We start from the raw sequence: 144,179 nt of genomic DNA, 5'->3' as shown, positions 1-144,179 counted from the left end.
GGGGTCAGGTGACACTACGATATGTAACACAGCCAATAGATCGTGACTGATTTTTATTATTGCCTACACTGAAAGAGAAGGTCTCGAGCCATGCAATAAGGCCACAAATTCCACTTGTATCAAAATAGATCTAAACGTACAGGACATTGATAAGTGTGTTCACGCAATTATTTTGAACAATGTATTTTGTAAGATACCCATCATTTAAAATACAAGATTGATACCATAATATATGCACAAAATTATATTGTAAAATTGCAATTTAATGTCTTAACTCTTATAATTTACTTTTTATATGGTCATGCCTAAAATAAATGGTTCAACAACTAAAAACTATTCACCAAAAAGATCTTACAAGAGCATGTAATGGGGTTATTACTTTTGTGGTGTACCAATTTTGATTTTGACATTTTCATTAGTCTTTGGGCGAATAATCTGAAATTAATAAAACTAACATATGTGGGTCTTTTATCTTCAACCATAAAGGATTTATATGCTTACATTACATACTTAACATTTTAACTCAATTGTGAAGTATTGAGAGTTTTGAAACTGTTTTATAGAGGGGAGTTTAATTCTTCAAAGAAAAGGGGGGAGGGGGATGTCACTGGTTCAAATCCAATGGTTTCTCTGCAGAATGTTTTAATTTGAGGCTAGAGATGATTTCAATAATTATCTTATATATTACAGTAAGGGGACTGATGAATGTATAACCAAATTGATTGTCTTGTCTTGTTTTTCCACATCCTTGTGATGAACAACAATTGTAGCAATGCTCTGTCATTGAGGAACTGTTTTTTCCCCCAAATATTCTGTACATAATTTTGCAAGTTCATTATCTGTTACTTTTCCTTTCTCTTAAACCTCTTCTTTGGAAACACAACTGCAGGTGCTTTTCTTTCTTCACAACCTGTATGGCTTTATACACATCATCTGACATTACAAGTGGTATGCTTGTGGCAAGTAAGCTCAGCTCACTTTTTGTAGCATCATACCCAGAGTCCATTGTGGTTATCTGATGTTGACCAGAGTGGGAAGTCTAAATCACAGGCTCAGATGATCCTATGATGACATCAAATACAAATTTCTTTACCTCTGCTTTCGGTTGGAGAATTGTAGGACCACACTAAGTACAGTAGTTAGGTGTGCACTAGATATAGAAAACAGTTACTAAGGTAAAGGACTACATGTAATAGAATGTGTGTTGAATGCATGTGAGGAAGTCTTCGGATAAAAGAAATCCCCTTGGGTTCAGCGATGAATGGCTTACCAAATTCAATGCTACATCACTTACCTTATTCTCAGTGAACGTTCATCCTCATACAGTAGAAAAGAAAAGGTGAACATAGTTTTAGTAAACTTAAGAAGCATCCATGGTATGTTGTTGTTGTTGTGGTCTTCAGTCCTGAGACTGGTTTGATGCAGCTCTCCATGCTACTCTATCCTGTGCAAGCTTCTTCATCTCCCAGTACTTATTGCAACCTACATCCTTCTGAATCTGTTTAGTGTATTCATCTAATCTTCAGCATTCTTCTGCAGCACCACATTTCGAAAGCTTCTATTCTCTTCTTGTCCAAACTATTTATCGTCCATGTTTCACTTCCATACATGGCTACACTCCATACAAATACTTTCAGAAACGACTTCCTGACACATAAATCTATACTCGATGTTAACAAATTTCTCCTCTTCAGAAATGCTTTCCTTGCCATTGCCAGTTTACATTTTATATCCTTACTTCGACCATCATCAGTTATTTTGCTCCCCAAATAGCAAAACTCCTTTACTACTTTAAGTGTCTCATTTCCTAATCTAATTCTCTCAGCATCACCCGACTTAATTTGACCACACTCCCATTATCCTCGTTTTCCTTTTGTTGATGTTCATCTTATATCCTCCTTTCAAGACACTGTCCATTCCGTTCAACTGCTCTTCCAAGTCCTTTGCTGTCTCTGACAGAATTACAATGTCATCGGCGAACCTCAAAGTTTTTATTTCTTCTCCATGGATTTTAATACCTACTCTGAATTTTTCTTTTGTTTCCTTTACTGCTTGCTCAATATACAGATTGAATAACATCGGGGACAAGGAACAATCCTGTCTCAGTCCCTTCCCAACCGCTGCTTCCCTTTCATGCCCCTTGACTCTTATAATTGCCACCTGGTTTCTGTACAAATTGTAAATAGCCTTTTGCTCCCTGTATTTTACCCCTGCCACCTTCAGAATTTGAAAGAGAGTATTCCAGTCAACATTGTCAAAAGATTTCTCTAAGTCTACAAATGCTGGAAATGTAGGTTTGCCTTTCCTTAATTTATTTTCTAAGATAAGCTGTAGGGTCAGTATTGCCTCATGTGTTCCAACATTTTTACGGAATCCATACTGATCTTCCCCAAGGTCGGCTTCTACCAGTTTTTCCATTCGCCTGTACAGAATTTGCGTTAGTATTTTGCAGCTGTGACTTATTAAACTGATAGTTCAGTAATTTTCACATCTGTCAACACCTGCTTTATTTGGGATTGGAATTATTATATTCTTCTTGAAGTCTGAGGGTATTCCACCTGTCTCATACATTTTGCTCACTAGATGATAGAGTTTTGACGGGACTGGCTCTCCCAAGGCTGTCAGTAGTTCCAATGGAATGTTGTCTACTCCCGGGGTCTTGTTTCAACTCAGGTATTTCAGTGCTCTGTCAAACTCTTCACGCAGTATCGTATCTCCCATTTCATCTTCATCTACATCCTCTTCCATTTCCATAATATTGTTCTCAAGTACATCATCTTTGTATAGATCCTCTATATACTCCTTCCACATTTCTGCTTTCCCTTCTTTGCTTTGAACTGGGTTTCTAACTGAGCTCTTGATATTCATACAAATGGCTCTCTTTTCTCCAAAGGTCTCTTTAATTTTCCTGTAGGCAGTATCTCTCTTGCCCCTAGTGAGAAAAGCCTCTACATCCTTACATTTGTCCTCTAGCCATACCTGCTTAGCCATTTTGCACTTCCTGTCGATCTCATTTTTGAGACGTTTGTATTCCTTTTTGGCTGCTTCATTTATTGCGTTTTTATATTTTCTCCTTTCATCAATTAAATTCAATATTTCTTCTGTTACCCAAGGATTTCTACTAGCCCTCATCTTTTTACCTACTTCATCCTCTGCTGCCTTCACTGCTTCATCCCTCAGAGCCACTCACTCTTCTTCTACTGTATTTCTTTCCCCCATTCCTGTCAATTGTTCCCTTATGATCTCCCTGAAACTCTGTAAAACCTCTGGTTTACTCAGTTTATCCAGGTTCCATCTCCTTAAATTCCCACCTTTTTGCAGTTTCTTCAGTTTTAATCTACAGTTCATAACCAATAGATTGTGGTCAGAGTCCACATCTGCCCCTGGAAATGTCTAACAACTTAAAACCTGGTTCCTAAATCTCTGCCTTACCATTATATAATCTATCTGATACCTTCTAGTATCTCCAGGATTCTTCGATGTATACAACCTTCTTTTATGATTCTTGAACCAAGTATTAGCTATGATTAAGTTATGCTCTGTGCAAAATTCTACCAGACGGCTTCCTCTTTCATTTCTATCCCCCAATCCATATTCACCCACTATGTTTCCCTCTCTCCCTTTTCCTACTCTTGAATTCCAGTCACCCATGACTATTAAATTTTCGTCTCCCTTCACTACCTGAATAATTTATTTTATCTCATCATACATTTCATTAATTTCTTCATCATCTGCAGAGCTAGTTGGCATATAAACTTGTACTACTGTGGTAGGCATGGGCTTCGTATCTATCTTGGCTACAATAATGCGTTCACTATGCTGTTTGTAGTTGCTTACCCGCACTCCTATTTTTTTATTCATTATTAAACCTACTCCTGCATTACCCCTCTTTGATTTTGTATTTATAGCCCTGTATTCACCTAACCAAAAGTCTTGTTCCTCCTGCCACCAAACTTCACTAATTCCCACTATATCTAGCTTTAACCTATCCATTTCCATTTTTAAATTTTCTAACCTACCTGCCCGATTAAGGGATCTGACATTCCACGCTCCAATCCATAGAACGCCAGTTTTCTTTCTCCTGATAATGACGTCCTCTTGAGTAGTCCCCGCATGGAGATCCGAATGGGGGACTATTTTACCTCCGGAATATTTTACCCAAGAGGATGCCATCATCATTTAACCATACAGTAAAGATGCACGCCCTCGGGAAAAATTACGGCTGTAGTTTCCCCTTGCTTTCAGCCGTTTGCAGTACCAGCACAGCAAGGCCGTTTTGGTTAGCGTTACAAGGCCAGATCAGTGAAACATCCAGACTGTTGCCCCTGCAACTACAGAAAAGGCTGCTGCCCCTCTTCAGGAAACACATGTTTGTCTGGCCTCTCAACAGATATCCCTCCGTTGTGGTTGCACCTACGGTACAGCCATCTGTATCGCTGAGGCACACAAGCCTCCCCACCAACGACAAGGTCCATGGTTCATGGGGGGGATCCGTGGTAAGGTACCTGAATTAGTGTTACCTATTAAAAGTAATAATCTCTCATGAGGCCAGAATAATGTGTGGTTTCAGAAGAGAAGCAGCGGCATTTCAGTAGTTTCAGGGGCAAACTGATTGACTGCTCTGGCCTTGTGGCCTTGTAACATCAGTCAAAAATGGCCTCGCTGTTCTGCTGCTGTGAATGGCTGAAAGCAAGGGAAAACTACAGTCATAGTCCCCTTTAGGGTCCCTGGACAGGCTCTACTCATGAGGATGTTGTCATTGGGAGAAATAAAACTGGTATTCTATGAGTTGGAGGGTAGAATGTTAGATGCCTTAATGGAGCAGGTATGTGAGAATTTAAAAATAGAAATGGATAGGCTGAAGTTAGAAGATAGGAAAGTGCAGTGGCAGGAGGAACAGGGCTTCGGGTCAGGTAAGTACAGAGTTATAAATACAAAATCAAATAGGGATAAAGCAGGAGTAGGTGTAATAATGAATAAGGGAATAGGGATGTGGGTAAGTTACTGTGAATAGCATAGCAAACACATTATCATAAGCAAGACAGACAAGAAGATAACACACACTGCAGGAGTACAAGTTTATGTGCCTATGAGCTCCACAGATGATGAAAAGATTAAAGAAACATATGACGAGATAAAAGATATTATTCAGATAGTCAAGGGAGACGAAAATTCAGATTTATTTGAGTCTGGAATTTGATAGCAGGAAAAGGAGAGAAGGAAAAAATAGTAGGTGAATGTGGACTGGGGGAAGTAGTGAAAGACGAAGCTGCATGATAGAATATTCCACAGAGCATAATTTAATCTTCAAATTATTCCTGAAATGCAACTGAACTGTAATACGTATAGATGTTCTACCTAAAGCGACATACAAAAATTTGTGTCAAACTGGGACTCAAACCCGGATTTCCCGCCTTACCACTTAGGCTATCTGAGCACCCTCCATATGTCATGCAACAATCTATTTCTTATCATAGATTATTAATTCTTTTTCCCACACTCACACATCTCATGCATGTTTGAGAATCAACTTGATACTGCAGTTCATCATCAAATATAAATACATATAAGAATGTACGAAAAAGTAATGTCAAGTTGCAGACAGGCACAATTAAAAACCGCCACAAAAAACTTTCAGCCACAGTCTTCATCAGTAAAGATGAACACAAACACACACACACACACACACACACACACACACACACACACACACACACACACAGGCATGCAAGCAAGAAAGCAACCAAGCACACCTCATGTACACACGAGCATCAACTCCAGCGTCTTGGGCCAGAATGCAACATCACATGGGCTGCAAGCAGCAAGCTGAGGAGGCAGGTTGAGGAAGGGGAGGGGAAGGGGAAGGGATAGTAGCATAAGGGTGGGGAGAGAAACACTGTCTGGTGGAGTGTGCAGGGACTATGACTGCCAACAGGCACAATGTCAGGAGGTTGTAGTGCAGGGAGGTGGGGAGAAAAGGAGCAAAAAAAAAAAAAAATAAAAGAGGAGCAGAGAAAGATGAGCGGATGCATTGGCAGAGGGCTGCAAATAAACAGGGAGGGGGACAAGAATGGGGAGGATATGATATGACAGAAGGGGTGGAAACTGTTGGGTGCAGGGTGTGGGGACAGATGTTACTGCAGGTTGAGGCCGGGATAATCCTGAGAGTGGAGAATGTGTTGTAAGGATACCTCCCATCTTCGCAGTTCAGAAAATCTGCTGGTGGAGGGCAGGATCCAGATGTTTCAGGTAGTAAAGCAACCCTTGAAATCAAGTGCATTATGTTCAGCTGCATGCTGTGTCACAGGATGGTCTACTTTGCTCTTGCCACCCGTTTGGCAGGGACTGTTCATCTTGGTGGACAGCTGATTGGTAGTCATACCAATATAAAATGCTATGCAATGATTGCAGCAGATCTGATAAATGACATGGCTGCTTTTACAGGTGGCCTGGCCCCTGATGGGGTGGAATAAACCTGTGACAGGACTAGAATAGAAAGTGCTAGGTGGGTGGAATGGGCATGTTTTGTACCTGGGTCTTTCACAGGGATATGATCCTTGTGGCAAAGTGTTGGGATTGGGAATTGCATAGTGATGGACTAAGATGTTGTGGAGGTTGGGTGGGTGACGGAACACAACTAGTCTGCAAACAGATCTCCTGTGCCATTTCCCCTCACACCCACAAACCTCCCACCACCCCCAAGAACCACCCACAAAGAAGTGTCCCCTTCATCATCCAGTACCACCCTGGACTGGAACAACTGAACTGCATTCCTCACTAGGGCTTTGATTACCTATCACAGTGCCCTGAAATGAGAAACATCCTACCCGAGATACTTCCCACCACTCCTGAAGTGGTGTTCCATCACCCACCCAACATTCAAAACATCCCAGTCCATCCCTATGCTACTCCATATCCCAACCTCTTGCCGCAATGATCATATCCCCGTGGAAGACCCAGGTGCAAACCCTGTCCAGTCCATCCACCCAGTACTTCCTATTCCAGTCTTGTCACAGGTTTATCCTACCCCACCAGGGCCAGGCCACATGTGAAAGCAGCCATGTCATTTACCAGCTCTCCTGCAATCATTGCACAGCTGTTCATATTGGTATGACTACCAACCACCTGTCCACCAGGATGAACAGCCACCACCAAACTGTGGCCAAGAGCAAAGTAGGCCATCCTATGGCACAGCATGCAAGTGAACATAGCACACTTGATTTCAATCGCTGCCTCACTACCTGAGCCATCTGGATCCTTCCCTCCACCACCAGCTTTTCTGAAGTATGCAGATGAAAGTTATCCTTACAACACATTCTCAACTCCCATAATTATCCCGGCCTCAGCCTATGTAACATACTGTCACACACCCTCCACTCAACAGTTTCCACCCCTTCTGTCCTGTCACCTCCTCCCCATTCTTGTCTCTCACACCATTTACTTGCAGCCCTTCGCCGATGCATCTGCCTGTATTTGCCTGCTTCTGTCTTTTTTTTCCCCACCTCCCTGCCCCACAACCTCCTGACACTGCACCTGTTGGCAGTCTAGCCCTGCACACTCCACCAGACAGTGCTCATCTCTCTCCCCACGCATACACTACTATTGCTTCCCTTTCCTCTTCCCCACCCCTCCAGACTGCTTCTCGCATCCCACATGATGTTGCATTCTGCCCCGAGATGCTGGAATTGGTGGTCATGTATGCATGAGATGTGCTTGTGTGTGTGTGTGTGTGTGTGTGTGGGTGTGTGTGTGTGTGTCTATGTGTGTGTTTTACTGATGAAGCTTTATGTAATGTCTTTGGTTGGTTTGTGGGGGTTGAAGGGACCAGACTACAAAGGCCATCGGTCTGAGCGTCTTTAATTGTGCCTGTTTGCCACATGACAAGTTTTCTTTACACTAAGTAGCAATCTGTCTTTTCCTACATTGTTGGTATTCCTATCTGGAGTTTCCGTGGTTTGATAAAATACACAAGATGAAGATGGGCTGTGATGAAAATGACAATGACTGCGTACAGCTTTCTGTTGCCCTGATTCTAAAACCTGAATGTGAATCAGGAGATGTGCCAATGTGGACAAATGAGCCAATAATTCACAATAAGAAATTAACAAGTGTGTGACATTTGGAAGTTAAGGTCGGTCTGGGAAGTGTGCTTGGATAGCCTAAGTGGTAAGGTGACTGTTCATGATTAGCTGAAAATCCAAGTCCGAGACCTGGTGTGGCACAAATTTTTATATGTTGCTTTAGCTAGTTCATCTTCTACCTATTAAGTTATGTCAAATTTCAGGAAAAAATTCATTTTTTTAACCTATAGTTTATCATTAAATATAAATACTTAACTTTATCATTGCTAACACTTGGTCTAAGAATCATGAAAGAAGGTTGTATGTGAGAGACATCTGGAACACCGGAAGGCTTCAGACTGATTATATAATGGTAAGACAGGGATTTAGGAACTAGATTTTAAACTGTAAGAAATTTCCAGGTGCAGATGCAGACTCTGACCACAATCTCTTGGTTATGAACTACAGATTCAGACTGAAGAAATTGCAAAAAGATAGGAATTTAAGGAGACAGACCTGGATAAAAAAAGAACTAAAGGTTTGTGAGAGTTTCTGAGGGAGCATTAGGCAACAAATAATACAACAAGGGAAAGGAAGACGGCAGAAGATGAAATGGATAACTGTGAGAGATGAAATAGTGAAGGCAGCAGAGCATCAGATGCATAAAAATGTAAGGCCTAGAACAAATCCTTGGATATCACAGGAGATGTTGAATTTGATTGATGAAAGGAGAAAATATAAAAATGCAGCAAATGAAGAAGGTGAAAAGGAATACAAACATCTAAAAGATGAGATTGACAGGAAGCGAAAAACTGCTAAGTGGGAATAACTAGAGGACAAAAATGTAGAAGCATATACCACAAGGGGAAAGATAGATACAACCTACAGGAAAGTTAAAAAGCCCTTTGGAGAAAAAGAAAAGAAGCTGGATGAAAATCACAATCTCAGATGGAAAAATCAGTATTAATCAAAGAAGGAAAGCTGAAATGTAGAAGGGGTATACAGAGGAGCCAATACAAGAGAGATGAACTTGAAGACAATATTATAGAAACAAAAGAGGATGTAGATGAAGATGAGATGGGAGCTATGATACTGCGAGGAGAATTTGGCACAGCACTAAAAAACTTAAGTTGAAACAAGGCTCCTGGAGTAGACAACATTCTGTCAAAGCTACTAATAGCTGTGGAAAAGCCAGCCATGACATAATTCTTCCACCTGGTGTGCAAGTCAAATGAGACAGGCAAATTACCACCAGACTTCAAGAAGAAAGCAATATTTCCAATTCCAAAAGAAACCAAGTGCTGACAGGTGTGAATGTTATCAGACTATCAGTTTGATAAGAGATGGCTGCAAAATACTGATACAGATTACTTACAGAAGTATGGTAGACACTGACCTTGGGGAAGACCTGTTTTGTTTCAGAGAAATGTAGGAACAAGTGAGGCAATACAGACCCAACAACCTCTCTTAGAAGGTAGGTTAAGGTTTATAGCATTTGTAGACTTAGAGAAAGCTTTTGATGGTGTTGACTGGAATACTCTCTTTGAAATTCTGAAGCTAGCAGGGGTAAAATATGTGGAGTGAAAGGCTATTTACAACTTTTACAGAAACCAGATGGCAGTCATAAGTGTCAAGGGACATGGAAGGGAAGCGGTGGTTGATAATTGAGTGAGACAGGGTTGTAGCCTATCACGGATGCTATTCAATCTGTACATTGATAAAGCAGCAAAGGGAGACATACACAAATTTAGAGAAGGAATTAAGGTAGAGGGAGAAGAAATAAAAACTTTGAGGTTTACTGCTGATATTGTAATTCTGTCAGAGACAGCAAAGTTCTTTGAAGGATAAAATTTGAGTTGCAGATAGGCATAACGAAGACTGTCAAACAAGTAAGCTTTCAGCCAAAAAGGCCTTCATTGGAATTAGACAACAGATACTCACACAGACATAACTCGCACACACACAACCACAGTCTCTGGCTGTTGGGGCCAGATTGAAAGCAGCAGTACATGATGGGAGAATTAGTCTGGCTAGTGGGGGTAAGGAGCAGGCTGGGGCAAGGAAGGGGAGGGACTGCAGAGTAGGGGTGGGGAACAGTAAAGTGGGGCTTGTAGGAGCTTACAGGGACGAGGAGGAGAGAGGGGAGGGCAGCTAGGTGCAGTTAGGAGGATAGGAGGGGATGGAGAGGGGGATCAGAGGAGCGGAAAAGGACAGAAGTAAAAATACTGTGAATGTGTTGATGGAATAAAGAGCTGCGTAGAGCTGGATGGGGAACCGGAAAGGGCATAGGTGAGTGTAGGACAATGACTAACGAAAGTTGAGGCCAGGAGGGTTACGGGAACATAGGATATACTGCAGGGAGAGTTTCCACCTGTGCAATTCAGAAAAGCTGGTTGTAAGGATCCAGATGGGACAGACTATGAATCATTCATTAAAATGAAGAACATTGTGTTGGGCAGCATGCTCAGCAATTGGGTGTTCCAGCTGTTTCTGGGCCATAGGCTGTTGGTGGGCATTCATGTGGGGAAACAGCTTATTGGTTGTCATGCCCATGCAGAGTGCAGCACAGTGGTTGCAGCTTAGCTTGTGGTGGAATACCACTGTGGTAGGGGTGGAAAGGATAATGGGTAGAACATGATGAGAGATAAAATATGATTCAGTTGCATCAGTCCTGGGTCGTATTGAGTCTCGAGGGGACTGTTCCTCTGCAGCCAGATGGCGGGACTTAGGAGGTATGTTGCAACTGGAGAGATAAGGCATGGGAAATCTGTATCTGTACAAGGTTGGGAGGGTAAATATGGTCTGTGAAGGCCTCAGTTAGACTCATTGTGTGTTTTGATAGGGACTGCTCATCACTAAAGATGCGACAACCACAAGTGGTAGGCTGTATGGAAAAGACTTCTTGATATGCAACGAGTGGCAGGTGTTGAAGTGGAGGTATTGCTGGTGGTTGGTAGGTATGATATGGATGGAGGTACCAATGTAACCATTTTTGAGATGGAGGACAACATCGAGGAAGGTGGCTTATTGGGTTGGACAAGACCAGTCAAGCAAATGGGGAGAAGATTTCGTGGTTCTGGAGGAATGTGGAAGGAATGTCCTCGCCCTCAATCCAGATCATGAAGATGCTATCAGTGAATCTGAAGTAGGTGAGGGGTTTGGGATTCTGGATGGTTAGAAAGGACTCCTTTAGATGGCCCTTGAATAGTTTGGCATAGGATGGTGCCGTGTGGGTGCCTCTGACCATACCCTGGATTTTTTTGTAGGTGATACCTTCAAAGGAGAAGCAATTGGCCACAGCAACTAGGAAGGAGGTTGTAGGTTTGGAATCTGTCAGCACTGGGAAAGGTAGTGTTCATTAGTCGCAAGGCCATGGGCAATAAGAATGTTAGTGTAAATGGGGGTGGCATTAACAGTGACGAACAGTGCACCATGTTGTAAAGGAACAGGAACTGTGGAGAGTCGCTAGAGGAAATGGCTGCTATCTTAGTAACTGGCCACAACAGGGTGTTCTGGGTGGTTGGGTTTACAGACTATAGGAACCGCTTAGAAAGTTGGAGTATAGGGGGTGGTAGGGGTGAGAAGAGAGATGGACTCTTGGGATAGGTTCTGGGATGGGCCTAAGGATTTGAGGAGAGACAGTAGAGCCTGCTGGATTTTTCGATGGGATCACTGTGGCAGGGTTTGCAGGTGGATAAATCTGACAGCTGGTGGAGTCTTTCTGCCAGGTAATCCTTGCAGTTCAATATAACAATGGTGGAACCTTTTTCAGCACTTAGGATTGATGTAAGGTTGGGATCAGTTTTTAGGTGGTTGGTTGTGGTTCTTTCTGCACATGTAAGTTTAGCTGGCATGTTGAGGATTTGGGGAATGATGATAAAGCAAGCTTTGAGATTAAGAATTTCAAGAAAGTTAACAGTGTGAGATTTGGGGGCAGTGGAGGTGGATCACAGATAGATGGAGGAGTGAACTAAGTCCAATGAGGTTCAACATTGGTCTTTGGTTGAGTCTGACTGGTAGGGTTGGTGGCAATAAAGTACTTCCACTGTAGGGATCAGGAGAAGGTCTTTAATAAGTCCTGCATGATTGAATTTGGGAGTAGGGCAAAAGGCGAAGCCTTTGGAAAGGACTAATATTTCTGTGTGGCTAAGGCTTTCGGAGGAAAGGTTCATGAGTGTGTTCCGGGTCTGTTTATGTCCTGGGCTCTATATGGTGGTGGATGGGAGTTTTTGATGGTGGTGTGAATATATGAGATATGCAAGAAAGGACTTGTAAGCTATGAAGGAATGTGGAGGAGGTTTGGAGGTTGTTGGAGGTGATGGATAGTGGTAATCCTAGGCAGGAGTAGGAAGTGAATAGATTGGAGAGTTTTTGGGGTGGCATTGTGCTTGCTGCTCTAGTACCTGGAGGGCAAGAATTTCGATGAGTGATATGGGTCCAGGAATTTGGGATTGCATAGAAGAAGAATTTTACAGATGGTGAGGAGATATTGCTAGGAAGTTTGGGCCTGGTTGGCATGGTTTTGCAGGACTATGTCGGTAACGATTAAGGACGGACGGTATCTGAGCAGACGGAGGTCACTGTGGAGGTAGGGGTTGCAGCTGGAGATGGGTAATGCTATGGTAAGGCTATTTGGGGTGGGGGGGTGGGGGGGTAGGGGGGTGGGGGGGGGGGGGGGTAATTCCATGAGCCAAATGACAATGCAGGAAAAGTATGTGCACTGGGTTCTGGCTAGGGATAAGAAAACTTTTCTGTATTGACGTAGATGGAAGGGGCCCTCACCAACATAGTCCTACAGAGCCATGTCAATCAGGCCCAAACTTCCTAGCAATACCTCCTCTCCATCCATAAAATTCTCCTGCTATGCAATCCCGAATTCCTGGGTCCCATATCACACACTGAAACTCTTACCCTCTAGGAACTAGAGTAGCATGTACAATGCTATCTCAAAAAACTCTGTGGCCTGTTCACTTTCTACTTCTGGCTAGGTCTACCATTATCCTCCAACTCTGCAACAACCTCCAAACCTCATCCACATCCCCTCATAGCAGACAAATCCTGCCTCGCAGGCCTACTACATTCACCCCACCATCAAAAACTCCCTCCCACCACCATATAGAATCTAAACAGACCCAAAACATAGTCATGAGCCTCTCCTCCAAGAGCCTTAGCCCCACAGAAGTGTTAAGTCTTTTCCAAAGGCCTCACCTATTGCCTCACCCCCAAATTCAGTCATGCAGGACTTCCTCTCCTTCTCACTGTCCTTACAGTGGGAACACTTTATGGCCACCAACCCTACCAATCAGACTCAACCAGAGACCAATGTTGAACCCTGCTCGACTCAGTTCACTCCTCCAACCAACTGTGATCCACCCCTAGTGCTCCCAAATCCCACCGTGTCAACTTTATTGAATTTCTTAACCTCTTACCTTGTCTCACCATCATTCCCCAAATACTCAATAAGCAGGCTAACCTTACATCTGCAGATAGAACCACCATACCATCCTAAAAACTGATCCCAATGCTATGATCAGTCCTTCTTGCTGAAAAAAGTTCCAGCACTATTGTTTTGAACTGTAAGGATTATCTGGCAGAAAGACTCCACCAGCTGCCAGACTCATTCACGTACAAAACCTTGCCACAGTGACCTCATTCAAGAAATCCAGCAGAATCTACAGTCCTTCCTTAAATCCTTTGGCTCATCCCATAACCTCTCCCAAGAGTCCATCTCCGTTCTCACCGTTGCCACTCCCCACACTCCTACCTTCAACATGGTACCTAAACTCCATAAATCCAACCACCCAAGATGCCGCATTGTGGCTAGTTATTGTGCCTCGTAGACCAACACCTTCAGCCTATTACCCGCAACCTACCCCCTTTTACAAAAGATACCAGCCATTTCCACCAGTGACTCTCCAGAGTTCCTGTTCCTTTAGCACATACTGTAATGCTCATCACTATTGATGTCACCTCCCTTTACACTAACATCCCTAATGCCCAATGACATTGCTGCTATTGAACACTACCTTTCCCAACACCTTATGGCTTCCAAATGTACAACTTCCTTCCTAGTCATCATGGCCAACCATATCCTAACTTACAATTACTTCTTTGAAGGCATCACCCACAAACAAATCCGGGGTAAGGCAGTGGGCACAATCCTATGCCAACCTACTCATGGGCTGTCTAGAGGAATTCTTTCTAATCACCCAGAATCCCAAACCACTCACCTGGTCTAAATTCATTGATGACATCTTCGTGGTCTGGATCAAGAGTGAGGACATCCTATCCACAATCCTCCAGAACCTAAACACATTCTCCCCCATTCACTTCCCTGGTCCCCTTCAATTCAACAAGCCACCTTCCTCAATGTTGACTTCCATATCAAAGATGGATACTTCATTACCTCTACCCATATCAAACCTACCAACCACCAGCAATACCCCCCTTCAACACCTGCTACACATTCCATACCAAGAAGTGCCTTCCATACAGCCTGGCCACCAATGGTCGTCACATCCAAAGTGACAAGCAGTCCCTTTCGAAATACAGCAAGGGTCTCACTGGGCCTTCACAGACTGTAATTACACTTCCAACCTTTACAGATACAGATGTTCCATGCCTTATCTCTCCAGTTAACCCCCCACCTTCCAAAGTCCCACCATTTGACTGCAGAGGAGCATTCCCCTCTTGACTCAGTACTACCCAGGACTGGAGCAACTGAATCACATTCTCCACCAGGGTTTAAAGTACTTCTCATTGTGCCCTGAAATGAGGAATGTCCTACCCATTATTCTTTCCAACCCTCCCACAGTGGTATTCCACCACCCACCAAACCTGCGCAATAGCCTCATTCCTCCCTACATGACCCTTGCTCCTAACCCCTTGTCTCATGGCTCATAATCATGAAATAGACCATAATGCAAGACCTGTTCCATACATCCTCCTCCCACCACCAGCACCACATGCTCCAGTCTGGTCACAAGCATCCCTATAAGCTAAGTTGCAACCACTGTGCTGCACTCTGTGCGGGCATGACAACCAACAAGCTGTCTGTCTGGATGAATGACCACCAACAGTCTGTTGGCTGTGGCTCAGAAACAGCTGCAGCTCCCAGTTGCTGAGTATGCTGCCCAACACAATGTCCTCCATTTTAATGACTGCTTCACAGCCTGTTCTATCTGGATCGTTACTACCCACACCAGCTTTTCTGGGTTGCACAGCTGATTACTCTCCCTGCAGTATATTATGTTTCCCATAACCCTCCTGGCCTTAACTTTTGTTAGTCATTGTCCTACACCCACCTATCCCCTTCCATGTTCCCACTCCAGCACAACACAGCTCTCTATTCCACCAATGCACCCACATTCTTTTTACTTCTGCCCATTACCGCTGCCCCCCTCCCCATCACCCGACCTCGTCTAACCTCCTGACTGCACCTAGCTGCGCTACCATCTCTCCATGTTGCCCCTGTAAGCTCCCACAATCAGCACTTTCTACTCCCCACCCTTACCCTGTTATCTCTCCCCCCTGCCCCAGTCTCCTCCTTACCCCCACCATCAAAACTGCTTCTTCCATCATGTGCTGCTGCTTGCGGTCTGGCCTCAGCAGCAGGGGACTGGGGTTTTGTGTGTGTGTGTGTGTGTGTGTGTGTGTGTGTGTGTGTGTGTGTGTGTGTACTGTTTAATTCCCGTAAAAGACTTTTTGGCCAAAGGCTTCCTTGTTTGACAGTCTTTCTGTTGTGCATTGCCAAAGGATTTGGAAGAAGAGCAGTTGAATGGAATGGACAGTGTCTTAAAAGGAGGATATAAGATGTACATTAACAAAAACAAAACAAGAGTAATGGAACATTGTTAAATTAAATAAGGCAATGCTGAGGGAATTATATTAAGAAATGAGACGCTAATGGTAGTGGAAAAGTTTTGCTATTTGGGCAGTAAAATAACTGATGATGGTCAAAGCAGAGAAGCTATAAAATGTAAACTGGTAATGGCAAGCAAAACTTTTCTGATTAAGAGAAATTTGTTAAGATCAAATACGCACTGATCAGCCAAAAGATTATGACCACCTACGTAATATCCCAAAAGTACACTTTTGGCACAGATAACAGTGGCGATGCAGCATGGCATGGAAGCCATGAGGCCTCGGTAGGTTGCTGGAGGGAGTTGGCACCACACCTGCACACACAAGTGAACTAATGCCCTTAAATTCTGGGGAGGCAGCAATGAGCTATGACGCCACTTTCAATTGCATCCCAGATGTGTTCGATCAGGTCCAGATCTTGCGAACTGGGGTTCCATTATATCAATTGGAATTCATCACAGTGTTCAAGCCACTCCATCACACTCCTGGCCTCGTGACAGGCCCTTTATCTTGTTGAAAAGTGCCACTGCCATCAGGAACATAATCATCATGAAAGGTGTACATGGTCTACAACCAGTTTACAACACTTTTCGGTCCTCATGGTGTCTTGCACAAGCTTCACTGGACCCATGGATGTTCACATGAATACTCCTCAGAGCATAATGGAGCTGCTGCTGGCTTGTATCCGTCCTGCAGTACAGGTGTCAAGGAGCTATTCCCCTGGGAGATGAATTGATTCCCATCAGCATGATGATGAAAGTATCAGGATTCATAGACCATGCAACACTCTGCCACTGTGCCAGCAGCTAGTGCTGATTGTCATGTGCCCATTCCAGTCATAGTTGCCAATATCGGGATGTTAATATTGGCAAATGCAAGGGGCATCAGCTGCGGAGGTCCATCATTAGGAGAGTTCGGTGCATCCTGTGTTCAGACACAGGTGTACTCTGCTGAGCATTCAAGTCTGATTTCAGTTCTGTCACAGTTAGCTGCCTGTCCTGCTTTCAACTCCCCTAATCCTAGAGGTACTCGGCTATCCAGGCAGGTTTATTAAAGTTAATAATTCCCATATGGTATTATGAGCAGGAAGTTGGTTGAAACTGAATTGAACAGCAACAAAATCCGCAAATACAAATTGAAATATATCTCACATGTAGAGATTAGATGGCAATCATGGTGGCATATTTGTTGCAGTATAGAATTCGATAATATCTAGTGAGGTTATTACAAATCTTTAATGTGAATTAATTTGGATGAAGTTAAGCATCATAGGTGGGTCAAACATGGTAACTGGAAGCTTTTATAGACAGACTGCATCAGAAGCTGTAATGACAGGGCACCTCACAGAGACATTACTGAATATCGTGACTGTTTGCTGATCATGCTATCGTAATAGAGGGAGACTTCAATTTGCCATCTACACAATGGGATAATCATCCAGTCAAAACTAGTGCCAGAAACAGGGATTTGTGTGACATTATTCCAAATGTCCTGTCCAAAAACTACTTTGAGCAGATGGAGAACTACTTCATGATGGTGATGTCTTAAACCTCCTACAAAGAACAGACCTGAACTAATTGATTCAGTTAATGTACAGGAGCCCTCGGGAGAGCCTGTAACTCCTAGAGGGCGCGTCCCCAGGTGGCGGATCGGGGAACGCCTCCCAGATATGGGTGGTAGGAGGGAAATCAAATACCTCCCGCGGACCAACAGGCCGGGCAGAGCAAGTTCGTTAGCTGAAGTGAAAGCAACTGCTCTAGGGGTAGGCATCCCCGAAATCAAGACCCTGGTCCTCCAGGTTGGGGGTTGTGCTTAGGGCCAGCGACCCTATCACAGGATCCTGTAGGAGAAAATGGATTGCTACGAATCAGAATGACAAGAATGCTGGGCCACCAAACTTGATGACGAACTTGCAAAATTTAAAGGTTATGAATATGGGAACATGGAATGTATTAAGTCTCTATAGATCAGGATCACTGATAAATGTCATACAGGAACTTGAAAGGTATAAAATGGATTTAGTTGCAGTACAAGAAACCAGATGGACGGGTAATGGAAGTATAAACAAAAATAAGTATACAATAATGTATGGGGGAAATGATACACAAATACATGCACTAGGGACAGGATTTATAATAAACAACAAATTGTTACCTTTTATTAGGAAATTTGAGGCAGTGAATGAAAGGATATCTCACATTACGATTCAATGCAAATATAAGACTTTAAATGTTATAAATTGCCATGCTCCAACAGAGGATAAAGAGGACAATATTAAAGAAGAATTTTACAACAAATTGGAACAGGTATATGATACATTCTCGAAAAATTCAATTAAAATAATTCTAGGAGATTTCAATGCCAAGTTAGGACATGAAAATCATTATAAACCTACAATTGGACCTCATAGTCTACATCAGCAGAGTAATGAAAACGGAACAAAACTTATTAGCTTTGCCACTTCCAAAAACATGTTGATCAAAAGTACATACTTTGCACATAAAGATATACATAAACAAACATGGGCTTCAAGAGATGGCATCACAAAAAATCAAATTGATCATGTATTAATCGAAAAACAACATCATAAATGCATACATGATATCAGAAGTCAAAGGGGAGCAGACTGTGATTCGGATCACTTTCTTGTAAAAGCCAAGTTCAAGATCTCACTCTCAAGACATAAATGGTCTAAATTAAATGGTGTTCCTAGGTTTAATACAATGAAACTGAAAAACCCAAACATTCTCAACCAGTACATTAGAGAATTAGAAACACACAAACCTGAAGTGGAAAGTAAAATTAACAATGATGATACTAATCAAGCCTGGAACGCTCTGAAAGAAAATATCACACGAGCAACTACCTCAGTTTTGGGACATTTTACTACAACTAAGAACCCCTGGTTTGATGCCGAGTGCCGAACGCTATCGAAGATAGAAAATTAGCAAGGGAAAAATTCCTACAAAAACCAATAACACAAAACAAACTTATTTTTGAAGAGAAACAGAAACTTGCCAGGAAACTCATTAGGAAAAAGAAAAGGGATTTTATGAATTACAAATTAAAGAGAGCTGAGAATGACCGTACCACAGACTCCAGAGGATTTTTCAAGAGCATAAATATGTTTAAAAGTGGGAATATAAAAAATTATGGACAGTTCATAACAGACCCAGATGGCTCCTTGCTAACAGAAAGAAGTGACATTGCTAACAGATGGAAGGAATATTTTAATGAGTTACTAAATGCTCCAACTATAAGCGTCTCTCAGGAAGATGACAATGAATATCTTACTGCTGACCCATCGGACGAAGAGCCCAGCTTAGCAGAAATTAAAGAAAGCATCAAGAAGCTGAAGAGACATAAAGCTCCTGGAAGTGATGGTATAGACACAGATATATGGAAGCTCAGTAAATTTCCTTTTGTAAACTGCTTACACAAAATCATCACCAACATCTGGAAGCAGGAACAGGTCCCACATGATTGGAAAGAAGTAGTTGTGTGCCCTATATACAAGAAGGGGGACCCAACAAATTGTTCAAACTACAGAGGAATTGCGTTACTAAACACAACATATAAAATTCTGACAAATATACTGTTAGCAAGGATAAGCCCTTACGTTGAAGACTCCCTAGATGATGCCCAATGTGGATTTAGACCTAACAGATCGACTATTGACAATATATATGTCCTAAGGATGTTGGGTGAAAAGAAATATGAATTCAATCAAAATGTACATATGCTTTTCATTGATTTTAAAAAAGCTTTTGACAGTATCAACAGGGAATATTTATGGAAGTGCATGAGGCAGATTGGCATCCCTAACAAATTGATAAATTTAATAAAATCTTGCACTTTAAACTCAAAATACAAAATAAAAGTAGCTAGCAAACTTTCTGAAGACTTTGAGGTTAAAACTGGAGTCAAACAAGGGGATTCACTCTCACCAGTTCTTTTTAACATAGTAATCAATAGAATAATCCAAAAAGTAAAGCTACTACAAATTGGAGCACAACTGGAAAGCAAAATTAACATTGTAGCATACGCTGATGACATTGCATTATTATCTGACAGTGAGAATGATTTGAAGCTTCTTACAGCACAATTAATTAAAGCCACAAATGGCACAGGCCTCCAGCTGAATACAGACAAAACAATGTACTTTATCTTATCCCGCTATCCATCAAATAATAATGTACTGCAAATTAATAACACAGCTTTCACAAAGACAAATGAATTTAATTACCTTGGTACAATAGTAACCTCTGACAACTCCATAAAAATTGAAATAGAATCACGAATTCAGAAGGCTAACAAATGCTACTATAGTCTCTTGACAGTTTTCAAAAGCAAGTTAATTTCTAGGAACACCAAACTACAAGTATACAAATCATTGATTATACCAGTACTCACCTATGGATCTGAAACCTGGACTCTCACAAAAAAAGAGGAAAACAGATTAAGAGTATTTGAACGAAAAATTTTGAGAAAAATATTTGGACCCATAAGAGATAGGATCAGTGATGAATGGAGATTGCTAAATAACAATGAAATTTACAAATTATATAAAGACTCCGATATGGTGGCCAAAATTAAAGCCAAAAGACTGAAATGGATAGGGCATGTCATCAGAGCACCACCAAACAGGACCATCAAGAAAGTGACTGAAGAGATTCCCACCGGAAGACGACCTCTTGGACGCCCACGCATGAGATACTTGGACAATATTCAAGACGATCTCAGAAAACTAGGACATGACAGACAGTGGCAAATTACTTGTAAAGACAGAGCAAAGTGGTTCAACATTGTCCATTCTGCAGCAAAAAGCCTTCATGGATTGTAATGCTTAATAATAATAATAATAATAATAATGTACAGGAGGCTGAGGTAACACCAGTGACTATAAGTATTGTAAGAAATGTTGCAACGGAAGTAAAATATTTTTGTTTGGAAAGAGAGACATCATACAAGTTCAAGGGTATCTGAGTAGTCGACATCAAGTGTTCAGTTCTGAAAATAAAGATGTGGAGCACAAATGCATGAAATTCAAAAGCATCGTCCAACATGCCTCATACAAGTATGTTCTGAGTAAGATTTTAAGAGATGGAAAAGACCCAATGTGGTGTCACCGCCAGACACCACACTTGCTAGGTGGTAGCTTTTAAATCGGCCGCGGTCCGGTAGTATACGTCGGACCCGCGTGTCGCCACTGTCAGTGATCGCAGACCGAGCGCCGCCACACGGCAGGTCTAGTGAGACGTACTAGCACTCGCCCCAGTTGTACAGCCGACTTTGCCAGAGATGGATGACTGACAAATACGCTCTCATTTGCCGAGACGATAGTTAGCATAGCCTTCAGCTACGTCATTTGCTACGACGTAGCAAGGCGCCATTATCCTTTGTTATATTGCTATTATACTTCTGTACAATCAAGAGCGATGTTCTACAATTATGAATTAAAGTTAAGTATTCCAGAAGCTATGTACTATTTTTGGCTACTCTAATTCCTTGTAATGCTCCAGACCTCACGCCAGTCTGCGTGAGCGTAAACGCGTGCATTTCGGCTTCCTCGCCTAGTGACTTGGCTGTCTTGCCAAGTCACAACACCCACCATGGTTTTAATAGCCATGCTGGAAAGTTGCTATGGAAGCGCAGAGAGTTTCATCCACCGATTTAAGTTAAATCAAAACCTAGCTGACAGACAAATGCTGAACAAAGCTTAAATAAACATAAGGAGGGCAATGACAGGCATGTTCAATGAATTAAAAAGTAAAATTTTGCCCCTTGATCTGACTAAAGACCTAAGAAGTTTTGGTTTTATTTAGAAACAACAAACAGATTGAAATCATCTATTCAGTTGCTCAATGACCGAACTTACACCAAAATGGAAGATGACAGCAAGAAGGTCAAAATACTGAAGTTGGTCTTCCGAAATTGTTTCACTGCGGAAGACTGTAATATGGTCCCTCCTCTCAATCATCACATGAATGTTGAAATGTCAGATATTTAGATAAGTGATCATGCAACTACAATGGCTTAGTAAAGGAAAGGCATCTGGACCAGATGAGGCATGTGCAGAATTCTAAAAAGATTTTGTGAAAGAACTTGCTCCCCATCTAGTAGAAGTTTATTGCAGGTAACTGGATCAATGGAGGGTACCTAGCGACAAGAAAAGAGTGCATGTCATTCCCGTTCTCAGTAAGGTTCATAGGACAGATGCACATAATTATACAACTAAAGCAAATGATGCCTATCTCTTGAATTATGGAACATGTTTTATGCTCACATATTATGGCATTAACAATAAAGACAATTTCCAGTATAATAAACAGAGATCTTATAAAACTTAGCTCACTCTGTTCCTCCATGAGATCCAGAATGCTGTAATATCCATGACTATATTTCATTGGGAACAATATTCACGACAGCATTGTGTGTGGAATTTGAGCAAACATTATCGTCATATTAATAACAAAGGACTTCATCGATACTAAAATAATAATAAATAAATAAAATTAGACAAGGTGATTATTTAACTTAGTTCAGGATAGAGTCATGGCAGAATGGGAAAAAGAACTCAAAAAAGAAAAGTACTGGAAACCAATATCACTGGGAACCAAAAAAGATGACCTACAAATCCCCTACTTAGCCTACGCAGACGATCTTGCAATAATGGCAGATTCTAGTGAAATGGCAGTCAAACAGATAGAAACCTTAAAAGAGTGTGCAGGAAAAGTTGGCCTACAAATATCTTTTGAGAAAACGGTGTTTACAACAACAAATATAGAAATTTCTAAGTTACAAACCAAATATGGAGAAATTAAGAGGGTACCATACTTTAAATATTTAGGAGAGATAATTTCTGAAAAATACTCACAACAAGAAAGAATATTAAAAGCTTGTAGGGGTCTAGGGCTGGTCCAAAACATTTACAATAATAAATGTCTATCTATAAATACAAAAATTAAACATTATAAGTCGGTAATTCCCGAGGGGGAACCTGTTCCCCTACCGGGCGCGTCCCCAGGTGGCGGATAGGGGAAAGCTCTACAGATATGTAGGGTAGGTGGGAAATAAAATACCACCCGTGGACCAACACAGGACCAGAAATCCAAAGGCGACTGTCTCACATTGGGCGGTCTTTGGTCAGCGTCTGTTCCCCAGGTTAGGGGCGGCTGGGAAAAACCTCCAGGGCTAACAACCGTGGTTGTAAATTTGTGGCTCGAAGAGTCACCCCTTACATAATACTATCAATCATGGAAGAGTGTAATGTGAAACAAATTACCCCAGGTGGACAATCCACCGCACCAAGGTGCGCAAGCAGACTATCGGATTCTGGGGAGTCTGCAGCATTGCACAGAGATGAATCGGGACATGATAAGACATCAAGCAAATTGAAATGTAAAAAAACAAGTTACATAGCTACTTTCAATGTAAACTCTCTTTTAAAAACAGGAAAATTAAAACATCTTACAGATACCCTCAAACATCATAGAATACTCATAACATCACTACAAGAAACTCGATACATAGATGAAAACAATTTTGATTCCGGAGGTTTCAGAATATACAAAGGAAAGGTAGGCAAAAGAATAATGAAAAACACACCCCACCTCGGAACGGGCTTTATAATAGATAAAAGTATTTTAGACTCCATTATCAGCTTTCAATCACAATCGGAAAGACTCTCCACACTCACTTTTAAATCTGCTAATAGAGTATACACAATTGTGAATGCACGTGCCCCAATAAATGAAGACAATAGGAAAAATAAGGAAAAGGTGGAACGTTTTTGGGAACAACTAGATGACGTGGTGCAAAAGATCCCAGACAAACACAACATCATACTTACGGGGGACTTCAATGCTCAAGTAGGAAAAGAGAAGAAATACAAAAATATTGTTGGAAACTACCCAGCGCACAATAGAACTAACCAAAATGGAGTCAGATTAGTGGAACTCTGCCAAGTGCATGGCTTGATCCTGAAATCCACAGCCTTTAAGAGACTACCCAGAAAACAGAAGACATGGACCTCACCAAACCCACACTTGGGTGAATTTCAACTTGATCATGTGGCGATAAAATGGAAACACCATACAGAAATACAAAATGTCAAAGTACTCAGAGGAGCAAACTTGGATTCTGATCACTATCTTTCTAAAATAAAACTCAAAATTATCCCCAAAAGGAAAGATAGAAACAGTAAACCCAAAAGCAGAAGATACGATCCAGAAAAGATAATGAATTCGAAGGAGTTTCCCCTCGCGACTCAAGATATAAGGAACCAAAATTGGGATCAAATGAAGGAAAGCCTACTAACCAAAGCTGAACAAATAGCACCTATAACCAAAATCAAAAAACACGCATGGTGGACAGAGGAATGTGACAAACTTATTGAGCAAAGAAAGAAAGCATGGCAACAGATGCAATCTCAGAAAAATGAATATAATAGGCAAAATTTCCTGAGTGTAAGAAAACTAGTGAGTAAAAACCTCAAAAGAATTAAAAAAGCACAAGAAGATCAACTCCTTTTGCAGATCAACGAAGACTTCAACAAAAACAAGACTAGGAGCTTTTACAGAACTTCTAAACAAAAAATAACCAAGTACAGCCCACCGACACTCCAATTACAAGATAAAAATGGTAATATTGCACACAACAACAGGGATAATTGCAAAATTTTGAGGGAATATTTCAGAAACCTTCTCAACTGTAAAGAACCAATTGAAAAAATGGATTTCAGCAACTCAACTTCAACAAGTCCTAACTCAGAACCACCCACCGTCGAGGAACTACAATCAATCATTTTGAATCTCAAAAACTATAAGGCTTCGGGAGAGAACCAAATTACAGCTGAACTGTGGAAAAATGTCAATAGAAATGCCATAGAATCTCTCCAAAACATATTTGAAGAAATATGGAAAACAGAAAGAATTCCGGATGAATGGAAGATGGCCCTCATTCACCCAATTCATAAGAGGGGATCCAGAACAGACCCCAACAATTACAGAGGGATTTCGCTCCTTGACGTAACATACAAAATACTGTCTAAAGTCCTTTTGAACAGAGCAGAACCCCAGCTAGATTGTCAACTTGGAGAATAGCAGGCAGGCTTCAGGAAGGGAAGATCCTGCCCAGAACAAATTCTAAACCTCAAAAATCTTATGGCCTACCAAAAATCGAGAGCAAAAGCGTATGTCATCACATTCATTGACTTTCAAAAGGCGCACGACTCCATAGACAGGGAATCTCTAATCTCCATATTAAAAGAATTGAACCTAGACAATAAAACTACAAACCTAATTAGAGAAACCATCACCAACACATACTCCAAAATTAAATTTATGGGAGAACTCTCAGACCTATTTGAGATAAAAACTGGAGTACGACAAGGTGATGGACTCTCTCCATTGTTATTTAACTGTGCCCTAGAAAAAATAGTAAGAGAATGGAACAAGAAAATCAATAGTGGAATCCGACTAGGAACAAAAAACAAAGGCATCAAGGTTAATTGCCTAGCATTTGCAGATGATATGGCCCTACTAGCTGAAACATGGGAAGAAGCCAAAGAACAGATCCTCGAATTACAGAAACAAGCAGAGAAAATAGGCCTTAAAATTTCTTTTGAAAAAACCAAAATAATCACAAATATAAAAAAGCCAATGAAATATCTTAAAGTAAGAGACCAAAAGATCGAAATTGTTAAAGAATTCAAATATCTTGGTGAATGGATTAGCTGGAACACCCTTGAGAAAAAAGCAATAGAATTAAGAAGAAACAAAGTTGAACTAGCCTTTCAGCTTACTAAAAATACTTATAATAAAAAGGTGGAAAACAATTTTGATTCCGGAGGTTTCAGAATATACAAAGGAAAGGTAGGCAAAAGAATAATGAAAAACACACCCCACCTCGGAACGGGCTTTATAATAGATAAAAGTATTTTAGACTCCATTATCAGCTTTCAATCACAATCGGAAAGACTCTCCACACTCACTTTTAATATTAGAGGATATAAAATGTAGGCTGGCAATGGCAAGGAAAGCGTTTCTGAAGAAGAGAAATTTGTTAACATCCAGTATTGATTTAAGTGTCAGGAAGTCATTTCTGAAAGTATTCGTATGGAGTGTAGCCATGTATGGAAGTGAAACATGGACGATAAATAGTTTGGACAAGAAGAGAATAGAAGCTTTAGAAATGTGGTGCTACAGAAGAATGCTGAAGATTAGATGGGTAGATCACATAACTAATGAGGAAGTATTGAATAGGATTGGGGAGAAGAGAAGTTTGTGGCACAACTTGACCAGAAGAAGGGATCGGTTGGTGGGACATGTTCTGAGGCATCAAGGGATCACCAATTTAGTATTGGAGGGCAGCGTGGAGGGTAAAAATCGTAGAGGGAGACCAAGAGATGAATACACTAAGCAGATTCAGAAGGATGTAGGTTGCAGTAGGTAATGGGAGATGAAAAAGCTTGCACAGGATAGAGTAGCATGGAGAGCTGCATCAAACCAGTCTCAGGACTGAAGACCACAACAACAACAATAAAAAGTCCCTCTCATGGAATTCAAAAATAAAACATTACAACACTGTCATTAAACCAGAAGCACTATATGCAGCTGAGACATTATCTATCACTAACCATGGCCCAATTGAAAGGCTAGAGATCAAAGAAAGAAAAATATTGAGAAAAATTTTAGGCCCCAAATTTCATAACGACAAACTAATTCATACCAAAAATGAAACACTCTACAAAACCACAGAAAAACTTTCGGATACAATGAGGAAAAGAAGAATTGAGTTTTATGGGCACATTCTCAGAATGAACCCAAATAGACTTACAAAAAGAATGTTTGACTACTTCAGGAATAAAAAATCCAAACCAAATTGGTTTATCCAAACAGAGAAAGACTTAAGAGAACTACACATCACAGAAAAAATGCTCACAGACAGGACCGCAAAAATGATAAGCAAAGACAGAAAAGAGGGATTCCAGCTCCAAAATAGAAAGAAAAGAACGATTGTCATCTCTGATGAGGAAAGAAAAGCAAGATCAGAAAGAATGAAGCAGTACTGGGCGAAAAGAAAGGCACAGAACACACAGAAGTGATTGATTCAACGTACCCCAAAGTTGGGTGAAACGAAGAAGAAGAAGAAGAAGAAGAAGAAGAAGAAGTCGGTAATTAAACCAATAATGCTATATGCCAGCGAAACCTTGACACTTAAAAGGAAAACAGATATGGAAAACCTGAAGAAAGAGGAAAGGAAAATCATTAGGAAAATTCTGGGACCAAGATGGACCAAAGAGGGGTATAGATTACAGAAAAATTCTAAAATTGAAGAATATTCTAACATAGAGATAGACATGAGGAAGAGGCGTCTAAAATTCTATGGCCACATAATGAGACTTCCCGATCACAGACTTACAAAAAAAAAATAGTAAGATACGTAGCATCCCTTGTTAATGGAGGAGAATGGATCAAAAATGTAAAGAAAGATCTGGAATTAGCCAACATTACTACTGAAGACATGAACAAAAGAAACAATTTCAAACTTAAAGTTGACAAATGGGAGGTCAAACCAGAGACAAAAGCGCCGAGAACTGGAACAAAATGGAGCGAAGAAAGAAAAGCTGAATTCTCGCAAAGAATGAAGACCTGGTGGGCAAACAAGAAGAATAAGAAGCCCCAGAAGTGAACCATCTTTACTTAGCGTCTTCCATGTTGGGAGCTTTACGACTAATAATAATAATAATAATAATAATAATAAATAATTATTGTCAGTGACATAATTTAAATTTTTGTGAAAATCATATCTCAGACAATACTCATGGAAAACGATAATGGAAGTCTTAATCTTTTGTTATCTGTGATTCTTGTAGAATAATTCTTCTTCTTGTTTGAACTGTTTTAACGATCGGACATGATTGATGTCTCGTAATATAGAGGTCTATAAGAAACTTTATTATATTGTTAATTAATATTTGATAAATAGAGTTTCTGTGTGATTGAAATGAATCTTCTTTATTTAAACTTTTATTTCATTGTAATTCTTGTTCTATATCAATTTTAAGTTTTCTGCTCAGCTACAAAGGAGCGCAGCCATTAGAGCTGTTGATCTACAGCACAGTTTATTGGTAAATCCTGAATAATAAATGATTACCATTGAGAAATATTTTCAAATGTTAATGTATATAATGAAAGTACAAAAAGATTTAATGTATGTTATTTGTTAGTAGTAAAACAGGGCCTGAAGCAGAATCGATAATTGATTGTCTTATGTTAGCTGCCACCTTAGTGAAATATTGCAGCAGCAGTTTTAAATTGATTTTCTATAAGGAAATAAATGTTGTTAGTCAAAACTGAGATAATAATTGTGTATTGGTGGCCCGGAACCCACTCTGAGGAAGTAAGTTCGATGTAGATTGTGAATAATCTTTAAGTATAGTGCAAACAGAATCTTACGTGATATAAATTCTTATCTGATGATGTATGAAGCCTGGTTATTTCGTAAAAACTTTTATGACATATTTTGACATGAAAAATACATTAGTGTTGTGCGAGTGTAGTATTGTGTGACAAAACTGTTCATTTTCGTCAAAGAAAAGTGCTGCCACCTCAAATAATAGTAGCGTTAAATTCGTTAAACAATCTGTACCTTAGTGCCATTTACGCTGCTTGACAGTCAACATTGCTACACATTCCCAGGTGGAGGTTTCTTTAACAAAATAATGATCATTAGCCAGGAAAAACAGTGTTTAAATAAAACCTCATGTTACATTCATAATAAGTAGCCAGTTTTATGTAATCTTGCTGAAATTGTACAACACGCAATCAAACCACAATACTCGCATGCCAAAATGCCATAGACATCCAGTGCTCAAGTTGATGCTATGTTTCTTGACTTCAAGAAGGGATATGATACAGTTTTTTACTGTTGTCAAATGAACAACAACAACAAAAAAAGACTTCTTGCACACAGAACTCAACACATTGCTCTTAACAGAACACAATCAACAGATATAAAGGTTATTTCAGGGGTAACTCAAGAAGTGTTGTTGAACAGTTAATACTTACAATAGATACCAATCATCTAGCAGAAAATGTCAGAAGCTCCATAAGGTCATTTGTAGATGATGTAATTATCTGTAGGAAGATAGGATTGTCAGAAGACTGTAGCAAATGACAAGAAGACCTGCAGAGGATTGATGAAAGTTGCAGGAACTGACAGTTGACCTTGAATGTAAATAAATGTAACAGATTGTCCATATGTAGAAGAAAATAATCCACTGCAGTACAGTTACACAATGGGTGAAAACAGTAACAATCCAGAGTGATTTAAACACATAAAACAATTAGGAGAAAAAGCAGATATCAGGCTTTGATTCACAGGAAGAATCTTAAGGTAATGTAATTTATCCACAAACGAAGTGGCTTACAAAACATTGGTTTGAACTATTCTTGAATCTTTCTCAGCACTCTGGGACTCTTACCATGTTCTATTAATTGAAGAAATTGACAAGATCCAATGAAAAGCTAAGTGTTTTGTCACAGAAATGCTTAGCTGCTACAAGTTCTATATGGAGACTCTTAAACTCCAGTGGCATCTAGAATAACAGTTATAGATAGTTACTGGCAGAATCGTAACTGTGAGGACTGGTCACAAGTCATACCTAGCTAACTCAACTGATAAGAGCACTGTCTGTGGAAGGCAAGTTTCCAGATTCAAGCCCAAGCTTGGCACACAGTTTAATTTTCTGGTTTACAGTAAAGTTAACAATTAGACAGCCCTTGTCCTATCTTATATAATAAAACACACAACTTCATTGTAATTCCATATGGCCTTCATTTCTTCCCCGTATTTCTGTACACTACTTGACATTATTTGACACCTCTTCCAAGTCCACAACATAACTTCAAATAACATGGGTTTGGAATTTATTGTCCCTAAATAAAATATGATCGATGTGGCATTGCACAGCTGTAACTTCATAAATTTAAACTGAATTTATATCATTTTTCCACTTTAGACTGCATTTAACTGATCTGCACATACAATGGTCACTTTTTAATACACACATCAAAAAAGTTTTGCATCTCTTCAGTTCAGAGAGTTCCGGAACCTATTCAGAAAATTGGAAGAGAGATCAACATAAACATCACTTCCACCCTTTTAATTGCTCATGAAAACCACACATTGCATGTTGTACCACCATACAGTGAGACCTTCAGAGGGGGTGGTCCAGATTGTTGTACACACCAGTACCTCTAATACCCAATAGCACGTCCTCTTGCATTGATGTGTGCTTGTATTCATCGTGGCATACTACCGACAAGTTCATAAAGGCACTGTTGGTTCAGATTGTCCCATTCCTCAACGGAGATTCGGAGTAGATCCCTCAGAGTGATTGGTGGGTCACATCGTCCATAAACAGCCCTTTTCAATCTATCCCAGGCATGTACGATAGGGTTCATGTCTGGAGAACATGCTGGCCACTCTAGTCAAGCGATGTTGTCCTGAAGGAAGTAATTCACAAGATGTGCATGATGGGGGCGCGAATTGTCATCCATGAAGATCAATGCCTCGCCAATATGGTTGCAGTATCGGTCAGATAATGGCATTCACGTATCGTATAGCCGTTACACTGCCTCCCATGAGCGCCAGCGGCATACGTCAGCCTCACATAATGCCACCCCAAAACAGCAGGGAACCTCCACCTTGCTGCACTCACTGGACAGTGTGTCTAAACATGTTCAGCCTGACCAGGTTGCTCCCAAACATGTCTCCTACAATTGTCTGGTTGAAGGCATATGCGGCACTCATCAGTGAAGAGAAAGTAATGCCAATCCTGAGTGGTCCATTCGGTATGTTGTTGGGCCCATCTGTACTGCGCTGCATGGTGTCGTGCTTGCAAAGATGGACCTTGCCATTGATGTCAGGAGTGAAGTTGTGCACAATGCAGCCTATTGCGCACAGTTTGAGTCATAACATGACGTCCTGTGGCTGCACAAAAAGCATTATTCAACAACGTGGCGTTGCCACCAGGGTTCCTCCGAGCCATAATTCATAGGTAACAGTCATCCACTGCAGTAGTAGCCCCAGGGCAGCCTGAGCGAGGAATGTTATCAACAGTTCCTGTCTCTCTGTATCTCCTTCGTGTCCGAACAACATTGCTTTGTTTCACTCCGAGATGCCTGGACACTTCCCTTGTTGAGAGCCCTTTCTGGCACAAAGTAACAATGCGCATGTGGTCGAACCTTGGTATTGACTGTCTAGGCATGGTTGAACTACAGACGACACAAGCAGTGTACCTCATTCCTGGTGGAATGACTGGAACTGATCGGCTATCAGACCCCCTCCATTTAATAGGTGATGCTCATGCATGGTTGTTTACATCTTTAGGTGGTTTTAGTGATATCTCCGAACAGTCAAAGAGGCTGTGTCTGTGATACAATATCCACAGTCAACGTCTATCTTCAGTTGTTCTGGGAACTGGGGTAATGCAAAACTTTTTTTGATGTGTGTATTATCTGTTTATCACAGTCAGACATAACTGATTGCCCAGCATAAATAGTCGAAATGAGAAAACTGTTCGACTGACTTATTACCAATAATTGTGATGTGTCTATGACAGTGTTCTCCTGCGAATACCATTACTTGTTTATTTATTTATTTTTTAATCAGTAGATTGTAGCCAGAGCACATCTGCTTCAGTTTATGAATCTATGGCAGTACAGTGTCAGCTTTTACCCACAGTTTCTGTTTGGTTTCATTTATGATAAGCATACCATGTCTGATATTTCACTTGCCCTTTAATACTCCTGTATTGATATTACATTACTAGCACTAACATTAAACATTTGAAAATTAATGTTTTGGTGGAGAATACAAAATGAGGGTTCTAGGTGATTAAAAATGTAATGTACCAGCTACAGTGTTTTGCTTTGATAACACTTCCAATTGTAATCATATTTATTTATGTATCTATTTTATCTGGCAGTGATAAGGTCTTGAGTGCTCCCTTAACCAGGAACATTCTCTCATAGTGTGTTTACAGATATGATTACATATCACGTATAGAAAGTGTTACATAGAATAAAAAATACGTTATGAGATACTACAATTACAATAACATGCTGTTGACATGTTTCTCCTAATATAGTGTTTCATCAAAAGGGAATAATGATATACGAAGAGGAAGACGCTGATTGCGGAAGTATGACAAGAATCAAACTTGCAACAGAAGTTAGTTGATATGAAGAAGAATGAGAAACAACAGGGATAGAAAATGAAAGAAAAAGCAACAGAGGCAAAAGGAAGGGAGAGAGGTTGGTTTATTGATAGGAAGCAGACAAATGGTGTATTCCCAAACATAAGTGGCAAACATTTAATCTCCTCTCGAGTGCAGTATGATTTTGGATTTCATATAGATTATTGATAGTTTGTTCTCTGACATTTGCCTGTAATGGAGCAGGAGACAGATATTAGAGTTACACATAGGTATGTCAAATAATGTGGAGCTATTACATCTTGAATTAGAATTGTGGATTGATAATAAAATACTACATATGTGAGGAGAGTTATAAGTGTGTCCAGTGATCAAATGAAGAACAACACAGTTTCTAAAAAGGATTCCAATTAACTGGCTGAATGCACCCTGACTGGGAATAAGGGGACTCATAGGAACAAACAACCAAATGTTGTCCTATTTTGTACAAGAATTTGTGGTTGTCTCAAGTTATCGTAATTTTCATTTTTTGGGACATGTTGAAGTATATTAGATTCGTAAATACTTGGCAGGACTAATAACTGTAGCAGTTTGTTTTAGTTTAGTTAGAAGCAGACATGGCTTGTAACTAAAGGATAAGAGGCAGAGCTGCTTTGAAATAAGTATTAAAATACGTTTCTCAAAAATGTATTACAGAGTTCAAGTTATCAGCAGGCATTTCAAATGAATTTACATACAGACAGTCTTTGTTTTTTGAACTTTTGATATTGACTGTTTTTCTTACAGATAGTAATTAAGTCTCATCTTGAATTGTCGGTCGAGCTCTTATGTAGCAAAGGTTTGGTGGTTTGCCTTCAACAGAGTGCAGCTCTTATGAGTCTTTCTAAGGCTCAGTCATTTTAGGTTAGCCATCATACATCACTTGTACGTCATGTGCGTCACAAGCAGAACTAAGATAACACCAACAACTTACATCCTATAAATAGATGTAGTTTCAAAGCACTAGCACATCAAGCATCTCTTGAAAACACACCACTATTAGTAAAATTTGTTGTAAGAAAGTGACAGGAAAGCTCCTGTCAATGGTTATAGAATTTTTGTTGTTTTGATGTTTTAACTTGCCTTTATTGCAGCATCATGTTTCAAGGCAATGCTGCATTTATGACTTATCACAAAGATGTTGTTACTGGTATGATTTGTTATAATTAAAATTCAGTTAATGACTTATTAGTGATTTGGGCATCATACAATATAAGACACCTAAGCTTGCTGGATCACGATAGTGTAGTGGATATAGCCGTGGACCACAGAGTTTAAGTTCATGGGTCACCTCCTGCCCTCTACAGTTTTTTTTTTAATTCACTTTCACATTTTTTTTGATAAGATCCTGAGACTTTCTTATTGATTTAATAGAGGCATGTTCTGTAATATTAGAGGTTATGTACATGTACTTGCATAATCAGCTCAATTTCCTCTGACATGTAGACATGAAGTTCACAATAGCTCCATTTCAGGATCACTTTCAAACATCCTTAATTCAGAGGGATACAATACAAAGGAAATTCAAATATTAAACTCAAGCAGGTATAAAACACAAATTTAAATATATTAAAACAATACAAATAATGATCACAATTTCACCTTAAACAATACTTTTTAGTTACTGTTCAAGTGTAAGCTGCATTATTACAAAAATAGTCTACATTTAGTTACTGACAGTTGTTTATAAAACGTAGCAATACAGTAAAATTGTGCACTTAAATACACTCTTGCATGCACAGTAAATAAATTATAAAAATTCAAATCACATACATGAAGAGGTAGTTGATAATGACTTTTCAGATCACCGGTTATAATTATTTATGTACATTTTCGTTGGGCTTAAAAATTAACACACTTCATAAATTTTTGTTTCCTGTTTCAAAAAGTAGACATTGACATGAAATGTATAATTTTATGAAAGATAAATTATTTCTCGTTGTATATTAAGTCACTGCTCAAAAGAGAACATGCTTGCAAAGCCACCAAATTTGTATTTGGTTGTATCATTTTCTCATATATGAGAAAGAATCAGTTAGTTCCAAAACTGACAATACTTCCAATCATGTTCAGCAAATTCTACATATAGCTCACACATCTAGTCAATGCCATTTATAAATTATGTGCATAAACAAATCTTATGTATGACATTTTCATTATAAATTCAATAAATACTATCAAATGATGTATGGTTAAACATTTTTTATTTCTTACGTTCCATACCTGGAAAGATGCTTGTGTCTTTTATGACAAATAACATACAGTTGCATGCAATACAGTAAGAATAAACTTAAATATATTTTCTTCAATGAGGTTTAATTTTTGGTTAATTGTCGGAAATACGGCATTAAATTCCTCCCTTCCTTAGCAGAAAGAAATCTACTAAAATCATGGAATTCTACGCAAAATACACAGCCTTACTCAGGCACATAGTAGCAACAGATCACAGCCTGTGGAATGCACAATGTAACTTCAGATACAAAACTTTCAATTTTTGCTTCTGAATTAACAGGAAAAGATAGTATTTACATTTTTTATAACACAACATTTTCATAACAAGCCTGATCAGTGTTACAACACTCATCAGTAACACAACAAATTACAAAACATTTTCATTATCATTCTTTGAAGCCATGAGAGATACCAAAATTCGTGAACAAACTTCCATAACTATAAGCTCAATCACAGAAAACACTGTTGCATATGACAAAAAGCTGCACTAAACTCACTCTTTGGGGAAAAATTGCAGAAATTTCCTCTAACAAATAAATATATTTTTAACTGAGTAATAGTAAATTCTTAATAAGCTTTGTTGTATTCTTTTCACAACAGACATCCAAATATTCAGCACTCAAACATTAATGTTTCCAAGAAACATAGCATGGTTTTGTCATAGAACCTGCCCCAAATATGTCAACGATGGCACTGTATGTGGCAGCAGCTCCACCTAGCACTCCTATGAGAATTAGCTCCCACATATAAATACGATGATGTATCGGGATATACCTGTAAAAAGACATTACAGTAAGCAATAGAAGAAGCAGCAACAGCACAACAAACAACAGAAACTGCATGATCTATAGTCTCAAGGAAAATTCAGTTCACATTTTAAAGGAAATAATCTGGAGCCCATTCTTTGAACTATATTTTCCTAAATTGGTCTCATACCTAAGATGACAATATAGCCAGGGCTGATTTGAGAACATTCTTCCACACAAGTGACTGATCATTTGGTGCCCCCTTTTCCCCTCATACAATTTCATACGTGCCAGTTTCTGCCACTAATTGTGATAGGCACTGTATACAAATCTTGCAGTAGTGCACCTACCTCAGTTTGTCACACCCAAGACAGGTACTAATAACTGTGGAACATCGTGTATAGAAATCTTATTGTTGTGGCACCATTGGTGCCCCTCTCAGCTGGTTGCCCTAAGATACGGCTTGTCACTTTTGCCTTAAGGCAGCCCTCATTCTACCAATAATAGTAAACTGAAATACTCAAATTTCATGTTTTCTTCCTGTGCGATACTAAATAGTACTTTGCGTCCTTACAAATATTTCTCCATTTCATGTCTAGAAATACTTTTCAACAGTTTACCCTGTAATTGTAGGCCTTTATCATGAGTACAATTGTTTCCTGGGACATGCTACTATAATAAGGTGAAGTTGGTTTTATCACCAAGAGAGCTGTAACTCCAGTGCTTGATTTGTGACAGTATGCACTGGTATGCTGTACTGGTACCTCAGACGAACAGGAAGTTATGAAACAATGAAACTCCAGGTAGCAATATCAACAATGTAGGGAACTGTAAACACAACATGTTAAGTTGCAGACACTTACACATAAACTTTTGGCCACAGCCTTGGTCAGAAAAAGGGAAATACAACCATTCATTCACACAAGCAAGCACACCTCACACACACATCACCACCAACTCCGGCAGCTCGGGCCTGGATGCATAAAATTAGTCCAACATACAATGCAGTTTACACTGGCATTGTTGTTGTCTTTGCTGTAATTTTTGTTTCATTTAGTGTGAAGGCATCTTAAATTCAATGTTATCTGGGAACAACATCAGAGTGGCAATGAGGGTCAGCTGTCAGTGCCAACGGAGGATCTTTACTTTGTATTGATTCATTTTTACTATTCACATTCTCCTTGAAGACACATTAGGGGTGGGGGTGGGGTGGGGGGAGATCAGCCGGTGCACCAACTGTCTTCAAGGTGTGAATGAATAGTAACAATGGATAAAAAACAACAGGCAAAAAGTGCAGTGTACTTACACTCGTGAAGAGCCATGGCAGAAGATTAGCACATATTCGCAAGACACAAAGGAACGCATGCAAGTGAGCAGTATGATAAAGCCTGGTGTCATAACTACTAGTATATTAGAAGAGATTGGGCTAAAACACAAAATTTAGGATGGACATAACAACACTGCTTGTATTACTAGTAAAAATGATATTGCACGGAATGAAGCAGAAGTTGGCGCAAAAGTAAGTCAGTCAATTATGTGCTCAGAGATCTTATTTTTGACAAACATTATGATGTAGAATGAGTCAAATTAACGAACAAATTACCATACTAACATACAGTTAAGGACAGGAAAATTTTTTGTAATGATAATGTGAAACTCTTTTATAAAATGTCACAAAATTCTTGGTCCCTTTCCCCAAATCAACAAACCAACCAACAAAATTCGTCATTTTCCCTATTCCTGTATAAAACTGTCAAAAATCTGAACTATTTGCAAATATTGGTAACATATAGTTACTGAATGTCAAAATTGTATTTTGACAGGTTTTCCAAGGCAGGGGTTTGCATATAATCTCAAAATGACAGTTCATTTACCTTGTAAAGTGCTATAGGTCTGGTTGCCACTGCAAAAAAAAAAATGCTCTATCTCCAACGAACCTTGCACCAGTACAATTTTAACTGTTGCTGTCACATTTCCCAACACTTCTGCACCACAAATCGTATCAAAAGATCTTGGATACAGCACATAAAGTAAACTACATATTTTCATAGTATGTAAGCATAAATCTGAAAACCACCATGTACAACATTTTGGAACTGTAAATATGTAAATCAATATGGTGTCTGTCTGGTTATCTACTTATAAGTCAATTACAGCTCAGGATACGTGACATCATGCAAACACCACAGTCATCCATATTGTAGAAATACAAAGGGTGTTCCATATTGATTTCCACTTTATTTTTTCCATCGTTCATGGTGTGTCATTTGACTCAGCGTTACAGTTGCAAGTATGTAATACTTTTGTCTGACCATAGATGACAGGAAGATCACTAGAAGTGCAATCTCTGCCATGTACAGCCCATTTTCCCCAACTGCTGTCATTATTTGAGGGCAACATGGAGTGTGAACATCAAGGAGAGCACTGGATGATGCGGTTTCTGTGGAAAGAATGTGCAAACACTGTGGATATTCACAGGTGATTGTGGACCATCATGAAAAGTGCTCTTGCAACATGACAATGCAACCCCCACACATGTCAGAAAATCACAGCTGCCATTGCTGAAATGGGATTACAGGTACTGCTATACCCACTGTATTCACCTGACTTGTTCCTTTTAACTTTTGTAGGCCCTCCTCATAAAACTTTTCTGGAATCTTTCACACCGACCACAGGACAGCTGCTCACAGTTCCTAGAGTCTGCAAAATGATATCAGTGCAGAGGTCTCTTCATAGCCAAAAAGAGGCCAAGTCAGGAGAAACCAGTTGTTGTGACAGCACCAGGAACCCCATTACAGCATGGCAGCCATAGTTTTCCGACTCATATTGGGATGAGTGTTGTCATGTTGCAAAGGCACTTTTCGCAATGGTTCACATTCTTCACACACTGCCACCGACTGTCTGTGAATATCCACAGAAACCACACCATCCAGCACCGTCCTTGATGATCACACTCAGCGTTGTTCTTCCAAGCTATGACTGTAGTTGGCAAAATGGGATGTTCTGTGCAGGGATTACAATGCTAGTGATTTTCCTGCTTTCTACCATTAGACCAAAGTACTACACGCATACAACTGTAATGATGAGTCAAATGGTATCCCTTGTATGTTAACTTACTGACTTCTGTATCCCCAAAGTTAGTAATTATTCTAATGGTATAAGTAGCTGAAAATAAACATTTTTGCACACCTACTATATGGTTTAAATTTTCATCAATAACCATACCTAAGAATACCCTTCTACTGGTATACTAGATCAAGAGGACCCTGTGAAATGATCTTCGTAATTTTCTCACTGTGTACACTATGTGGTGTCCCTCTTTGTGCTATTCAAACAGCGTAGGGCAACTTCCTGCATTTTCTTCTTCTTCTTAACCAGGCTGGCAACAACAGAAACAGTTTTGCACAACCCATTTCAGGACTGAAAGAGAATTTGTCTGTAGGGGTGTAATGAGGTCAAGATGAACTCTCATTAAAGTATAGGTATTTGACAAGTTCGTGGAACCTGTTCATTGTCATTTGGTCCCTAATATAATCAGGGATCCATGAACATGGCCAAAGGTCATTCAAGAAAACACCTTTTTCACAAAAATCACCTCTGGCATACATGATACCAATTATTATCTCCAATTCCTCTAACAATATGGTCCAAGTGGTATTTTGTATGTATTCCATACACCTGAGTCTCTGTGGTATTTTTATGATACCCAGCATTGTTTCATCAAAACTATGGCAGATGGCACTTATGTGAGAGATGTTCTCTGTGTGGCAGGCATATGCAATATGACCTCCTCTTTCCTTCAGGATGTTCGAAACAGCCCTTCTTCCAGACAACTGCATATTAGCGAGTATTTCCAGTCAACTGCACATTAGCGACTTTCCATTTTTAGCTTCCATTTTTACTATTGTGGCAGCCAACTCCACAGGCTGTTGTGGAAAGAACTGAGATGGGGAGACCATCTGACAGCAATTCCTCCTCAGTCTTGTTTTCATCATTGTCAATTGTCTCTGGCCGAAAGACACCAACTGAATCTGATTACTCACTTTCCGATTCACCATCTAATTACCCTAGATTATGTAAAATATCTTCCTTAGTATGACCATTCTGACTTGAAATAATTGGAAATGCCTGTTTCACCCAAAAGATTATTGTTTAACTGATAAAGCAAGTAACAACAGCAATACACACAATGCGAAAGAAAATTTACATAAGAATGTACAGCATGGAAACCTTTTCAATAACGTGTATATCAGACTTCTAGGCAGTGATTGTTGATCAACACAAAATTTAATGCAATTACCATTGTCATTATGAGAACAGCGATATGCTAAAAAGATTTACGCCAAGAGACAGTTGACCCTTTCTGCTATATACTTCATAAAATTTTCACAAATTGTGCAAATTCAGTAAATTGCAGTAATTTGGCTTTATCTTATGGATTACTGAAAACTGTGAAACACTATGTGTGCATTTTACAGTGGCAGAAACTATCACCGCCACTGCGACCACCACCGCCACAACTGAATAGACAGGACATTTTTCTCCAAGTTTATATTATGAAGAATTCCAAAATGTGCATAAATTACTTTCTTCACAAGAAATGTTTGACACTTGGTCATTTACTAACATGTTATATTGGCACAAAAAGACTGTGTAGGGCAAAGAGTTTTTGAACTTTCGAGTCCTTGTAAACTGGGGAAAAAAAAATTGCCATGCTCTACCCTGCTTTGAGAATCATAAGTGACAGTGGATTAATGAGAATTTATGACTGTTATTCAGGTAAGCACTACCTATCTACATTGCTCAAACACGAAGTGCACATATTTCTGCTCTCTCTGAAAGCCTGACAATTTCATGCAAGAGCTTTTGTGTCTCTGATTTATTGATGTTTCTATAGCGGATGGTCTCAGTGCTCTACTGAAAGCATGTCTGCAATACTCACCAGAGATAAGGCTGCAGAAAGTCTATGATAATAAGTGCACTAAGGATTAGTCTTAACATTATCCATCAAACGGCAAATGCAAATCTTAAAAATTCGAAATCCGAATCTGCATTACAGTCTCTTCAACCATTAGTGGTAACATCATGTGGAAACTGAAGTAACTGGAGAGCATGCAAAGTTTTATACACAGACAAAACAGAGCTCAACCCTCCTGTATCTGAGTTTGTACTTTAGGGTGAGCACAAAAAGATAGAGGGTTACTTGCATAGCAGGGACCAACATAAGGTGGCTTGAACAAGTGTGAAAAATATTTCCTTGTTATATAATGAGACAGCACACAATGGCTGCAGGTTGGTGGCGCCAACTGATGCAGACCCACACCCAATGGCGAGCCACAATTTGCAAGACATTCTTTGCGTTTTTGGCGTGACAAATAGCTGTGTGCTGCACTGACAGAACTGAGGTGCACATCCCGCTGTCTTTCTCAAACAACTGTACAGAAATTCTTTGGTAAAAAAGATCGGTTTTTACATTTCTTGTAGCTTTATATGTCAGTTTCATGGTGAAGTGCCCATCATTTTGTTAATAGTCATAATTATTGTGATATTTGGAGTGTCAATACCACACAGCATGAAATTTAATAATGATGTAATGTAAAATTGGGGTTGCTATGAAAATGTATTTGGTGCATATTAAGACCATATAATGCTGCATATAAAACATAACTAACATTTTGAATTCTTTTTTAAACTTGGGAGGGGATCAATATCTTCCTCCAATCTGGAGAAGACAGATTTTATGCAGTCGTTCACTTTTGATCATATATAAAAGAGAGTGAAATATTCACAGCCTTCAAATCTCCTAAGCCTTTATAGATACTAAAACAAGATTTTGGCAAATGACAGTACACAATGAGAAGAATATTTTACCATATGGTTAACATACAGAACTTTCTTATCTATGATGATACAGCAGAAGCTACAGTTTTTTTTCCAATCCATACTATAATTTCAGCTAGTAAAAAGAGAACATGATAATAAACATGAAATTTCTTTTGCAGATCTTCAGGCTTTTCCAACAAAGTGTTGTCATCTTGGAAAATTGTGTTTTCTGCTGGTAATACTTGCACGATATTTCGACAGTGTGACTTGCAGTCTTCATCAGGTGCTCCTTAAGGCCCAAATCAGTGTGGGAAGGGTCCATTATTTATGCTTGTGTGGGGCTAGTCTCTCAGTCACTGGACCACACCAGACAGTAGCAGCACAATCCTTATATTTTCTAACTGTAGCTGTTCCAACTGCTGCGCAGATATTTCTTGGCTGTTGTCAGTTAATAATTCTGTCATCTGTCATTCTGTTCCACTTCCTAGTTGTACTGGGCATAATGTATTCTGACTGCTGTCATTTAAATTTTCCTGGGGACTCGGCTTTTCTGCTACTGTAGCCAGACACATCAGGTGCTCCAACCCGAGGTACGTACCGGCTATGGCAGCCATCTGATTATTTTCTGGCCACTGGAGTTCAAATTTCTTTTTGCTCTCAAAATGATCATCCTCAGGTACTGTGCACCATGTACTGGTTGTGCTGGGTTATTTGTTCTATCATCATTTCCAAATCTATTTTCGCCAGAGTTTGGATGGTGCTGCCGTTGCGTCTTTAGGAGATCTAGTGCTGGATTCCTGGCAGAACGAAGCTGATCTCCCATGTCACTGTTGACAAGATTCTGTGGTTGATGGATATGTGTGTGTGTGCGAGTGTATACCCGTCCTTTTTTCCCCCTAATGTAAGTCTTTCTGCTCCCGGGATTGGAATGACTCCTTACCCTCTCCCTTAAAACCCACTTCCTTTCGTCTTTCCCTCTCCTTCCCTCTTTCCTGATGAGGCAACAGTTTGTTGCGAAAGCTTGAATTTTGTGTGTATGTGTGTGTCTGTTTGTGTTTCTATCGACCTGCCAGCGCTTTCATATGGTAAGTCACATCATCTTTGTTTTTAAATTTTTGCCCACCTGTGGCGAGAGCATCTTCTGCAGATGCTGAGTGATGGGGTAGGCGGCCTCACCACTGTTACTAACTATTGGACGCAGAGGAACCCCTTCTTTGTGCACCTTGGGCAAGCCATAAAGCCTGGGTGATACTGGAGCTTTCAGCCACAGCTGCTTCACACCATTTTCCAGTATCCCATTTTCCTTTAGAAGAGGCTTCTTCTTCCTTTGTCAGTGTGGTCCCTTTCTTTTGGCCTGTGTGCTGGGTCATCCAGAAGTTGTCAAACTTTGCTGCTGTAGTCAGCCTTCTGAAGGATGATGGTAGCATTTCCCTTATCTGCTGGTAACATAACAATGCTGTCATCTTCTCGGAGTTGTCTGACAGCCAGCCTCACATCACCTGTGGTGTCGGATTTAGGCAGCTTGGTCTTCGTGAGTGTCCTGCATGTCTCTTATTGGATTTCTTTGGTTTCACTTGGAGGTTGTTTAAGAGCCACATGCTCAAAAGCACTGATGAAGGCTGTGACAGGGATATTTCTGGGCAACAACACAAAACTGAGATCCTTGCTAAGTACCTTCAATGTTGTCTTGTCGAGTACTTCGTACTAAAGTTGACAACCATACAAATATTCTCATTCTGCTTCACCTTGTTGTTGAGACATTCAAACCTGACTAGTTGAGAAGCTGCTGATTCTTCTTCATGCCTTCTGAAAAGAAACCATAAAGTGCCATCCAGTCTGCCTCAGTTTTGGCTGGTTAAGGCAGTAGCAATATTCAGGTGTTGAGATAGTAATTCCCTGGTAGTGACATCTAAATGGTGGTGCATAATATATTTTCTCTCCCTTACTAAAGCTCGACTCGCCTGGTGCTTAATCCTGTTGGCTCCTCTGGGATTTACATGATATTTAGTCTGAGCAAATACTGAAATAACATACCCTTCTCGGCATCTCAGCAGGAAATGAGAGAACTGAGCATTCTCCCTCTAGTTTGACACAGCTGATCCACCTTTCTTACACACAGATACATTTCCTCCCTGTAGAATCTTCTGGTGTAGGTCTTCAGGCTTTCCCAGTGAGATGTCATCTTCTCGAAAAATTGCGCTTGCACAATATTTCAGTTGCGTGGCTCGCAATCTTTATCAGGTGCTCCCTGAGGCTAAGGTCAGTGTGGAACAGGGGCTAGGTGCGCAGTCATTGGTCCTCGCCATGCCAGGTGCTCCATCCCAGGTACATGCCAGGATAGCAGCAACTATTGTATTTTATAGTCATAGCTGTTCCAACTGCTGTACACACTTCAGCTGTTGCAAGTTACTAATTTTGGCACATGATGTTCTGTTTTAACTCCATGTTTTGATCAGACTGTCATCATTTAAGCAATTTTAACATTAGTGGCCAGAAAATAATCCAATAGCCGCTTTATTGGATGCGTACCTCGGATAGAGCACCCGACATCGCCAGCTATAGTAAAAGAACAGCAGATTCCACCGGAAGCTTAAATGACGGCAATCACAAGATTGGACACTTAGTATGACTTTGAGGTGGAACAGAACGTCAGATGACAAAATAATTAAGTGGCACCAACCAAGAAGCAAGGGCACAGCAGCTGGAACACATATTGTTGTTATTGTGGTTTTCAGGCTAAAGACTGGTTTGATGCAGCTGTCCGTGCTACTTTATCCTGTGCAAGTGTATACATCTCTGAGAAACTATTGCAATCTACATCCTTCTGAATATGTGTATTGTATATCTCTTGGTTTCTCTCTATGAATTCTACCCCCCCCCCCCCCCCCACTTTCCCTCCTGTACGAAATTGGTGTTCCCTTTATGTTATGAATATTTCATTCTTGTGTGCGCGATCAGAATGAATGTGCTACATATTTTCCCGACATTGGAGGCAGATACTGATCCCCTCCTACATTTAAGAAAAAATTCAAAATGTTAGCTCCATTTCCTTCACAGCAGTTTGTACAACATGCACCAAATACAAACTTATGGTGATCCCTACTTTTCATTGCAACGTTTTCAAATTTTGTGCACTATGCTACTTACATGTGAAAAATCAGAACAACTATGACCATTCTGAAATGATGGGTAATTCGTCATGACGCCGACATATAACGCTATAAGTAACATAAAAATCTTTTTTTTTTTTAACCTAACCATTATTGTAAAATCGTATGAAAAAAATACGTGGTTAACAGAGCACACATGATGGTTTACTAATAATGACACTGCTGCACTTTGACTAGCACGCTAAACAGCACTCTCTCTCTGTGTGTGTATAGCAGCACTTGACAGCCTGACTGTGTCAACACACGGACTGCCAGCCTTCTTAAGCGTCCTTGCCACCTCCCTCAGGACAATGATTGGACCAGCACACTAGTTACAGGGTTTTTTGTGTGGATTTCATGAAATAATTGTGTCAGCACTTAGAAAAATTCATTCACCATGAAAAATGTATTGATATGATTAACATATTTTTACAGTCTGATTCATATGCTACAGTAGAAATGAATACTTCGTGCAATGCAAATTCAGAAAAATTATCGAATTCTGTACATCAACGTTCAGCCTGATGACAGCCAGTTGTTTCTCCAACACTATCCATACAGGTAACGTTTATTTGTTAAGATTTCTTAAGCAGATAAATTAGAGATCAATGAAAATTGCACTAAATAAAATTATTTATCACTGAAATTGATGCAAGAAGCATTTACATTTACAGGTACCACCCAAAAGTGTGGGGACACTTAATATTCACTTGTCATTCTAGCTAGAAACAACATTTTGATGTATGTTTTCTTTCACCAAAGTACTTTATATACATTACGACTGAATATGTTTTTTATTAAAACTTCCTGGCAAACTACAACTGTGTGTTGGACCAAGACTCAACCTCTAGACCTTTGCCTTTTTCAGTCTAATGCTCCACCAACTGAACTATCCAAGCACAACTCGGACCCTGTCCTCAGAGCTTTATTTCCACCAGTACCACATCTCCTATGTCCCAAACTTCACAGAAACTCTACTAAGAACTTGCCTGGGGGATGTTTCCAGAATGAAATTTTCACTGTGCTGATCTGAAACTTCCTCGCAGATTAAAACTATATGTCCGACCGAGACGAACTCAGGACTGGTGGAGGTAAAGCTGTGAGCAAGGAGCATGAGTTATGTTTGGGTAGCCCAATCAGAAGAGCACTTGCCTGTGAAAGGCAAAGCTCCCAAGTTCGAGTTTGGTCCAGCACACAGTTTAATCTGTTTGGAACTTTCATACCTGTGCACACTCCACTGCAGAGCGAAAATTTCATTCTATGTTTTTTATTGTTTAAGAATGAATCATTAAACAAAAATTTCCTTGCAAAGTCTCAAAATGACTAGCTCAAAAATGGGAGTAATTTGGCTTGTTACTCTCTGTATAAATATATAAAAACTTGAATGACTGATAATTTATGTTTTTTGACAGTGCAGCTGGTGTAACTAAGCATCAGTACTTAGGAATTTTTGGAATTAACAGTTTTACACATTTTCTGAACAATGTGACTTGTTGGTGTCTTGTTTTAATTTCAAGTGTTGGACTATTCATTTGTGAAATATTTCTGATTCAGAACTGTTGTCAGTCAGAATGCACAGCCAGTAATTGAAATTTTCACTGGATTTTTAATATTTCCATGATTAAGATCAGCTCGGAGTTTGATTCTCGCATTATTAAGGTGCAACAGAATTTTTCAGCATTTTGGCAGACAGGTAGCAGTGGTATTAGTGGAACTGTAACAAATTTCAGTTAAATTTTGTATGCTTACAACTTCTTGTCTTTTTGAGCTCGATATGTCAAAACAATGGAAACTCCAGGTTGGAATATCAACAATGTGAAGAAAAGATAAGATTGCTACTTACCATAAAGATGACACCTGAAGTTGTCTGAAATCTTTGTGCAAGTGCCTTTAATTTTGCCTGTCTGCAACTTTACGTATAATTTTTATAGTAAGCAGCAATCTGTCTTTTACTTACACTTTTGAGCTCAATATGTGTTATGGGACCTCACTGTGACCCAAATCAGTTGACTGTTCTTCAGCATTTATTTTAAGGCCACCATTCACATTTATAAACTATTAACAACGAATTAGTAACTATTATTCGTTCACCTAATTTCAGTACAACATTTACAATTATTAACAAAGTTATGTACAGGTTCACAATTAATCAATTTTGAGGCATACATGGCTCTGAGGTCTACTTTCTCATGTTGTATATGTAATATAATGGTCTAAGAGTCACATCTGTGGCAAATATGACAAGCCGTAGGAGGAGAGCAGTCATACATTACTCTTGCACCCCTTTTAAAATTATAGTGTTGAACTCCCAACATTTGAGCATCTACAATTCTTATTTGCAGTAAGTAGGGTTAAGAATATATAGCTCAGCTTCATTACACATAGTTCAGTTAATGCACTTCTTTACAACAAAAAGCTTCAGAGCTTTATAAAAATTTAATTTAATTTAAAATATTGTTAAAAACTTAGTATAACAGGCCACCACGACATTCATAAACCTCAACTGTAGGATATGGTGATCAATTTGATGTGTAACAAATGTCGAAGCAGCAGCAGAAAGTTCACGGTACTATAGCATCAACAGGTATTTACATTTGCAAGAATAAATAAGTAAGAATTATATATTATGGAACATCCCTGATGTGATAAACTGTAGAGTATACTGACAGAAACAATCAAATGGAACGTCTCACCACTTACCTCCAACTTTTGAGGAAGTTACAGCACGTCAAATCACAAATAGCAGAAACACTTCTATTTTACGTATTTATTTTGCAGTTTTCAACTACTATACCTTTCAGTCCATTCCACTGACTTTTGGTCACAAAGCTTCATATAAAAGAATGATGGGAAAACAAATGTCATTAGCGTTATAGTTGAACCTCCCACAAGAGATAAGATCTTTCCAAATTTTGGTATGCTTTCTCCAATAAAAAGCATTGTCAGCATCATGATGCTCCGCAATAAACACCGTTTCCAATTGTATTCTGGAAATAGAAGACAATATATTTATCATTTATATCAGTCACACTTTGGTGTACAGTGTCCAAGTAAGTAAAATGTGGAGAAAAATTGTGTCATGAAATTTTAATACTGGATAGCTGATGCCAGTAGGAATCAAAATTTCTAATGTTGTGTAGGTCGACAACGCACCATTTTTAAACTACAGAAACTTGGTGCCGTGCACTCCGATTGGCCGTGGGATTGCCCTGTTGCCGTTCGTCAGTTGACAGGCAGCGCTATGGCTGGCGATTCACACGTACGACCGTCCCTCACCATATCATTGCCCCAACATGATACACAGACGAGTCAAATAGATCTTGCTGTTTGTCCCCACCTTATGTCAAGGGTATTCGCATGTAAGCTTCACTTTGGAACACATACACGTCACCTACGATTTAGTAATGTAGTAAGCATTGCGGCACAGAATTTGTTTGAAGAACAGCTGACGGTCATGCACAAGAAGATCAATAGTTGTATGAGGAACGGTACACAGAAAGACACCATCCACACCCACAAACGTTTACAGCAATTTACCAGGGACTTGGCAAAACAGGCTCATTAGCAGGATATCATGGCAGTGCTGAAAGACCTCTAACATGATGGGATGCTGCATTTGAAGAGGCTGCTCTCGAGCGCTTCGAGGAAGCACCTACGACAAGTACTTGAGCGGTTGCACACGTCATGGTGGTCACTCGTTGGTTCGTCTGGGAGGTTTTGAGAGATGACGGCAAGCATCCATTTAGTTTCCACCCTGTCCAGCACCTAAATCATGTGGCAGGCTATGAACACAGGCTAGGGTTTTCCCAGTGGTTTCTGTGATGTGTTGCACGAGATCCTGACTTCCCCTACATTGTGTTGTTTACCAATGCAAGGGGAAATCCTCATGTCACATACGTCCATGAACACCAGGAACAATTTTCGCTCAACATCTGTGCAAGCATTGTGGGTGATCATTTGATTGGGCCATTCCATCTACCTCCTCGACTTACCGGGGCAAATTACCTTCACTTTTTGCAAGAAACTCTACCCAGCCTGCTGGAAGTTGTTCCCATGGACATACGGCAATGCATGTGGTTGCAGCATGATGGGGCGCCCGCACATAACAGTCGTGCTGTGTGCGGATATTTAGATGAACTCTTTGACGGCTAGGTAATTGGCAGAGGTGCTCCTAGGACATGGAAGACTGGTGTGCTACCACCGAGCTTGCAGGCCACCTTTGATACATCACGATCTCTGGCTGGCAAAGCATTCAAGGTCATGCATTGGCCACAGCATCTGGCAACAGGGCAATTGGAGTGTGTGGCACCAAATTTCCGTAGTTTAAAAATTTTGCATTGTTGACCTACAAAACATTAGTAATTTTGGTTCCTACTGGCATCACCTATCCAGGGTTAAAATTTTATGACAATTTTCCTCCACCCTGTATAAATATAATGTGCATACAGGTACAGTGGACACCTATTTATTTTTTACACAGCATTTTCAGCTATGAAATGCTGCTCCCTAAAAGATAATTTTTTACACGGTGGTGGTGTGGTCTTCAGTCCAGAGACTGGTTTGATGCAGCTCTCCATGCTACTCTATCCTGTGCAAGCTTCTTCATCTCCCAGTACCTACTGCAAACCTACATCCTTCTGAATCTGTTTAGTGTATTCATCTCTTGGTCTCCCTCTACGATTTTTACCCTCCATGCTGCCCTCAAATACTATATTGGTGATCCCCTGATGCCTCAGAATATGCCCTACCAACCGATCCCTTCTTCTAGTCAAGTAGTGCCACAAATTTCTCTTCTCTCCAATTCTATTTAATACCTCCTCGTTAGTTATGTGATCTACCCATCTAATCTTCAGCATTCTTCTGTAGCACCACATTTCGAAAGCTTCTATTCTCTTCTTGTCCAAACTATTTATCGTCCATGTTTCACTTCCATACATGGCTACACTCCATATAAATACTTTCAGAAACGACTTCCTGACACTTAAATCTATACTTGATGTTAACAAATTTCTCTTCTTCAGAAATGCTTTCATTGCCATTGCCAGTCTACATTTTATATCCTCTCTACTTTGACCATTATTAGTTATTTTGCTCCCCAAATAGCAAAACTCATTTACTACTTTAAGCGTCTCATTTCCTAATCTAATTCCCGCAGCATCACCCGAGTTAATTCGACTACATTCCATTATCATCATTTTGCTTTTGTTGATGTTCATCTTATCTCCTCCTTTCAATACACTGCCCATTCCATTCAGCTGCTCTTCCAGGTCCTTTGCTGTGTGACAGAATTACAATGTCATCGGCGAACCTCAAAGTTTTTATTTCTTCTTCATGGGTTTTAATACCTTCTCCAAATGTTTCTTTTGTTTCCTTCATTGCTTGCTCAATATACAGATTGAATAACATCGGGGATAGGCTACCACCCTGTCTCACTCCAACCACTGCTTCCCTTTCATGCCGTTCGACTCTTATTTCTGCCCTCTGCTTTCTGTACAAATTGCAAATAGCCTTTCGCTCCCTGTATTTTGCCCCTGCCACCTTCAGAATTTGAAAGAGAGTATTCCAATCAACAATGTCAAAAGCTTTCTCTAAGTCTACAAATGCTAGAAATGTAGGTTTGCCTTTCCTTAATCTATTTTCTAAGATAAGTCGTAGGGTCAGTATTGCCTAACGTGTTCCAATATTTCTACGGAATCCATACTGAGCTTCCCCGAGGTCAGGTTCTACCAGTTTTTCCATTCGTCTGTAAAGAATTCATGTTGGTATATTGGAGCCGCGACTTATTAAACTGATAGTTCGGTAACTTTCACATCTGTCAACACCTGCTTTTTTTGGGATTGGAATTATTATATTCTTCTTGAAGTCTGAGGGTATTTCGCCAGTCTCATACATCTTGCTCATTAGATGGTAGAGTTTTGTCAGGCCTGGCTCTCCCAAAGCTGTCAGTAGTTCTGATGGAATGTTGTCTACTCCTGGGGTCTGGTTTCAACTTAGGTCTTTCAGTGCTCTGTCAAACTCTTCACGCAGTATCATATCTCCCATTTTATCTTCATCTACATCCTCTTCCATTTCCGTAATATTGTCCTCAAGTACATTGTCCTCATATAGACCCTCTATATACTCCTTTCGCCTTTCTGCTTTCCCTTCTTTGCTCATAACTGGGTTTCCATCAGAGCTCTTTATATTCATGCAAGTGGTTCTCTTTTCTCCAAAGGTCTCTTTAATTTTCCTGTACGAACTATCTATCTTACCCCTAGTGATATGTGCCTCTACATCCTTACATTTGTCCTCTAGCCATTCCTGCTTAGCCACTTTGCACTTCCTGTCGATCTCATTTTTGAGAGGTTTGTATTCCTTTTTCCTGCTTCATTTACTGCATTTTTATATTTTCTCCTTTCATCAATTAAATTCAATATTTCTTCTGTTACCCAAGGATTTCTATTAGCCCTCATCTTTTTACCTACTTGATCCTCTGCTACCTTCACTATTTCATCTCTCAAAGGTACGCATTCTTCTTCTACTGTATTTCTTTCCCCCATTCTTGTCAATCGTTCCCTAATGCGCTCCCTGAAGCTCTCTACAACCTCTGGTTCTTTCATTTTATCCAGGTCCCATCTCCTCAAATTCCCACCTTTTTGCAGTTTCTTCAGTTTTAATCTACAGTTCATAACCAATAGATTGTGGTCAGAGTCCACATCTGCCCCTGGAAATGTCTTACAATTTAAAACCTGGTTCCTGAATCTCTGTCTTACCATTATAGAATCTGACGCTTTCTAGTATCTTCAGGCTTCTTCCATGTATACAACCTTCTTTCATGATACTTGAACCAAGTTATGATTAAGTTATGCTCTGTGCAAAATTCTACCAGGCGGCTTCCTCTTTCATTTCTTCCCCCCAGTCCATATTCACCTACTACGTTTCCTTCTCCCCGTTTTCCTACAATCGAATTCCAGTCACCCATGACTACTAAATTTTCATCTCCCTTCACTATTTGAATAATTTCTTTTATCTCATCATACATTTCATCAATCTCTTCGGCATCTGCGGAGCTAGTTGGCATATAAACTTGCACTACTGTGGTAGGTGTGGACTTCGTATCTATCTTGGCCACAATAATGCGTTCACTATGCTGTTTGTAGTAGCTTACCCACATTCCTATTTTCCTATTCATTATTAAACCTACTCCTGCATTTGATTTTGTATTTATAACCCTGTATTATTCACCTGACTGGAAGTCTTGTTCCTTGAATTTTTTACATAGCTTTTGATTAAATTACTGCCTAGATTTTTTTTAATAAAGAGAAATTTCACATTTGTGAATGCGTTCATTGAGGCTGTTGAATGTAGAGAAATAGCAACACTAGAAATGTGTGGTAAAATTGCTCTATTACATAACCACTGACAACAGTCAAAAAATTAAAACATCTTCCTCGGAAGGAGAGGAGTTGTACATTAGTTTCAAACGCTTTTACAATTACGGCCTTGAACAATGTTAAAGTTGTAACCACAACCATGTACAAATCCAAAAGCAGGGTTGTCAATGAAGTACAGTACTTAGCACTGAAAGCACATTATTACAAACATCAATGTACAGACAGAACAGAATTCAACTCCTGGACAGAGAATGCTGCTATCTGTACAAATATTGCATGTTTCAGAATGTACGAACATAACAAACATAAGACATTTCAAGAACCTTCCAGAAATTATGAATTCAAAATAACATATAATTGATAGTTGTTGGGTTTGAACTGGTGATCCACAGCAAGTCCGCCAGTGATGTCAACTGCTATGCCACATTGCGTAGAACATAGCTTGCGGTACTTTCCCGTCTCCTTGAGAAACATTGAACCATTGTTTCAGAACTTCTCATAGGAGCCAATTGCAACCTCCTGGCTCTAGATCTTATCAATGGTCCTCCGTATAGCAACATTGGCAGATCCTCGCACTCTGCTCATGTTGTTACATCCTCTTCACTATGATGAGCATCGAAGGCAGCCCCTCCCATTGAAACTTCACTGCCATCAAGCAAGTCTTGACTTCCCTTGAACAAGAAGCCACCATCAATGATCTGTGCCTCAGGACTTTAGTGGCTTTCATATGTTGGACATTAATGATGTCTCTGTGCTTTTGTCTTCTTTTGAAGGGTTGTAATCCTTGACTTTGTATGTATACATCTGACAAGCAATGAAGGGTAGGATACAGCCTACAGTAGCTACTTAGTAACTTTCCTGATAGTACCATTTACTGCATGGCATATAAACCCATACCATATCCCTGGGTAGTATCTCATCAGTTGGTGCTTGGTATTATAACATTCTCAGTCCACTCCTGGTTGTCCAAGGTCTATATGCAAGCCAGCTGCCTTGCTTTGCTTCATCGGTCCTGGTGACGAGAAATTTCAAGCAGTCATCCTGAGTATTGTCCCGATGAAACAGGAACAGTGTATCCATTGTTGTTTCAGCCTGTGACCATGGAGCACAAAGAACAGTGTGAAGCCTGTAGTGTCTTGTTTAGTTGTGTTACATGCGAATATCATGACAGGCAGTATTGTACTCCAGGCTCTCTGACCTCAACGTATGAGGGCATATCTACCAATGTCTTACTAAATCATCCTCTGAGGTCATTCATCTGTGAGTGATAGCCAATCGTTGTCCTGGAGGTGATGTCACAATATGAAATTACCTCTGATACTAGTCTTGGCTGGAAAACATTTTCATGATCAGAAATCTTCACATGGGGTGCTGTGTGCTTTAAAATGATGCCTTCTACAATGGACCTCGCAATTTCTGAAGCTTTAGCAGCGGCACAGCTTTGGTGACAGCACAGTAGGTGGGCTAGTCTGTGCATGCTATTATCTACTGACTCCTGTTTGTCAAGTTTGGGAGCCTACCCAAGAGATGAATTCAGCGGAACAGTGCTGCTGCAGACGGGATAGGTACTGGATGCCCTGGAGGTAACTGGGCATGTGCTTCCGTCACTGGCGTCATTGCAGTGGCTCACTTAGTGTCCAATAGATTGGTAGAGACCTGCCCTGTATTATCTGCATCTGATTCCTTTACAGTCTTCATGAATCCCAGGTGACCATACATTGACATTTCATGGAAAAACTTCAGGATAGCTGGCCCCAGATAAGCAACCATTTCTGCCCCTTCAGATTATAGTTTCTCTTATACAATGTTCCATTTATTTGTTTGAATGCTTCTTCAAATGGTTCTTCCTTCTTCAATGCTTTTATGGTCTATGGTTTTCAGCAGTTCCTCCTGTTCAGCAGCAATGACATTCAGTGCAGCGATGACAGATTTTGTCCACACTTGCATGTTATGCCAAAGGATTCCTTGAAAGGTATTCAGCAGGAGAAGTCTCAGCACCCACCTGATTAGTTAACCTGGCCCAATTTATTAATAGGACCAGTCAGCACACACTTTGTGAACTCAAATGGGAATCCGTGGAGGGAAGATGACATTCTTTTTGCAATGCGCATCTGAGAAACATCAGAGAACTGGCATCTGAGGCTGACTACAGGATGATTCTACTGATGTCAACATACATTTCGCATGAATACAAAAAATATAACAGAAATTAGAGCTCAAATCATACAGAGGCATGTACGCAGTAGTTCTTTCCTTGCTTCATTTGTGACTGGAACACTAAAGGAAATGACTAGTATTGGTACAAGGTATGCTCAGCCATGTACTGTAAGATGGCTTGTGGATTATGTATGTAGCTGTTGTTGTACATCTTTCAGGTTACTCAGTCACCAAGAGAATGCTGGTCCATCACGATGGTAAGTAGTTTGCCAAATAAATATGGCCCAAACTTGTTGAAAGGCCAAACAACTATGAGGCACTCTTTATAGATTGTACAGTAGTTCACCTTGAAGTTTGAGAGTACTCTGGAACCATGAACTATCACCTTTTCACCATCTTCCTGAATTGTACTAACTGCACCACTCCCTTTACCAGTACTGTCAATGTGGAGTTCAATCTCTGCATTTTCATCATACAGTGTTACAACTAGAGAAGTTAGTGCCTCTGTACAGACAAGAAAAGATCCTTCTTCCACCAAGTTCCAGGAAAATTAGGAATTTCCCTGCAATAGTTCTTGCAAGAGACATGTGTTGTTACAGAAGTCTTTTATGAATCACTGGTAGAATGAACGCACTCCAAGAAAATTCCTCCCATCACAAATGTGTCAAGGAGTCAGAAAATCTGTGCCTGCTCTTATTTTCTCTAAATAGGACAGCCTCCATCGCTATCAACTAGGTGCACTTTTATGGATTCTGATGGAGATCTGTAGTCTGAATACATTTCTACACAATTGTTAGATGGTTTAGATGTTCTTGAAATGTCTTTGAGAAAACAACAATGTGATCAAGATAGCAAAAACATGTCATCAGTTTTGTGTCAGAGGAAGTTGTCCATCATATGTTCACAGGTGGCTGGAGAATTACATTGTCCACAGAGCCTAACTCTGTATCTTAGAGGCCATCAGAAGTTGTGAAGGCAATCTTTTTCCAGTCATGCTCATCAACATTCATCTGCCAGTGGCTCTGCATTTCCATAATTTAGAAATGCTGTGTTCCTTTCAAGCAATGGGTCTCAATGCGTGGCAATGGATAGACATCTTCTACGTGGTATTGTTCAGTCATTGGTACTTGGTTGTTGACGCAGAAACACCATGTGCCGAGGACTACAGGACTACCAGAGAGGATGAAAGACACTCTGAAGATTCAATGATATCAACTGGTAGTATCTTCCAGAATGAGATTTTCACTCTGCAGCAGAGTGTGCGCTGATATGAAACTTCCTGGCAGATTAAAATAGTGTGCCAGACCGAGACTCAAACTAGGCAAGGTTCACAGGAGAGCTTCTGTGAAGTTTGGAAAGTAGGAGACGAGGTACTGGCTGAGAGGACGGGGCGTGAGTCATGCTTGGGTAGCTCAGATGGTAGAGCACTTACCAGCGAAAGGCAAAGGTCCCAAGTTCAAGACTCGGACCGGCACACAGTTTTAATCTACCAGGTAGTATCTTCTCAACTTCCGCCCAAATTATGCTTTGTTCAGCAAGTGACACCCTTATGAGTGCTAGCTAGTTAGTGGATGATCCCCAGTTTAGTGTTTTACACTGGGCCACTTGGCCAGTCTTTTCTCCATTCTAGATTTGGAAGCACCTGAAAACTAGTGGGGACGGCTAACATTCACTGCTGTCACTCCTCGGTCAGACCAGATCCTATTGACAGTTTGGTAATAGCTGCATCCACTGTGTTGTCTGTAGTGGTAGTTGTTTATTGCTGTGGTTGTTCCTATGCACATACCTTTAAGGATCAGTCATGGCTGCTCCTGATGATTAGTGATCCTGAGTTCTCCTTGATCACTTTTAGCACTTATGATCATTGGTATGTAGATTTATTTTGAGAGCCTGGGTTGCTTTTTACAATCAACAGAAGCCTCACAATTTCCCTGCATTTAGTTAGACAACTGTAACATGTCGTGATAATGGGGGTATAACGTTTCCAACTGCTCAGAGCAATCTCTGTAATCTGATCGTGTTGGACTCACTTTGTCAATCTGGAGTTACGACTGTTGGTGAAACCTGCAAGAAGTCCCATTTGAGAAGAATATTATGACAACATTCAGCTTTTTAAAAAAGTTCAAAGGGCAGTGCTTTCTCATTGATAGTTATTATTTTATTCTTGCAGTACATGCTTATGTCAGATGGATATATTTTCCATCTGTGACCTTCAGTACTTGCATATCACAGATCATAGTATTCTTTAACTAGTAATAATAAGCATTTGACATTACAGAAAAAGAAGCCCATGTCAACTCGCACCTGGACAATGACAACGTCAATGCAATTTCATGGCATCTTTGTGACTGTTGCCCATTTTCATCTGTGGCATCCTCACCTCCATATATGGTCACCTCATTTAGTGTTTCTGAATTCAGTGGCTAGGTGAGTGGCTGGTTCCTATACAGCAACTGGCTAGGTCATGCTGGGAAGCAACCTTGTCCAGGGAATGACGATGGGCTTCATCCTATAGATCAACTATAATCATCTGCAGTTGACTGGTGTGAATAGGACCATTGTAATAGTTGATGTCTGGCAGCACAATAGTCATCGAACACTCACCTCCTTTCTCTGCAGTAGCGTACAATGTGTGCAGGCTCTCTACATTGGAAACATACTGGCATGTTGTCCTCTATCACCCAAAGGTCTGCTATTATGTGGGGCACTATACTTAGCAGAGGAATTGGTTGTACCTGCATTGGTCAGATGGTGGTTGGGGTTTGACAGTTGCTGCATAAGTCTGAGTTGGCAGAGTTCATTCTTCTTGGCATATTCGACTGGTGCTGGAGATTATCTTCAGCATTCTCTATTACCTCCTGAAGTATGGAGTCGACATTCACAGCTGCTACCTCTTGCTTATTCAGGCTGACAGTTCTCACTGCCATAAACTGCTGCATCTCTACTCTTACCAACTGGCACGTGAGAGAGGCGAGACTGTGGCGGTCTTCCACAACTGCCATTGGGATCACATTCAGGAGTTAGTCATACTTTTTCGTCTAACTCTTTTTCTGTAGCTCTTTGATGCACTGGCTCCACTTGTGCTATTGTGACATCCTTTATGAGAAGGACTTGGTACATGTCTTCTGTGACTCCTTTCATCAAACATTAGATTTAGGATAGGTGTGGTATTCAAATTCACAATGTGGGACAGCGACAAAACATTTTGTATGTAAGAATGTGTCATTTCCTCATTTCATTGGTCCCTGCTCTTCAACTACTGCTCTGCTAAGCAGACTTGCTGATTGAAGTGAAATGTTTTCTTCAGTACAGCCTGGGATTAGTTCCAACTATCAAGCTTTTCTTCATTTTTCTCAAATCACTACTAGGCTGTGCAGTCCAAGTAAAAGTATACATGAAACCACAATCAAATCCAAATGCAGGGTCATTAATGAAGCACAGCACTCAAAGCATGTTTATTTAACAAACACTGCACAGAGCAAACAAAACACAACTCCTGGATGGAGAGTGTTGCTAGCAGAATATGCAAACTTTGTGAACATAAGAAATTTTGAGAATCCCCCAGGAATGATAAATACCAAACAACTGCTGGTACTTGGGTTTCAACTGGTAACCTCCAGCATACCAAGTACTAACACTACCCGCAATGCCACACTGCTTGCAGTACAGCTCGTAGCATTATGCACTTGGATTGATTTAATGTTGCAATGAGCACACTACACTAATTTTAGGAAAGGCAGCTCCCAGAATGAGTATGAGATGTCAAATTGATCTACACATCTCAGTGCATCCCCCCCCCCCCCCAAACACACAATTTTCACCCACCAGAATATCAAGTCAGCGATTAAATATTTGTTTTTAAGAGCTGTGTAAAGGACAAATTTGTATTGCAATGTATTTTAGGAGCTTTTGGGCACTCAATTGCGAGGTTATCAGCACAATGTATTTTAATTATGATGGTAATAATTATGTTGTATGTATATTATGTCACTTGAGAAAGATGTGGCAACATCATAGCCAACTACCAATGACACCAACATCACATATGCTGTCAGGCACCAATGTAGGCACTCTGTGCAGAGCTATCACTGAAATTTTGAAGGTCATTATTATTACGACTAATGTAAAGAATCAAAGCACTGCTCCTTAGACTGGAGAGTCTTTTTTGATTTATTGAGATAGTTAAGCCTGGACCAGGAACAATGAACATGGTGAAGTATAAGGTACTGACTTATATGTAAACAGACCATAAGATAAGAGATGTGCTTTGATTCTCTTAAGTCAGCAGGGCTGTTTGAGTATAATTTGCAAAATATTGTATAAAGTTATAGTGGGACAGTTCAATGCAAGGTAGAAGGCAATGCCCAAGAAGGAAATAAGTTTTTTTTTGTTTTTTTCTTTTTTTCTTTTTGGGTTGAAAAGTGGCGGAGATGTGTAGCATTTGCTCTGTTTTTTTACTATTCTTTTTCAATTTCTTTCAAGTAACTGGCTGTGCTGTGATATATCTGAAGTACAGGTAATACTATGGCAGCTAGTTGCCTAATAAAAAGTCATTAGAATGCAAACTCTGCCGAGATATTTTTGAGGTTAAAAATTGCAATCTATTCGCCAAGTAATTATTACTTGATGGCTGTGAGTTTAGAATGGTAGAACTTTTATTTAACTGTCTAAAGTTGTAGTAGCTGCCCCCCCCCCAAAGGCTGTATCACGCACTATCTTTTTTAAAATTACACAGGGCCACAAATATTAAAAGCTAGGGCAACATATCAACATCTGTCATCCACGTCTCATTACATATCCATCGTAATAAAAGGAAACTACATTATATAATACGAGATATAATACAAAACATCAGTCAAATGATCCTTAATATTAAAACTTCCTGGCTTGGTAGTGCAACTGCCTGCGTAAGGCAAAGGTCTCAAGTTCGAGTCTCGGTCCTGCACACAGTTTTAATCTACCAGGAAGTTTCATATCAGCACACACTCCACTGCAGAGTGAAAATTTCATTCTGGATCCTTAATATTGCTTGTCAAATAGGGATCTAACTAGGCAGGATTAATATAAAAGGTACACAACATTAAAACAAAAGTTGTGAGTACTATCAGGGATTTGTTCAGTTGCTGCAAAAGTGTCACAGAGATCCTAGTTCAGTGGCAGACGCTACCAGACTGGCTCTGTATACCACATGAAGGCTCACTATTAAAATTCAGAGAATGTACGTTCCAAGAAAAGCCAAGCAATCATATTATTTGATTAGAAAATATCTCACGAAATGCCCCTGATTCTTGAGTAGCAGCATCAATTAATTTAAAAAGAGAATGTGGATGAAAAATTTCTTTCTATTACCAAATTATAAAGTACCAGTCAGAGTTGTAAGTTGAGTATGTTCTCCTGCATTAAATACAGACCAGCGAAAAGAGCAGTCACCTAACTCAGGTACTTAAATAGTCAAAATAAAATTAAGATAAACTTCTCCATATTACAGTATCTTACTGCACAAGTCTTTACATTGTAACTAAAGAGAGAGACCATGGTTACTCGTGAGCTGCTTGATTTCCATGTATAACACAGCAAAATCCATAAACTTGTAGGTCTGGTTAAGAACAGGGTGACTACAATTAAAGTTTAACTTTCAAAATGCTGTAGAAATAACACCACTGCTCAGAATCAAGACAAACTGCAATGGAATATTACTGGAGGAGGAAAACGTATGGCAGAAGAAAAAAAAAATAGCATGAAAACTGGTCAATAGATGGCACTGTATGTGTCAGAATATGTAAATGAAAACACCTGTCATGCACACGACCCACTGAAGTTTGTACAAACACACCAGGTGCACGGCTTTTCTTCCTTTCATGTTACGTTCACCACGACTGTCTCAATGCAGGATCGCGCCCTGTTTGTAAAGACGTATTACAAGAATGATGACTATGCACACGTTGCTCTGCAGAAGTTCCGGACACTGAGGGGTTTGAAAAAAGGCGTTGGTCTGATGCCTGCTGTGGGTCTGGAGAAAATGATTTGGAAATTCAAAAAGACAGGTTCTTCTGGTGTGCAACCTGACAGAGGGAGGAAACGAATTGATTCAATGTCAGTGGAAGCAGTGGCCACAGCAAGGCAGGAGGAGACGAGTGGTGGTGTGGGTGTGCAAACGTGTAGTCCACGGAGAATTGCCCGAACATTGGACATATCTGTGAGTATCGTGCTTAAAATTCTATGAAACATCCTTCTTTGCCATCCATTCAAAATTACCCATGTGCATGAGTTGCTCCTGCCAGCAAGAGAGATCTTTGCTTTAGAATTTCTCACTCGCTTGGAAGTGGACAATGATCGGCCATGGAAGATTTTGTGCACAGATGAAGCCTACTTCCATCTGACAGGATGTGTCAATAGCCTGGGATCCTGTGGTTGCCATGCACAAACTCATGAAAGAATTTTGACCTCCCTGAGGAGTAGTACTAAAGAGGTGTTGGATGTTTCACAAAGTGGGAAGAGATATAAGAATGCCAGAGGTAATTCATAGCTCTGTAAAACAAACAAACAAGTGCGCGCGCGCACGCACACACACACACACACACACACACACACACACACACACACACAAAGTTGTGCTCCAGTGGGTGTCTTGTAGTTTAGATATTAGCTTTGTATCACTAAAAATGTGATTACATGTAAACGCACAGTACTGAAGTGAAACCAGAAAAATAGTAATAGTTATGTCTAATCAACTGGCCAAACAAGCATTTAGAAATACATTCTCAAACTGTGATCTCATAGATGCCACTGAATCTTAATGGAGAAAATGTATTACAGTTAACATATTGTGCTTGCACATTGGTGTACCTTGAAACTATTTTTCTCTCACTTGTATTTTCCTCATTTAAATTAGTAGTTGTAAATCCACTGGTGTACAGAAAAAGATTGTCTTCCAGAGGTGCAGCTTATAATCTGAATATTGTAATATACACTATGAGGGTTGTTTGAAAAGTTCTCGGAATCACCACAAGAGGTCAGAGCTAGCGCAACTAGTTGTTCACATGATATTCATTGGACTGTTGCCTGTAAAGAAGTGCCAAGTCAGTGCACTTGGAAGAGAGCTGTGGCAGTGACATGGCTCTGTTGTTGCTCCTGCGTAGTGATTTGCGAAGATGGAAAAAGAAAATATATAAAGATTCGTGCAGTGATTAAGTACTACGTAAAGAAAGGTATCAAAGCAGCCTCACTACTCTAGAAATCAAAATGGTCATAGATGATCGTTGATTGAAAGTAAGTGAAATTGCTCACACTTGCCTGATATCATCTGACGGGGTATATCACATTTTAACTGAAGAATTAGAAATGAAAAAATTATCTGCAAGATGAATGCCGCGACTCTTGATGCGCACCCGCACACATGCCATTGCCATGGAAAAATTACACGAACTAAGGTATGAATTGTTGCCACACCTGCCTTATTCACTTGATATGGCTCCATCAGACTTCTATCTCTTACCAAAACTGAAAATTTTTCTTGGTGGACAAAGATTCACTTCAAATGAAGAATTGATGATCAGAGTTGACAACTATTTTGCAGGCCTGGAGGTAATTCATTTTCAAGATGGGATCAAGACACTGGAACATTGTTGGACCAAGTGCATTAATCTACAAGGAGACTACATTGAAAACTAAAAAAAGTTTCAGTGATGTAGGTATTTTTTTCTATTCCGTTCCAGAACTTTTCAAACCACCCTCGTACCAACACAGGTTAAACTCTATACAGTACAAGTAGCATGAATATTAAGATTTACTTACTATGAGGTACCTGGAATGCTTCCTCCAGCTCTTGACACACAGGATTGATAACAATGAGAAACGCCAATATCAAATGGATACCCATAAGGATATTTGCACATATGATCAGATAGGACTTGTTGACAGACAGAGTGATATTAGCGCTGACAAGATCACCATAAACAATATATCCAGCAAGTGCCACAGGAAAGTACAGCATCAAAATCACTGTGGAAAAAAAAGATGAGACAAACTTTTTAAAAATTTCGGCTATAACTGGAATTAATTTCACACATTCATAAAATCTGTGCAGTAATTTGCAGATTTCTTTCATTGAAGGATTGTAATCTACAGATTTCTTTCTTTCTATAACAGAGAAAGCCTACAACAATTGTTTCAACATCTGCTCCATTAGGGTCCTCCACTCCAGCACTATATCTTCTCATTGTTGCAATTACTCCACTGTTACAGCAATTACTCTAACATAGATATTCACTAGTCCCCTAATTTCGGCAACCATCTACTCGCATTTTTACCTTTCACTGTGTCCTCTCATGTTGGTTTTAAGTTCTTTCCCCAAACCTTTCCCATTCTGATGTTCTATCTACATTTTTCCTTCTTTTTTGCACACTGCCCCCTCACTCTTGTTACCACCAGTAATCTACTGTTTCACTACTATTGTGTGTGCCGTCTAATTGATATTCTCAAACTTTCCAATACTTCCTTGTGACCGCATTTTACCATTTATCTTCCCCTTCTTCCTACTGTCACAATTCTTTCCTCTCCTAGATACTTTAAGTTTGTGATTTATTGCTAATGTGTACTTTGAAGTCTGCAAGTGTTTCCATCATTCTGCATGCATTTCATTACTTTTATATATGTTAAAGATCAGTTTTCAGTCTTCTCATCCTGTGCTAATGATCACCAAGTCTCCCAGCATATGACTACGCTGTCTGCAAATGAGATCTAAGAGCTAGAAATGTGGTATCATACAGAGATCACATTGCCACATCAAGGGTGGGTGAATTGACACCATGGACATTAGACATTAGCGAGGGCTCACTGCCACCCGCAACAAAGTATGGGAGGTGCTCCTGCAGGCCCCGCCTCCTCTTTCAGCATAACAGCACACTCGTGCTGAGGTCAATACAGAATTGAGCTAGAAAGAGCTCTCTTCATTTTGAGACATCAGCTACAGCACTCAACATTATTGAGTAGGACAGTGAGAGATAAAAGTTTCAGATGAATATATACTTTTGTCAATTTTGAACATTGTACTTCAAGTAGAAGCCAACCTCGGGGAAGATCAGTTTGGATTCCGTAGAAACACTGGAACACGTGAGGCAATACTGACCTTACGACTTATCTTAGAAGAAAGATTAAGGAAAGGCAAACCTACGTTTCTAGCATTTGTAGACTTAGAGAAAGCTTTTGACAATGTTGACTGGAATACTCTCTTCCAAATTCTAAAGGTGGCAGGGGTAAAATACAGGGAGCGAAAGGCTATTTACAATTTGTACAGAAACCAGATGGCAGTTATAAGAGTCGAGGGACATGAAAGGGAAGCAGTGGTTGGGAAGGGAGTAAGACAGGGTTGTAGCCTCTCCCCGATGTTGTTCAATCTGTATATTGAGCAAGCAGTAAAGGAAACAAAAGAAAAATTCGGAGTAGGTATTAAAATTCATGGAGAAGAAATAAAAACTCTGAGGTTCGCCAATGACATTGTAATTCTGTCAGAAACAGCAAAGGACTTGGAAGAGCAGTTGAATGGAATGGACAGTGTCTTGAAAGGAGGATATAAGATGAAAATCAACAAAAGCAAAACAAGGATAATGGAATGTAGTTGAATTAAGTCGGGTGATGCTGAGAGAATTAGATTAGGAAATGAGACACTTAAAGTAGTAAAGGAGTTTTGCTATTTGGGGAGCAAAATAACTGATGATGGTCGAAGCAGAGAGGATATAAAATGTAGACTGGCAATGGCAAGGAAAACGTTTCTTTGTTAACATCGAGTATTGATGTAAGTGTTAGGAAGTCGTTTCTGAAAGTATTTGTATGGAAGTGAAACATGGACGATAAATAGTTTGGACAAGAAGAGAATAGAAGCTTTTGAAATGTGGTGCTACAGAAGAATGCTGAAGATTAGATGGGTAGATCACATAACTAATGAGGAAGTATTGAATAGGATTGGGGAGAAGAGAAGTTTGTGGCACAACTTGACCAGAAGAAGGGATCGGTTGGTAGGACATGTTCTGAGGCATCAAGGGATCACCAATTTAGTATTGGAGGGCAGCGTGGAGGGTAAAAATCGTAGAGGGAGACCAAGAGATGAATACACTAAGCAGATTCAGAAGGATGTAGGTTGCAGTAGGTACTGGGAGATGAAAAAGCTTGCACAGGATAGAGTAGCATGGAGAGCTGCATCAAACCAGTCTCAGGACTGAAGACCACAACAACAACAACAACTTCAACTTCAAGAGAACAGTTTTTAACTAGTGCATCAAGTGATGCTTTGCGGGTAAATTATCCAATACTCCTGTCGCAAAGAAGTGTGTCAAAGTTAGGTACATGTTTTATTCATTTACTTAATAAAGGGAACTAATATTTCTTGTGTTCTAGTTTGATATGCCATCTCACCAAGCAATCGAAGAACCCTCAGTTAAGGCTGGACAAAAGTAGTTTCGCCTAGTCACAATAAGAAACATTGTCTGTCAGATCATTTATATATGAAATATTTAGAATGCTTTAGTATCCAAAAGTGATTTGGATTGCTGCCTAGCCTGAGTATCAATACGGAAGGAAGGTCAGAGACACATGTACTTCATACCAAGGCCACATCCTGCTCCCTTGGACACCATCTTGAGTCTGTCCACCAATGCAACATTGTCTGTAAGGATTCAGGACCCACACTTGTCTGACAGTTCTCACTGTTTTCTGAGCTTTCAGTACCTGCCACTGATGGCAGAGTGGTCAGCCTTTTTTTGTCTCACAACTAGAGTTGTAAAACTACTTTAGGCTACATCAGACTATCATAAGTGAGTGTAGACTACTGCAGTTTTCCTAGTAGCTTTTGTCAGTTAAGATCGTACCATTACCTGTATGTTAGATGTGCTGCATACCTATTGGGTATTACCTTGTAACTATCACTCTCTTTACGTATGCAATCAGTGTCTTACTAGATTCCCCTATAAACCAGGAGTGGTGAACTGTCTAGGAACTGAGGATATGGGCCATATAACTTACATAAAATTTTTGTTCTAGATAGTTATCCTTTTGTTTTCATGAAACACATTTCCAGTTGCAAACATGGGCAACCTACAGCATAATGGAATGACGAAATTGAACATTTGTGTAGAGCTGACAAGGGGAAGGCCTGAGACACGTCCAACTGATTCGGCTCAAATTTGGCAGGTTGCTTGTGTACAACCTAAAACGAAGGACTCTAAAGATATTTTGGGTCAACACCCCAGCAATTTTGAGAAAATCACCCCTAAAAGTTATGACAAGCAATGGACTCAAAATTGGAGGGATCGATAGATAATTGTACATAGAGCATTTTTCATCATCAGGTATGGGATCCGCAAACACTTCTGTACCCACACGGTAAACGCTTTTCGCCGACAGCGCCGATAGCGCAACGGCTAAGGTAACTGGCTGGGAATCAGAGAACCAGTGTACGAATCTCACAGAAACCTAGTGGATGTTATTCTTTTCATTTGTATTTTTCCATATCTCAATTGATAGGGATAGGAGGGTTAATAAGGTAAGTAAATCAATAAGAAATGGTAATAATAAGGTAGGCAAACTAATTTCCCAAACGCCGTGAGTTAGTAAAGTATTAAACTTTTAAGCCTTGTCACATGAAAACAACTACGAATAAGAGTGCTTCGAATTCCTCATGAGGGATCACAGATAGCCAACCGCGCGACGCTTGTTTACAGCAAGGCTTGGGACAGAATGCACGCGGGGAGAGTTTTGTTGTCCCGGTTGCCTCTTCGTCTTATCATAGTTGTGAATCTGAAAGAGAGAAGGTGTCCAGCACGATTCTTATAGAAGTCAATCGGAAAGAGTTGTTTTCCGTCATTAGGCTGCTGCAAACCTCGCGGATACATGTAGTGATTTTTCCATCATTAATGTGCCGAATGAAATAAGTTTTGTGAATGAATACAGTGTTATTCCGTAAGTAACATATGATGAGTACCGTATGTAGTTTGTAGTAATTAGCTCGTCTGTTTATGCCGTAGTAACTAGTTATTATTTGTTGTCATATCTTTCAGCTGCACAATCTGAGTAATGGAGGATGTACACCCTTCGACTAGTGCTGTAATATATAGTTGGGAGCCTGTCACAGACGATGGCAAGCGGGAAGTTACCATCGCTGTGTTTTGGTTTGTAAAAGTGTTTCAATACAGATGCATTATCAGTGCACTACCGGAAGCAGCCAGGTCTGTTTCTCGGCGTTCCAGATTAATAGGAGCAGCTATCGTCGAGAGATTTTTGGAGCTGACGAATGAAATGTCTTTTCTTGATACTGAAGTACTATACCATGAAGACGAAGCAAGTGATTCAGTGGAGGATATCCCGACTAGTGAATTGCAAAATGGTCATAACACTTCGGAAATCTCTACGTCACTGGGAATATGTGCTTCATCTGTTCCCGATGAGTATTACGAACCATTTACTAAACGATTTAACTACAGTGCTATACCCCTTGAAGTAAAAGTTAAGGCAGTAGCGCTAGCAGGAATCATCCAAATAGGAACTTACAAACACTGCAAAAGAATGGAGCAACAACAGCCCTGAAAAGGAAGGAGGACTTGAAATTGTGGGAAAGTGATATCGTTAAAGGAGGGACAAGATGCAACAAATACCAGGCTATAAATAAGTGGACATACGACCGATTTGTCATATCTCGTTGACATAACGAGAATGTAACAACCAGAATACTTCAGAAGTGGGCTGCAGGTGCAGCTCTTCAGTATACGCCCAACAAAGATTTTACATTTGCTGCATCATTATCTTGGGCAAGAAATTTCAAATCAGAGTATAAAATTCGTCAACGGCACGTCACTAAATACGTCCCTCATAAAGAGGTACAAAATATAGAAGATATACAGAAAGTGTCAGCTCTTTTCAACACGCAAACGGTGGTGATCAACACCGATCAAACATGATGCGAGTATCGGGTGAACATTCGACGCACGTTATCGCATAACAGAGAAAAACGAACCCTTGTAGCAATTGGTAGTAAAAACATACTAACACATTCGTACACGGCGCAATATGCCACTACTGCCTCTGAAAAAGTGTTGCCTAAGGTTTTCCTGTGTTTACAAGAAACAAATGTTACATTTGGTCCTCGGGTTATAGAAGACATCAATCTTTAACCGACTAGTTGAAAAATGTTTAGATTACCTGCTCCAAATCCGGGAAACTGACGAATGCGATTTACAGAACAATTCTTGAGAATGTTTTAAAACCATACATTTCTGATAACAAGTTTTGTCAAGTATTGGATTCCTGGAGTGGACAAAGTAATACTACAATATATGACACAATGTTTATAGATGGCGAGGGTCAGCCGACGTGCACAGTAAAAGTACTACCGCCAAACTGCATACCTGTGTGCCAGCCGTGTGATGTTTATTTCTATCATCAGGTTAAAAACTTTATTTGCAGGCTTCAGAATTGCAGTGTGCTTCTGGAAATTGCACAACCACACGGATGCAATAACTATTTACAGCATAATTCATAACCAACTTTCAGCACCGATTTTTCAGGCAATGATATCATATGCACGGTACGCATCAAAATTAATCCCTGAAAAAGACATATTTTTAAATGTAAATCAAGTTTGTTTTCCGCCGACTCTTCGGAAGGAACAGTGTAGCTTTCGAAAGATTGCATTCACTAGATGTTCTTGGTGCCATGAGTATATTTGTTTCAAATTTTTATATGACAAGTACCATCCATCTAGTTGTTCGACGAACAGTGAGGACACGTAACAGTGACTGGAAGAGCCATTGTAAAGTGACCTGGAGTAACATTTTAGTTGTTTACTACCCCAAGAGGTTTGAGAAATTTATTTGCCTACCTTATTATTATCATTCCTTATTGATTTACTTACCTCATTAACCCTCCTATCCCTATCAATTGATATATGGAAAAATACAAATGAAAATAATAACATCCACTAGGTTTCTTCAAGATTCGAACCCTGTTACCTTAGCCGTTGGGCCATCAGTGCTGTCAGCAAAAAGTGTTTACCACATGGGTACAGAAGCGACAGTTGTAAAAGTTTCTTTCCTCGATTTCTAGAATAGTATGCGTTTGCAGACCCCATACCTGATTATGAAAAATGCTCTATTTACAATTATCTATTGATCCAGCCAATTTTGAGTCGATTGCTCTTCAGAACTTTTAGGGGTCATTTTCTCAAAAACGCGGGGGTGTTGACCCAAAATATTTTAGATTCCTTCGTTTTAGGTTGTACACAAGCGACCTGCCAAATTTGAACCGAATCGGTTGGCCGTGTCTGAGGCCTTCCCCTTGTGAGACTCGAACACCTATTTCCTGCTTGTTGTGAGCAGTCACCATAACAACTTAGGCTATCTGAGCATGATCGACAGCCAGGCCCAAGCTTCCATATGTCATTGTCCATCTACCTACAACCTCATACATTCATACAGTTCAATACATATTTCCAATGTCGTCATTTCATTATATAGCTGAAGGTTGTCCATATTTGCAACTGCAAATACATTTCATGTATTTCATAGCAGCTTTGGACATGCATTGCACTGCTATATCATATACACCTGTCTATTATGAAAAAATAAACAGTGTTTATAGCAAAATTGACATTTTCACTGTTTAATTCAGGTTTTATCTGAAAATCTGATGATCTGTAACATTCAACAGAGATACATTGCAGTAAAAATAAAGAAAACAATACAGATGCATCAGTGGTTGCTTGATTGCTTCAATACTTTGTCGAACTTATATAAAATAGGTTTTTATTATTTGTAACAATTTTTGTATTTATCAATAACAAGAGGGAACTTTAGTTTTTGATCATGATGAAAAAGTTCTATTGAGTACAAGATAACAACAATAATTACGTATATATTTTTTTATATTTGAGCCTGTGAACTGTGCTCGTATCAAAAGTAACTGCTCTGGTGACATAAAAGTGCATAAGCTACATGATCAACTAATTTTTATTACTTATAAAATGCAATTTATACTCTATATGGATATAAAACACGCAATGGACTAACACTGAATGACGTCCAGTTCTAATTAGGTGCAAAACAAGACAGATGCCATCGGCTCACAGTTTCTCTGTTAACATTTGTTTCCCTACCAATGCTACCAACACTAACAGAAATCTTACCATTTACCACATCATTTATGTACTGTACCTAAACTATCCAACTGTATTTTTCGTAGAGCACAACTCTACTCACAGCTGTGTCTTGCCCTCAAATCAAATTGCACTGTGGGCTAAGAGGGCCAGTTTTTGAGTTGAAGGATCACTGGAGACCTCATCACCACTGACACCAAAACCTTCGCCAAAAATACTGCATCTAGTAAAGCACAGTGGGCTTCCAACCAGTATTTGAATTGATAACTTTGTCATAGAAGGTATGAGAGCTGCAAAGAAGCTCTGACTTCTCAGCAACAAGTCAAAAGAATCTCTACTGGATGGAGGTAATCTCCTTCCACTCTACCAAATGTTCAGAGAAAATAATTAGCCAGTGTAGCTCACATTAAGGTGCACAGTAAAACTTAATGACATTGAAATGCATTCATAAAAAACTTCTGGTGTGATAAATAATTATTGTTCTTACCAGAAAAACCAACTACAATGCTCGTGGAAAATTTGCTTTTATTTATCATGTCATTTTGAATAGTAGGAAATGTTGATGCTCCACCAAATGAAAACAAAATTGTGCCAAATGCAAGGAAAAACCTGTGGAAACTATGAGGTTTGTGGAGCACTGGATATTTATTATCCATTCCCTCTATTACTATCTGAGAGAAGATGAAGACACATGCAAATGCTGTGGTAAGCAGAGCACCAACACCTACAATGCTGAAAAAGAAAGAGCATTTATTACAATGCAGCTGCTGCAAGGAAAATGTTATATATTACCAGAAGTTAGAATGTACAGAGTGAATTATTTAATGATGAGTTACTGTAGAGGTAAGACATTATTGCCATGCTACCCTCTCAAAAAAAGTATCTCACAACTAATTTCAAATGACACTGCTGTAGTGCAACTAAAAATTAAACAATATAATTATACTGTATCAGATAGTAAAGAAACTAAACACAATGTGATAGTTACAAACAATTTAGCATTTCTATTGATTACACTCATCATTTATGGACTGAAGCTGGTACAGTCTTATCCATGTACTATCATTGAATTCATAATTACTGAACTCTTTGGAGGTCTCAAGTTATTGCCCCTCTCTGGCCCTTTAACCCTTAGTCACATACCTGTAAAATACACAACTGAAATGATTCATCTCCCACCCATCCACTGGTACATCCATTCATACTTATATCCATCAACAACAACTACTCCAGTCATGTCATGAGGACAGCAGCACATTTAATAACAAAAGAGGCAGAGGAACATGTGATAGACACCATATTCTTTACCAAATTTGCTGTAACCACTGCATAACTTTCTGTGTGGTGGTGACCGTGAACTTAAGCAAATAATCGCTATCATGACAATGTGGCCAGGAGTAACATATCACCTAGTTGTAGAATATGCTGCTCAGCACAAAGTGAGCAATGTTAGCAGCTGCTTTACAAATCATGGCAACTGGAGCCTTGTTTATCTTCATTCTACACCCCCCCCCCCCCCCCCCCGTTTCCTCCTCTCAATAAGTTTCATTTCACATGACTCCCAACTGCATATTCTAAAATTCTCTCAGCCTAAGAGAACACATCTTACTGTCCTCTTTGGACTACTACTGCTTCAACATACTATTTACTGTCTTCTTTTTACTATAATTTGCCCCCTCTGACTCCTATGTGGAGCATTGCAAGTACTGGAGCTGCTCCTTCTCATATATTGTTATCATCCTCTGTACTCTCCCTCTCCTTCCCTTCCCACCCACACACTCTCCTTAGCCACCCCTTCCACCTTTCAGCATTCCCCATACCTCACAATTTTTGCATCTAGATCTACATCTATACTCTGCAAACCACCATGAAGTGCATGACAGAGGGTATGTCCCATTGTATCAGTTATTACAGTTTCTTCCTGTTCCATTCACGTATGGAGTGCCAGAAGAACGACTGACTGAATGCCTCTGTGAGCAGTAATTATTCTAATCTTATTCTCATGATCCCTCCGCAGATGATAGCTTGGGGACTGTAGTATATTCCTAGATTCACCATTTAAAACTGATTCACAACACGTTCTTATGTTTCGATTAGAATAGAGTTTGGTAATACCTCTGTCTTTCATTTTTCCATTGATATTCCTCTATTAACAATCATTTTATGCAAGAATTATGTGTCATTTTGTCCTTCCTCTTGTGTAAAATGTTTTGGAGATAAAATAGTCCTCCAATCAGTTCTCTGAGTGGAGACTACTCAGGGAGATGATGTAATCAGATAGAAAAAAAATCTGGCTTTCTATCAGTTGGAGTGTAGAATCTAGGACTCATTAACCTTGTTGGTTGGTCGGAGGACTTGAAAATATGGTGGCAGATGTAAAGAAGATACAAAATACAGAGTGTCAACTGTGACAAAAGCTTTTCTCACAAATGGAAATATATTAACATTGGAAATAAATTTATGAGTTAGAAGAAAGTCTTTGCTGAAAGTATTTCTTGGAGTGCAGCCTTATATGGAAGTGAAAGTCAGACAATGCTAGTGCAGATAAGAAAAGAACAGAAGCTTTTTAAATGTGGGGCTACAGAAGAATTCTGGAGACTAAATGAGTAGATCAGATAATTTATGAAGAGGTACTGAATGGAATCGTAGAGAAAATGAATTTACAACAAAACTTGGCTAAAAGTTGTTTCATAGGACATATGCTGACATGAACGAATTTTTAATTTGATTATGGAGGAAAGCTTGAGGATAATTATTGTAGAGGATGGCCAAGGCTTAACTACAGCAGACAGATTCAAGTGGATGTAGGTTACAATATCTACACAGCGATGACGAGGCTTACGCAGGATAGACCTGATGCATGAAACCAGTCTTTGCACTTAAGACCACAACAGCAAGATGTAATGACCTTACCTAAAATCTTTTGGCGATTCCAACCACATCGCTGGAGTTAGTATGATGCAAATAACCAGGAACCAGACACAGAAGTTGACTCTTGTTACAAAATCTTCCAGCAGTTCCTGCACCATTTGTGATGCAAGTAACAAGTATACTGTACCAGCACCAAAAAGAGTGAACTGTATGCATCCTGATACCAGCAAGCTGAAATTAATTTTTTCTTTACTGTTAAAAATAATAGTAAGTTTTCTATTTTATTTTCAGTTTGGAATATAATTATATTTACGGCCAAAAAAAACACAAATGTAGTAAGTAAAATTCTATCCCTGATATGGTGTATCTCATTAATAATGCAACTACTTTCATAGGATTAATCCACTGTCTTTGGGTATTTTAATATGCACACTTACAGTCACACACTTCAAACCAGTCAGAAAATATTACATCAAAATGATTTCATGTTATATAGTCTTCAAATTTACTTAAACGCAAATGTTGTGACATGGTTAAGGTGTTTTCATTTTCTGCATAATATTTCGAAGACCAATATAGCTGTCTTCTTCAGGTGCTACGAGTTTTGCTGTTATTTGTATCTGCTGCCTGGCTCCAACTGGTAGGACTTCTGGTACCAAGTACACATAACAGCAGAACTCATAGCACCTGAAGAAGACAGCTGTACTGGTCTTCAAAGTAGTGTGCTTAAAATGAAAAAACAACGACTTAGCAGAACACCCACAAGTACACCATTAACCAGTCATGCCAATATAACATGAGAGATCACATTACTGTTTTTGTTGGTTTATAGGCTTCCAAGTGAGTTCATTGATGTGAAATACATATTCAGCTGAATAGCCTTCAGGCAGTGAAGATCAACAAATACACGGTTCAGTGGTTGCTCTAGAATGCAGTTAATGATGTTTTATTTCACTATCATAAGTAGGATTTACAAATCAAATGTGTGATGTAATGTCAGTGCCAAAGAAAACAATATTTATCCACTTTCTATGTAAATTAGGATTCATGTAATTATACTGTTGTAATATGAAATCTTCTTCCCAGTGTCAAATTAAGTGTTGATTTTTCTATAAACAGATCACAGATAGACATATTTGTAGTAAGAGCAAAAGAATTGCAGTACATGGTTTACATACAGTGAATTTTCCCAGTATGTTTGGATTTTTTCTTTTTTTTCCAGACTGAAGAATGATCCATGACATGGCATCTTAGTATTTAAATAGAGCTTTCTGAAGGGTCACATGCAGCAGTCAAGATGAGACAGGGTAAATCATGTTCCGTAGTGGAAATGTGGCACTCAGTTACAAGTAATAATAGTGGTTCTCCTTTAACGAATACCTGATGCTTTCCTATGTGAAGGAAATATACAAACCTTGTCTTCCGGCCAACAGCTCTGTAAGCAATAGTAGCATAGGGATTCCTGACAGGTGTTCTGTACTCTGGATACCTTTCTTCTAAAATTGCCCAACAATCTCCAAGGCGAGCACCACCATATGCAGAATTAATGCAGAATATTATGACAAGTATGGGGCCAATCCATCCTAAAACAAAGACATGCAGTTTTAAATAACAAGTAATTTAATATGAAAATTACTTGCAAAATGTGGATATTGCATAAACAAATTACTATCCACAAACAAGATTCCTTACAATATCTTGGTCACTACTGACAGAGAATGAGAAAGAAAGAATGAGTGGAAAAGACTGCAAACCAAAGACACAGATTCATGAAAATAAGCATGTTATTGATTGAATACTAATGGCTGAATATTTTCAGTTACTTGCTTTTTAGGTCATATATAGTTATTTTCATTACTGTTGGTGCCAGTCAGACAGTAGACCTGCCAGAGCCGTAAGTTCTGCATCATTTCCCATGGAGACTCTGACTTGCTCCCATCTGACAAAAAGTATGGAATGTTTAAATAAGTGGATCGAGCTGACTGCCTTCTGTTTTCATCAGTAGTTTTTTATACATTTTGATACAAAAATATTCAGCAAGTATCATATTTGTGTTTGTTTCAGTGGGAAAATTGTTTAAAATTCACTGTTATATTTTGATCGCAAGAGAATAAAATATACAAATTCACAATAAAAAATTATGTATAAAACTAGCTTTGTGGTTAAAAAGATAAAAGCAGATGATGTTTTCTAAGAGGCTCATGCTGTTGGAAAGTATAAAAAGGTTTGATGATTTCAACTTAATTTAAAGTAGCAGTAATATTGTTAGTTTCGATGTAATAAGCACAAAACATAAATCAAGTACAATGAAATACCCGTTTTTCAAAGTAGCAAGAAAAAATTATTTGTTCTGGTCAACTGCATTAAAGAAAATGTTTTACTGTGATTAAACTTGCAATGATTCACATGCAATCTACATTTCCACAAATAAAAAAAGATCATTAAAAAATTAGACTTTTTGAAACAAGTGCTATACATCTGATCTTTACTTTGATGTACAATGCCTGACAAAAAAAGTCAAGCAAACAGAAGACATTATACACATACACACATCGGTGGGTATATAAATGAACACAGTTTCAATACCTTGACAAGTAATATGACCACCAGAGTGCATTAGTGTTTTTCACGATTACTGTTCCTGGTAGGTTATATAAGGGTCACGAACAGTACCAGATGTCGAGTGATCATTGTGAAGATCATGTGGAATTGGTGAACATGTGTGATACAGCATTATCAGCACTTGACAGAGTTTGAGAGGAGTCTTGTTGTGGGCCTCCATTTGGCCACCTGGTTGAACCTTGCTATATACAGATTTGTGGGCATTTGGATGAGAGAGTGGTCCAGTACATGCAAACATGTGGATTACTTGTAATCAGGGTTCCTGCTGACCACTTCTGACCAGCACAATGGAGGATGGCCATATTGTGCACCAAGCACATTGTAACCCCTTCACAGTAGCACCTGCCATTCCATTACAAGTAATGGACCTTCTGTGACATTCTGTGGCATCCCACACCATTGGACTGGGATTAGCAGCAGCTGGAATTGGGAATAACAATCTCATGCAAAAATGTTGTGATGTCATTTTTCAACAAGATAATGCTAGTTGGCACACATCCCATGGCTCTGTGAACTTCATTCATGATGTTTATGTACTCCTGTGACTACCAAGATCCCCAGATCTGTCCTTGACAGAACGTTTGGGATCAGCATGGGCGTCAACTCTGTCCTGGTGTCAGTATACATGGTATCAAGGATCAATTACAACCATTGTGCGGCAGCTTCCTTAGGGGAGGATACAATGTAGCTGCCAGCCAAATCAGTGACATGCATCCAGGCCAGAGGAGGTACAACTTCATACTGATAAATGAAATCATATTGCCAAGTTCTTTGTAAATTTGATTCAGTTTTGTGATCACTGGAATAACTTCACAAACCTTCCCAAGCCATTATGCTTCATTTCAAAGACCGAATTTTTTTCAGAAAGGGAGGCAAAACACCCAAGAATGCGGAAATCAACATCAGAGTGCAAAAAATAAAAATCTCATCAGACTTTAAATAGCTAGGGGTGACGTTGCAACCAACAGCCAAATGCTTCACAAAACATACAACAGAATGTGCAGCCCAAGCAATAATAGCAATACAGGACATAAAAAACATCAGCCTACTCAGTCTAAAAACAGCCATGAAATTATTCAATGTGCAAAAATATTGCTAATCCTGGCCTACGGGATGGAGGTTATATGGGACTACCTGGCAGAAAAAAATCTAGAAACACTAGAAAAGGTAAAATCGACTTATCTAAAAAGAGCACTGGGCCTCTCAAGGACAACAAGATCTAGACTAGTGTACCTGCTAGCGAGAGACATTTCTAATCAAAGATATCAAACTTTGATATATGATGCCACACACCAGGGCTTCCAGAAATCACCTGAAGGTCATCAAGGATAAACGAGAAAAAGTATGGCCTGTGTTCTATGGCACCGAAGCAATGACGAACCGCTCATGGACAGCTCCAAACCTCGAAATGCGACATGTCGTAACTAGATTATCTGTTCATGGCTTTCATCATCTAATTTGCAAAAACAAAAATTATCATGACTCAACCACATGTGTGTGTGAACTGTGTAGTAAAAGAGTGAAATTTATAAATTAACATGCAAAAATGTAAAATGTTAAGCAAAGTAACTGTATATGGCTATTTGGCTGCAATTTTATTAAATAAAGTTTCTCCTCTTTTATTGGGGACTTTCATGTTTTTCGTCAGTAAAGTAAAGCTGTCCTCATCCTGATGGTCTGAGCACTGCACTGCTTTACTAGGAAAGGCCCCATTGCATCTGGTATGTCTTTGCCATCTTAGAACTGGGTTATCCAGTTACACAGTGCAAATTAGCATTTTTCACATTAACAAATTACTGCCAGAGGTAAATGAAGTGATAACTGATGAAAAAATAAATTCCAGGAGTGACTGGGAACCTTACCTCTGACCTTTCGACTGAAGTTTAGCACTTGCCCATTGATTCCAACCACTTACCTCTAACTAGTGGTGTGGGCTGGGTACATTCCCTGTCAGAGGGAACTTATAAAATCGAAAATTGTCGGGAATATTTTTTTGGCCGGGGAAGATTCCCAAAAATTGGGAATTTATGAAAATTTTTAGATTTTGGATGTTTCGACACTTATGAACATTAAAGAACCTTAAAACTAGGTTAACTAAGTAAATTCATACATTTTAATCCAAGATTTAGCATTCCTTGCATTAATTTCCTTGCAAATTCCATGCAAAACATCATTTATTATAACTCTGACGGGAAAAATAATTTAAAATATTCACCAGGCCTCCTATTTTTAGGCAAGTTGAAACCCCACATTTCTCTGAATGAAACCTAACTTACAAAATATTTCTCTGGAGGCATAATTCTCAACCGGCTGTCATCTGTAGTATTTTTTAATTTTTCCAAACAAATTATTAGCGGTGTTTCACTTTCAGAACTCAAAGACTCCTCATTTCCTGCAATGAATTATGATTTATAAATTTATTTTCTGAAATATCACTATCACTTTCACTTTTAGAATCATTAATTAATATTTTACCATGTACTCTTTTGATAAAATCACTTGTATTTTCAAGTAAATCACAAATATTGGCTGGTTTATTCGCATAATTTTTTCCCAAAATGTCATTTTCAACGACTAATGTTTACAAAATTCACACGAGTTTAAAATAAACTTCATGGCCTAAAGTATCTCTAACACTGACAGAAAATTTAACAAATTAGATAAACAAACTTCTCTGTGTATTTTAGTAACTTTAGTTACTCACTAGATGGCATATCAATATTATAAACTCAGTTTTTCTAAAGGTTGATTACTTTGACATTGGCAGTTCTAGGAAAACGCAAGAGTCGCAAATTTCTACACTTGGCAGTTCTAGGGCTAATTCTTTGATATTTAAAACAATGAAAACAAAAAAATGAGTTTATTTCTAACAACAAGCATAATGTTTTACATTTTGGTTATTTTTCTGATATTTTTATTCAATTATAATATATTTTGAACATATAAGAGCGTTCGTGGTTTTTTTTTTTTTTTTTTTTTTTAAATCACACTATTACCACACTGACCTATTAATTTAAGCGATTTCATTTTTAAAATTATAAATTCCCAGGAATTTTAGTCAATTATAATTTTATCTTAAAATATATTTCAGTTTCTGAATTTGATTTAACAATACGATTACTGCTTTTAACTATCAATTAACAGTTTTTTGAGCTATGTTGCTACTTAATCATAAATTACTAGGAATTAATGAATTTTGGGAATACTGCTGGCAATATTCTCTGGGAATATTTCTTCAATTTTAAATTCTGGGAATTTTACAGCACTACCTCTAAGCACTCATACTGCACGATTACAAATGAAGGCATTAGTACAATAACCACATAAATCATATTTACATATTTTTTAGTAAACCCAAAAAACTGTCAAGAAATTGGAAAACTTTATTAATGAGTCTTGACTTTTCCCAGCGTTTCATTAAGCCACCAACACATCCTAATAACTTATTATATACCCAAATGAAGATTTACTATGGCATTTATTGATTTCTTTTTTAAAAATGGGCTTTTCTTGCTCTTGCACCAAGCAACTTTCCTTTATGGTTATGGTGTCAAAAAATAAACAAGTAACTTAAAGAAAAACAACAAGTACTAGCAATTTACAGGTTACTGAATATGATGAGCCTGACAATTATTTTTAAAAATGGATGCCCTAGTAAAAGTTGTAGGTGTGGAGGGTAAATAAGAAGTTCCCTGTGCTTCTCCTTCTAATGAACTGTATATACCATCCGTAACAATCCTGTCACAGGCCATCTTATTATAAAATTCCATGTCTGATGCTGACACATACTTCTAGGCAAGCTCAGGAAAAGTCATTGTAGTTGAGGCTTTCTGAATGATAAAATCATATTAGATAAGTTGTGATAATAGTGTACTACAGCAAACTACGTGCTTGTGTGCAATGGAGTACTCAAAGAACCTGCACTTTGAAACAGTGAACTTTTTACTATCTGCACTCTTAATGTTAGGCTGCAGTAGATTTCTTAGGTGGAACAAGAAATCTAAAAATAAATCCTGTGTAACATCAGCCACAGTGAACTACTTGGATGTATTTCAGATGTCAGAAATGGAAATGTCGTGTGACGAAGGCCTCCCGTCGGGTAGACCGTTCGCCTGGTGCAAGTCTTTCGATTTGACGCCACTTCGGCGACTTGCGCGTCGATGGGGATGAAATAATGACGATTAGGACAACACAACACCCAGTCCCTGAGCGGATAAAATCTCCGACCCAGCCGGGAATCGAACCCGGGCCCTTTGGATTGACAGTCTGTCACGCTGACCACTCAGCTACCGGGGGTGGACCCAGATGTCAGAATTTGACTAGTTTTTGGCGCAATGACAGAGCAAGCTCTGAAAATGTCCAGTTCATGCTCCAAACACCTGATGTTAACAAGTCCATTCCCTATGTTATTCTAAATTGGTACTATGGGCAGTTTCATTCTTGTGTGACATGCCAGAGCAATTTTCAAACTACATAATGATAGTAAAATCTCATTTTTGGTCAAAAGTGGACGTATCTGGCTGTTGCACCAGTGCCTTCACATGCAGAAGTATTCTCTCACAAAATCCTGCTCTATGTGGAACAGTACAACACTCAATGAGGAAGGTAATTTGTTCATTTTTCTCGAATGAGTGTGATCATTTTTACTTTTATTTAAAAATACTGTTTGGGAATGCACTAGTTGTTAGCCCCGAATCTGATTGCAGCATTTGTTCTGGTCAAAAGAATGCCTTCTCATTTTACATGAACTGGCATCGGACTTGCTTGTCACCTCCCATGATAATACTGGAGATAACCAAAGGTCGCATAGTACTCAGGAACTCCCACATACTTGTCATTCAACTGATCCACATACTAGCTCTAAATACAACTGACTGTGGCTGTAAGCCATTTCATCTCACTTTACTACCTTCCTATAATATGTCAGTTCATCCCTTTTTGATAGTAGATTCTGAAGATTTAGTTTCAGAACTAATGACATTAACCTTTTTGAGTGCTGTTGATGAGCTAACTCATCACACTCTTCCAGTCCCTAGGTGATGTTGAAAAGTTTAAGCAACTGATTTGGGCTTCCCCTGAGCACTATTGATGAGTTAACTCAAGATTTCTTGGCAATCCTGATTGCCAATGATAAGTATATATGCACCACTACTCACATACATGAGTGTTAGGGATGTGTTCAGTGTACAGTGGTATTTCAGTAGCTTTTCACAATTCTTGCCACTATGTGTATCCGTTGTTGTCATCTCATTTTGCTGCAGTCTGACATGCTGCTTTACATTTGTGACTTCTGTTTAGTGTTGGATGATGATGCAGATGTGTGTTTATAGTCTCTTGGTACCATCTCTGTTTTGTTACTGTGTCTTCGATATCTGCACGACTTATGTGCAGGAAGCAAGTTTTCATGTATATTATGATGTTTCACAACAACCAATTGAAATTCTGTCTGTATTATAATTTTATGCAACAATATTATGAGAAGGGAAGTTGCACGCAAATGCAACTCACACATACAACTGCAGTCTCAGGCAACAGAGACAACACACTGGTGTGGTTTCAGGGGTTTCAGTTGCCCAAGGCTCCAGTCGTGTATATGAGCTGTGTGTGTGTGTGTGTGTGTGTGTGTGTGTGTGTGTGTGTGTGTATTGTTGACAAAGGCCTCAATGGTCGAAAGCTTTAATTGTGAGAGTCTTTTTGTTGTGCCTATCTGCGACGCAACATCTGTGCTGTATGGTGAGTAACAACTTTCCTTCTCATAATATTGTTACATTCTGGATTTTCCATTGTTTGTTATCATTTTATGAATTACACTGGAGTGACAAAAGTCATGTGATATGTCCTAACATAATGTCGGACTTCCTTTGGCCCTGCACCTTGATGTGGCATAGAGTCAACAAGTTCTTGCAAGTTCCCTGCTGAAATATTGAGCCATGCTGTTTCTGAAGCTGTCCATAATTGCAAAAGTGTTGCTGTTGCAGGATGTTGTGTATGCACTGACCTCTCAGTTATGTTCCATAAATGTTCAATGGAATTCATGAAGGGCAATCTAGGTGGTCAAATCATTCGTACAAATTGTCCTTAATGTTCTTCAAATGATTGTGAACAACAGTGACCTGGTGGCATAGCACCCATAAAAATTCAGTCGTCGTTTGGGAAAATGAAGTCCATGAATGGCTGTAAATGGTCTCCAAGTAGCCAAACACCACCATTTCCAGTCAATGATTGGCTCAGTTGGACCAGAGAGGCAAGTCCATTCCAAGCAAACACAGATCACACCATTATGGAGCCACCACCAGCTTGCACAGTGTGTTGTTGACAACTTGGGTCCATGGTTTCTTGGGGTTTGCACCACTCTCGAAATATTTATCTGTGATAACATTTATGTAAATGACAGTATTTGAGTTGTAAAGATGTTTTGTAAAATACAAAAGATTAGGTAAAATGTTTTATTACTTCCATGTAGCCAAAATTTTAAACATTCTGTCAAAGCATGTGACTGCAGTAACAAGCTCAGCTCTTACCAACTGAAGTCAGAACTCATCTGACCAGGCCATGGTTTTCCAGTCCTCTAGAATGAGCCCAGTAGAGGCACGGCAGGCAATGCCGTGCTGCTAGCAAAGGCACTCGCATTGGTCGTCTGCTATCGAAGCCCATTAATGCCTAATTTTGCCATACTGTCCTAACAGATATGTACATTTTATGTCCTACATTTATTTCTGTGGTAATTTCATGCAGTGTTGCTTGAATGTTAGCATTGACGACTATATACAAGTGCTGCTGCTCTATTGGCCACTGTGTTTTCCCTAATGATTTCCAAAATGGAATGCCCCTTTGTCTAGCTCCAACTACCATTCCGCAGTCTAAGTCAGTTAATTATCATCATGCCATCATAATTACATAGCAAATCTTTTCACATGAATCATGTGTGTGCAAATGATTGCTCAGTTAATGCACAGCCCTTTTATACCTTGTGTGTGTGATACTATCACTGTCTTCAAATGTGCATATCACTATTCCATGACTTTCATTACCTCTGTTTAAATATCCATGTTTGTCTATATTTTCTGTACTTGAACTCTGAGCTTGTTACTGCAGTCACATGCTTTGACAGAAAGTTTAAAATTTTGGTTACATGGAAGTAATAAAAAATTTTACCTAATCTTTTGTATTTTACAAAACATCTTTACAACTCAAATACTGTCATTTACATAAATGTTATCACAGATAAATATTTCCATCAAGTATTAATTTCTTTGTAGCTAGTAATGTATCATCTTTGTTTTGACAACCAGTCAAGTTGTTAAGTAGTCTAAGGAAGTCAATATGTCTGTGTTTGGTACTGGAAGAAGTCTGATGTGATTTGGAATGGCTAACAATGGCATCCATTAATGTAAAAGTGGAACTTTATCTTGTGAAAGGAAGTTTGTATTGTACGCATGTTCCCCATCAATTTTGGAAAGAATACTTGATATGAGATGGAAAGCAAGAGCTTAATTTTTGGTCATCATCATTTTCATCCTGACTATACATTACCAAGAATTGCACTTACACTGATCATGATTATTTTCTATAACTAAGTGTCTTCATAGAAATGTGATAAAAAATCTGGGCCTCTCTGCATTCACCCCCTCCCACCCCGCTCCCCCCACCCCCCACAGAAAAACTGGATGAAGAGCTGAGCCATTGTTTCAACATGAAATTAATATGTGTATACACATTTTTGCCCCATCACATAACAACCAGATTACAGAAAATCTACAACTTCATTCCCTACTAAATATCATTACGCACATTTTTACATGATGTGCTCATCAAAAATATCCAAGAATTTCATTGAAAAATCAGAAAACTATAGTTACTTCCTAATGTCCTCCATTATCTTCAAAGTAGTCACCTTGGGCACCTATGCAATGATCCCAGCTTTGTTTCCGTTTTTGAAAGCACTCCTGGAAGTCCGCAGATTGAATGGTGTTCAGGACCCATTGCGATTCCACTTGAATGTCTTCAATAGAATCAAAACATCACCCTATCAATGTGATTTTCATCTCCAGGAACAGGTGTAAGTCACAACGGGCTAGGTCTGGCAAGTAGGAAGGATGAAAGACCGTTACCACGTCGCTTTTGGCCAGGAATTCTTTCACAATGAGTGAGGTGTGCACAGATGTGTTGGCGTGGTGCAGCAACCAGTCTTTCTTTTCCCTCAACTCTGGCCGTTTACATCAAACATTTTCCCTCAGTCACCTCAAAACCTTGCAGTAAAATAGCCTGTTGGCAGTCTGACCAGTTGGAACAAACTCCTTATGTACTATTATCTGAACGCAGAAAAAAATGATGATCACCTAATTCATGTGGCTGCAAACTTGATGAACTTTTTCTGGCCTTGGAAAAGATGGTGTTTTCCAATGTGATTATTGCTGCTTTGTTTCTGGGTCGTAACATAAACCAAAGATTCATCACTGGTCATTACTCTGGATACGAATTGTGGGCACCCTCGAACTGTTTCTTGCAGAAGAGTGCAAGTCTGAACCATGAAGTTTCATCGACTGGTGGTAAGGAAGCAAGAGACAAACTTTACTGCAATTCATCTCATGTTCAGTGCATCGGTTAGAATTTGTTGACACAGATGGTTCTACAACCCAAGTCTGTTTCAAACATCATGAATTATCTGCCTATGGTCTTTGGGAACCATGTCACATACTTTCATGAACATTTCTGGTTCTGTGCATGACAGTTGACCAGAATGTCTGTCATCTCCCACAGATTCTCGGTCTTCTTCGATGCACTTTAACATCTACATCTACATGGTTACTCTGCAATTCACACTTAAGTGCCTGGCAAAGGGTTCATCGAACCATTTTCACACCACTTCTCTACCATTTCACTCTAAAATGGTATGTGGAAAAAGGGAACACCTAAATCTTTCTGTTTGAGCTCTGATTTCTCTTATTTTATTATGATAATCATTTCTCCCTACATAAGTGGGTGTCAACAAAATATTTACACATTAGGAAGAGAAAGCTGGTGATTGAAATTTCGTAAATAGATCTCACCGCAAAAAAAAACCGCCTTCGTTTCAGTGACTGCCACCCCAACTCGCATATCATACCAGTGACACTCTCACCCTTATTGCGCAATAACACGTAACGCGCTGCCCTTCTTTGCACTTTTTAGATGTCCTCCGTAAATCCTACCTGGTAAGGATCCCATACCATGCAGCAATATTCCAGCAGAGGACAGACAAGTGTAATGTAGGTTGTCTCTTTAGTGGGTTTGTCGCATCTTCTAAGTGTTCTGCCAACAAAGCGCAGTCTTTGTTTCACCTTCCCCACAATATTATCTATGTGGTCTTTCCAATTTAAGTTGCTTGTAACTGTAATTCCTACATATTTAGTCGAATTGACAGCCCTTAGATTTGTGGGATTTATCGTATACCCAAAATTTATCAGATTTCTTTTAGTACTCATGTGGATGACCTCGCACTTTTCTTTATTTAGTGCCAGCTGCCACTTTTCATACCATACAGAAATTCTGTTTAGATCGTTTTGTAATTGGAATTGGTCGTCTGATGACTTTACTAGATGGTAAATTACAGCGTCATCTGCAAACAATCTAAGAGGGCTGCTCAGATTATCACCTAGATCATTTACGTAAATCAGGAACAGCAGAGGGCCTATGACACTACCTTGCGGAATGCCAGATATCACTTCTGTTCTACTCGAAGATTTACCGTCTATCACTACGAACTGTGACCTCTCTGAGAGGAAATCACAAATACAGTCACACAACTGAGACAATACTCCATATGCACGCAATTTGATTAATAGTTGCTTTTGAGGAATGGTATCAAAAGCCTTCTGTAAATCTAGGAATATGGAATCGATCTGGGATCCCTTGTCAACAGCACTCATTACTTCATGGGAATAAAGAGCTAGCTTTGTTGCACAAGAACGATATTTTCTGAATCTGTGTTGGTTATGTATCAATAAGTCATTTTCTTCAAGGTGATTCATAATGTTCGAGTACAGTATATGCTCCAAAATCCTACTGCAAATTGAGGTCAGTGATATGGGTCTGTAATTCAATGAGTTACTCCTATTTCCTTTCTTGAATACTGGTGTGGCCTGTGTTACTTTCCAGTCTTTAGCAACAGATCTTTCGTCAAGTGAGCGGTTGTATATGATGGCTAAGAAGGGCGCTATTGTGTCTGCATACTCTGAGAGGAACCTGACTGGTATACCATCTGGACCAGAACCACTCACTCAAATGTTGTTGTTTGACTTAGCTCACTCTCAAAAAATGCCTCTCTCAGCATGCGGTGGGTTTCAGCTGCAGCTTTCTTCAATTTGAAACAGAACTGATGCAAATCTGTTCCTCCTTCATGTTATCCATTTACAATTTGCAGAAGTACTGAAACACGTCCTGAAACAAACACCAATGCAACTCACAACGGCATGCACTGAAGATAACACAACTTTCTGTTGCAGTAGCAAGAAGTGTGTCTCGAGGCAGCTAGTGCAGAATGTTGTACTGCTGCTGGTTTGACCGGTACAATGAAATTCTCAGCTATTTTGCCTAGCACCTCCGATGTCAGGTTATTCTGACACAAAAGTGTTTAAGAATTTGAACTTGACACTTTTTCTTATTGTAAAACTTTCACAACCAGGAGAGGACAGGTTGATTAGAAGTTGATTTTGCTTTATATCTTACTGGTCCTCAAGATTGGCTTCACAGTATTTTTCTCACCATCTAACCTAAGAAGAAAACAACAAGGTGCCATGGCTGCACTGAGGAAGAGATTGCAGAGATACTCAAAGATCGACACTGAGTACCAATTACTTGATGTCAATGGTAGTGCTCCTCCACAGATTCTGAAAGCAACAGCCCTAACCTGTCTACATCAGCAGATGCAGCACTTTTATGTTTATGTTATTTTCAATAAAAGCAATAATTTTCATCTCAACAATGACAAATTTTAAAGTTACATATGGGGATAAGGCATAAAGCACTCCAGAAATTTTCAGCACAGGATAAAGCAGGCCACTCAAGTAACCCCAGCCTAGGTAAAAATCCAAATATAGGCTATTTAATACAGGTATACACATTTGGCAATAATGACACAGCACTCAGCTCAATATTTATCAAGCATATCTGCAGCAAGCAGACATAGGGTTAAGATTACATGCAGGCAGTAGCTTCTTGCATCATGAGTCATGCAAACAGTGCTACTAATGGATCCATCAACCTAACACCACATAATTTTTTTTATAGTATAATGTGGGCCCACGTGTTGCCACAGTTGTCTCGATTATGCTGCAGAAGTTAGAATGGGATGCCCTTACAGGTCTCCCATACAGCTCCAATCTCTCCCCAGGTGATTTACATATTTTTAGAGGTCTGAACAAAAACCTTTGTGGCCACTGATTTGCATCAGCCGAAGAGGTGCACACCTGAGTATAATCATGGATCCATAGTCAATTGCAAAGGTTTTTAGATGAAGGCATTGACCATTTTGTCTCACAGTGGGATAAATGTATCAACAGTTATAGTGATCACAGTAGAGCGTCGATTATCCGAATGTCGATCAACCGAACGACCGCTTAACCGAACTGTGTACTCGCTTGCACCTGTTACTCTCCTACCCTACCGTGCATCATCCCCCTCACTCCCAAATCAAGTTTCCCACAGTAGTCACCGCACTGGGCCACCGCTGGCGGAACATTGCTTCTAATGGGGCCTTCACAAGGTGCTGCTGACCGGCCAAGCCGCCAGTCACTGTGTTTCAACAATCAGCACACTTCTGTTGGCTTGGCACTGGCAACACGCAGTTTGAAGGATTGCGCGCCCCCAAGAAGAGCTTCTCACGGTGCAAACAGTCACCTTCTGTTCTCTGTTACGACCACTTGTGTGCTGCTGCGTGAAGAAGTGAACTTCACGATACAAAATGCTTAAACGTAAACGTATTGTCCTTTCTATGAGGGATAAGTACGAGATTATTAAAAGGTTAGAAGAAGGTGAATCTGCAACCACTTTACCCAATTTTAATTTTGCATACTGTGTTTATTGTTCATGCAAAATGTGTATGTAATATGTATATATTTTTGTTTAATAAACTGTGCCACATACTACATATTACTGCTGAAGTTGCCTTTGTATGTTACTTTGTAATACAAATACATTTACTGTACAGTACTTCATTTTGGCAAATAAGCATGTACAGTTCGATTATCCAAACAAACCAGTTTTCCGAACACCCATGTCCCCCAATTACTTCGGATAATCGACGCTCTACTGTACTTTCAAAATAATCAACAGTTTATTTACTTTTTTCCATCTGTCTCGTTTTCATTTTACTGACCCTTGTATTAGGTATATCAGGATGGATCACGATTCATCAAACAGAATCACTGCTTCTATTTGGTGAGTCTAACCCATGCAAATTACGCATAGCATTGCTGAGAATGCAGTAAGTTTATTGTGATACATGCATTGATCAAAACATACCTGAATCCACAACAGCTCTTGGCAATGCTAAGACTCCACTGCCAGCCATTTCCCCAGCAATAAAAATCGCAGTTGAAAGCACCGTAAGGCCTTTCTTTGCACCATCTGATACACCTGTTGAGCCATATCTATCCTCTGAGGGTGTATTCTGCAAGAGAAAGTATAAAATTGAAAACTACTCTGAATCTGCAGTATTTACATTAGGGTAGATCCAAACATACAGTATTATGTGACTGTATCAGATTGCATTTGTAAAAGCACCATTTCATGTGACTACTGAGAGGCAAAATAGATAGGGATAAGCTGAATCAACTATCACATCTCCTCCTGAAATTCATTGTTTGTCCTGTATTCAATCATACAATTTGAAATTTTTTAATTACATTTTCAGTTATAACAATTACTTGCACGTGAATACTACAGCTGGTGAACTCTTCACATAACAAGCTCCCAGAACACACAAGAACATGCTAAGGAAAAAAATAAATGATTATCAAAATGAAACTATTTCAGAGGACTGCAGAAATGATTTTTGCTAGTTGAGAATGGCCTAGAAGCACAGCTGCTTGCAGTGAATACCAAAGCAGAAAAAGATATAGTGTAGTGTTTAGTGCATTAGTTACATCTTAAACCATTTACATGTCACACTGACATGATACATGTTATTTAACATAGTTAATACAATGTATATTTGTAAGTTATCCATTTAAAGACATAAAATATGAGTCAAAAATACTTAAGTCTAAAGAAATATGTCATTATCTTGCACAATGTATCACAGAAGTTTCAATAATTCTGTGTGTGTTGACACAGAACTTAAATATGGGACAGAGATGGTTGGTGGTACATAAGATGATTAGTTGATCTACTTCAGCTTGGTTTCTCATTGTATGATGATTTTATCTCTACTTTATGGCGTCATTGGACCAGGGTACTGTTATAACTTCAAGTTGAACAAAATTATTTCAAGGAAGATGCAATACATGAAAGTCACAGACCAAGTAAACAGAGTAAGACGTGTGTACACTTTAACAGTCAAATCATAACTGGGTCTAAGTCTAGCGGCCGCTGGCTGGCTGGCCGTTTAGGTGGCGCTGCTGCTGCATGGCTGGCACACAGTGCCGCATGTAGAGAACGCGCGTAACTGCGCGGCGGCACTTTGAAAGATTGGCGAGTCACAATACTTTTCCCCCCTTTGAATTTTTTGCACAGGTCTTGATGGAGGTGGCCTGTAGATTGCTAACATCCATAGGTGTTGTTTGACTGGCCGTAAAGTCTCGAGGAGGAAGCTTCCCGTACGCACGGAAGTGTCCCCGATGATAACGGATCGAGATGACAGGAGACGTGGGGGTCGAATCTGCTGGGGCCTCGTGAGCCAATCTGCCCATTGCGGTAAGTCCGGTTGTTATAACAGGAGACATGAGTGATGTGTCGGCGCCCATAGGAGAAGGAGGCGAGTAGAGATGCTCCGACAGATGATGGTCATCTGGTTCCTGCATGGGCACATCTCCTGGTGACGTCAGTTCTTGTGCTGGCACCGATATGATGGTGAGAGGACTGCGTTGTGAGTAATGAGAGATTCCAGTATCTGGAGTGTCAGGTAGAGCTGAAGGTGGTGTAGCGGCATCTGGAACAGGCGTTGCCAGCACACGAGGCTAAAGCTGGTCGGAATGATGCACTGCAACACCTGTGTCCGTCTGGATTTCATACAGGCATCGGCCACGGTGTTGTAAGATGCGGCCATGACTCCATTTTGGCCACCTGCCATATCGCTGTACCCATACAAAGTCGTCGGCGATGAACCGGCCAAGCAAAGGCACTCGCGGCCGTGAGGTGGAAGGCCGCAGAAGATGAAGTAGCATGTGGGGCTGTCAGCCATGTATGAGCTCAGCCGGACTGTGGTCGCCCATGGGGGTGAAACGCTAAGAAGCCAGAAATTGGAGAAGCGCATCATTAGCAGCAGAAGAAGTCAAGAGTTTCCTCATCTGAGCCTTAAATGTGCGGACCAGTTGTTCAGCCTCACCACTTGACTGTGGATGGAACGGAGGGGCTGTGACATGCATGACGCCGTGACGGGCACAAAAATCCGCAAAATCGGAAGAGGCAAATTGCAGACCATTATCAGTAACAAGAGTAGAGGGAAGGCCTTCCAAAGAGAAAATGCGAGCTAGAGCATTGGTGATTGCCGCAGTGGTAGGCGACGTGCAACGGACAATGAAAGGAAAGTTAGAGTAGGCGCCAATAACAAGAAGCCAATAAGTACCTAAAAAAGGTTCCGCAAAGTCAGCATGAATACGCTCCCAGGGCTTCTCAGGCGAAGGCCACTGTGACAAAGATGACTCCGGGGTGGCGGCCTGTGACGCACAAGGGCCGCAAGCAGCGACCATGTGTGCGATTTCAGAGTCGATGCTGGGCCAGTACACATGACAGCGCGCCAGAGATTTTGTGCGGGAGACACCCCAGTGCCCTTGGTGAAGGAGGCGCAAGACCGAAGCATGCAAAGATGCAGGTACCACAACACGCAGCGAAGCATTTTCGGTGGAAAGGAGGATAACACCATCCCTAGCCGTGAGGCGGTAACGCAAAGCGTAGTAGTTCCGCAACGGATCAGAAGTCTTAGCGGACGGACGATCTGGCCAACCCTTCTGAATACAGCTTAAAACCCGGGAGAGGGTAGGGTCAGAACCCGTAGCAGCCGCCAGCTGGTCCCCGGTGATGGGGAACCTGTCCACAACCCGCTACTCGGCAACATCCAGGTGGAAACACAAAAGTTCGTCCCTATCGAATGCCAGATCAGGACCCATGGGAAGGCAAGACAGTGCATCAGCATTTGCATGTTGAGCCGTCGACCGGAAATGAATCTCATAATTGAAACGAGACAAGTGAAGAGCCCTACGCTGGAGGCGGAGTGCAGCCTTGTCGGGAAGTGACGTTGATGGATGAAACAAGGAAACAAGTGGTCTATGATCCGTAACAATATGAAATTTGGATTCATAAAGAAAAACACAAAACTTATGAAGAACATAAATAATGGCCAAATCTTCTTATTCTATTTGAGAATACTTTTGTCTGCACCTCAGGAACTACCATCAAGGACATGTAGGACACTGAGAGACCGCATACAGTGGGCGGCCAGGTAAGACATGTGGGATGACCAAGAGAATTTTCTATCAAGCAGGGGCCCCAGGAATTTCATAGTTTCAACGTACGGAAGAGCAACATGCCCAAGATGTAAAGATGGTGGGAGAAACCAACTGCGCCACCAGATATTCATACAAATGGTTTTCCAGAGGAGAAACTAAAGCAACTGTCGATGCTCCATGAGTAAAGATGATCGAGACATTATTGAAGACGCCGCTCAATAAGACAGATCCATGGAGAACTGCAATACATGACAAAATTGTCAACGAAAAGGGAGCCGAAGACACCAGGTGGAAGACAACACTCAGGACAGAACCCTGAGGCACACTGTTTTCCTGGGTAAAAATGTCTGACAGGGCAGAACCCACATGCATCTTGAGAACTCTGTCTTTTAAAAATTCCTCAAGGGAATGGGGCAGGCGGCCACGGAAGCCCCACGTGTAGAGAGTACGGAGGATACTGGTTATCCAGCAGGTGCCGTAGACCATCTCCAAATCAAAGATCACAGCCACAGTTTGGGATTTCCAAAACCATTCATGACATGGGTGGGCAAGGTGATGAGGTGGTCAACTGCAGAATGGCATGCTCAAAGTCCACACTATGCAGTGGATAGTAAACTGGAAGACTTGTGCTGCCACACCAACCGGGCACGAGTCATACATTCCAACACCTTGCAAACACAGCTGGAGAGAGAGAGAGAGAGAGAGAGAGAGAGAGAGAGAGAGAGAGAGAGAGAGAGATGGGGTGGCAGCTAGAAGGACGGTGTCTGTCCTTACCAGGCTTATGTATGGGAGCGACAGAGGCTCCACACCAGTGTCCAGGTAACGCGCACTCTGCCCAGATGCAGTTGTACATATTAAGCAGAAAGAGCTTGCCCACAAGAGAAAGCTGCTGCAACATCTGTGTGTGGACAGCATCTGGCCCTTAGGCAGAGGATCACGATGAACTGAGAGCATTGTAGCACTCATGATTTTGAGAAGAGATGGGTATCGCCCGAGCTGCCTCCACTCATTTCCAGTGGAGGACAGCAGGATGATAGGGGGAAGAGCTCAAAATTTCTGCAAAATGGCAGCCCAAGGTATTGGAGATAGCAGTAGGGTCCACAATGACATTGTATGCTATTGTCAGACCAGAAATTGGGGAATGGATATTGGTCCCAGAGAGCAGTCGGAGGTTGGCCCACACGACAGACAAAGGGGTGGAACTGTTAAAAGAACTAGTGAATGAAATCCAGTTAGCTTTTTTCACTATCCCAAAGAACGTGACAACACTGTGCACACATCTGTTTTACAATGAATGCAGTTTTCCATCATAGGATGACAGTGAAATCTGCAGAGAGCATGTCTCAGCACGTGTATTGCATCGCGGCATGCCTCAGTCTACCAAGGGACTGGAACACAGCATGGTAACAGGGAAGTGCAAGGAATGTGGTAAGGATAACATTTATAACATATTCCGCCTGGTCATCACAACTGGGGAAATCTTGTTCTTCAAAGGTCACCAGGGAGGAGCAAAGCCACCAGTTAGCCTTAGTAAGCTGACATTTGGGTGAGCATGCAGGTGGGGGTAGGAGTCAGCAAACTGACACCACATGGAATGGTCACTCGAGATGATGGGCAAGCTGGGAAATGCAGAAGGAAAGGTCCGAAAGGGAATAGGTGCGCAAGGAGTCGAAAAGTAATGTGGGTACTCCTGTGTTAAGGCAGAAGACGTTAGTTGATTAAGAAGGTCAGTCAAAAGGGCACCTCTCTGACAGGTTCTGGGAGAATCCCAAAGGGGATGATGTACATTAAAGTCACAGAGTAATAGAAATGGTTGAGGTATCTGTCCAGTAAGGTGGAGGAAGTCGGCCCTGCTGACATCTAGTGACGTAGGGAATAAATGGTACAAAGGGTAGAAATCAGGTGAGGGAGGAAAAGGTGAACTGCAACAGCTTGAAGGTGGGTAGTCAGGGAGATGAGCTGACTATGAACATCATCCTGTACGAGCATCATGCTTCACCATGACATGGAATGCTGACGTCATGGTGACAGTCACAATGGACCAGGAAGAAATGCAAAAGTTCAAAGCGGTCTTGAGGATGCAATTTTGTTTCCTGAAGGCCGTGAACTGTCCATTGGAGGAGAGTCATGATGAGGAAAAAATGAAGAGATGTCACCTCGGCAGGTGCCAAGTGCCAGCCTGCGAAGACTCGCTGCTACAGGGCATAGAGGTACGAAGATCCTGCTCCACGAGCTCCACAGAAGCATCGGCTTTCTTGTGCTGTTGCTCTGTGGAGTCCAACACTGAAAAACAGTTGGTGGTGTGCTTCGGCAACACAGAGGCTGGGCAGGCGAAGGTATCACGTGGTGACACCATCAAAGAGGATCTTCGAGTCGACGAAGGAGAAGACCGTTTGCCTTTGTTTGACATCTTCAAGCCTTTCTTGTTAACAGAGTAAGACTCAGGTGTTGGTTGGCTGGAGGGATGTAGGAAGTCTTCACAGGAGTACTCCTTCTATCCTTTCCAGCCTGCCAGTAGTGTAGCTGATGGCTTTGCCCACCAAGACGAGTTTTTGATGCCTTGTTGCACAGCTGGACGAGGGGTGGCGATACTACCTTAACACTGGGGGGCTTCCCAACCTCAGAGCTGAATTTGAGGTCGCATGTGTGCATGGCCATGTCCTTCATGGAGCGAGATGTAGCAAGAACAGAACTGTAAGTGCCAGACAGTAGAATGCAGGGTTGTAACTAGCCAATAACTTGTGAACACCTGGGCAAGGCACTTTTTCCTTTACCTGGATCTCCTAGCCAGCCCTCTCATCAAGATACATGGGACAAACTCGAGGTGAGACAGCATGGCCTCCATAGCAGTTGATTGAGAGGAGAGAAGGAGGTGGACAATTGTCGTCGTGCACATCCCGACCACAGGTTACACATTTAACTGGGTGTTGACAAGATAGTCTAGTGTGGTTGAAACAAAGACACTGGTAGCAGTGCATTGGGTTCGGACTGTATGGTCGGACAGTGATAATTTCATAGCCTGGTTTCATCTTGGACAGAGGCATCACTCTATCAAAGGTGAGAAAAAGAGTGCCTGTGGGCACTAAGGAGGAATCTACCTTTTTCACCACCCGATGGATGGCAATGACATCCAGATGAGAGAAAAATGATTGAATTTCGGCCTCAGTCAGACCGTTGAGCAACTGAGTGTAAATAACACCCTGGGAAGAATTCAGATTTATATGGGCCTCGACACGAACTGGATAGCCGTGGAGAAGCATAGTGGCAAGCAGAAGTTGTGCTTGAGAATCAGAAGTAGTCTCCAAAAGAAAAGTACCATTCCACAACCGAGAGCAGGATTTCAAAGAGCTGGCAATTGCATCAACACCTTTCTGAATAATAAACAGATTTACCATTGCGAAGGACTGAAAATCTTCAGTACATGAAACCACAAGGAACTGTGGTGCAGCTGGAAGGGTCTTTGAATCAGTAGCCTCATTTGTTTACATTTCATAGACATTGATTGTGAAGATGATTGGCTCAAAGCAAGAAAATTGCCCATGATTGTCAGTGGCTCTGATGGCATGCTCCTTCCAACTGGAGGTCCCCTTCATAAGGGGGCGCACCTACCTTAGGTGATTGCACACACCTCAGGTCACACCTCCTGAACATCTGACAGAGGGACTAACTGGCAATTTGGGAAGGCAGCAGCTCAGGCAATCACCCCTCCCTGGGCCTGGCCTATACCAGGTGTCACATGCGACCCCCTACCTGTCGACCCGAGGCTGGGAATTATGCATTACCCAGTTTTTCTTGTTTGTAATTTTGTGTGATTTGAGACTGCGGTTTTTCTTTTCTTTAAAACGTTATATTTGGGTTTTCCCCACCCTCAAACCCCCAATTTCCCGTGGTTTTATTTTTGGAGGGAGATGTTACTGTGTTATTTGTCTGTATTTTCGTGTTTGTTGCCGTGTGTATGTAGTGACATAACAGGCACCACATTGGAGACACTTAGAATAGCCATTTCTGCCATACTGATGATGTCATGAAACTTCCTGGCAGATTAAAACTGTGTACCGGACCGAGACTCGAACTCGACCCTTTGCCTTTCGCGGGCAAGTGCTCTACCAACTGAGCTACCCAAGCACGACTCACGCCCTGTCCTCACAGCTTTACTTCTGCCAGTACCTCGTCTCCTACCTACCAAGAGCACTTGCCCACGAAAGGCAAAGGTCCCTAGTTTGAGTCTCGGTCTGGCACACAGTTTTAATCTGCCAGGAAGTTTCATATCAGCGCACACTCTGCTGCAGAGTGAAAACCTCTTTCTGGGAATATCTCCAAAGCTGTGGCTAAGCCATGTCTCCGCAATATCCTTTCTTTCAGGAGTGCTAGTTCTGCAAGGTTCGCAGGAGAGCTTCTGCAGTTTGGAAGGTAGGAGACGAGGTACTGGCAGAAATAAAGCTGTGAGGACGGGGCGTGAGTCGTGCTTGGGTAGCTCAGTTGGTAGAGCACTTGCCCGCGAAAGGCAAAGGTTCCGAGTTCGACTCTCGGTACGGCACACAGTTTTAATCTACCAGGAAGTTTCATATTAGCGCACACTCTGGCAGAGTGAAAATCTCGTTCAGATAATGTCATGTTTTCAAAGCAGATGGGTGGAATCGGACACTTCTATAATCCCGACCGATCTGCAGCCTGAGGCTTGGGTTACATCAAAAGGCGAAAGTTTGGTTCCGAGTTGTCAGACCCAACAAATTCAGTGTAATGAGAATAACTGATTCTATTATGGGGCTATGTTACACAAAGGCTTACTGGATTTCAATAAGTTGCTTATGTAGACCATTTTGATGGTACCAAGGGTCACAGTAGACAGTGGGTTCAATGTTTCCCATAAGAAATATAAATACATAGACTGAATGAAAGGCTAGATCAGACTTCTAAAACAGAAAGGATGGTAAGTCAATAGTGAAAATGACATGGGATCTTTAGCAGGCAATATTTACTTCGAAAACCATGATTCCAGGACACTATGTGAAAGAGAAAACCAATCAAATTATTCATTAATATACGGAGGGGTGGAGGAGAGGGTGGCAGTTTGGGAAGAACAACGCTACAGATCACAAAGCAACCAGTAAATTAGGTTACAACGAAGTAATACACAACTTCATGTAAAAGTTGATACTGTGCAATAAAAGAAATGATACCATATGTAGTTGACAGAGCATATGTCAGATAGGCCTAATGGAAGAGTAATGATGGCAATGGTAGCAAGAACAGTGTGTTGTAGGCCTGTCAAATGAACGTAATAAGAAGGCAAGTCAAATATTTTAAATTTTGATAAAAACAAAACTGAAGAAATTAATAACAAAAGAAATACAATGAGACAATCAAACTGAAGGTAGTTGGGGCAACAGTATATTACTTGCAATGGAAATTGTGAGACACAGAAGTATCTCAGCTTGAAAGTATGAAATTTATTTGAAGGTGACCAAATGATTGGAGTATGAATTGATGATCACATTGATCACTTAGTACTCTTTATGGAATCACACCCTACTGTTTGTTTAGAAGGAAGGAAAGGTCAACTGTATCTGCCACAAAAATCATCTTGAGAGACTTTTCATCAGCATGTGAAAACCAATAGCACACAAAGATCACCTTTTGGTATCTTAGCAAGGGCTTTCCCTCTGTACCATTCTGGTTTGTTCTTTAAAAAGTAGCACTGAGGAATATGCGGGGACAGTTTGAAACTAGTCAGATTACATCTAAAATAAAACAGGTTGTTATTTTGAGAGGTCAGCTATAAAACCCACTTGAGGTGGAAACGGATTATGAATGAAATCAAAATTAGGACCTATTCTATTCCTTGCACAAATAAATGACTTAGGGACAATCAGAAAGTACTGATGTAATCATATATGTATATATGCAGATGAAACATCCTTCCTGTAAATCTTGTATTGGGGGATCTCAAAAACATGAATTTGATAGAAAGTGCAGTTACTTGGTTTAACACAATAATTTACTATAAAATGAAAAGTGACACACACGTTCAGTCTCTCAACAACTGACAATATACACAGAGAAAACGTCATTTTTCTACGAAATGTTTCTTATCATTATTACATGCCTAGTGAATGACGTAGCGTAAGTGTAGCAAATCAATGACATGTAAAATACCAGAAACTGTATACCTCTTAAGCCTTACCACACAACTGATTAGCATAAACTAGCATTAGCCAAGTTTTTATAGGAAATAAAGTGTAAAACACACTTTTTTAATACACCCAACACAGGTTACAGTATGCCAGGCAGGTTGTAAAAAATCTGCACAACCTCATGTCAGCAAACCTATTTTCTTCATTTAGAAGAATTCTTTGTATACCCATACGGAAAATTCCATATTAACAAGTATTAATAAGTGAATTATTCATTATCCCACTAAATGGCTGGCTGAAATTTTTTCATAGTATTTATTTCAATCTCTTTTTTCGAGTGCCATTATATATTTTACACAATTAGATTAAAAATGTGCATGACTGGTGACTACAAAGGAAACTGTTTCTTTTTGTTTTTTAAAGACTGCCTTATTCCAAGTTACTTCATCGTCAAAAATTTCAGTGACAAACTCCTGGTAATGTACCTTTTAAGTTTACTTACAAACTTCATACTGTTTGTTGCTATGAAGTAGTTTAACTTTTACAGTCTAATATAAAATGACATAATCTTACTGTTCAATTTGTAGAAGGTATTCGATACATAAACCGCACAGTAACGAGATAAATTATTTTGTTATTCACTGTAACATAATTATATTACAGGCACACCACTGGGGTCATTACCGCGGAACACTGTAAGACCGAGATATAACGATCCATGACAATGCCAAAAATTTATATCTGCAGCACTGTGTGCTGTCGATAGCTTCGAAATGAAAATTAGCAAGCAATACTAACCCCAAAACCAAGTTTATTATTAATGTTTATTTCCTCATCCGTGTGGTCCACTCGCGAGACACTCATGGCATATACTGAACTTCCCTTTCGTACTCTTCTCCGACTCTAGCCCGCACCCTGACCTGTCATGCAGCCGTATCTACTGATGGTCTCGCTCCAGTTTCCAAGGTTATCTGGTAACGTCTGCCCTCTGTTGTTACGCATGACGCACTTTTCTTGAGGCATACTCGAATAATATTCCTCAATATGTCAAGTACGGCGGTTCTGTGACACTAACTGGTCATAGTCATGGAAAACTTAACAGCTTACTGTTCGCAATTAAACAGTGTTATCGGACTCAGTGGGTGTCATTTACGGAATTCAGCTTCCCCTGTCACCACGTACCTTGCGGTTTCGGTTACCATCTGACAACTGTTCGCGTTGAGGGTCGTCTGATACTCTCGTCCAAATGGGATCCCTTGATGCAGTAGCTTGATACCTCACGTACTCCCTCATTTTACTGCAGAAATGGTTGTTTGCACTTATTAATGTCCATATTGCATATTAAATCAAGATGTGTTTCTGTAAAATTGTGTCACACTCCCTCGTACTGCCTAGTGCCTACGGTCTCCATGCACACAGATCACATTGCATAAACACTGCAAAGTGCGAAGTAAACATGTTTACAAAGCTACGCATCATTTCAGCGATCTTTCGACGTGGGCTGTTTCGATATCAGCGACTGAAAACTCAAAATCGCTAGTTCTGCGTTTAAGTTGGTCGAAATTTGGATCTGAGTGATCAGCGTAATGACAAACTAGCACCAAAAGAAAAAAAAATGTAAAATCAGGGCTCGATGGAAGATATGACTATGCAACTAGTTTCATGCATTTGCTAGAAAACAGTTAAGACCAATTCACCCTGGCCGCCAAGTCATGTCAAAATATTCCACAGTGCATTTCAAAGGGCGGCACTCACCCATATCATCAGCGTCATATCACGTTCAAATTTTTTCGGGAAGTAGGTTTTTACTGTGGCGTCGTTTACTGACAAAGGGCGTTAACCTATTTTCGCCTCGCTCATTTGAGTTATAGTAGTGAATTTTGCACTTTTCTATCTTTTTAATCTTTATTTTATTAATTTGCTGTGTTATCGTTACAAATTGCGAATAGCCCTTGATAACCTGGAAGTTTTTCCCATTGCGTGTTCTTCTATAAGTGACGACTGACATCTGAAAGCGAAAAATGATTTAGAGTTTACAGTAACAAAACTGAGCTCACACCTGCACTGTGTATAAATAAGAACATAAACTGACGAAGCTGTTTTCATTAAGTTACCTCTTATAATGTGGAAAATGCATCTCTACTGAAGGGGAAAAAATACAGTTGCATGTGACGTCATTTGCTATGTAAAATAAAAAACCTCAATAGATGTCTACATATCCATCTACATCCATACCCTGCAAAACACTATGAGGCGCATGGCAGAGGGTACATTCTATTGAACCAGTTATTAGGTTTTCCTCTTGTTTATTCACGTATGCAGCGTGGGAAGAATGATTGTTTGAATGCCTCTGTGCATGCAGTAATTATTATAATCTTATCAACATGATCCCTATGTGAGTGATAAGTAGGGGATTGTAGTATGTTACTAGACTAATCATTTAAAGTCCATTCTTGAAACTTTGTTAGTAGACTTTCTCACGGTAGTTTACGTCTGTCTTCAAGAGTCTGCCAGCTCAGTTCCTTTAGTATATTCGAGACACTCTCCAATTTCATAGCCCCACAAAGTGTTATATCCATGTATTTGTACGAGTTAGCCTATTCCAACACTGACTCTTTGATACTATAGTCATAGGATACTGCGTTTTTTCGTTTTGTTAAGTGCAAAATTTTACATTTTTGAACATCTATAGCAAGGTGCCAATCTTTACGCCACATTGAAAACTTATCAAGATCTGACTGACTATTTATGCAACTTCTTTCAGACAGTGCTTCATTAAATATAACTGCATCATCTGCAAAGCCTTATTTTACTACTAATACTGTCTGCAAGATAATTAACATATAACATGAACAGCAAGGGTCCCAACACACTTCCCTGGGGCACATTTCTTCATCTGGCGATGACTCTTCATTCAAGGCAATATGCTGTGTCATCCCCACCAAAAAGTTCTCAATCTAGTCAGAAATTTCACTTGATACCTCATATGATCATACTTTCAACAACAAACGTAGAGGTGGTACTGAATCAAACGCTTTTCAGAAATCTGCATCTACCTGGCTGTCTGGTTGCTTGAGCTGAGAATATGTTCTAAGATTTTGCAACAAATGTATGTCAAGGATACTGGACAGGAGTTTTGTCTTCCCATATAAATGTTGTTTTGCTAGCAAATAAATGTTGGTGTTTTGAAATGTTGTTTCACTTCACAGCAATTCCTCATACAAAATTGATAATGAAGATCAGTTCAGTATGGTGCAGGGATGTAGACTGCATGACGTATGGCGTATATGGGACCCATACCAATAGGACTAACAGGTGATAATGAATGTATACAGAGAAGGGCAATATGAATGGTCACAGGTTTGTTTGATCTGTGGATGAGTGTCATAGAGATGGTATAGAAACAGAACTGTCATCTTTAAATGATGACTCTAGGAAGACATTACAGCTGCTTATTGCTCACACAGGGATTATGAGGACAAGGCAGCATGCACAGGGGCATTCAGACAATCATTCTTCTAGAGCTCCATACATGAATGGAAAGGGAAGAAACCTCAATAACCGTCTGCCATACACCTCATGGTGGATTGCAGAGTATAGATATAAATGTAGATGTAGATATGGAAGTTTGTGAGGCCTGCATGGGTAGTTGAAGTAGTTAAGGCGACTGCTCGCAATAACTGGGAAATACGGGCTTCAGTCACAGCCCAGCATAAATTTTCATATGTCACTAATAGCTAGTACATCTATGCCTAACGCAGCTGATGCCAAGACATTCGTTTCAAATTAACCCTTTCGCTGCTGTAAACTTGCTTCTGTCCTGCGCACTGCTTTGTTACAGAAGTAACTTGTCCTTAGAAGAGAGAGAGAAGTTGGCAGCTCAGGATGCATACAGACATCAATAGCACCGTAGGTAATGCCACTTGGCGTCCGTGTGCACGTCCACAGCGACTGGGGAACAGTGGAGTGGGACGTGTATTCACGTCCAAAGCAGTGAAAGGGTTAATTATCATCATATACATCAATATCGTAGGCTTTCTTTTCCTTGTGAGTCATGAGTCTTCTGACTGGTTTGTTGCAGTCCCGCCATGAATTACTCTCCTGTGCTAACATCTGCATCTCAGGCAACCTATGTCCTCAATTATCTGCTGAATGTATTCCAATCTCTGTCTTCCTTTATAATTTTTGCCTCTACATTTCCCTCTAGTACCATGGAAACCAGTGATGTAGCGTAGTTGTAAAGGTTGGGGAGACTCTACAGTTATTATAGGGAGACAAAATAGTACAATAAACAATAATTTAAATTAATGAAACAAAATGCATCAAATAAAACAACAACAACTACTACTACTACTACCAATACCACTACCACCGCCACTTATAATAATAATATTAACTTATAATAACTAACTTGTTCAAGAAAGGATGACAAATTTGTAGAACTCTAGCAGCAAGAGAAGAAGCACTTACATTCTCTTGTACACAAGTTCAATGCTCCTGTCTTTTCTTTACACAAATAAGTCTATAACTCGGTCTACAAAGCTCTGATCACTGGATAGCACTCCAAGTAGCGTCTTTTCTATTGCTAACGTGCTGAAACACGACAGCCGGGTGTTGGACATTGAATTCCTTACATAATTCTTCACTCGTTTAAGAGTACTCATGCTCCGTTCTATGCTTGCTATAATTGCGGGAAGGGTCAAAACCAAAAGCAAGAACTTCGTTGTTTCTTCATAAACAGAATTTAAATCATTGCTGACAATGTACTTTAAGAGGATTCTTGGAGATAAGTGTTTTTTCTCATCGGCATATATGTTACACAGTACATGCTCAAGTTGTTCTTGTTCGTAAAAAGGATACTGTTCTAATAACTGAAGCAGTTTCAACTTTGGGAATTCTTTTTGATAGTTTGGGAAACGCTTTTCGATCAGAAGTTCAACAAACTGAATTTGGGATAAACTCTTTAAGTCTTCTTTCCATCTGAACAATTTGCAAATCCAATCCATAGTTGCGAGAGGATTACTCTTCTCGATGGCCGCAAAAGGATAGTTCTTGTTTACAAATAAATACAATTGCCTGAATAAGACGAGCCAATTCTCTCCTGTTGGATGCAACTTGTTCATTTTATTTTGTAGCCATCAGACGAGCGGCTTCAGAAAGGGCGTGCTCAAGTCTACTTTTTCCCAATAACTGAAATGATTCTTTGTTCTGCAGGTGACGTTTTGATATCTGATGCTTTTGTGCTTTCCTGTCAAAATTCTTTATTGTACAAATGCGCTCACTGCACCATTGCTTTTCACCGCCGGACAGAACACATATATAACAATATATTCTGTCATTAACTGCATTCGCAGTCAGCCAAGTATACTTGTCGTACCAGGCTGTCTGAAAAGTGCGTTTTTGTTTGGCTTCACTTAAAACTACACTGAGTATAGGAATAGGTCGTTTGTCCTTCAACTCGAACTTTTTTCGTTCGTTAATGTGTAAAAAGGCGTTTTTAATAAAAATTCTATAAGGTCTTCAGTTGCTGGCTCACTCATGTTGGCGACACAACGAAAATATGCGCTAATATCACACAAGAATTACTATGAACACAAACCGTGCTACTGTTCACTTCCGTGTTAAAAGCCAGCATAGAAGCGGCAGAGACTAGTCTCGATACCTGCTAGCAAGTGTAGGGCACCAACCTTCGTGGAAGAGGGAAAGTGGAGGGTAGCCGAGAAAGCCACTAAAGCGCGCAGGTGCACACAGCCAGGTAAGGGAAGGGAGGCAGAGACTGGGAGCAGTCGAGTCTCAAGCAGGCAAATGCACCAATACTCAGGGTGCGGTGCGGGCTACAAAACTGATGTCTTCGCACATTTAGAGCTCTTAGCAGAAAGTTTTTTATATTTTTGTTATGAATTATTATTTCATCTTTTTTAAGCAGGAATACAGGGGAGACTAAGTCTCAAAGTCTCCCCTCACACTACGCCACTGATGGAAACCATTCCATGATGTCTTAACGAATGTCCTATCATCCTGTCCCTTCTCCTTGTCAGTGTTTTCCACTTACTCCTTTCCTCTCTGATTTTGCTCTGAAACTTCTCATTCCTTACCTTATCAGTCCGCCTAATTTTCAACATTCGTCTGTAACACCACATCTCAACTGCTTCGATTCTCTTCTGTTCCACATTTCACTACCATACAATGCTGTACTCCAGATGTACACTCACAAAAATTTCTACCTCAAATTAAGGCCTATGATTGATACTAGTAGACTTCTCTTGGCCATGAGTGCCCTTTTTGCCAGTGCTAGTCTGCTATTGGTGTCCTCCTTGCTCTGTCCATTGTTGGTTTTTTGCTGCCTAGCAGGGGTGATTCTAGAAGTCGGTCAAGGGGGGGGGGGGGGCAGGGGATTTGGTGGAATGAAATATCGCTTAAGGAAAGAGAAATGGGGTCCTCCACCGACAAATTAGTTTTTGGTAACTGTTTTGGAGTTTAGAGTAAAAACGTGTCTACAGAATGTGTATACCTGGGAAAATTCCTTAACTTCATCTACTTTGTGTCTGTCAATCCTGATGTTAAGTTTGTCACTGTTCTCATTTCCGCTACTTCACATTACTTTCGTCTTTCTTCGATTTACTCTCAATCCACATTCTTTACTCATTAGACTGTCCATACCATTCAGCAGATAATTAAATTCTTCTTCACTTTCACTCAGGATAGCAATGTCATCATCGAATCATATCATTGGTACCCATTCACCTTGAATTTCATTTCCATTGCTGAAGCTTTCTTTTATTTCCATCATTGCTTCTTCGATGTACAAATAAAACAGAAAGGGCAAAAGACTGCATGCCTGTCTTACACTCTTTTTAATCAGAGCATTTCGTTCTTGGTCGTCCACTCTTATTGTTCCCTCTTGGTTCTTGTACTTACTGTTTATTACCCGTCTGTCCCTATAGCTTACCCCTATATTTCTCAGAATTTCGAACATTGTCGAAAGCTTTTTCTAGTCGACAAATGATATAAATGTGCCTTGAGTTTTCTTTGATCTTACTTCCATTGTCAACTGCGACGTCAGAATTGCCTCTCTGGTGGCTTTACTTTTCGTAAAGCCGAACTGAACATCATCTAACAAACACATCTTCGGTTTACTTTTCCATTCTTCTGTATATTATTTTTCTCAGCAACTTGTATGCATGAGCTGTTAAGCTGTTTGTACGATAATTCTCGCATTTTTCCGCTCTTGCAGTTGTCGGAATTGTGTGGATGATATTTTTCCGAAAATCAGACGGTATGTCTCCAGATTCATACATTCTAGACACCAAAGTCAATAGTCGTTTTGTTGCCACTTCCCCTAATGATTTTAGAAATTCTTATGGAATGTTGTCGATCCCTTCTGCCTTATTTCATCTTAAGTCCTCCAAAGCTCTCTTAAATTCTGATTGTAGAACTGGATCCCCTACCTATTCTAAATCGACTCCTGTTTCCTCTTCTACCACATCATACAAATCTTCCCCCTCACAGAGCCTTTCAATGTACTCTTTCAACCTATTCGCTCTCTCCACTGCATTTAACAGTGGAAGTCCAGTTGCACTCCTAATGTTACCTTCCTTGCCTTGAATTTCACCTAAGTGTGCTTTGACTTTCCTCTGTGCTGAGTCAGTACTTCCGACTATCATTCTTTTTCGAGTTCTTCACATTTTTCATGAAGCCATTTCATCTTAGCTTCCCCTCACTTCCTATTTATTTCATTCCTCAGCGACTTGTATTTCTGTATTCCTGAGTTTCCCAGAACCCATACTTCCTTCTTTCATTAATTAGCTGTAGTATATCTTCTGTTGGTTATGGTTTCTTTGCAGTTACCTTTTTTGTATCTATGTCTTTCTTTCCAACTTCTGTGATTGCCGTTTTTAGATATGTTCATTCCTCTTAAATTGTACTGACTACTGGACTGTTCTTTACTGCTGTATGTGCAGCCTTAGAGAACTTCAAGTGTATCTTGTCATTCCTTAGTACTTCCATACCCCACTTGTTTGCTTATTGATTCTTGCTGATTAATCTCTTAAACTTCAGCCTACTCTTCATTACTACTACACTGTGATCTGAGTCTACACCTTCTTACAATCCAGAATCTGATTTAGGAATCTCTAACAATGATGTAATCTAACTGAAATCTTCCTGCATCACTCGGCCTTTTCCAGGTATACCTCTGCCTCTTGTGATTCTTGAACAGAGCATTCGCTGTTATTAGCTGAAATTTATTACAAAACTCAATTAGTCTTTCTCCTATCCCAATCTTTGTCCCAGGCCCATATTTTCCTGTAACCTTTTCTTCTACTAATTCCCCTGCAACTGCATTCCAGTTCCCCATGACTATTAGATTTTCATCTCCCTTTTCGTATTGTATTACAATACCCTTTCAATATCCTCGTATACTTTCTCTGTCTCTTCATCTTTAGCTTGCGACGTAGGCATGTATACCCAAACTATCGTTGTCGTTGTTGTTTTGATGTCAGTTCTGATAAGAATAACCCTATCACTGAACTTTTCACAGTAACACACTCTCTGCTCTATCTTCCTATTCATAACGAATCCTACACTTGTTATACCATTTGATGAAACAGTGTGAGTATTTTAAATGCTAGAAATGCTGGTCTACATGATTTTATTCATTCAGCATTAGCTATCATACTTATTACTATTTTCTATAATTATTTTGTACTTTTTTTGGAGGTACCTCCCTCAAAATTAACCTCCAACATAATGTTTAAGGGGTGTTTAACAAGTAATGCAACATTTTTTTTCTTAGCGTATTTTACTTGAATAAATACGCAATTTGCTCTATTGGAAATCGTGCAATATTCCTGCTGCTTGCCCTATACTTCCATGAATTTCTGATAGATGGCGACGCTAAATGAAGACTTCAATATGGTGTGCAAAACAAAGCTCCATTCCAAGCAGAGAGCTGTCATTGAGTTTCTTTCGGTTAGGCGCTTACAGAATGTCGATGGAGAACTGGAAGTGAATAAAAGCATGGTGAGGTATTGGATGAGGCGTCTGTCATCATCACAACAAAGTCGCTCAAACATGTCCGATCTCTTGCATGTCAGCCAGCTGCACACAGCTGTGACTTCTGCTTTGTTGGAACTGTTTGTCACCACAAAAATGCAAATGAACGTCTCCTGCTCCATGACAGTGGCAGGCCTCACTCAAGTCTGTGTACCTGAGAGGAGGCCACAAAACTTCACTGGACTGTTCTTCGTCATCCACCCTACGACTTGGAGCTCTCCCGTTGCGACTTCCAACTGTTTAGCCAATTAAGGGTTCACTTTGCCAGAATCAGTATGTGGACGACGAGGAGGTTACTGTTGAATAGAGACCGGTTTATATGCATATAAAAATCTTAAAATATGCATGCAAATATGCATGAAAAATGCTTAAAAGCCATGAAAAGTGTCGAAATATGCAATATCAAATAATAATAAAAACATGGTAGTTACTGCGTGCATTGTATCTCAAAGTCGAACCTTTGCATGTCAGTTACAAGGAAGAGCGCCGGCCACGCGAAAAATCGGTACATTTAGAACGCTGATATCACTTTCTGAATACTTTCTGGTAGCGGTCAGGAAGGGGTCCTTTCTGGGAGTATTTTAGAAAAATTTGCAAAATGGGGACGCATACCGTGTTTCAAGAATTGTTCCCTCTTTACTATTGTTGTCGATAACAAGCGGATATACAGGACCAACTTCGAGATATATCGCACGCAGAAGGGCACACTCAAAATCTCTGTAATATTTTATTTAAAAAAACAGCATACAATCCTGAATTTTTTGAACAACATTAACTTTTAATTTGTACTATTGGACCAAAACATCATTTACACTTTATTGAATATTTTTCTTCTATTGTAAACATAAACGACCAAGTACTGTCCCAAATATAAGAACGTAGGCTTCCGCTGCCGGTGTAATAGAGATTAAAATTCTTCTGGGAATTATGGCCCATCATTGTTAAAAAACTAACAACAATAATAAACTAAAACCGACGTTTCGGCCGAATTGCAAAAGCCTTCCGCAGGGCACGCCTGATTTTGCATGGGGTTAGGTGCTTCTATTTATTACAGACTATCGATGTGTGATGTCATTGTTGTAAAACCTTTAATTGGCCCTCTAATATGATTGGCTAGTCATGACTTTAGGGAAGATTGAAAGAAAGAGGCTATTCGTCGATGTCCATGTCGTCAACGATAGGTAGCTGTCCGCCATTCAGCGATCGGCTTCTGGTCGGCAAGTTTTCCTCCTGGTGTGCGCGGAAGTGGACTGACAGTTGCTCTACAGCTGTTTGTGCAGATACGTCCGTGTCCCGTGTAGCTTCTGCCCGCGATCGCTCGCGGCTCGTTGAATTGGGATGGCCGGCAGCCAGGACGCCGGGAGTTTGTAGCCATCTTCTCTGTTGATGTTGTCAGGCTGTTTAATAATTTCGATCGCCTCCCGTATTTTGCGTTCTCGCATCCACGATTCTTTCGCCAGTACTCGGGCCTCCTGGAACCTGACAGGTTGTCCACAGTCACTGTGGTGTTCCGCTAACGCCGATTTTTTATGTTGTTGTAATCGTACATAGCGGTCGTGTTCTGCTACTCGTAAGCCGACAGGTCTCCCTGTTTCTCCTGCAGTAGCTCTGCACTCACACTGTAGTTTGTAAACACCTGCAGTGTTAAGAATGTTGACCACATCCTTGGTGGAACCTATCATTTCGTGGATCCTGTGATTGATTCGAAAAATCTGTTTGAAACCTATTCGCGGAGGAATTCCTCACATTATATGATACAGTATGTGGAGTTAGAGGCAATGAAGTGGCATCATTGGGGACAAGATTGCTCAGGCTTTTTAATGAAGTGAAGTACTTTTGGGAGCATATGGGTTCAAATGGTTCAAACGGCTCCGAGCACTATGGGACTTAACTTCTAAGCTCATCAGTCCCCTCGAACTTAGAACTAATTAAACTTAACTAACCTAAGGACATCACACACATCCATGCCCTGGGCAGGATTCGAACCTTCGACCGTAGCGGTCACACGGTTCCAGACTGTAGCACGTAGAACCGCTCGGCCACCTCGGTCGGCATATGGATTCATTGCCATATGTCGTTGAGGGATGCTTCGCAATCCTGAAATTGTGTTCTTGAATTAGTATCATGCAAAAACTGATCTGTTACAGCACACTGTCGAAATTGGAGGAATGTTATTCCAACTGAGAGACACCACTGCGAAAGATATTTTGGTGTAAGGTTCTCCTAGCAAGAAGGTGAGACCGATTAAAATACATAGAGCATCATTGAGGCTCAGATCGCATGATAAAGAGCTGAAAATTGTAGGAAAACTACTCTCGGTAAGTGCAGGTACTGACCTACTGAGTGTGTTATAGAGCCTTTGGAACATGATGACTAATTTGACATGACACAGTGTTGTATAGGAAGGGGCGTGGCATGTGTGTAGGAAGTGAATGGAGAACACATGGTTCTGCTTAGTGTGGACAGTTTTGGCACTGACAAAGTAGTTTTGCCAAAGTGGTTGTTAATAGTCAATCTGGATGTCCAGGATGAGGACAATTTAGACAGGTCCAGTGTGGACTTTTGCCATTGCAGCTGCATTGCACGAAAAAACACAGTCTTTGAAAGAGAAAAATAAGGTGGCCATAGAAATGTTATTCATACAGTTCATGACTTTGTTCAATTGTACTGGACCATTACCAGCAATTTCCATGATGCTTTGCAGGATTCCAAGGAGGGATAATCTTCCTGTCTATAAGAAGCCACTCAGAATACTGATAATGAATGAGTTCAACAGATAATGAATGAATTCATCAGTCAACATTTGAAGGGTGGCATTATTGAAGACAGTGATAGCCCCTGTGGAACACAAGTTGTCATGGCATAAAAAAAAATCTTTGGGTGGGATGAGGAAATACATATTCTGTTGTGATAACTCTGATGGATGCAAAGCAAGTACCAAATATCACAGGCACATGGACATTAGTGCAAGTATTTTTCAACAACTACCACAATTTAGAAATAGTGCGAAAGACGAAATTAACATCCCATTAGATCATTACCGATATCACCAGATGCTTTTTGGACTCAAGAATGCACTGCCCACATTCAAGGCATTACTGGATGGAATGTTGAGGGGATTAAAACCACTGCAGCGTCTGGTCTGCTTACATTGTAAGGTGTTAGGCAAATCCAACACCTTCCATGAAAACCCTGTCATGATAAGCAAATCCGGCAATATGTCACATAGCTCCGAATAAATCCTAACATTAAATTAACCAAAGTAATACGATCAACGAGTGAGCAAATGGAATACCACAGACTAACACAAGAACGCCTAAATGCATGTCATACCTCCCCACCGTGAAACAGACGCAGTTGCTAGGGAAGAAACGAGAACACAAGCCGAGAGCAGAACCGTGATAAGCTAGAAGGCCCTACGATAAGGGACAGACACCCACATCTCCGGCTGACCGCCAGGACCACCCCCCATCCCTTGTTAAAAGATAGAGCCCTCCAGAAGAACAGTATAGATCTTACGATAACACTAAAAGGGCCACACCAGCTGCAAGTTTTAGCATGAGACTTTTTCGCGTCTCTGTTACGTTGCAAATGTTAAAAACATTGCCCCACCACGAAAAGTATAACTTTTCTCATCGGATAGACAGAATTTTTGTAGGCGGAGCTTAAGGTTAACATTGAGACCCTGATTGGTCAGCTGAAAACACAGCCAGATAGCTTTTTTTAAACCAACTTCGGTAAATTGTAGAAAGGAGAAGTTAGAAGGAGTTGCTTCCGAGATGGTGAGCTGGGTGGAGCTGCGCCGCCCGCTGCCCCCTGAGGCTGCCTAAACACCATCAAGGTAATGAACGCACGTGATGCTGCATAACACCGCATAACGCTTCACTCAGAACTGCAGAAGTCTCATCTGTTACATCCCCTTTTTACATAATACTAGTGTCGATCGTCAATTAAATCTCATGGTGTTCACATTTGCTACTTGAAGTAAAAATCTGAAACACGATGATTTTTCTGTTATATAATTATTGAGAAGCCACATCAGCCACTGTAATTTACGACATGCTAGATAAGTAATTAAAGATAATTGAGGGTCACTGTAGACCATTTTGATAGTTTTCTCTTTTATGAAACTTAACTTAAATCTAGGTTATAGATGTGATATGGCATAGGTCATCCTTCGATCCATTGTAGAACTTGGAAACCCATTCAGGGAATATTCGTTCACATTTTTGTTGAGCACAGTTGGTTTTTATCATCCTGTATTAAAATATTTCCTTTTATCAATAGTGCAATTTATAAACAATGTTTTGTGAGTGGAATAAAATTCCAGTCGTAAACTTAACTGCTTCTTCGACGTTATTTTACCAGCTAACTAAAAATAGGAAAGCCTTGAACCCCTTCCACTAAATTTAGTTAGTATTAAGACTCTTTTACAGGGAGTGCAGTGGAGCTGACACTGAAATCATTAAGTATTTGATTATATCATCGCTAGTCTCACTGAACTCTTCTGAACTCTACATGTCACGTGTGGTCTGGCGTCTCCTTACCAGCAACAGGTCCCAGGTTCAAACTAGTCAATTCCCTAAAAAACACGCTCAGAGCGTCGTTGCGCGAAAGTGGTAGGGAGACACGACTTAGAACAATCAGACACCATGCAGAATGTTAGAACGTGATATTATTGTTTACTATAAGGATCTGAAAGAGCACACACAGTGGGTGGAATAAATGTTTAAGAAATTGCATTTGACCTGCTTAACCTTAAGTACTGAAATGTGTCACTTTGCATTGGTGGAGGTGGAAGAGAGCTATTGAGGCGATGTAATTAGCCACAATGGCGTGAAAACTAGCCAGAGATTAGTACGTGTAATCCATGATTCCTCACTGCCACATACTGTGAAACAATTACTATAATTTTTAGGGTTATGTAATGGTTGTATAAAATTTGTTAAAGGAATTGCTGACACTGTGAGACCATTAATGCTTGTGTTAAAGGCAGGTGTGAAATTTCAGTGAACCAATGACTATCTGTCAAAACTGAGAGATTGAAAAAGGCTTAACAACTAGCTGTGTTAGTATTTCAGAATTACGAGAAACAGGTTACCTTCTCCCCCGATGTTAGCGACTGGATGGTAAGATGCTTTTTAGAAAAGAAAGTAGATGATAGTATATGCATCAAGGCAATGTAATAAAACAGAACACAATTATTCAGCTATGAAGAAGGAGATGTTGAGCTTAATCTATGGTATTACTTACTTAACTGTTACCTTTATCATAGGAAATTCTAAGTTTTAATGAACCTTGCAGCATTAAAGTGGCTGTTAGAACTAAAATATTTATCAAGCAGATTGACTTGGGCATTAAAATAAATCGAATTTGATTTGGAAGTAGTGTATAAGTCCATCAGGAAGTACAGCATTGCAAATGAGTTGAGCAAGAAAATCAGAGTCATGAGAGCACTTATCTGAAGCCTTGTAGAGTGGACAGAGACACAGACTGATGATGCAGCAGACTGTGAGCTATTCAAAACACAACCAAAATTGAAGTTTGGGCCACACATCATTGTATCTGCAACATTATGGAAAGAAGTAGTATTAAAAGATGTCCATGATCATATGCAAGCAGGACATGAAGAGTGAAGGACAATAGATTATAGAATAGCTGAACAATTTTTGTGGATGTGTGGAATGTGAAGGCGCAATGTTGAGCAGCATGTGTGCCATGTGCACAACATACCAATTTGAGTCCTCATCAAATATCACTTCAGAGATAATGGGACTGTCTAAGCTATTTGAAATAGTTGGAATGGTCATTCTGTGCCCATTTAACCAGACACCAGTATGTCACTGCTACATGTTTACCATTACAGTCCATTTTCCATGTACTGTTACAGAGTCTGCATTCCTGAATTAAAAGTGAGCACACTAGCAATGGTTATTAAATTTTATTAAATTTTCTCATACCTGACAATTAATCATGGATCAGGACATCAAATTCAAATCCAAACTAATTAAGCAATTATGTCATGTACTGCATATCTGAAACCTAAGAACCAGTTCCTCCCACCCCCAGGAAATGGGAGGACTGAGTGTGTTCAATGTACTATGAGAAAAATGTTAAGTTATTATATGAATAGTCACCAAAACGACTGGGACGTTTAGCTGCACTATGCCACAGCCACATGCAACTCAAAAGTGTGCGATGGTCTATGGCTCTAGCCACATGAGGTGGTATGTAGTGAAAAGATGCTGTCACCTTTCAAAGCCAATAAAACTAACATTCGGAAAAATCAATACGAAATTGTGAAAAATGTTAAAGGACGTCTTGAAAGAATGAATTTACAACACATGGGAGGTGAGGAATGATGTACGGATGCTGGAGGAGACGTTTACCAGATTGTATCTTGAAGCCAGGGAGAGAAAGTGTATTGGAGGAGATCCAAAGGGCCCTGTGCACACTGCTGCAATAAAAGAGGTGATGGCTGGTTGCAGATGGAAAATTATTCAAGATAGTATTGAGAATAAGGGTAGTGATGAAAGGGAATTAAATAGCAAATTGGACCAAATGCGAGAAATAGTGAACAGCAACAAGGCCACTTTGGAGTCACATACCACAGAACTGGCAAATATAGAGCAGAGCATATTGAACACTGCTTGGATGGTACAGCAATTAACTACTGAACTAAGAGGTACATGAAGACAATGATGGACACAGTCAATGAAACTTTAGACACAATGTAAGGTAGTGTGAACAACAGGACGAGCTGTGAATTTAGGGGTAATAACATCCAAGTGCTTTACTGAAAAGAAATACGGGCGAGGCGTTGCGAAAAACTTCAGTCTCTCGAAAACTGATCTGATGCATGCCAAGACCAGTAATTGAGGGAGAGAGCTGTCTACCAGGTCCGCTATAAGCGAAACTTTCCTCATCTGATTGGTAGAAGCTGAATGGTCGCATGGGAAGTACCATAACATCAGTGCTGACTCCACAGTGTCAGCCCTGGCTGCATGGCACATGAACACCTGCTTCCCTGCACAAGCCTCAGAAGAAGAATCAAAGATATCTAGACTGTTAGAATACGTAATAATAATTATTCGTTTTAGTTTCCTCCCCCTTCACAAACGTTGTCATGATATGGTGATTTTTCTCTGACTGGGATCTAATAACTTTTAGAGAGATTATGAAAGAAGATGAAAAGTTTAAAGGTGCTACATTACAATAAGAAATTTTTGACAGCCACAAACACAACAATAAGAATAACATTTAAGTGACTGGCCTTCCAATGAGTACTGGCTGTAGTGTGGCAGTGCAAAAGATATGGTAGACAAGACAGAGTAGCCGTTAGGCTGGTATTGGCTGATAGCTACATGGAGGTGAGCCGAAATTTCTACAACTCGTATGAACATAGTGACTGAGGATGTACTACATTATCATCATACAGCGAGGGCTATGGAACATGATAATCTAAGATTTTTTGTTGACACAGTAACTGCATTAAGAAGGGTAATGAAAACATGGAAGTCATGAAATTGGTGTCTCTTTCTGGGAACTGTGGAAGATTAGCATAAAGTAAATATAATTAATTTGTGATAATGTTGCACACTAAGTCACCTGAATAGCTACATATCCCCAGTGTTTCATTCAGTTTTAAAATTACTACTTTAGACTAGATTAAAGGAACAAATGGGCATTAGACTGAGCTCTTTCATATATTTTGCATGTGTAAACACAGCAAAATGATCAATCTTACTTTCAGAACTTAACTGATAAAAAGGGGAGAGATTTCCTATTAGAGATATCATAGTAGCCAGAACATCCTCTTGTAATTACCCTTACCCATAAGAATCAATCATGAGAGAACATAGGAATTACATAGAGAATCGATCTCTTCAGCAATGGGGTCTTGTAGAAAAGTACATGGCTGTAGAAATAAAAGTCTTCAGCTAGGTCATTGTTAACATGGATAAGAAATTAACAGAATGTATCTTGGTGTCTGGATATAAGTGTTACATGTAGTCATTGTCCCAAAGGTAAATATAATATAAAAAAATACAATAACTATCATTAGTGCCGAAGGATGGGGAGAAGTAGATAAGATAAAGCTAGCTTACTTTTTTCCACACCATGTATATTGTTTCAAGTATACTGATCGTTCAAATGGGTACACCAGCGAAATGGCGCAGATACATCAAGGTAATGCAACACCATCTGTCCCTTAACAGTGAAAAATACACGATACAGAATAAAGTCCTAAAATAACATAATGTACAAATATATCTTTCAAATACTACAACCAACATACGTGGAATACATTGAAACACGGCGTCGCACTATGTGAACGTCTTTCTTCTTCTCTAAATACATACATATTGGCAATCACGAGCCCTGAAGATCGTGCATCGATCTTATAGTGTTCCTTCATAGATGTCAATCTTGTGCACTTTGGACCTATATGCCATGGACACAGACCTGCTGTAGGTCTCTCTCCAGTTCATCTTCTCATAGTTTCCTAGATCTTCTAACTGGACAAGTTCCATCAGGCTTCCCAATAAGCATAGCTTTAGAACAGCACACTTCTGGCCTTCTGGCAATGTGCCCTGTTAGGCTTATTCCCAGTGCTGTCATTTTCTGCTTGATGTTTGGTTGTTTCATTAGATTGTACAGTTCATGGTTTTGTCTACGGCTCCACGTGTTCTCTTCACGGATTGGGCCAAAGGTTTTTCTCATGATTTTCTGTTCAAAGATAACCAGGTTCTCTTCATCTTTTTTGTGGTGCTTAACGTTTCTGTCCCATTTAACAACACTGATACTATCACTGAGTTACAGTCATTAAGTTTGATCTAAATTGGAAAATTATTTTGCGACATTATCTGCTTCAGTCAGAAATAAGTTTTGGATCTATTGACAATACTTTGATTATTTCCCACATTTAAGGTTATTATGCCTTTCGAACCATGAGCAAAGTGTTAAAATGTTCCACCCTGGTTGGATTCCATATTATAACCTCTAATGGGACATTATTAGGGACTTCTTTGGATACTTCTCATTTCAGTCTTATCCATATTAATCCTCAGTCCTGTCTTACTGGCATGCTTTTCTAAGTTTTCTACTGTTTCTGCCACCTATTCATTTGACTCCACTATGGTTACATTGTCGTCTGCATAACCCAATAGCGATGTTCTTCCATTTAGCTTAATCCCTTTGCCTTCTCTTTTAGTTTCCCGAATTATTTTCTCCAATACTAAATTAAAATGCAATGGTGAAATGGCGTCACCTTGTATCACATCTGTTCTGATGTTGAATTCCTTGGATAGCTCCCCAAGCTATTTGACATTGGCTTTTGTCCCTGCTGTGCACACCTTTATCAAGTTAATTAATTTCCCTGGTATGCCAGTCTCCCTCAAGATCTTGTACATACTTACTCTTTGTATACTATCATACACCTCTGAGAAATTTACAAATATTACCAGCAACCGATAGTTGAATTCCCAGACCTTCTCCCAGATTTGTCTCATGATGAACATTTGAGCCATGGTTGATCTTCTTACTTGGTACTCTCCGACATATCTTCTGCAAAAGGCTTATGCTTCTCAAAAATTATTAATGATAACACATTGTATAGTAGACGCTTTTGGGATCTCCTCCTTTCTCTATACTTAACTTATGAGAGTGTATATCCCTTTCTGAAGTTTTCTATCTAGTCCCTTCAGTGTCTCTGCCATTATCCAGCTTCTCCTTGTACCTTACCATTCTTCAGTTTCTTATCACTCTATCTATATCCTGTTGAGTTACTGCAATTTCTTCTTCCTCTACACCTTCTGCAATTTTTCCTACTGGGAAGACATTTTCAGGGTTTTCAGCATTCAGCAGCTGCTCAAAAGATTCCCAAAAACCTATTTAGAATTTTTTACTTGTCTGGTCATTAATAACTAATGCCTCATTTCTTTGAGCGTTCGTCACTTGTTTCAACCTCTGAAACATTTTTCTGCTGTCAAATATTATATTCATTCTCTCTATTTAATTAATCATATTAGTCATGAATATTCTTTACTTTGTCCTCAAAATCCTGCTTGTTCTTATTTTTATGTTATAGATTGTTTCCTGCTTTTCTGTACAATTTCTATTCAGCATGACTGTTTCCATAACTCTCTTCCTCGACTCACAACTTGTTCACATTTATTATTAATCCATTTCTTCTTTGTTGTTTTTTTCTCTTGCTTAGAATTTCTTTTGATGTTTTATTTCCAGTGGTCTTTATACCATCTCACTGATCATTAACACTCCTTTCATCACTGTTATTTAATCCCAGGACTTCAAATTTGTTACCGACTCTGATGCTGTACTGGTGACACAACTCTGGATCCTTAAGCTTGAACATAAGTCTGTTTCTTGGCCATGTTGTTCCTCTTCATTTTATAATACAGCTGTAGTTATAGTTTATGATTACTAGGTAATGTGCTGTGTCCACATCAGTCTCTCTATAAAATCTGATATCTGTCATGTACTTCTTGTACCTTTCATCTATAAGTATATGATCAATCTGATTGATTGTATAACTATCTAGGGAAGTGCAGGTCCCTTTGTGCATCTGTTTGTGGGAGAAGGAGTTGGAGCTCACCACAAGTCTTTAGCTTAGCGCAAAACTGAATGAGACACAGCCCATTGTCATTTGATTTCGCATATACATGGTGGCAGAACCGACTAAGCAGTTTCTATCGATTACCGCTGGGGCTGGGGTGGGGGTAGGCAGTTGCACGTGGTCTGCCTTTGTTCAGTCGTTGACCTCATTTCAGTAGCCAACGTGGTCTGGACCGGTGCACATCGTGGTTTTGTCGTTCGCGCTTATTATGAAAACAACAGATCTGTTACCGCTGCACAACGAGCTTTTTGGCGACAGGCCAACATTCCATGCAACAATGCCATTCCTAATGCAAACACAATTCGGCTCTGGATTCAGTAGTTGGAGGAAACTGGTAGCACACTAAGAATAGATACACATGGCCGACGCAAATCCATCAGAACGCCAGAACATGTACAGGGGGTGAGAACAGCAGTTCAACAATCGCCGCAACGTTCTGCTCAATGACATGCTGTTGCATTGAGGATTTCGGACCACAGTTTGAGAAGGATTCTGCAATGCGATTTAAAGTTCCATCCTTTCAAAATAATGATTTCTCAAGAATTACGCCCAGCAGACTACGCCAACCGTCAAAATCTGTGTGAGCAAATGCTTGCTCAGATCCCTCCAAATGCAGCATTCTTGAGTAGTGACGAGGCACATTTTCATCTTAGTGGGTGCGTCAATAAGCAAAACTTTCGCTACTTGGCTGAAAATAACCCGTGAATTATTCATAAAAGACTGTAACATTCTCCTAAAGTGACATTGTGTTATGCCATATCACAATTTGGCGTGGTAGGCCGTTACGTTTTTGAGGAGGAAGGAGTGACCGTGACAGTGAATCCCACACGTTATTTTTCAATGTTGCAAAATTTTCTGCAACCCAAAATGGATGAGATTCTTGAAGAACATCGACTAGGGGACTTGTGGTTTTAATAGGATGGAGCTAGTGTTCACACAGCTCGAATTTCACTTGATGTTTTGAGAGAAATGTTTCGGAGACGCCTCGTCTCTTCGCGGGAGGGGGGGGGGTAATGTTGGGTGGCCTGCACAGTCACTAGATTTCAGCATTTGTGACTCGTTTCTTTGGGGATATCTGAAGGAAAAGCCGCCCATAAGCTCTACCGGAGTTAAAAGAGCGGATTATTGACGAAGCGATATGTGTGCAAGGGCTGCTCTAAACTTCAGGGATCGTCTACAACAATGTATTGATGCTAACGGCCGCCATCTTGAGAACATTATTTTCAAAACTAAATGACTGTAAAATGGTATATTGTACTAATTTAGAAAATAAAAACATGTTTTCTCTATACATCCACATTTACTTTTTATTGCTCCTTAAAACTGCTTAGTCGGTTCTGCCACACCCCGTATACTTTCTGTCCCAATTGTTGGCCTATACATGTCTCCCTGTCCAGCTTTAGCATTGAAGTGCCCCAAAACGATGTTTATATTTCTGGTACCAATGATTCTCGCTGTTCTGTCTAGTTCTTCATAAAACTCACTTTCTCCTCCTTGTCACTTACATTTATTGGTGCATTTCTCCATACATATGCCTTGTAGTGAGACATGTTATCCTGTTGGTGTTTGGCACTGAAGCTCTTGACTTGCCTTATCAGACGGTCACTCACCACAAATCTTGCTCCATGTTCATACCTTCCATTCTCTTTGTAGCCTCCATGAAAGATTACTGATTTGTTCTCACGTAAAATCCCTTGTCTACACCATCTAGTTTCTTGTAATGCAGTGACATCAACTTTATGTTCCTCCAACTCTGACACTACAATTTTGGCGGCTCCTGGTCTAGACTTCTAATATTCCATGACCTAACTCATAAACCAATCTGTCTAACCTTTTTTTCTTATAGGGCTCCATCCTTTTCTGAGGAATACTTGTGAGGTTTTTGGTAATGATAATGTCCCACTACTTTTCTGTTCCTGAGCTGCCAGAATTTGTCTTCAGGGTTTTCTTTCCCAGGAGAATAGATTTCATTACACCTCAAGAGCTTCCCCTGTCCTAAGGAATAGCTACACACAGGATAGGTAAGAAATGGAAAAACAGGCAAGGTGGGTCGTTGTGAGGCACACTTTGTCTGGCTGCTCTGCCGAGACCTTTCTGGCTACGTTGGACCAGCCAGAAGATATGCTACAGCTGATATAGCTCTCAGCTTCGCTGGAACACACAAACTCTTTGCACAGACGGTGCTACGCTAAAGTGATGCACCCTGGGAGAATATTTATTCTCTAATAATATATATATATATATATATATATATATATATATATATATATATATATATATATATATATATAAAGCAATTTGTACATATGATAGCATAAACAATGTTAAATCATCAATCATATACAGTCAGACACCAGTATCTGCCGATTTTTGGTGCTTATATTTTCCTTCAGTATGTGGATAAGCAAGGGCATCAGCAGGAAATGAGGTATCAGTCCTTCTGCAAGTATTCAAATATTTATATGATTAATGAAATTGTGATGGTAAATGAGGTAAATTAAGTATTTTGTTGTGACAATGCAACTCAGTGATATACGGAAACGCTTTTTCCTTTTGCCCAGCGTAGAGCAGCAGCTCGACATGGCTTGGACTCGGCAAGTCGTTGAAGTTCCCCGCTGAAATATTGAGTCATGCTGCTACTACGGCTGTCCAGAATGGCGACAGTGTTGCCGGTACAGTATGTTGTACACGAACTAACCTCTCGATTATATCCCATAAATGTGCAAAGGGATTCATATCAGACGACCTGGGTGGCCAAATCATTCGCTGGAATTGTCCAGAATCTTCTTCAAACCAATCGCGAACAGTTGCAACACAGTGACATGACGTCGTTGCGTGGGAATTTTAAGTCCATGAATGGCTGCAAATTGGCTCCAAGTAGCCGAACATAACGATTTCCAGTCAATGATAGTTTCAGTTGAATCAGAGAACCCAGTTGATTCCGTGTCAACACTGCCCACACCATTGTGCAGCCACCACCAGCTTGCACAGTGCCTTGTTGACAACTTGGGTCTATGGTTTCTTGGGGTCTGTGCCCAACTCGAACCCTACCATCAGCTCTTATCAAATGAAATCAGGACTCAGCCACAGTTTTTCGGTCGTCTATAACCCAACTGACATAGTCTCGAGAAGAGAAAAGGCGCTGCAGGCGAAGTTGTGCTATTAACAAAGGCACTCGCGTCAGTTGGCTGTTGCCATAGCCAGTATCGTCGCACTGTCCATACGGGTATGTTCGTCTTACGTCCCCCACTGATTTCTGTGGTTATTTCAAGCAGTGTTGCTAGTGAATGAGCACTGACAACTGTACGCAAACGCCACTGCTCTCGATCGTTAAGTGAAGGCCATCGGCCACTGCGCTGCCCATGGTGAAAGATAATTAATGAAATTTGGGTTCTCAGCACTCTCTGGACACTGTGGATCTCGGAGTATTGAATTATTTTCTTGTTTGAGAACTTGTTGTTCAGCTGGAAGCTGGTGGCTACTGTTTAGGCAGCCCTTGACTGTAACCTCCAGTTACGGAAATATTTGCCAGTGCTGAATGCACTTCCTATTGTATCTCCCAGTTTCTTGTGTTTCTAATAGACATTTTCAGTTTCATGCTTAGACAGAGTTTCTCAATGTACGCGCACAGTCCACAGTCATTGTCAGATATTTCGGAGTCGGAGAGCGTTCAAGGGAAATTCCTTCTCAGATGACGTGAAGAGTTTTAGTTGCTTGTTTTTTTCCCGAGGTGGAATACATAGGTCCGAGTTTTGGCAAGATTCGGCTACACGCGTGTTTCCTTATAGCAGATGGTAAATTCTTCCAGAGCCTTAAACATGATTTGCTCCACCTTCTCAAAACAGTTGGCCTGAGCGGTGATTGCACAATTATCAACACAGACAAATGAATACAGTAAACCGTAAACTAAAATACTAAGGCAACTCTATGAAATATCTGCATAGATCTACATCTACACAATACTCCGCGAGCCACCGTACGGCGCGAGACGCGGGTACCCTGTATCACTACTAGTCACTTCTTTTCTTGTTCCACTCGCAAATAGAGCGAGGGAAAAACGACTGTCTATACATCTGTAAGAACCCTAATTTCTCGTATCTTATCTTCGTGGTCCTTACGCGCAATATATATTGGCAGTAGAGGAATCGTTCGCCGGTCAGCTGCAAATGTCGGTTCTCTAAATTTTCTCAGCAGTGTTCCGCGAAAAGAACTACTCCTTCCTCCAGGGATTCCCACTGGAGTTCCGGAAGAATCTCCGTAACATTTACGCGTCGTTCGAACCAAACCGGTAACAAATCTAGCAGCCTGCCTCTGAATACTTCGATGTCTTCCTTTAATCCGACCTGGTGCGGATCCCAAACACTCGAGCATACTCAAGAACAGGTCGCACCAGCATCCTATATGCAGTTTCCTTTATAAGTGAACCACACTTTCCTAAAATTTTCCCGATAAAACTAAGTCGACCATTCGCCTTCCCTACCACAGTCCTCACATGCCTGTTCCATTTCATGTCACTTTGGATAGTTACGCTCATATATTTTAACGTAGTGACTGTGTAAAGGAGGTCACTACTAATGCTTTATCCAAACATTACGAGTTTGTTTTTCCCACACATACTCATTAGCTTACATTATTCTGTACATTTAAAGCTAGCTGCTATTCATCACACCAACTAGAAATTTTGTCTAAGTCATCTTGTATCCTCCTACAGTCACTCAACTTCGACACGTCATCGGCCACTACAGCATCATCAGCAAACAACCGCAGATTACTGCCCACCCTGTCCGCCAAATCATTTATGTATACAGAGAACAACATCTGTCCTATGACACTCCCCTGGGGCACTCCTGAAGATACCCTCGTCTCCGATGAACACTCGCCGTCGACGACAATATACTGGGTTCTATTACTGAAGATGTCTTCGAGCCACTCAAATATCTGTGAACCGGTTCCATATGCTCGTGCCTTCGTTAAAAGCCTGCAATGGGGCACCGTGTCAAATGATTCTGTGCTGCTCAGGAAACAATACGTCTCGAATTCAGAACCGAGCAATTCATTGAGACAAACACTCATTAAGATAAAATTAAGTGAAGGAATGATGTACAAGAAAAGAATGTTACCATTGAAACTGGCGTTGCTTGTACAACACTGACATTTAATGTGTGATGTGAGGACCTATGAATGAATAGTTCTCGAAACTAGACGTGCGACTGCCGTTTACTTAGAATCAGACAGAGACAGTTAACAAAACTCGACTTCCTTCTGGTAATAACATTTTTATATTAATCGCAATTCCATCATTAGCATCACGCCAGTATTTCTGAACTGTTCCTGTAAAGCAAAATGTAGGTACTCGGTCGCATCTGATACCCAGAACACGAGAGACAGTGCAAACACTTATTCTCTACTGTAGAAGCCACCCACGTTCGGCATCGCGCTTTTAGCAATGAACCACTGTCCACTGATTAATCGTGATGCAGATTGTATGATATTAGTAGTAACCTCAGACTTTTCGCTGATAATACATGTATCTTCTTCTTCTTCTTCTTCTGCTTTTACGGCCTCATTGGACCACTTCAGTCAATCATTTCTGGTCCTCTTCTTTGGTATTTTCCCCTTCCGAGTGGCCCAGTATCTCTTCATTCGTTCCGATGCTTTTCGTCGTTCCTTATCTGTAAATACCCTTTTCATTGTATGTCGTTTGTCAATTTTTGGTTTAAATCTTATTTCTGTGTCCCTCAACTTCTTTAAATTTGGCGTTTTGTTCTGCAAATCATCCAGAGTTATTTCCAGTTCTTCCATATCCTCTCTTATTTCCTTAAGCCATCCTCCTTGTTGTTTCAAATTCCAGAGTTTCTCAATAATTTTCCTTGATAATCTGGTTTCTGGTGTCCTCAGAATGTGACCACAAAAAGAGATCCTTTTCTTTCGTATAGTATCAGTGATGGGCTCCAGTTCTCTGTATACCACTTCATTTGGAACTATCCGCCATTGCCCAGCTTTTTGATATTTCTTATTCATGCATGTTCTAGCAATTCTTCTCTCTACTTTTAAAATTTTGTCAATTCTGTTTTTCTGGGTGACTTTAAAAAGAGTTTCACTTCCGTATGTAACCTCTGGTTGAACAACCGTCTTGTAATGTTTTAATTTTGTTTTAATTGATAGACATTTTTTTATTGTACGTAGACCATGTTAGTTGTTGAGCTTTTATCATTTTATTAGTTCTTGCTCGCCATGCAGGTTTCTCGTCCAATTTATGTGTTATAATTTCACCCAGGTATTTAAATTGTTTCACTATTTTAATTTCCCTATTGTTCACTGTGATGTGATCTATTACAAGTGGATCCGTTACCATTATTTCAGTCTTTTCAAATGATATCTGGAGTCCTAATTTTTGTGCTATATTTTGTAAGCTTGTTATTTGTTTCGTGGCTTCCTGAATATTATTAGCTAGTAATGCTAGGTCATCAGCAAATCCCAAGCAATTTAGGTTTATGGAGGCGGGTACCACTACTTGATAATGTCGAACAGTGGTTCTGATGAAATCTTGAACAGTGTTATCCTTTGGTAAATCCAAGAACAGTTTTTTCAAGTTACCAATTTCTGCTACATCTTGACGTCTTATTTCCAGTTATTCCGTATCCTCTCTTATTTCCTTAAGCCATCCTCCTTGTTGTTTCAAATTCCAGAGTTTCTCAATAATTTTCCTTGATAATCTGGTTTCTGGTGTCCTCAGAATGTGACCACAAAAAGAGATCCTTTTCTTTCGTATAGTATCAGTGATGGGCTCCAGTTCTGTATCTATAATGATGCACTGTCTGAAAAAAAACTGCACAAATATTCAGTTAGATCTTTATAAGACGTCAAGATGTAGCAGAAATTGGTAACTTGAAAAAACTGTTCTTGGATTTACCAAAGGATAACACTGTTCAAGATTTCATCAGAACCACTGTTCGACATTATCAAGTAGTGGTACCCGCCTCCATAGCTGAGGTCGCTGTTCGGTGACACCAGACTCGAAGGTACGTCGATTAGAATCCTAGCAGTTGGTGAAATTTTCGCTGCCAGTATATGGGGGACAAATGGCGGAGGTATGGTCGAATAAAGTTCCTGATTATATTTGTGAAAATGTCTTCAATTAAATTCTGAGCCTCTCAGCAGTGTCTCGTGATGTGTGGGCACGTTACATCCGTTGGATGGAGACATTAAACTCGGTGGCCTCCTTGGTGTTATTCGAGAGGACAAGGCTACGTACCAGCACCAGGTGTCATACTCACCCTTTCTCATCGTCATCGCACTGTACGACACAAACGTAACACTACACTATACATCTATCCGTTACACGCATCTACATTCCAAAAATACGCATACGTCACAACTCACAGATCCGCAAGGAAAGGGGCAAGTGTACGCGGAGGACGAACATTCTTTCCGACAGGCGGCTGAGCCCACCCCGTGGGATAAAGCTGACAATGACATTAAATTTCATTTACTTAGGTGCTGTTAACTGCTGTCGTCGCTGCTGCAAGACCCGATGATGGCGAACAACTGTTCCGGCGAAATATTGTGAGACTTTCACAATGATACCTGGTGGCAAAACCGGGAACTTTATTTACGACAAATCTGCCGGGAAAGCCAGGGATGTCACATTGACAGCTTGCGTTCGAAAATATTTACGTTTGCACTGCACAAAATGGAAAAAAAGCGTAACGTTCTACAGCTACAATATTAATTGGGTCATACATCACCTGTCACTGTTTGTAGAAATATGAAATGGAACGATCACATAAGCTCAGCCATAGGTAAAGTAGGTGGCGGACTTCGGTTCATTGGCAGAAGACCAGGAAAATAAACTATAAGAAAAAAATAAACGACACACCACGAAGGGATTATCCGAATGGGACAGAAATCGGTACAAGTGATGTACATGTACAGACAAACATTATTACAATTTTAGAAAAACTGGGTGATTTATTCAAGAGAAAGAGCTTCACAAATTGAGCAAGACAGTAACGCGTTGGTCCACCTCTGGCCCTTATGCGAGATTTTATTCGGCTTGGCATTCATGGATAGAGTTGTTGGATGTCCATTCGAGAGATATCGTGCCAAATTCTGTCCAAGTGGCACGTTGTATCGTCAAAATACCGAGATGGTTGGAGGACCCTGCCCATAATGCCACAAACGTTCTCAATTGGGGAGAGATCCGACGACCTTGCTGGCCAAGGTTGGGGTTGGCAAACACGGAGGCATGCAGTAGAAACTCTCGCAGTCTGCAGGCGGGCATTTTCTTGCTGAAATGTAAGCCCAAGATGGCTTGCATTAAGGGTAACAAAACGATGCATAGAATACCGGTGAGGTATCACTGTACTGTAAGGGTACTGCGGATGTCAACGAAAGAGGTCCTGCTATGAAATCCTGGTTCTAGGGCCGTATGGCGGGTGACAGTCAGATGCGTCTCCAGACGCGTCACCGGCCTGGAATCTCATTGACCGGAGTAGAATTGTCTTGAGTGATGAGTCCCGCTTCGAACTGAGTCCCGATGACTAACAAAGACGTATCTGGAGACGTCCCAAACAGCTGTAGGATACCAAAATGGACCAAAGCGTTGTTGACTTGCTCAACCTGTGCAGCTCTTTCCGTTGAATAAATAATCCAGTTTTCTGAAATGGTAATCATGTTTGTCTGGACGTATACATCACATCTACCGATTTCGTCTCTTTCAAATAATTCCTTCGTGGTGCGTCCTTGTTTCTGTCTTAGAGTGTTCAATCGAAGGAGCTGCTTACACAACAAAATGGTTCAAATGGCTCTGAGCACTATGGGACTTAACATCTATGGTCACCAGTCCCCTAGAACTTAGAACTACTTAAACCTAACTAACCTAAGGACATCACCCAACACCCAGTCACCACGAGGCAGAGAAAACCCCTGACCCCGCCGGGAATCGAACCCGGGAACCCGGGCGTGGGAAGCGAGAGCTTACACAACACTCGTGCGATCCATCTTAAAACGCTACTGGAGATTGTGGTACCTGTACCACACAGAACTGACAGGAGATACTGACCTGGTGCAAAGACGGGCAGCATGCAAGCTCGCAGGTTTGTTTGGCGCATGAGAGGACGTCACGTAGGTGCTGATAGTGCGGAACTGGTAAACACTTGGTAAACGAAAGCTAAACCGTGAAAGCATACTTACTAAGTTTCAAGAATAAATCTTAAAAAAAAAAAAAACCTACGACATCCTCAAGTATCGCTCGGATAGGCGTCATGAAGACGAGATTAGATTACTCACTGCGCGCACAGAAGTGTTTCTGTGATCAATCTCCCCGCTCTCCGTATGTGAATGGAAGGGAGAACGTTTAATAACTGGTACAGAAGGAAGTATCCTGTGCAAAGCATTTCACGTTGGTTTGGAGATTATGGATGCAAATCTAGATACGGAAAATCGATTTTGTATGGCTCAGTAGCTCTGGAAAAGGAAAAGCAATAATGTAGACTGACGTCTCAGAGAAACCATTGTCATAATGGACGGTGCACAAAAATCAAATTAGACGAGTATGGGGAAAGAAATCGTTCGTGTCATATTTTCATTAAGTTACATAGAAAAATCCTGACACTGGATTCCCAGATGGGGGTTTGAACTTCGCTCCTACCAAATGGTATGATCACTTTTGTATTGCTCTCTGTTCGGGGACTGGGTGTTTGTGTTGTCATTATTTCAAAAAAATGGTTCAAATGGCTCTGAGCACTATGGGACTCAACTGCTGAGGTCATTAGTCCCCTAGAACTTAGAACTAGTTAAACCTAACTAACCTAAGGACATCACACACATTCATGCCCGAAGCAGGATTCGAACCTGCGACCGTAGCGGTCTCGCGGTTCCAGACAGCAGCGCCAGAACCGCGCGGACACTTCGGCCGACCTGTCATTATTTCATCATCATCATTCGTGACAGTGGCTACATGGGATTGTGTAAAAATTGGGACTGTGTACGGGCGCTGAATACCGCGCAGTTGAGCGCCCCATAAACCAAACATCATCATCATCATCAACTTTTGTATTACCTCGCTCCCTTTTGACAACTTAAGCTTTACTTCTGTTGTGGGGATAAAAACGTAGTAACAAGAAAGTACAACTATTGAAAAAGAAAATTCAGATATGTCCTAAAATAAAATAGAGGGTGGCGTAATTACTCATTAAGTTTGTGGTGTAGAAGTTGTGACAGGGAAGACAAAGTAATTAGATGATCACTCAGTATATTCTGTTACTCCGAAAGCAGATGGTTGTGCCTCGGACACCTTGAAAAATTACGATTGAACGTTACTACAGGAAGCAGGAAAAGTCGTGAAGTTCACACAGACTCTTCAACTGGACACATAACCGATAACGTTACACAAATGTTCGAGCTCCAAGAATCTTTAGTGCCCGGTGCGAGCGTTGACTTCGATAGGAGGAAAGCTGATGCAATGTGTCAATAAAGTGATTTTCCGGGTCTCGGACATGACGAGCCGTTGAAAGTTAGACGTCTGGGTGGGTAGACAAGCCCCTTATTTTCATCTGCAAATCTTTTATCCTCATAAGCGAATATTAAAATTTTTTAAACTACTTTATTCTGTTCGGTACGACGGAGTTCTAAACAGCTTGCGCTTTTTCGTCTGTTGAAGTCGGACATCGTAAGTCACGTTACATTGCCTAGGGACATAGAAGGCATCGTGGCCATATTTTAGTATAACATAGCTTGGCACATTCTTGAAACGTTCCACAAATTAATGTTTCTGTCACAACTAATGAAACCAATTTTGTAAATTTTTGTGCGGAACATTAAAAAAAATGGTTCAAAGGGCTCTGAGCACTATGGGACTTAACATCTGAGGTCATCAGTCCCCTAGAACTTAGAACTACTTAAACCTAACCAACCTAAGGACATGACACACATCCATGCACGAGGCAAGATTCGAAACTGCGACCGTAGCGTCGCGCTTTTCCAGACTGAAGTGTCTAGAACCGCTCGGTCACACCGGCCGGCTCATCACAATACTCCATCACGTTAAAGTGCTACACTTCCCAATGTAATAAGTGTTTCATTGGGTACCTGTTAACAAAACTGAAAAGAAACAGTGAGACATGCACTGATTTTATACCGTACTTTACTTACGTGTTATGTGAGACATAAGCAGGAGTCAAAAAATTGCTCGAAGGTTCCAGTGGATGGAATGTCCAAGAAAAGCATTCATGTCACCTTGCGGAAGTTTTTGATAATTGAATAAACGGCAGTTGTCAATCCAAACGCAACGGGACCGACTCAGACATGGAAGCAGCTGTTGGTACTACGATAATAGGGCATACCTGCAATTCTGCCGAGAAGCAGAAGGAAGCACATAACGCCGTCCTTAGCCCTTACAGATATCAACAACACGTCTGCCCTCTCCAGAACACTTGACCTGACATTCCAAACGTGTTATGAACCAAAAGTAATGTTTTGGGATATATCAAAAAGGCAATATTGTATGAATTACGAAATTAGCACACACGTTTTTATAGTACTGAACATTTACATCAATCTAGGAAATTTAAACTTTACTGCAACGTGAGAGAAAGTTGCATTGAATAGTACAGAAAAAGAAAATTACAGACTTGAGTACATAGGACGTCTTACACTTTACCTTTTTTTTTTTTAAGGACACAATCGTGAAATTTTTGCTCTGCTGGAAGTTGTGTATGAATGAAATCGCCAGCAGTTTTACCTTTCCTTAGGTTTTACACTTTCTCACTATTCAGTGTCGCTGAATATCCTTTTGATGTGCATTATTCCAGGTGAGGTGATTTTGATTGGTGTAGCAATCTGATGTGTAGCTATGTTGTGTTGACTTTTTTATCAGCATCAGTATGGTGCTCCATAAGGTCCGTGCCTTCATTGTGACTGTGTTGAATGGTGAAGAATGACGTGCAGAAGTAATTATTTCTTGTAAACTATCAGGTATATAGCTTTTAGTCGTCACTCCAAACCGCAAGTTTCCTTTTGTTACTAGTTGCGTTGACGGTATTTTCAGTGCAATTCAGGACATGGAATATACATAGTGCTATATTTAAAGCTACACGAGCCCTTTCACTCTAGTGCCACAAACACATTACTGCCTCACTGTTGTCAGAGTAAGTGTAAATTACTATGTAATATGACAGCTAGCGTAAATATGTAAAATTTGGAATAAACAATTCTTGTTTCAGAACGACTGCTAATCTACAAGTGTTACTTCTACAACACGACAAACACTATGGCAGTTATTACGTTCGCGCGCTAAACTGATGTAATTCAGCACTGACTGCCAAGCACGTTTAGAATAAAGAAGGCCGGCACCAGCGTCATCTACTCGTCACGGTTACTAGTCGTTATCTTCGTCTTATGACGAAGCGTTTTAGTATAATATACTCGCACGGATGTAACGCCTGTAGAGCGAGTAAAATGAGTTTTGAAAAGTGGTACTTAGAATGTTAGGTATTCACACAATGACAGCTGTATCATTAATGGCAGTTTTATATTCTTACTCATCTCTTGGATACATTTCTGCGGACGCCCTTCCACGGGCTGTCTGTCAGGTAATCGTGCCGTATCAACGAATTGCTTAATGTTTACCTTATGGAAACCATTGTGTAGCCATACTGTGTTGGTACTGTTCTTTGAATTATTTCTCTTCATCAGTGATCTAAATTCATCTTCAAACAATGTGAAACGAAGTTAGTCAACGAGCTGCAATAATCTTGGAGTCATGGTTTTGATCACAACGCTTTGGATTATGTGACAGATTAAAATTAATTTCAGTGAATCTTCGAACAGACAAGTCAGACTAGCAAGCCAAACCGCGCGTAGGCGTCTTTGCAAAAGCTGGCGAACCGGGGTTCACACAGTGGAGCCACGGTTTAGTTTCTGATGTTTCGTGATCCAGTTAACCCCAGAACACTAAAGGGGGAATAATGTTACATTGTTACTGAACCATCGTAAATTTTACTCCTCCATATTTCATTCAAAGGAAGTCATAATTTATAGTTTATACACTAGTTAAATACAATTATAAGATTGCAGTGGCGAGAATCGGCATTGGAGGACTTCCGAACTTCCAGGTCACCACAAACGATGGACTGACTACTCGAAGTTAAAGGCAAAAGATTCCTTGATCATTTATACTGCAGTAAATTTGCCCTGTTGGTAATTCTACATTTTTAATAGAAGACGATAGTCGTTCGATAGAGCTTAGCGGTTGCTAGACGCTATGCTACACGGCACATATACGATTCTAAGCCACATTTAGCATGTTTTCCGAACTTAAACCCCACAGAACATTAATGTGATGCTTTTCTAAGAGAGATATCAATTGGACATTCCAGCACAATCATTTGCCATAGGAAGATGTACAAAGTGTTTCTTAGGGATTCTTGAATCATTTCATGTGAAGCGGTTTTGTCGTTCATGGTGACCATACTCCTTACTGGGAAATAGTCATTATATGAGCAGCTTCACCTTTGCCTGTGTTACTCGGCTGGCTTCAAAATATTCTTCTTGTATTCCAGTCACCTGAGAACATACCAGTCAATTCTAATGCATCTGACGGTATAAACACGGGATGCTGTGTATAATATCAAATACGTCAAGATGTTACTTTTGTGTGGAGTGGCTATTGTCGGCTCTTCTGTCTTACGACAAATTACTTTTGTCCTAAATCCAAGGAAAAATCTATAGTATAATAATTCTGATTTTCTTTTGTGTTCAAGCCAAGGAATTTTGTGTTTTTCCGATATTTTATACAAAGTTTATTCTCGATAGTCTCTACAAGTTCTCTCTAGCTAGGAGATAAAACAGACGCTGAGCAAAAGATAAAATTTTCGTAACCCAACTTTTTAAAAATAAATTTATTTTTATACTTCTTTCACAGAATGAGAACTTTTACGTTATCTTAAAATGCCAGTAGATGGTTTCAATGCACTTTAACTGACAACTACTAATGTACACTAGAGGGTAATGCGTCGCCCGTATCAACCGAGTACTATATACTACATTTTTAATTATTTTACTTCGCATTTGGTGGAAAGGTAGCACAGCCACACATATTACAAATACAACACATTGCAAATAGTTACTACAAATATTATCTTAAACATTAATTTCTATAACATTTAAGTATTGCAGATATAAGCTACACTGTGACTTGAGAAGATTTCAAGAATGGAGATACTATCTTATATAATGAGATGACAAGAGTCACGAGATACCTCCTAATATCGCGTCGGACCTCCTATTGCCCGGCGTAGTGCAGCGACGCGGCATGGACTCAACAAGTCCTCTGCATAAACACTGAGTCACACTGCCATAATAGCTGCCCATAATTGGGAATGTGTTGCCGGTGCAGGATTTTGTGCACGAACTGACCTCTCGATTGTGTCCCATAAATGTTCGATGGGGTTCACGTCGAGCGATTTGGGTGAGCAAACCATTCGCTAGAAATGTCCAGAACGTTCTTCAAACTAATCGCGAGCAATTGTGGTCTGCTGTCATGTCATCCATAAAAATTCCATCGTTGTTTGGGAGCATGACATCCATGAATGGCTGGAAATGGTCTACAAGTAGCCGAACATCCAGACGATCCAGTCCATTCCATGTAAAGACACCTCACAGCGTTAGGCAGCCGCCACCAGCTTGCTTCGTGGTGTGTGCGCCACATTCGAACCCTTCCCAATTGAAATCGGGACTCATCTGACCAGACCAAGGCTTTCCAGTCGTGTAGAATCCAACCGATATGGTTTCGAGCACAGAAGAGCCGCCTCATGCGATGTCGTGCTGTTAGCAAAGGCACTCGCGACAGTCGTCTGCTGCCAAAGCCCACTGACGCCAAATTTCGCCACACTGTCCTAACGGATACATTCGTCGTACGGTCGTACGGTCATTTCACGCAGTGCTGCTTGTCTGTTAACACTTACAACTCTCAGCAAACGCCGCTGTTCTCGGTTGTTAAGTGAAGACCGTCAGCCACTGCAGTATCCGGAAGAAAGGTAATTCCTAAATTTGATATTCTTGGCACTCTCTTGACACTGTGGATCTTGGAATACTAAATTCCCTAACGAAATCCGAAATGTAGTGTCCCATGCGTCTAGCTCCTACCACCATTCCGCGTTCGAAGTCCGTTAATATCCGTAGCGCGACCGTAATGACGTCGGAAACCTTTTCAGATGAATCTCCTGAGTTCGAATGACAGCTGCGCCAATGCCCAGTCCTTGTGTACCTTGTGTACGCGATACTATGGCCATCTCCGTATGTTCATACCGTTATTCCATGACTTTTGTCGCTTCAGTGCATATGTTACACACCACGTGATGAGGTGCTCTTGCGACGCCCAACAAAACGTCATACAGAGGGAAGCCAGTGCCATCCTCAAGCCCAGACACAGTTTCACAAGAAGACGTACTCAAAACAAAAGAGCGCTTATTCAGGAAGCCGACGAAGCGGAGGAAGCTATCCAAAGTCTCTGAGGGGCAATTCTACAGCTCGTGCTAGACTCTTGTGGGAGAAGGCTAAACAAGGCAAGTTGAACGGTTATCGCCACCGAATGGGGACTCTCGACTGCTACTGCCTCTTGTCCCTTCCGTGCCAGGAGTACTGCTGTTGGAGAAGTACTTGACAGGAGACTCTCATAAATCACTACCGCCCCCCCCCCCCCACACACACACACAAAAATCAGACGCTCATCCTCAGATGTTCTCATATGCTCGTCTACGTTTGATGTACATGACTATGTAGAAGTGCGGACGTGAGGCCGGCTATTGCCATCTCCAGCAGATGCTGAGTTCGAGGTAGCTGTCACTGCAGTGCCAGTTGAAGCACGCAGTCACCTACCAGGGACTTCGTCTCCAGCGTCAACAGCCTCCGCCTGGTCTGGTAACCCCATGCAATGCCTTGGCGCATTCGCACCACGGTACCTCCTGCTGGGTGACTACTTTTTGCTGGCGTCCACCTCCCTAGTGGGATGTATGTTCACGCCTGGGCTAGGGCAGCCCAGTCTCTCTGTTGCTGTACACCAGTTCCTGAGTGTCTCCGTCGTCGCTGAACGCCACCCAGTGTGGGCCACGCCTTCATCTTTGCCTGTGCTCGTAGTTACGGTTGAAGCATTGTCAATCCCAGAATGGTACACGGCGCCCACAAATTAGTCAGGTTCCCAGAAGCTGCATCTGAGACACTTTGTGGCAACTGTGCTGTGCTGTGCTAGCTGCCGAGTTGGCGCACCCCTGCAACCTACGCCCCGGGGAGGAAGTGGCACCTTCTCCTGGCATACAAACGGACGATTCTTGCGCCGTCTCGTATGTGAACGTAGTTGCTGTAAAGCACTGCACGTCAAGCTTTTTTGCTCAAGAGCCAGTACTGACATCGTGGAGCGGCATCTCGGGCAGCAAACGTACTTATTTTATTGTTAATTGGTAACGGACTAATATTAGTATGTTACGAGCCCCCAACCGTCTAGCTATAGTAAAGGCGTGGTAAGTTGACCGCCGGCCCTTAGCTACTCACCGTTAAAAGTCGGTACCATTCGGAACACTTTGTGTCGTCTGTTCTCTGTTTCAGACTGGTGCCACCCTCAGCGATTCGAAAGTTGTGACACTGTAATTGCCTGACGATGTTGTTGTGTTGTTTGTGCAGACAAATGATCAACTGGTTGATAACAGTAATTGTACTTACTTTTAAACGTATTGTGCAATATCAGACACCATCAGAAATTTGTACTACATGTTTTGGATGTCATTTTGCTTCTATTGAATATGTTGTACTGCAGAAGTCTTATTTAGTTTCATGTATAGAATTTGAAAGTGACTGTCTCCGTAATGCACATTCACGAATCCATGTCAGTTCCGTGTCAAAATTTATGCCATTTCATCTGACCGGTACGTTTCGCACACGCGCGCGTATTGTCAGTACTGGAAAACACACAATAAAACATTCCCATTTTCAGATCCTCTAACCACACAGTGGCAGCGCTATTTACATCTCTGCTCCTAAGGTAAATGGCCATCTTTACTTAGCTCACGGCCGAATTCACCAACAGGGATGGTGGCAAGGGGGGGTGGAGGGGGGGGGGCTATGGGGGCTATAGCTCCCCGTCCCCCAAATGGAGCATCATATTACACTGGATAAAATGACTTCAGAAATCAGCGAATATATTACTCCAGCAGATTCATTCATTTTTTATAATTATGTAGCAATATAGATTGCAGTGTATATCAAACACATTTTAACAAAAGAATAAGAGCAGTAAATAGCTTATTATCTAAACCAATAAATATCATTTAACTTAAAATGGGAGTCTTATTATTTATTAATACATATTTTTTACCCTGAACTCCAAAACAGTTGCATGAAACTACTTTAAGCAAAACCAAATTTTACCAATTTGTCGGTGGAGGGCCCCAGCCCTCCTTTTGTTAAGCTATATTACGTTCCCCCAAAACCCCTCTCCCCTCTCCCTCCATTAGCCCCCCCTCCCCCCCCCCCCCCCCCCCACCTTGACCGACTTCTAGAATCGCCCCTGTTCACCAACGTCAATTAGAATTAAGCATATCTTAAAATATTACTGTCTCTATACGTATTTTTGTTTGTTGCTGAGCAGGAAAATTATACCCCTTTGGAGCTCTTATCGTAAGTTGACGCATTTGGATTAAGCTCTTAGTTGCTATATGCATATTATTGTATTATAAAATACGGCTGACAATAGCAGGCCGCACAAATACTTCATTGGGATCGCAGGGCCGCAGTTTGACGATCACTCCTGTAAAGTATTCTGGGAAAACGATAAGGTAGAGGACGCCAGATTTTCTCAAATCTACCATAAAAACGTGTATGTACCCGCTGTGTTTGGCACAAGTGAAGAAAATATGATTGAGAATAGCATAGGACGTATTATCAGAATCACAATAAAGAGAATTCAAGTTTACTATTCTGTGAAGATATGCTGGGAAACATCTAGGATTAAAACGCATCCGTATTACACATGTTATTAACTCCCTTGAGAATCTTTTATCATAGAAACGAGGTTTAGATGGCATAATTATTTCTATCGAGGCATACCATTTACCCTTGCTAGATACAGAAAAATTCGAATGTTCTTTGCAATACATATTAATTTTCTCCTCGATCCATGGATTAAGATCTGGTTTAGGGACTGGTGTATAATAGAAAATTTACTATGTAACGGCTGACTTCACTAACTGGCCTAGCTGATCTTTGTAAGTGATGTTCGAGTGAGCAAAGATCCAAATGAGAGAAAAGACGATTCCTTCATCATTGCTTCGTATCACCATGTGAACAATTTCGGCTATGAATATGTTTGTACTGTCATTCCAGTATGGACTCTCAGTACACTGAATAACCATTCTGGATTCTGATATAACTGCTATGTTGCGATGTCCTGCATTTCTGCCAAATATTAATGCTTCTAATATGGCTGTCGCTTCCGCTAAAAAGATGTCGTGTGACTAGGGCCTCCCGTCGGGTACACCGTACGCCACTTCGACGACTTGAGCGTCGATGGGGATGAAATAATGATGATTAGGACAACACAACTCCCAGTCCCTGAGAGAAGAAAGTCTCCTTCCCAGCCGGGAAACGAACGCGGGCTCTTAGGATTGACATTCTGTCGCGCTGACCACTCAGCTACCGGGGGTGGATGTCATTTCCGCTGTGAAAATGGAGTAGTTGAGGACATATAAAGGCACATGCAACCAATAAATTTGGTCCAATTTTTTAACCATTTGTAAATATTAATAATGCCTTAGACGAAACTTCAAAGATCCAATTCGTAACTTCCTTGTTCCAAGAATAGAAAGAATGCCTAGTCAAGATGAAATAATGATTCATAATATTGCTCAATTGACAACTGAATGGGAATTGAAATGGTATTACCCACATCGGTAGTGTTGATATTACATTGCATCTGATAAGTGGGGATGCTGCTAATAATAGTAAAAACCTCGTAGGAAACTGATTTGAATTTCGACTGTTGACGTTATATATTGACTGAAATTGACGGAGGAGTCATTGTAAAATATGACTTGAGTCTTGAATCTTCCTTAGGAGGTACTCCTTTGCTAACCGCTGTCTTCCGATTGAGAGAGGCTTTACCACTGCTTCGACTAACAATGAATTTGTAGATGCAAATCGCATTCCTTCGAGACATATCTGCAGACAACGATATTGTAACCTACCGAGATCAGACAGGTTTTTTTTATACATTGCCATAAAGAAAGCTTTCATAACCCAGTACTGATTTTATTAGAGCTCTATATAATACTAGCGGACAGAGGAATGAGCTTCCCATCAAATACATTACACGTATATCTACCTCTTCCTTTGTGTCATTAGTTAGAACTTTAAAGGGAATGCCTCGACTCATTTTGGTGAGATTTATTTCGCAGGAAACCACAGGAGCGACATGTGGGTAAACTGGGCTCTCATCGTAACCACGTAAATCTATTTAATTTTAAGGTAAAAGCCCCATCTCCCATATTCCGTATATTTTTCTTGATTATTTGTGTATCTGTTTTTGGAATCATACATTATTTTAGTGTATATAAACATAAATAGTTTAGACACATACACATCGAATTTTATTAGAAACTGTAATGTAAGTTGTTCTAAACACTTGTTCAATGACGTTAGAAGAAAAAATAAAATCTGTTTCATTAGTATTTTTCTGGATCAAATAAATATAAACGCGACACATGTGCCTAAAATGACTATCGGAATAAGTCGTTACGGTTGTAGTGTAGCATTCAAACCGAGAGTTACGTTAGTGTCTGACGTAGATAGATGCTTATTCGGTTCGTTAGCTTTAATGATGGGCACTGAGATAAAATGAAGGCTGCAGTAGGTTCCGCAGCTTCGCTGAAAGGAACTGACCAAATTATTTGACTACGTAAAGATGTTAAGTACTGGCGTACTGTAACTGCGCAATGCTGTTTGCAGCTACCTAACCTGTTGGGCGCTCGTTCGGTTCCGTGGTGCTCTGCTATTTTAATACCACTCTTTCACTGATTAAGTTTCATAACTGCTATGTTCCTTGCTTTGTGGACTTGCTTTACCAAAGTTACGCTTGTGAGTTGTTAACAATGGCTATTAAATTTCTGTGTTACTTTCTATCTGATTTATTTGTCTAGAACCTAGTGATCACATGCCACACCAACGATTCGCCTTCACTGACTCTTTTCGGAGGCTTTTTCCTGCGTGCCTGTTGATGTGTACAATCGTACATAAAGAGTAATCTCTGGTTATTTCATCCCCTTCTCGTGTTCATAGCCCACTTAGTCGTCGTGCAGTGGCAAATGTATCGTTAAACAAGGTGCTAGGAATCTCGTTTTATAGATTTTTTTTTACTGTGCTGCTCGCTCCAGACTTTCGCTTTCTAATTTTTCAACTCTCTTAAGGTGATTTCATAAATTCATAGCACAGATCTCTCTGTTCCTTCTAATTTTTAATACGCATATATCTAGTACTGGTACCGTGATACGTCCCGTTACTCTTCTTCCGAAAACACAAAGCTTGTCACGTATGACAGCTGTCAAAACTTTTGGACATTAGTGCAATATCGGCAGAGAGTTGTACATTATAGTCTAATTCTGATAGCAATAGACAAAGCTTGCGAGAGAAGAGAACCGTTATGATCGGAAATTCAACTTCATACTGCTAAAAGACAAAAAGATACAGTTTCTTGTCTCATCGACATTACAAACGGTTTGCAAGCTCGGATTAGGCAATGAAGCGGAAAAAAGTATTTCTCAACAGTTTTAAAAAATACAACACACATCATTTTCATTAAGCGAAACAAAGATAACGCGAGAAACCTAAATCGAAACGCCCACGTGGGGTTTGGAATACCTCTCCCCTACGGTGCAAGTTTTGATATCTCACCCTTCGAGCCTTCTCATTTGATGTAATCGTGTGTTAATTGTGTTCTCAGTTACACGCATTATTCGATTTTTGTTGCTAAACTAGACTGAGATACTTGCGCTGTTCAACACTTGGATTATGTGCATTTATCAATTGGCTTTGTATCATCTTCTCGTCCACGAAAGTTTTAAGTACTTGGTTTTATTTCATTTGATAAATAATGCAGTCTTCCTGGCACATTGTCCAGCAATAGCCAGTTGTGTATTTTGGCATAAATATTGGTGTATGCAAAAACTAGAATTTTGTGTGCTTATGAAAATGCAGATTATGTTACCTGTGCCTTTAGCTTTCATGCATTACTTTTTCTAATTCTAGACCGAATAGGGTACAAGAAAGTAGTCTCCCTAATGCTAGAGAAGCCGCTATTCTGAAAACTCTTCAATGCAGAGTTAGAAAAAGAGATACCGCGGAGCAAACTTTACATGTACAAGCATCTGTTTATAGAAGACCGTGAATGCTATGAACCATTTGTGTTCAAATGTTACTAGTTACATTATGTTTATGCTATGTTTTGTTTTATTGCATAGCGAAGTGTTTAGAGTGTGTACTGCTTATCTTCAGAGGGCAATGCATGCCCATTGCAAGCTACACCATAAGACCACTAATTATGCAGTTGCGAAACATATCATTGTGTCAACAGAATATTCGACATAGTTTATGTTCCATAATGTCATAATTATTAGTAGCTTCCAGTTCCACTCTGTAGAAAAATGTTCGCTGTTGAGAAACTTAATTAAAGATGTGTGCCATATTAGTTATCGAAACTGTGACCCTTAACCGTAGTTTATTGAAGTACCTGTAATAATAACAGCGTCACATTGCCAGCCTTTTGATTTAGCGTCATTTAGGTCGCTCGAGTGTCAAGTTTCGATGTTTATTTTATCAGGCAGCTTCTCACTTCCAGAACGAGATTGTCACTCTCGAGCGGAGTGCACGCCATATGAAACTTCTTGGCAGATTAAAACTGTGTGCCAGAACAAGATTCGAATTCGGGACCTTTGTCTTCCTCGGGCAAGTGCTCTAATGACCGAGCTATCCAAGAATGATTCACGATCCGTCCTCATAGGCGATGAGGTATTTGTGGAAAGCTGTGAGGCCGGGTCTTGAATCATGCTTGGGTAGCTCAGTCAGCAGAGCACTTACCCGAGAAAGGCAAAGGTCCAGAGTTTGAGTCTCGGTCCGGCACACAATTTTAATCTGTTAAGAAGTTTCAGCTACTCATTTAGCTCCACGAGGTTAAGTATATCCCTTTCAGAACTTCCCGTCACAAAAAATCACAGATGGTAACCAGGAAAGGATTAAGAATACGCAAAACATCACTAAGTTCAAATGGTTTAAATGGCTCTGAGCACTATGGGACTTAACATCTGAGGTCATCAGTCCCCTAGAACTTAGAACCACTTAAACCTAACTAACCTAAGGACATCACACACATTCATGCCCGAGGCAGGATTCGAACCTGCGACCGTAGTAGTCGCGCGGTTCCAGACTGAAGCGCCTAGAACCGCTCGTCCACAACGACCGGCCCCTCACTAAGTAATAAAATAAAAATATTAATGTAATGTGACAGCAGTAGAATAAAAGTATCATCTTAACTGTTGTTAGTTTCTCTGTATCAATTTCTAGCAATATTATATTTGTGGTTCCTAGATACCTGCGTTTGTATGAAACTGAATAAAGGAGAGTTTCGCCTTACTTTATTGAGGCAACTTTAATAGCATGTAATATTATAAGAACAATACCACAATACGTAAAGTACAAGCGCTGCGTTTAAGTGAAATTGTGTATGTACACTCCTGGAAATTGAAATAAGAACACCGTGAATTCATTGTCCCAGGAAGGGGAAACTTTATTGACACATTCCTGGGGTCAGATACATCACATGATCACACTGACAGAACCACAGGCACATAGACACAGGCAACAGAGCATGCACAATGTCGGCACTAGTACAGTGTATATCCAGCTTTCGCAGCAATGCAGGCTGCTATTCTCCCATGGAGACGATCGTAGAGATGCTGGATGTAGTCCTGTGGAACGGCTTGCCATGCCATTTCCATCTGGCGCCTCAGTTGCACCAGCGTTCGTGCTGGACGTGCAGACCGCGTGAGACGACGCTTCATCCAGTCCCAAACATGCTCAATGGGGGACAGATCCGGAGATCTTGCTGGCCAGGGTAGTTGACTTACACCTTCTAGAGCACGTTGGGTGGCACGGGATACATGCGGACGTGCATTGTCGTGTTGGAACAGCAAGTTCCCTTGCCGGTCTAGGAATGGTAGAACGATGGGTTCGATGACGGTTTGGATGTACCGTGCACTATTCAGTGTCCCCTCGACGATCACCAGTGGTGTACGGCCAGTGTAGGAGATCGCTCCCCACACCATGATGCCGGGTGTTGGCCCTGTGTGCCTCGGTCGTATGCAGTCCTGATTGTGGCGCTCACCTGCACGGCGCCAAACACGCATACGACCATCATTGGCACCAAGGCAGAAGCGACTCTCATCGCTGAAGACGACACGTCTCCATTCGTCCCTCCATTCACCCCTGTCGCGACACCACTGGAGGCGGGCTGCACGATGTTGGGGCGTGAGCGGAAGACGGCCTAACGGTGTGCGGGACCGTAGCCCAGCTTCATGGAGACGGTTGCGAATGGTCCTCGCCGATACCCCAGGAGCAACAGTGTCCCTAATTTGCTGGGAAGTGGCGGTGCGGTCCCCTACGGCACTGCGTAGGATCCTACGGTCTTGGCGTGCATCCGTGCGTCGCTGCGGTCCGGTCCCAGGTCGACGGGCACGTGCACCTTCCGCCGACCACTGGCGACAACATCGATGTACTGTGGAGACCTCACGCCCCACGTGTTGAGCAATTCGGCGGTACGTCCACCCGGCCTCCCGCATGCCCACTATACGCCCTCGCTCAAAGTCCGTCAACTGCACATACGGTTCACGTCCACGCTGTCGCGGCATGCTACCAGTGTTAAAGACTGCGATGGAGCTCCGTATGCCACGGCAAACTGGCTGACACTGACGGCGGCGGTGCACAAATGCTGCGCAGCTAGCGCCATTCGACGGCCAACACCGCGGTTCCTGGTGTGTCCGCTGTGCCGTGCGTGTGATCATTGCTTGTACAGCCCTCTCGCAGTGTCCAGAGCAAGTATGGTGGGTCTGACACACCAGTGTCAATGTGTTCTTTTTTCCATTTCCAGGAGTGTATTTCAGGCCATCGATGATGCCTCAGTAAAGAAAGATAAAACACGTATAGCAAAATGAAAAATCACGTTTGTTCTATTGCATATTCTAGGATTCATTGCTGTTGTTTTTGTCGTCTTCAGTCCGAAGACTGGTTTGATGCAGCTCTCCAGGCTGGTGCACGACTCTTCATCTCTTGTTAACTACTGGAACCTCATTCTGCTTACTGCACACAAGTCTTTGCCTCCAGCTACAATTGTTTGTCTCCAACACATCCCTCCATTTCGAGATTGGCGGTTCTTTGTTACTTCAGGCTGTGTCGTATTAATCGATCCCTTATTTTCGTGGAGATGAGCCATAAATTTCTTTTCTCCCCAATTCCATTCAGTATTTCCTCATTAATTACCCAATATACCCGTCTAATCCAGTATTCTTCTGTAATACCATTCCAGAAGCTTGTGTTCTCTTGTCAAAACTGTTAATCATTCATGTTTCACTTCCGTACGAAGCTAAACTCCAGAAAAATACTTATACTTCAGAACACTTAAATTTATATTGGATGTTAAAGAGTTTCTCTTTTCATCCAAATTTGTATCAAAATATTTTCCTGCTATTTCCTGTCTCATTTTATACCCACTCCGATTGTTGCTGCGGCTGGTCCCGTCGGAGGTTCGAGTCCTCCCTCGGTCAAGGGTGTGTGTGTTTGTCCTTAGGATAATTTAGGTTAAGTAGTGTGTAAGCTTAGGGACTGATGACCTTAGCAGTTAAGTCCCATAACACTTCACACACATTTGAACTTTTTTTATTGTTGCTGCTTATTTTGCTACCAAAATTAAAAAAAACTTATTTTCTACCTGTAGTGTCTCATTTCCTAATGCAATTCATTCAACATCGCCTGAATGCAATCAACTGCATTCCATTTCCTTTGACTTACTTTAGTTGATGTTCATCATATATCTTTTCTCAAGATACTATTCATCACGTGCACCTGATCTCCCTAGCCATCTGCGTCTCTGACGGGATTGCAGTGTCGTCAGTGAACCTCAGTTTTTTATTTCTTCTCGCTGAACTTTAATTCTCTTTCCAAATTATTAAATAAGACACAAGTAGATTTACTTTGTTTACCACACGCAGATATGCTTTCATGAGGCGGGCGTGAGACAGTGTGCTCAGTTTCCTTAACTCAGACCTGAATATCTTTGCCGGCCGGAGTGGCCGTGCGGTTCTAGGCGCTACAGTCTGAAACCGAGCGACTGCTACGGTCGCAGGTTCGAATCCTGCCTCATGCATGGATGGTTGTGATGTCCTTAGGTTAGTTAAGTTTAATTAGTTCTAAGTTCTAGGCGACTGATGACCACATAAGTTAAGTCGCATAGTGCTCAGAGCCGTTTGAACCATTTTTGAACCTGAATATCTTTGTCCCCTCTAACTGTTCTGAGTGACCAGCTAAACGTCCAGAATTTTTCGCGTAGCAGTGTCCTTTCTTCTTCAACCGTAACTCTGTGTGTTCAGCGAGATCGTTGTCAAACAATCTAGCATCTTTCTGAATTTGTCGCCCACAATGGAACTGTCTTTCGATCACTTTTCTCTGGACGAAACCACTTACTTTCTTTACATGTAGCAAAGGCCTTATCGACCATACGAGCCTCTTGCATTTCTTAGTATCCAGCGCTTTGCTTGTCCATTTGGTGTTGTTCATTCTAGCTGTGTCCTACCAAATGTTATCTCGTAACTTCCTCTCGTTCCATCTACTGTCCTACAGAATGCTACTCTAGGTATTATATTCTTCGTCATTCTTACTCTATGGTCGGCCCAATTCAACTTTCTCTCCTTTGGCACTTGGACGATGTTACGGCGTCTGCGCAGCTCTCGTAATTATTCAGTTTTTCTTATTCTGTTTCATGTTATTTTCATCACACACATGTCAAAATTTTCTTTATTATTTCTCTTTCGAATATTAACAATTTCCCTTCTTCTTTCTTTCTAAATATTAACGCTTCACACACGTATAATGTTGACGGCGCAGAAGTCGATTGATACAGGCGTATTTTGAAGTTAGTACTGAGAGATCTTTTCCTTAAGATACTGATAAACTAAAACGCCTTTCGTTAGCTGTTGCTAGACGGGCATCCGTTTCTGCATCTGTTCTATTGCTGTCAGTATAAAGGCTCCTTAGTTTCAACTGTTTTGAAAGCGAATCCATCTACAGCCAAAGGAATCTCTTCGGATTTACTTGCTTATGACCAGATACTCTGGCTTTTCTTCATTAGCATGTAATCCTGTTTTCTCAGCGATTTTGTGATAATTTTGCATCATTGAGGTTAATTCTGTTTTAGTACTGCTTATTAATGCTACATCATTTTCATAGGCAAGTCTAGTAATGCTCACCCCTGCAGTTAGATCCCTCGTGGATCAGTTTTAATGAGGTCTCTATCCCTTTTCTCTAACACGAGGTTAAATAAAATAGATAAAATCCCATCCTCTCTCAGTCTAGTGTATACCTTAAAATTTTCAGTTTCTCCTCCATGTGTCTTTATACACGCCTATAGACGTTTTAACTAAGGAAACGTCCATTAATTATGTGACGATTATTTTTAATTTGGACCCCTTGTCCCCTCTTAGTGAGATTTGGTGAGATGCATCTCTATTCGCTCGTGAGGCTTACCCTATATTTTTTAAATTATTAAATTTATATAATATGTTCATGCTTTTGCTTCACACCCCTAGAAATATTTAAAGCATATCTTCTATGTAATGCATTTCTTCTGTGAAATTAAAGATGGAAATGATAAGTGTGTTTAAGGTGACCTATAACAACTTTAGTTAAAATAATTGTCTGCTCGCCACAATTCCGTCAGGCGCTCAGCGGGATATTCATGATCACTGATTTTGGATTTGACCTTTAACATCACATGCGACAACCAGACCATTTGTGTCATGACTTCAACACAACTGGGCAAAGTGAAGATTTCCAACGAAGGAAACCGGTAGTAACACAATAAATGTGTAATGACAGAGCTGAGGTAGTTTTCGGTAATCATTAACATTAAATTTCATTGAACGTTTACTCACTTTGCAGATGAAAGAAATCATTGTTTGTTCCTTTAAATCGTATGATTATGTAGCTTTTCAATCTCTTGATTTATATGATCACTAAGAGAATTATTGCCGGTGAAGTTCAGCTTACCTTTTTTTAACAAGCGATTAACTTGCTGGCATCTTCGTATCGACCTGTCGGCATGCCGCTTAACATGCATTTTGTAAAAGTTTTGATACAAATTCTTGCAGAACACGGTAACATTGGCTTTAAAAGTGTTGCAGAATATGACGACTGACTCGCTGAAGGATACATAAGCGATTTCGACTGCGCAGTAGAGAACTGCCCGAGTGAAATCTGACACTTATGCGAAACATTTTTTTTTCAAAATGAGGGAAACCCGGGCATGCACACATGTAAAGCACTCAGCTCAGTTCAGAGAGGCCATAAGATTCGTGCTCACTGTAATATTGTCGATGCTTGGACTTAATTTTATAAAACAAAATGTTATTCGTTAGAATAATGTACGTTGTCTTAATTAAAAACTCGACGTGAGATTTTTATTGTTCCCCACCGTTAAATGAGATTTGGTTAGATTTTGCCAGACCTCCCTAACCCCGCCATTTGAACCCAAGTAATTAATGGGCGTCCTCCAATCTATGAAATCACAACATTTTCCGCCTTGGAATGAAATTTTTATTTATTTTCCACAAGTGCCCACTTTCGGCTGTTACGCCATTGTCAAGTGGCAACTGGCGTGCATGACCACAAGCTACCAAGTCATCAAACCATCGGTATACGGCGAGCGATCGCAAAACTTACGACTTAAAGTCATGCGTGAATTCGTTATAAAAACACTTTAAAGATAATTCTGAAACGAGAACATCGTCTAGTGCAAGCTGTCGTTAGCATCATCAAACAAGCTCTCGTTTCAGCTACAACGGTCGTTAATCTTCCGGTGCGGATTCGCCCCTATTCTGGCTCGCCTCCTTGTCATAAAAGCTAGGGTGCTACGTTTTTAGCTAATATTGTTATTTTACAAAGTTCGCTCTTGATTTTGATATGTATTGACGCAGCTGGGTGTGAAACATTGCTCGTCGTTGGCTGCCCTTCGAATTGTTCAGGACCAGTACTCGTGGCATACAGGCAGAGAGCGGCCAACCACATTGCGTATGCATACCGACTGCCCGTATTGCTGGCGCCGTTCC

At 40.4% G+C, this 144,179-nt stretch overlaps 1 protein-coding gene across 2 annotated transcripts; it reads right to left on the bottom strand.

Moving 5' to 3' along the window:
• Positions 1-33,735: 33,735 nt before the first annotated feature.
• Positions 33,736-97,622, bottom strand: LOC126466467 (uncharacterized). Of its 2 annotated transcripts, none has more exons than XM_050096389.1 (8): positions 97,260-97,622; positions 86,801-86,948; positions 73,092-73,260; positions 71,720-71,908; positions 69,294-69,538; positions 61,462-61,668; positions 46,932-47,124; positions 33,736-35,193 (listed from the first exon to the last, which is right to left on the bottom strand). In XM_050096389.1, exons 1-8 carry the CDS (start codon positions 97,368-97,370, stop codon positions 35,046-35,048), a joined length of 1,410 nt encoding a protein of 469 aa, XP_049952346.1. In that variant the 5' UTR covers positions 97,371-97,622; the 3' UTR covers positions 33,736-35,045. The 2 variants fall into 2 exon arrangements, with proteins under 2 accessions (XP_049952346.1, XP_049952347.1); XM_050096390.1 differs by lacking the exon at positions 97,260-97,622 and adding an exon at positions 96,876-97,026.
• Between the last annotated feature and the right edge of the window lie 46,557 nt (positions 97,623-144,179).

Source organism: Schistocerca serialis, chromosome 1, assembly GCF_023864345.2.
Source record: "Schistocerca serialis cubense isolate TAMUIC-IGC-003099 chromosome 1, iqSchSeri2.2, whole genome shotgun sequence".
NCBI lineage: Eukaryota > Metazoa > Arthropoda > Insecta > Orthoptera > Acrididae > Schistocerca > Schistocerca serialis.
Note: the sequence above shows the minus strand (reverse complement) of the source record. Positions and strands in the feature narration are given on the sequence as shown.

Coding starts and splice junctions, on each gene's coding strand:
- LOC126466467 (XM_050096389.1), bottom strand. CDS start 97,370: ATGAGGGAGTACGTGAGGTATCAAGCTACTGCATCAAGGGATCCCATT. Junction 86,949..97,259: donor ATGGTAACCGAAACCGCAAG/GTACGTGGTGAC, acceptor TTTCTCTTGCAG/AATACACCCTCAGAGGATAG. Junction 47,125..61,461: donor AGCATTCCAGGTACCTCATA/GTAAGTAAATCT, acceptor TTCTATTTCCAG/AATACAATTGGAAACGGTGT.